Source organism: Rousettus aegyptiacus, unplaced genomic scaffold, assembly GCF_014176215.1.
Source record: "Rousettus aegyptiacus isolate mRouAeg1 unplaced genomic scaffold, mRouAeg1.p scaffold_m13_p_1, whole genome shotgun sequence".
Taxonomy (NCBI): domain Eukaryota; kingdom Metazoa; phylum Chordata; class Mammalia; order Chiroptera; family Pteropodidae; genus Rousettus; species Rousettus aegyptiacus.
In genome coordinates, this window is record NW_023416284.1 from 715736 (window position 1) to 828260 (window position 112525).

Sequence of the window (112525 nt, forward strand, 5' to 3'; positions counted from 1 at the left end):
GGAGGGCGGATGTCACCGTGGAGCCCAGCCATCTGCAGCGCCCTTCTGGAGGCTCTGGACAGGCGTGAGGGAGCCGAGGCGAAGAAGTCCCTGTACTCAGTGGCCAGGGCAGGGTTCTGACCGCAGAGCAAAGCCTGACAGGGCCCCCCTCCCTTTCCACTCCCGTCCCCTCAGTTGAGGGCGGGCAGACCTGCTGGCCGGGCGCATTGCTTCAGAGAGTGTAGTTCGGAAGGACCTGCTCGCGGGCGTCTGTGGCGGTGGAAGGCAAAGGCCGCAGGGACGCTGGACCCCTCGCGCGAGCGCTGCCCGAAGCAGGGCCGCTGGGGGCTGTCAGCTCCAGACAGCCCAGGGCAAACTCAAGGACTCGGGTCTACTTGTCCCTCGGCCCGCAGGCGCCTGGCCCGGCAGCGGGGTGCTGCGTTCCCGCGGGCGGGGCGCCTGGGTCGTCTCCCAGGCGGACGCGCAGACGGACGTTCGTGGCTGCCAAGGGCAGCAGCGGCGGGGTGCGGAGCGCCAGACCCCGACCCCCGAGCGCGCACGCCCCCGGGAGCGGGGCCGGCCGGGCGGGGCGGCGCTCGCGGCGGGGGGCGGGGGGGACGGGGTGGGGGGGAGGCGGCGGGCTGCGCGCGGGGCGGGCGCGGCGGCAGGTGGGGCGGCGGCCGGGCTCCGGGCGGGGCGGCTCCGGGCTCCGCGCTCCTCCGCCCTCGCGCCCGCGCCGCGCGCCCTCCCGCTCCCGCCCGCCTGTGGCGCCGCCGCGGCCGCCGGGGAAGCAACTTCGCGAGCGTCCGCGACCTGCGGGATCTCGGCGCCGCGCCGTCCCGCGCCGAGCGGCCGGAGGCCATGGACGCGCTGGCCTGGCTGCTGCCCCCGCTCCTCCTGCTCTGCGCGCAGCAGCACGGCGGCACCAGGTGAGCGAGCGCCGGGTCCGGCCGGCCGAGGCCCAGCGCGGCTGCGGGGACGGAGCAGCCCCCCGGCTCCCCCAGTGCCCGCGCCCGTCCCGGTCAAGACTCCCCCTCCTCTCGGGACCCTGGCTCCGCCGCCCCGCCGTCCGGGCGCTGTCCGCCGTCCCGGTGCTGAACCGGCGCCGCGGGACGGGGCGAGGGCGTCGGAGCCGCTCCCGACTCTCCCCCGAGCCCCGGCGCGCGGGGCGAGCTCCGGGTCCCCGGCCCCGGCGGGCATCTGGCCGGCGTCTGGCTGGCGGGTCCCTGCCAGGAGCGGGCTGCGCGCGCGGCTGGCGGGAGCTGCGGGCTGGAGGGAGGGAGAGGTCCCAGCCCCGGGGCGGGGGCGGCCCCCTCCCCCCCGCTGCGCGCGCGGGTCTGCGAGGACAGGAAGGCACGTCCTCGCCGCTGTGCGTGCTTGTGAGGAGTGCGGCCGGGATGCGGCGGGTCGCCTTTCGGGGACTGTTGCAAATGGCACCCACTGCGCTCCACAGCGCGCAGGTGGAAGCGCGGCGGGAGCCCCCGCAGCTGGAAAAGGCGAAGGTTTCTCTCTAACTCTGGGGAGGGGCGCGGGTCCTGCCGCCGCCGCAGAGAAGGAAGAGGGTAAGGAGGAAGGCGTCCTGGGCCTGGGGCTCCCTCCCTCTGGCTTCCAGGGACCAGCACCGTCCCAGCTCCCTCGTCTCCTTCTGGGGAGGTGACATGGGGTCCTGGTCACCTGGCGTCCTGAGCACAGAGCCTAGCCACCTTCCATGGGAGCTGTGAGGGGCCTTGTTGACAACTAGCTTGCTACAAGTGTCCGCAGAGATGCCGGGGCAGAAACAGCCCCCAGCCAGTCCTGCCCGGCAGGGCCGGCCCGCGGATGTCCAAGGCTTCAGAGCCCGAGGTGCTGGGGGGGCAGCCACGTTTGGCTGTGGCACGCGGGCAGCTCACACTCGGACGTGGGGGCTGTGGCCCAAGTGTCCTTGTTGGTGGGGTGGGGGCAGGGCCGGGACGCCTGGGCCCACGGCGGGGTGGCCGGGGTGCCCAAGCCCCTGGGCAGTGCTGGTGCGGCCTGTCCTCCAAGGGCTGTGCTCTTTCGTCGAGCCCCACGGGCCTTTCTCCTTCGTCTGTTCCTACTTCGCTGGACTGGGAAGGTCAGAGGCTTGAGATGCGAGCGGAGCCCACGGCCACTTCCACAATCCTGAAATCCAGGCCGCTCAGAGCCCCGCGTCTTAGCCTGGGCTTGACCGCGAAACTCCTGCGGCGGGAAGGCCCGTCCTGCTCCCACGAGGCTCGTTTGTCTTCATTCGGCCCGTCCCGGGGCGTCTTCATTACATCCTAGGGGAAGTGCTCGAGGATCCCCCACGCACGCACACGCGCCACGTCGGGACCCCCGCGCACGCACACGTACACGCACGACGTCGGGACCCCCGCGCACGCACACGTACACGCACGACGTCGGGACCCCCCACACACGCACACGTACACGCACGACGTCGGGACCCCCACGCACGCACACGTACACGCACGACGTCGGGACCCCCACGCACGCACACGTACACGCACGACGTCGGGACCCCCCGCGCACGCACACGTACACGCACGACGTCGGGACCCCCCGCGCACGCACACGTACACGCACGACGTCGGGACCCCCACGCACGCACACGCACGACGTCAGGACCCCACGCATGCACACGCACACGCACCACGTCCCTTTTCTAACACTGAAATGTTCTGAGCTCCGGCCCCTCTGGCGCCGTGTGGTGGGGGCGGGAGGTGCCCGTGCGGACGGGTCGTCAGGCCGCGGCCTGGCCAGAGGAGAGCCTCGGGCTTTGCGGGCCCCCGCGGGTGACCTGCAGACGGCGCGGCGCGGTCCGCTCGGGCCTCCTTCCATCAGCTTGTGTCCCCTCCAGAAACCAGAAGGACTGCACCCCCCTCCCTTCGGCGTGCGGGTCCTCAGCCCGCAGCAGCGTGGACAGTGGGACTAACGGAGGGGCCCGTTCTGTCCCCCGCTGCGCATCGGGAGCCTAGGGGCTCCTGGTGGGAGAAACTGGGAGGGGCGGGAAGGGCTGTCCCGCGCGGTCCTGGGGGGTCCCGTCGAAGCCACGCCTGCCCCGAGTCCGGAGATCCACTCACGCGGTGGGCACCGAGCTCAGCAGCTGCACACTGAGTGGGTGGCCCTCCTCTGCTGCCGGCACCTCCGTCTCCCTGGAGAAGCTGTGCCGGCAGCCACCAAGCGCGTCACGGTCCTCTTTGCCTTGGTAACTGAGGTGCCAGCGCGCTGGTGTGGCTCTGAAAACAGCCATCAGGGCCCGCGGGCGCGTGCGTGCGTTGTGTGTGCGTGTGCGTGTGGCAGCGGGGTCCTTAGAGGGAGGACAACCTGCTGCTGCACCCAGCTACACCCACCTTCCTCCTCTGTCCCCAGAGGCACAGACGAGTGACAGGGGAGGGTGTGCTTCCCAGTGGGGCCGGGAGAGAGAGGGAGGCTGGCACCCAAGTGCGGGACGGAAGCTGCCTGTGATTCTGTGGTGGCTGCTCCACCTTAGGAGTTTGGGTCAGGCGTGTGTCCCCAAAGGAAGCCCAGCCCTCGGCCACCGCTGGGCGCCAGGCTGTTGGATGAGTCAGAAGCTCTCTCCCGAGGTGCTGGCCGGAGTCCCCACATTCTCACCCCATGTGGCGCTCCGGCACTGGGAGCCGGGCCTGGTGACTCTGCCCCTGGTGACTGCCCCTGCACCCAGGCCACGGGGCAGTGCATCGTCCTTGGCGCTCTGGCCCTCAGCGTCTCGGGTGGAAAACGACCGGCCCTGTCCCAGGTGATGGGCGGCGTGGGGGGAGCCTGCTCCTTCTCACTAAGAACGCAACTGGCCTCTTGCCACTTCCTGGCAACCTCAGGGCCAGGGGCTCCTCCAGGTCTTGCCCTTGCGTCCCGCGTGGGCCCGTGACCCAGGTGGAAGGAACGAGCCTGCCTGCGCCAACGCCCCGAGGCCCGGGAAGGACAGTGTCTCCTGACGACCTCGTTCCGGGCTGCCGCTGTCACAGGGTGGCAGCTGGGCCGGTCCAAAAATAAAGCCAATTTTGAATCCCTTTACTTCCGACCTTCAGGGCGACCTCCATTTGCATTTTTAATTGTGCATATTTGGGGCCAAGACTTCACTGAATTCCCTCTTATGCCTCGTTACAAAGTGCCAGCCCTCCCCACCGCGGGCTGGCCATGGCCTGGGAGGACCGAGGTGGTCCTACGGGAGAGATCGGAGGTCTTCAAGTTTTGTTGGCTAAGGAACTCTTGGTCCAAAGTCACCTTCTTCCAAAGACCGTATATGAAACAGATGAGGGCCTGGGCGCCCCGCCCCCAGCTGGTGCTTCCCAAACCCAGGCAGCCCCGGGAGGGGGGGGTGCTTCTGAAGCCCCTGAGAGTACAGTGTGAGGGTCATCGGTCCCGGCCGGGGCACACCTGGAGACTCGGCTGCAAACTCAGCAGCAGGACTCACGCGCTCACACACAGCTACTCTGGCATTTAAGCCAGAAACCCCAGGTCCCTGGTGGCCCCCGGCCTGGGCCAGGCCCCTTGCTCTCTCAGCTGCGTCCACCTCCTGCCCACCCCCTGCACTGCTCAGCAATGCCCCGGCTCCCTCCCTCACCCCACAAGCTGCCATTCTCCCACCCAAACCATGGATTTGAAATGGGGGTCTAATCACAGGGCTCCGGCCCAGGGCCGCCAGTGCACTGTGGACCCTGGGAGAGGCAGTGGGGCGGGGGTGGGGGGTGACTGGCTGGGAGGGGAGGGGGTGGAGGCAGAGGCTCAGAGGGAGCCTTGGCTCGCCCTGGAGGAGCAGGAGTAACGCGGGTGGGAGGGGCAGAGGAGGGGGCGTGGGCCGCAGTGGGCCCACGTGGGGTGCTGGGGAAGGGGCTTAACGTGGAGTCTGAACGCTTGGCCTCTTGGCTCAGCTGTGCTGACGAGCAGGAGCAGGCGCCAGCGACCCGTTGACAAGGACAAGGACGCAGCCCCAGAGGGAGCAGGAGGCCAAGGGGAGCCTAGGGGGTGGCTCCCACCAATGGGAGGAGAGCGGGGTCGGCAGTGCAGTGGGAGCCGCAGCCAGAAGGGGCCGTGTGGCCTCCCTGCAGCCACGGCGCAGCTCACCAAAGGGGGTCTGTGTCCAGATCCTGCCTCAGGCCGGGCTTGGGGCCCGGCGTGACCTGTCAGAGGGGAGGGGTTCAGAGAGCACAAGGCCTTATTCTGACCATCCCTTCCTCTGTCCCCTCCTGGGTTTAGGAGAGCTTCCCCTCCCCCACTGCTGGTGGTAGCAAGGAGGGGGTCGTATTCCTGTGGCTGCCATGACAACTGACCACAAACTGGGGCCTCAAAAGAACAGAAATTTATTCTCTTGCGACTCTGGAGGCTGAAGTCTGAAATTGAGGTGTGGGCAGGTCGCGTCCGCCAAGGCTCTGGGGGTCTACCCCTGCAGCTCCTCGCTGCTGGTGCCCGGAGTCCTGGCTGTGCGGCCGCATCGCTCCAGCCAATGACGGGGCCTCCTCCCCGGGTGTCTGTTATAAGGATCCCAGACACTGGGTCGAGGGCCCGCAGTCCAGCGAGAACTTAACTAGCCACAGCTGCAAAGACTCTACGTCCAAATCAGGCCCCATTCTCAGGTGCTGGGCAGACGTGAATTTTGGGGGACACTGTTTATTCCGGGTCGGGCGAGCAGAAGGAGGGTGGGCAGCTGGAGCTCAGTGCTCTGGCCGGCCCGGCTGTGTGGGCGCGCGGCGCCGGCCGCGTGTGGGACGCCCCCCGTGGCTCTGCCAGGCTGTCAGTGGGATTAGCCTGCAACCAGCAGGCACGGCTCACAGCTTCTCGGCTAGGGCTGAGCCCCAGGAGCACATGGCAGGTTGGGGACCCGTGGGGTGAGGCCTGGGCCTGCTGCCTGGGCAGGCAGAGAGCTGGAGGCTGGCGGCAGCCTCCCGTGGGCTCTCGGCTGGGCCCTGCGTCAGGCTCGGGGCCTCACCTGCCGCCCGCCCCGGCCCTCAGCCTCCTGGTCACACGTCTTCTGCCCCAAGTCGCCTCCTGCAGGACGTTTCCTCCTCAGAGCTGAAAGGGGGCCGTGTGACCTTGTTGGATGGAGTCCCCGAGTCCTCTCTGACGAGGGACCCTACGTGGCGACCAGGGGCCGGCTGCCTTCTGTGGGCCAGCCTGGGGCTCACCAGGCCGGGGACGCCACCTGACCCGGGCCATGCAGGCGGGCAACAGCGGAGCAGAGGCTGCTGGAAGAGACGGGGGGCCCTGGGCCCCAACCTCGTTTCTGGCCCCAGAGGGGCTCTCGCTGTGGATGTCACCTGTCCGCCCTGGCCCAGGTGCCCAGGACAGAGTTCCATCCCCGAGAAGCGACCCAGGCTTCGTCCCGGTTCCCTGCCTGTGACCGGTGGGCCTTTCGTTTCCAGAGCGATGAATGACATTGGGGACTATGTCGGCTCCAACCTGGAGATATCCTGGCTCCCCAACCTCGACGGCCTGATGGAGGGCTACGCCCGGAACTTCCGGCCGGGCATCGGAGGTGAGCGTGGCGGTCGGGGCCCTGGGCCTGGCTGAGGGTGTGAGCCCCAGCTGGGCTGGCTCCCTGAGGCGTGTGGCAGGCCTCGAGCGCTGCCCCCCAGGGACACAGCTAGGAGGCTGGACCCTCTGAGGCCTCACGGCCGACTCGCACCAAGACAGCCCTGCCTGCCGAGCCCTCGGCCGTCCCCCTGCCGTGCCCGGCCGGCCTCAGCCCCACGCCCGCTCCCCGCAGGCCCCCCCGTGAACGTGGCGCTGGCCATCGAGGTGGCCAGCATCGACCACATCTCTGAAGCGAACATGGTAGGTGCCCGCCAGCCTCCGCCGCGCCCCGCGTGTGGCCGGGCACAGCCGGCTGACGCGGCCACCCCCGCCCCCCGCAGGAGTATACCATGACGGTGTTCCTGCACCAGAGCTGGCGCGACAACCGGCTGTCCTACAACCACACCAACGAGACCCTGGGCCTGGACAGCCGCTTCGTGGACAAGCTGTGGCTGCCGGACACCTTCATCGTGAATGCCAAGTCCGCCTGGTTCCACGACGTGACCGTGGAGAACAAGCTCATCCGGCTGCAGCCCGACGGGGTGATCCTGTACAGCATCCGGTGAGCCCCGCCGCGCCGCGCCCCAGATCCCCCCCCCCCCCGCTGCTGGCAGCCGGGGGCTGTTTACACCCCCAAGCAGCGGTCGCCCACCGAGGTTGCCCCCCGGGAGCTGGCTAATGCAGCTGTTTGCCAACACGATGCCTTGATGCCATTTTGGTTTTTAAATTGGGATGAAGTACTTGGGTGGGAGATCACCTAGGAAGACCGGGTGCGAGAGGCATAAAAAAATAAATTGGGGTGAAATTCACATAGCATAAAATCAACCATTTAAAGGTGAACGAGTCAAGGGCATTCAGCATGGTCACAGTGCTGCATAAACATCACCTCTAGTTCCGCAACATTTTGTCCCCCCGAAAGGAGACCCCGCACCCACTTAGTAGTGAGTCTTCCCCGCCCCTCCCCACCGCTGAAACCCCAGTCGGCTTTCCGTCCGGATGCGCCCAATCCCCGCCCCCGCGTAGAGGAGTGGCGCGCGGTGGCCCTCCGTGCCGCGTCCTCTCCCGGAGCTCGATGTCTCCGAGGCTCCGCCAGCGGTTATTGAATTTCATTGCTGAGGAACGCTCCACGCACGGGTCCGGCACGCTGTCCGTGTCCGCCTGTCCGTGGCGGACACCGTTCCCACCTTCCGGCACGTGTATGTTGTGTTGCTCTGAACACGTGGGTTCGTGTGTTTGTACACGTGCTTCCTGATGCGTGCCTTTTAAAAATGGAAATAACCTTTTGAAAATCAGGGGGATCACCCGGGAATCTAAATTCTCCTAGAGAATCAGAACCCTTGGCACCCACCCCCCGCCCCGGCCTTCTCCCACGGGGCAGGGTCGGCGGGGCCCCCTGCGGTGCTCAGGCTAGACCCGCCTTCTCGCCCCTGCTGGCTCCACAGTCCGGCATTTTGAAGGAGGGAGAAAGTGAGTGAAAGCCGGCCCGCGATGCCTGAGGGGGAGCAGCATTCCTGCGCTATCTGTAACGTGACCAGTTTTTAGTTTCCACCCGGAAGCCGGCACCTGCCATCAGAGCGAGGCGGCAGGCGTGGTGGCCCCCTGGACGGGTGCAGGGGCGTGGCCGCCTGTCGGGTCCGGGCACGGCCTCACCCCTGGGGACCTCACCGGCTTGTTGTCTGGACAGCATCACCTCCACGGTGGCCTGCGACATGGACCTGGCCAAGTACCCCATGGACGAGCAGGAGTGCATGCTGCACTTGGAGAGCTGTGAGTGCCGCACAGGCCGCGCCAGCCTCCCCTGGGGCTCCGGTACGGGAGGGCAGGGGCTCGGGCCGTCAGGGCCCTGTGCAGCTGGCCTGGCTCAGGGCATCCACGGAGCGAGGGGCCGGGCAGGAGGAGAAGGGGCCGGAAGGCCTGAGCAGCCTGGCCTGCATCCCATGGGCCAGTGCCCTGCCTACCTGGGCCTTGGAGCCCAGACAACACATTTATCTGCCTCGTGGGGCCGGGGCGGCAGCCCCCTGGGTCACCTGGCCATGGCGGCCTGCAGGCTCGCCAGCTCTTCTGGCCCCGTCCGCCCGGCCGAGGTGCCAGGCGTGGCTCCTGGTGCCACTATGGCTTCAGCCCCCGCACGGGCAGGGCGTCCCCGCCGGGCTGCTGGGGGCGGAGGCCGGGGGGCTGTGCTGCCCAGTGGGCTCTCCCGCAGACGGCTACTCGTCCGAGGACATCGTCTACTACTGGTCTGAGAACCAGGAGCACATCCACGGGCTGGACAAGCTGCAGCTGGCGCAGTTCACCATCACTAGCTACCGCTTCACCACGGAGCTGATGAACTTCAAATCGGGTAACGTGGCCTCATCGGCCTCTCCCCGCAAGCCCGGCTCCTGGCCTTCCCGTGCTCCCCGCCGGGCCGCAAGCCTCCTCCGAGGGCCCCCGAGGGTGCCGCTGGGAACCCCTGGTGGGCGCAGGCTGCGTCCCGCTGAGGACGAGCCGCAGTGGGGACGTGGGTCGTGTTCTCTGTCTCGGTCCGTGGTCCTTGTTGCTTCCTGGGGGCCAGCGGCACTCCGGGGGTGGGGGTGAGGAGTGCGGGGTACTCCCTGAGCTGCGGGGCTGCTCGTGGAGGTTGGCGAGCCCAGCCCAGCAAGGCCGTTCCTTGAACTTAGCTGTGCTCGGGGGAGGGTCAGGAACGAGGCTGCGCTGGGGGTAGAGCTGAGGCCGGGGAGGAGGCGGGAAGAGGCGGCCGACCCGCGGCTGGGGGGCCTGTCCACACCAGGCGGCCATGCTGGAGCCTCTCGCCTCCTCCTCGTGGGTGGCCCTGCGGCAGGACCAGCTAGTCCTGTCAGGCCCCAGAGGTGGGGGCACCCCGACCCATCAGGCTGTGGTGGTGGGGGGGGGGGAAGGCGGGGGTCTTGGGTCTTCCTTCCTCCGGAGGCTCGTGGTGGCCCCGGGGCGCGGACGGTGCCGGGCGCTGACGGGCGGCCCCCTGCAGCCGGCCAGTTCCCCCGGCTCAGCCTGCACTTCCACCTCCGGAGGAACCGGGGCGTCTACATCATCCAGTCCTACATGCCGTCCATCCTGCTGGTCGCCATGTCCTGGGTCTCCTTCTGGATCAGCCAGGCGGCGGTGCCCGCCAGGGTGTCTCTAGGTATGGGCCTGGCCTCTCCTCCGAGGGAGCGGGTGGACGGGCAGGAGCCCGGGAGCCGGACGCCACCCCGTGAGCCCGGAGCCCCGGCTCAGGGCCGTGAGAGGGCACCACCGCTCCCACCAGGCATTACCACGGTGCTGACCATGACCACGCTGATGGTGAGCGCTCGCTCCTCCCTCCCGCGGGCCTCGGCCATCAAAGCGCTGGACGTGTACTTCTGGATCTGCTACGTGTTCGTGTTCGCTGCGCTGGTGGAGTACGCCTTCGCCCACTTCAACGCCGACTACCGGAGGAAGCAAAAGGCCAAGGTCAAGGTCCCGGAGCAGAGGGCAGAGGTGAGGCGGGGTCAGGTTCTCAGCTCAGGGCCGGTGATGGCCCCCTGGACACACGCACGCACGCACACATGCACACGCCTGCTGCACATGCACAGGTACGCACACATGCACATACATACCTGGCACTCACACATGCAGGCACGCATGCACGCACACACACATGCACACGCCTGCTGCACATGCACAGGCACGCACACATGCAGGCACGCACGCACGCACATTCTCAAACGTGTGCACGCATTCACACACCTGACACCTATACACGCACATGCACGCACGCACACACGCACACATTCTCACACACGTGCACACATCCACACACCTGACACCTATACACGCACATGCACGCACGCACACTCGCACACATTCTCACACACGCGCACACATGCTCACACGTGTGCACACATTCACATACCTGACACCTATACACGCACAGGCATGCATGCACACACGCACATACATTCTCACACATGCACACACTCGCACATGCACACACATTCTCACACATGCACACACTTACATGCACTCACACATGCACACACTCACACACGCACACACATTCTCACACATGCACACACATTCTCACACATGCACACACTCGCACATGCACACACATTTCTCACACATGCACACACTCGCACATGCACACACATTCTCACACATGCACACTCACACACGCACTCACACATGCACACACTCGCACACACACACATTCTCACACATGCACACACACGCACCCACATTCGCACACATGCACACACTTGCACACACACATTCTCACACATGCACACGCTCGCACACGCACACACATTCTCACACATGTCTCACACATGCACACACTCGCACACACACATTCTCACACATGCACACACTCGCACACACACACGTTCTCACACATGCACGCACGCACACACGCACACACATTCTCACACACACGCCTGGCACGGGAGGGGAGGCGCCCACTTTTTCCTGGGCCCGCCCTGGGAAGCCCTGCCGACTGCTCTGGGGTGTCCCCTGCGGCCCCCGCGCTCCGGGCCGCTGCGGGTCCCTGCGGCACTGGCGGGGGGCAGCCCTGCGGGCCAGCGTGGTGGCCGCTCAGCCCCGCCCCCCCGCAGATGGACGTGAAGGACGCCATCGTGCTGCTCTCGCTGTCGGCCGCCGGCGTCTCCCGGGAGCTGGCTGCGTCCCGCCGGCCGTGCCGCGTGCCCGGCCACCTCGTGGGCTCCTGCAGGTCGGTGGAGGTGGAGGCCGGGGAGACGCAGGAGCAGGGGGCGGCCCGCGCGGGAGGCGGGGGCGGCCTCCGCGCGCTCTTCAAGCCCATCGCCGCGGACACCGTCGACGTGTACGCCCGCGCCCTGTTCCCCGCGGCCTTCGCGGCCGTCAACGTCATCTACTGGGCAGCCTACGCCATGTGAGGCCAGACCCGCCTGCTCCCTGCCCCCCCGGCGCAAGGCCCTGCGGCATCTGCCTGTGTCACGGTGGTGAACGCGAGGAAAGCCTCGGCCCCCCCAAGCCCCCGCTGTCCCCGCCCTCCCCGAAGCCGCCTGGGCGTCCCACGCTCTCCCTGCAGACCCGACCTGACCCCGAGGCCGGGCCAGGCTGGTGCAGGGCCCTTTGGGGACTAGGCCTTTGACTCAGAAAGTGACCCTGGCGTCAAGACTCTGGTCTGTGGGTTTGGACCTGGGAGCCGGAGGAGCCGGGTGTGGACGCTGGGCTAGGCCCTGGTGCGATGGGGGGGGGGGGTGGTCATGGCATTTCATTCCAGCATGTAATAAAGCCAGAACTTTGGTGGGGTGACATTCTCTGTCACGGCGTGGGGACTGAGGCCTCCTCTCCCAGTGCCTAGAGAGCTCAGGACGGAGGGACTCGGGGGCTGCGTCCCAGAGGCTGAGCCGTGTGGCCACATCGGGAGCGTCAGTGGTGCGGGCGGGGGTCGGGGGCCCTGAGGAGTCTCAGCCCCTCCTTGGTCTCCTGGTCCCATGGCCCAGGTGCCACTGCGGTGCCTTCTCAGATGCGGCGATGGAGGACAGAGGCCAGCGAGTCCCCGCAAACCAGGCCCAGCCCCTGCCCACCTCTGCCGCCACCTCGGACGGATGGGGTGGTGACAAGGCCATGGCTCGGTGACTGGAGGTCTGACCAGCAGCTCTTAATGAGCGTCCGACTTTCCCAGGGCGTGCGGGGGGCTGCCGGCCGCTGCTGGCCGCGGGGTCGGGGGCCGGCTCCAGTGGGCAAGGTCGGCCCGCTGCAGCGTGCTGCTGTGGTCAGGGTGGCAGCCAGGCCACGGCCCCGCTGGCCCCACGGTACCCTTCCTGGGGTCCCTGCCCCAAGCCACCTCAAGGGGAGCATGATAGTGACTTGCTGTGGATCGACAAAGGGGTCTGGCTAGGCCGTCTGCCTTTGGCTGGCACAACCTGCCCGGGTCCCCAGTGTCCGCAGGCCGTGAGGGCCTGATCCTGGAGGACGTTCACTCACCGGCCAGGCTCAACTGGCAGTCACCACTGAGGTCCAGGTGCTTCACAAAGGACAGGGCCGTCCGAGGGCAGAGGAGGGCATTGGCTTCCTGCCCACACCACGGCCGGCTCACCACCTCTAGCTCCAGCCCCGCGTCCGGCTCAAAGGCCCCTGTCTGCTAAGGACCCCTCCTCATACCCTGCCGCCCCTGTGGGCCCCTGTTCTGAGGAACAAAGTCAGGGTCAGGCCGGGGGGTGGGGCAGGCCAGGGAGCAGGGCCCCGAGGCGCCTGTGTGACAAGGGTGGGGAGCACCAGAGCTGGGACCGAGTCGGTGGTGGGGTTCCAGGTCACCTCCAGGCCACACCCAGCCACCCGTGTGGGGACAGGGGCCCCCTCTACCCCCCCACCTCGGCAGTTTCCTTTCTTCATGACCTGACCATGGCAGGGTCACCATGCACGCCCCCCCCGCCTGGAAGCTGAAGGGTCATGGGGTCAGGAGGGGGGTCGCCCAAGCCCCAGAGGGCGCACCGAAGCCCCCAGCCGGGTCCAAGACTGCCTGCACCACTGCTCGCCAGGGGGCACTTAGGGTCCTGCCCAAGGCCCGGCCTCTGGGGGACATGAAGCTGGATTCAGAGTTCACGGAGCTGCGGGGTTCCCTGAGTGCGGAGGTCAGCGGGGCCCCCCCGGGCTCTGCCGCCGGGCCCCGCCCCCCGGCACCCGCCTCCCGCCTGCCCTCGGCTCTGGGCCGCCCTCTTCCTGCCGCCGTGCCCACGAGGAGCTATTTAAAGCGGCTTCGCGCTGCCTCAGGCGCCCACGCGGCGCGGCCCACCCGGGCAGGAGCCTTCGCCTGGTTCTGCCACCGGCAATCAGTCCCTGCAGCCGGCAGGCTGCTATTTCTGCCACGTGTTTACGGGGCAGGAAGAAGGGACGGGAAGAACTGCTGCTTTTAAACACACGATTCTATTCCGGTGGCGATGACTCGAGCAGCCTGAGCCCGGCCGATCAGCATTCGCAGCTGAGAGGGGCCGGCCTGCCAGGGGAAGTCAGCATTTCCTGCCACCGGGCACCTGGGCCGGCGAGGGGCGGGGTGGCGCCTCGTCCCAGCAGGAGGGGCTTCGGGGACTGGCGCTTCCTCGCCTGTCCTCGCCAGCCAGCGGGGGGCTGCTGTGCGTGTGGCCAGCGTGGACACTCGCTGCTTCCCGGGGAGCTGGGGCGGCTTGCTCCCCGCCCCCCCCCGCCGGGGGACCAGAGCCGGGGGGGGGGGCGCCCCGGCTTCTCTCACCTGCATGCAGGCAGGTCGCAGACGGCACGCGCCCACACCCGGGGGCACTGGGCGGGCCCCCTCAAAAGCAGCGCTTGCGACAAGGACACGGATGCGGGGAGTCGGGGAGGGGGATCGGTGTCCTGGGGCGGCCGAAACAAAGCACCTCAGACTGGGGGATTGGAACAACAGAAACGTGTTCTGGCCCAGCTCTGCGGGCTGGCGGTCCGAGGTGCGGGTGTGGGCCGGCGTTGGCTGGACGGGGAGCCCGCCCCAGGCCCCTCCCAGCTCCCGGTGCTGCTGGGCCTCCCGCAGACACATCCGCCCGTCGCCGCGTCCCCGGTCACGTGGCCTTGTCCTCTGTGTGTCCTGTTCTCATCAAGGCACCTGTCGTGGGCAGGGCCCTAGTCCAGTGGGACTTCGTCTTAACTAATCATATCAGCAGAGATTGTATTTCCAAATCAGGTCCATTCTGGGGTCCTGGTGGACATGAACTTCGGAGGATACTGTTTGACCCAGTCCAGGGGCGATGCCCCAGAAGCAGGGGCACAGGCGGGGGGAGAGTGGAGGATGGGGGGAAAGCTGATGAGGTGTTTTGTTGGCCTGGGGGACCCAGGTCCCAACCCCACTGGGGACCCCCGCAGCGCATGTGGGATGCACCCCTGAATTGTCCCTTTGAAGGACGAGGAGCCGGGCATTTATCACTAGCTCCCCGCCCCTGGGCTGCCTGCCCGCTGGCTGAGCAGGCTTCCCCATGGCGCCACGCAGAGCGCGGGCGGCGGGCGCCACGCAGAGCGCAGGGGCGGGGGGGGGGGGGGGGGGCGCGGCTGCCACACATGGCGGGCGCCGCACACGGCAGGCGGAGCTCAGACACCAGAAGAGCAGCAGCTGGGAGTCCCCGCACGGTGCTCGCGTCTGCTTAGGACACCTGGTTCCCCGAGCTGCCGACTGTCACGGCAGCCGCAAGAGCTCTTCCCGGGCACCCGGGCATCCGCTGCGGGTCCTCGGAGGTGCCGTGTCTGTCAGGGCTGCAGGAAACCCTCCCCGCCCCCGCCCCCGCAGTTGTGAGGATTAAACGAGGTCCACCCTGGAAGCAGTTTGTCGGCTCCCTGGGAAGGGTTGTTGGGGGTCATCAGGTGCCAAGTGCGGCCTCTGGCTGTGGCTGGCTGTCCCTTGGGCGTGGTAGCCTGGGCTCTGCCCACAGGAGGCTCCTGACCCTGGGTGACGATGTCCCAGGGTATCTTAGCCACGCTGGACACAGCTGGGCTGTGAGGCCTTGGGCTGTGAGCCGCCCTCTGGGCAGGGCCTTGCTGGTCCATCTGCTGGTTTTCGGGGCTCCTGGGCAGGGGTCTCGTCTCCTCCCGTCCTGGCAGAGCCACTTCTGCTCGAGCGAGTGAAAGCCTGCATGTGTGCCTGTATGTGCCCGTGCGTGTGCGCACATGTGCGTGTCTGTGTGCATACGTGCGCGTGTGCACGCACATGCATGTTTGTGCGCAGGCGTGCCTGCGTGAGCGCAGCGTTCTATCGCAAACGCCTCACGGAGCCTGCAGCCCGCCACGGTTGCCTCCCACCTTCGTCCCTGCCAGAGGCGGACCGCGGGGTGCCCGTGCCTCGGGGTGCACTGACGCGGGCCTCTGCCTGAGACTCGGTGGGTGGCTGTGTGGGAAGTGACACAGAAGGCTGCCCGGCACCGCAGCGTCCAGCCCTTTCCACATGCGAGGTCAGCGCCGTCCCAGCGCTCTGGCCCCGCCCACCCTCCACATGCGAGGTCAGCGTCCTCCCAGCGCTCTGGCCCCGCCCACCTCCTCTTCCTTCTCGGGCTCCTGACACAGCAACCGCGCCCTTCCTTCCCGCCCTGCCTCACCGGACACAGCCTCTCCCGGCACGTCCCCCACGGGGGACACTCGCAGGCACACGAACACGTGCACACGGAAACCCCCACACGCAAACATGCATGTGAACCCACAGATATGCACACACCAACACGCACACACACAGAAACCCGGACAGATACAAACGCACGCGCACACTCACATGCACACATGCACACTCACAGATGCACACATGCATACACAGAAATGCAGATACACACGCACATGCACAGAAACCCACAGACACACAGATACACACATGCACAGACACACATGCATGCAAATCCACAGATATGCACACTTAACCACATGTGCACACACAGAAACACAGGCAGGCACATGCGCACACACAGAGAAACCCAGATAGATAAAAACATGCCTGTACACCCACAGATACACACGTGTGCACACACAGAAACCCACAGATACAGAGATACACACATGCACACACACACACACACGTGCACGAGCACACACTGTATCCACTGGGGGCCATTCAGGTATAGGGCGACGATGCTGTGAACTGACTACAGGTGGGCAGGAGGTGTGAGTGGGCCAGGTGAGGAAGGCACCCATGGTGGGTAATCAGGGCTACACCTCCCCGCCGAGGCTGGACCTCAGCCTGCGCTGCGAACTCGAGGTTGGGCAGAGCCCCGGATGTCCTCAGCCAGCGTCCTCAGCGGCGCCCCCAGCTGCCCAAGCATCCCAGGCACCAGCAAGCGGCGCTCCTTCCTCCTGCCGCGTCCCTCCTGCGCCCTCTACTGGGGCCGCACAGCACTGCACCCCCGGGAAAAAGATGCTCGAGCCACCGGCGGCCGGTGGGCGGGGCGCAGGGATGCCGCGGGCACGCTGGGGGCACCCGCCAGCCGGCCCCGCCACCTCGACTGATCCGGCCCTAATGCCAGTGCGCCGGCCCTCGCCGAGCAGGGACTGCGCCTGGAATCAACAGGGGGTTTGGAGCTGAGAGGCAATCGTTGGTAACTGGCATATGGACGCACAGACACACAGAGACACGCACACGCAGACACATGCACACGGACACATGAACACACACACACACAGGCACGTGCACACGGACACAGACGTGTGCAGACACGTATGCACAGACACGTACGCAGACAGGCGCATGCACACGGACATATGGACACAGCACACAGACACACATGAAAAGACAGCGATATGCACGCGCCCACGCGCACACGGACACGCGGCCACGAGCACACGGACACACAGACACGAGCACACGGCCACGCGGCCACGCGCACACGGACACATAGACACACGCACATGGTCACGCGGCCACGAGCACACGGACACGCGGACACACGCACACGGACACGCGGCCACGAGTGCACGGACACACAGCCATGAGCACACGGCCACGCGGACACACGCACATGGACACACAGACACGCGCACATGGTCACACGGCCATGAGCACACGGACACACAGACACGAGCACACGGCCACGCGGCCACGCGCACATGGACACACAGACACGCGCACATGGTCACACGGCCACGAGCACACGGACACACAGACACGAGCACACGGCCACGCGGCCACGCGCACATGGACACACAGACACGCGCACATGGTCACACGGCCACGAGCACACGGACACACAGACACGAGCACACGGCCACGCGGCCACGCGCACACGGACACACAGACACGCGCACATGGTCACGCGGCCACGAGCGCACGGACACGCAGCCATGAGCACACGGCCACGCGGCCACGCAGCCACGCGCGCACGGACACGTCCCCAAGCCCTGAAGCCCGCAGACGCAGGTGCCAGCTGCTGTCCCCAGACAGAGGCTTGCTCAGCGGGGTGGAGCCACCTCTTCTGAGTTTCCAGGGCCATGTCCCTGGCCCCCTCACCCTCTTTAACGTGGCCTGCGCAGTCCCCTGGTCTGCGGCAGCACCTCTGTCCACACCTCCAGACCACGCGGCCCCCTGGGGCCATGGGCCTCCGGCGCGCGCCAGCTCCCCACCGCCCTGCTGCCCTGCACACACCCACGGAGCCTACGGCCAGCCTCTCCGGGACCTTCTCAGACCCTGCTCTCACCAGCAGAGCTGCCACGTCTCTGAGACCCAGCGACAGTGGCCTGTCCCCCCACCAGTGTGCAGGGTCCGCGAGGGAGCAGCCGCACCTGGCCCACTCACCACTGCCTCCTGGCACAACGCGGGGCGCCCAGTGGGACCTCGGTCGAAATCGCCGCATGAACAAGTGAGTGAGTGAAGTAAACACCACTTTGGACCAGTGTCTCAAAATCCCACGACCTGTGAAAAACAAGGAGACCCCTGTGTCCCTCCCTCCCACAGCTGCGTGGCCTGCGTGCCTGTCAGTGGTGTGCAGCCGTCCAGGGCCCTCCCCGGGACCTGCTGGTCTCCGCCACGCTGCGGGGTCAGTCTCACACTTGCTGGATGACCAGTGACCGCCTGGGCTCCACAAGGTGTTGGCTCACACGGTCACCTCTTTCTGGGCACGAATTCAGTCTGTGAGCTTTGACGAGGACAGTGTCATCTGGGTGGGGTCCTGGGGAAGGACCACACAGCAAGGGACAGTGACCCCACAGGAGCCTTGGCTTCTGTCGAATGAGTCTCACTGAACACAGCCCGCCCTGGCTTCCAGCCTCCACCTCATGAATCTCAAAGTCATTTGTAAGTATCACCAGAAAGAACATTTATCAAAGAAAATCGGAGGGTGGCCAGGTCCCCCCGGGGGAGAAACTTTGCCTGAAGGCCCAGCTGCCCCACTCTGCCCTCTGCTGGCCCCGGGCACCGCCCGCCCGTCCAGCCCCACACCTGGCGGAAGCACGACCAGGTGGCAGCCCTGCACTCCGCCCTCTGGTCCAGGTGACAGGAGAAACGGGAAGGCTGTAGGTTCCACAGATTGCACAGGTGTGTCCACCTGCCTGGCTGCGCTTGGGGAGAGGCGGGGCGTCAGGTCGGAGGGTTTCTCCTCCGCCTACACCCTGTGTTGTTGACGCTTTACAATAAGCCCTCATCACTTTCACAGCGCCTTAGAAAACCCACAACGCGAGTGTGTTTTTCACTGGGAGACGGGAGGTGTTGGTGACCATGGACTTCTGTGAGGTCTGAGGTCATCAGGACACACAGAAACCGCCAGAGGTGGGGGGCCGCCCTCGGCTGCCAGGGCCCTCCTGGCTCCACCCAGCCTGCAGGCCTGGGTCCAGAGGTCACTCCCCAGCTCCTCCCATCACACCTGCATGCAGCACCCGCAGGAGGGGAGAGGCGGGATTCCTAACAGCCTGCAGTCCTGGGAGGGCCGGTCCTGGGGGGGGGGGGTGGCTAGCACTTCCGAGGGGTCGTCACCCGCTCATTCGTTCATGCATTCATTCATTCATTCGTTCGTTCGTTCCACTGTGTGCCAGATGCCCAGATGTGTAGGGACATGGTAGCGACCCAGGCTGACTGGGTCCCAACCCTCATCACGTCCAGAGGGGTAAGTCATCCACAGATTTGGGAACAAACACCCTGCCTGGTCACCGGGGTGCAGAGCAGGCAGTGGACATTGGCCGGACACACCTGTCTGTCTCTCAGGACCTCACCCTCTATCCTCGAGACCCTAACACGGGTGGCTCAGCACTGGTGGCCTGCGAAACCCCTGCCCCCCCGGGGCTGGTCTGGGGGCCCGGGTGGTGGCGCTTTGTTTTGCAGAGCTCATTGGCGGGGAGACTGCAAAGCCCAGGCCCCCGGGGCTGTGGGCACTTTTCCCGGGTACTGCAGGTGACCCAGGTGCCTTCACTCAGGCCTGGGCTGGATGTGGTCCCAGACCCAGGGGTGGAACCTCCCCCAGGACCCTCTCCCTCACCCCAACCCCACAGAGGGCAGAGCTCCCCACCGAGCCGGGCCGCTGCAGCCCTCTTGCCAACTCCCCTCGCCAGGGCTGGCAGCTGCAGTGACCCAGGTACCAGCCTCCAGGAGGAGGTGCCCCTGCAGCAGCCGAGGTGAGGCCAGCGCCCAGGGGACACTGGACACCTGTGGCTTCGACCTCTGCAAGGGCTTCCCCGGAAAGAAAGGGCTCAGGCTGGGCGTGGGCTGTTGTGTCCAGCAGGGTCTTGGCTGGGGCATGTCGAGAAAGGGTGTCCAGTGGAACGGCCACCCGCCAGCCGGTCCCGCCTGTAGCGGGCATGGAGGATTGCATGTCTCCCCTGTCCCGCCAGGCTGCGAGGCAGGAAATCCGAACGCCAGCCGGAGCTGCGGGACGTCAGAGGGCCGCCCCTCCAGCCTGTGCTCACTGAGGTGCGTCCATCAGAACGTGCCCAAGGCTGTGGGGACGAGGCCGGGCTGGCTGAGGGGCCCGCTGGGGGCCTGGCATGCGCCAGAGGGGGGACCGCGCCCCACGCACGCATCGCCTGGTTGCTGCGCATGCGCGCGCGGCAGATCCCGGCTCTCCCCGCCTCCCCGTGAGCCCCGTGCCACGCCCCTGCACGGCCAACCTCGCACCTGGTTCCCCTCACGCCCAGTGGGGATGGCGGAGTCACCCGGGGGAAGGGGAAATGGGGGGGCGGGCAAGCGGATTAACGCAGGTGTCAGGGATGCTTGGTAAAGACTCAAAGGAAGTGTGAGTCTGGGCAAAGCTGCTCCTGGGAGCGGGAACAGCACGTGCAAAGGCCCTGAGGCGAGAGGCGGCCAGGTGGCCCGAGCGCGGTGGGCCAGGGTGCAGATGGTGGGAGACGAGGGGAGAGAGAAATGGAGTCCCAAACTCTGGAGGGCCGGGGTCTTTTCCTGAGAACCGTGGGAATCGTTGGGGGTTCTGAACACTAGACAGACAGACACAGACTGACTCACGTTTTAAGGCAGTCAGGGGCTGCCCCAAACCCCAGTGCAGAGGGTGGGCCCCGGCCAGGCGCTGACCCTGGAGGTAGCCAAAGGAGCCGAGGGCGGGGCGGAGGGGATTTGCAGGGAGGGGAGTGGGGCGCAGGGGGAGGGGAAAGGCAGCGCCCAGGCTTTAGAGTTGAGCACCCGGGGAAGGGCAGTTTGCAAGGAGCCGAGCTGTGTGTGGTGGGGAGCAGGGTTCAGGGGCAGCCTGAGCCTGGGATGCCATTTGGAGCCAGAGTCTGAGGCTTGGCATTCAGCGACTGTGAGACCAGGAGGAAGCCACACAGCGGTGGAGGAGGGCTGGGAAACCCCGCTGTGACCCAGTTTCTGGGGGGACCCAGTCTGAGGGTTGACGCAGGCGTCTCGGTGGGGGAGGGGCTCAGAGAAAGTGGCAGCAGAGATAAGGCGAGGATAAGGGCCGAGGACAGCTCCTCTCAGGAATTCTGCAGTAAACAGGAGCCTCTAGAGACAGGCAGGGGGTGGGGGTGAGGGGCGCAGAGGGTGTTTTTTTAAGGAGAGTTCACAGCGCCTTGTGTGGGTGAGAGGTGGGCTGTTGACAGGTCTCTCCGTGGCCACCTCTGGAAGCACAGGGGTTCCGTGACCGCTCGGCTCCCCAGTCCCTCCAGTGCCGGGCACCAAGGAGGCGCCCGGAAGCATCCGTGGAATGAAAGGGGGAGCGAATGGAAAGTCCTTGAGGTTGTCCAGGTGAGGAGTGTCCAGGTGAGGAGTGGTGAAGGCTTAGCAGGGAGTGGACTTTGGGGTCAGAGGCTGCCAGCCAGGTGGGGTGGGGGAGGGAGGCCGCAGGGGAGTGGCCAAGAGGAGGACAGGCCTGGCAGAGGTGGCAGGGATGAGGGGGCTGTAGACCGTGAATCTGGGGTGCCCGCTTGGTGCCCAGGTGAGATCCTGCTAACAGCAGGTGTGGGTCCCCAAGGATGCACCCAGTGAGGAAACCGAGTCCTGCATTTAAGGGGAGGGGGCAGGGGCTGGGGTGTGTGGACAGTGTCCTGGTCAAATGCCAAGGTCACTGTGGATTCAGAAGTGAAAGTCACGGGCATCCTGGGCAGCTGGGCCTCCCGGACCCAGGAGCAGAGGGGACCGGGTGCAGACAGGCCTTCCCTGCAGCAGGATCTGGAGGCGAGGGCAGCTGGGGCCCGGACGACCAGCGGCGCCTGCACCCTCTCCGCCCTGACCTGGCCGGGGTCTCCAGATCTGGAAACGGGCCCGACGCGGGTCAGCGGTCGGAGAGCCGCTCGGGGCCCGGGGACGGAGCTGCTGACCGCACTCGCCCTGCCCGGAGGCGGGGCTCCCTCCGGCCACCCGCCACCCACATCGCCAGTGCCGCCTCCCCGCTGTGCCCCACACCAGCGCCCGTCTCCAAGTCCCCCGGGTCTTGTTAGTAAGGACGGCTGGAGTTTTGACTCGGAGAATCTGGGCCCGAGAGCTGGCATTTCCAAGTTTCCCGGGACACTGTAGCCTCAGCTAGGAGCGGCGGGCGCGGGAGCCCAGGGCGCGAAGGGGCCCCGCGCGAGGAGGGTGCTCCCCGAGTGCCCGCCGCCCGCACCGCCGGAGGTTGCCAGGCAGAGCCGGGCCACGCGCGCGCCCATTGGCCGCAGGTGGGCCGCGCCCCGCCCGACAGGTAGCGTCCCCGCGCCGCGCCATTGGGCTGCGGCCGCGATGTCCCCCGGGGATTGGCCCAGGTGGCGGCCCCGCCTCGCCCTTATTGGCCGCAGGTGCCACCGCCCCCGCCCCGGGCCCGCCCGCGCCGCCGATTGGCCGCCGGGCGCGTCGCCATGTCGGCCCCCCCCGCGGGGCCTGACGCCGGACTCCGCGCGCGCCCCCGCCGGCCGCGCCCCCTCCCGCCCCGCGCGCCGCCCAAGTCCCGCGGAGTTGGCCGGACCGGCGCCTCCCGGACCCCGCGCGGCGCGCTCTCTTCCGCGTTCCGCCGTCGGCCCCACCTGGCGCCCGGCCGCTGGGGGCCCCGCGCCAGGACCCGCGCGCCCGGGGCGCGGCGCTGACGGCGGCCGGCGGAGCGCGCCATGCCCAGCAGGACGGGCCCCAAGATGGACGGGAGCGGCGGCCGCGTCCGCCTGAAGGCGCACTACCGCGGGTGAGCGCCGGCCGCCGGCCGTCGGGGGCCGCGTCGCCGCTGCGGCGGGCGGCGGGGGGCGAGCGCAGCGCGGCGCCTCGGGGCCCGGGGCCGCCCGCGAGGTCCCGACGCGCCAGCGCGGGGACCGGATTGCGCGCGCCACGGCCCTGGGCACAGCGTCGACGTTTCCCCCCTGGAAAGTCGGCAGGGACACTGAGGCCACTGACCTGTGAGGGCCGAAGTTTGTGTCAAGTCGTGAAAACTGCCGGCTAACTTCTGGAACTCAGCCTGCCCGGCCAGAGGTCTCGGTTGGGGGAGAGCCTGTGACCCGGGCGGAGGCTGGCGGGGTCGCCCGCGCGCCCGCAGCGGCCCGGCCCGGCGCGGCTCCGTTGGCCCGGGCCTTTCGGGCACCGGTCAGCCCCGCGTCCGCGCACGGCGCCGGGACTCGGCGCACCGCGTGTGGAATGGGGCGAGCGGGCGCCGCAGAGGACTCAGTGGCCCCGGGCGCTGGACTCTCGGTCGCGGGGCCGCCGCGGCGGGGACCGAGGGCGCGGCGCCCCGACGCGGAGACCCCGCCGCCGCCCCTTGCGCGGTGTAGACGGCGCTCTGGGAAGAACTCGGCACCCTGGCCGCTTCTCCCTCCCAGGTGTCCCGACGCGGGACCTGGCTGCCAGGGGGTTCGCCCTGCCAGGCGGGCTGGGGGGCTCGGTCGTCTCCGCTGCGGGACGCTGCTGCGCGCGTCTTCGGGCCTGGGCAGCGGCGGGGGCGCCTGACCTCCTGAGCATTTCTTGTTGGGGTCTCTGCTCAGGCCTCGGCTGCCCCCCCTGCCGTTTTCAGCCCGGTGTGGTGGGAGGCGGGGGGTGCTGGGGCTGGCGGCAGAGCCAGAGGGAAGAAGTACTTTTGGGGACGCCCTGGCCAGCCTACCTGAAGAGGCTGAGAGTCCTGTGTCCTGGCCCGCAGGGGGGGCCGGGCTGCGGCTATGAAAGCTGGTGGGGTGTCAGCTGGGCCCCGCTCCCCAGCTCCTGGAGGCCTGGGCGGCGTGCGGAGGGCGCACCGCGGGGCCACTGCGGAGCCTCGGAATCGAGCGACCAGGGGCTGTGTGGACGCGAGAGGTGCTCCCGGATGAGAGGCTGTCCTCACGCAGAGCGCAGGGGTGGCCGGCGGGGGTGGCCGGGGGCAGCCCCTCCAGCCTTCCCGCAGGACCTGCAGGCACTGAGCTGGGGCGGGGGGACGTGCTGCGGACCCCTGGGAGTTCCGGGCAAGCCGCCCCGCCCGCCCGCCCGCCCTGCCCCCTCCCCTGGCTTCGGCCCCTGGAGAGCGGTTTGGTTACCGGGAGTAAAGTGACCCGTTGGGGCTGGTTCCCGGGCAGAGGAGGCCACACCCGGCTCTTTCCTCTCCCTCCCACTGCGACCTCTGCTCCTTCCTCCCCTCCGCGCCATCCCCCTCCCCCGCCCCTCTCTTCCCGTCTCCCTCCCGCACCCCTTTTCTCCTGGGCCGCTCTCACACTTCCTCCCCAAGCTGGGCCCCCCACTCCCGCTCCTGCACCTGCGGGGCAGGGCCGTCTGCTGCCTGAGTTGGGAGACCGGCAATGTCACTGGTCCCAGAAAGTGCCCACCGAGGTCAGTGCTGCGACACGGACCCCGAGGTCCGGGAGAAATCGTGTCTCTGGACGAGGCACCTAGTGCCACAGGATGGGGGTTGTTTTGGGGTTGCAGGTCCGGGGCAAAGGTCAGACACATCAAAGATGCTGTTCATAAACAGTGTGGAGTCTTCAGCTGCCCCACTGGTGGGGGCTCCTCCTGGTCACCCTTGCCCATTCCCGGAGGCTCCCACGACTTGAGATCAGGGTCTCCGGCCCCCCCATTGGGCCTTCGAAGGACGTGTGGTCACAGGAGTCTGCGTGGCATCTGGTAGCACCCGCGTTTTCCAGGGTCTTTCCGGGGGGTTGCGGGTGATGCCAGGGGTTCGGAGACCTTGCTCTGCCAGGCTGAGTCTCTGACACCTGCTTTTCTGAGATCCTAGAGGTGGCTGCCGGTTGCACCCCGCTCCGGCGCGGGCCCGTGTCCCATTGTCCAGGACCGGCTGTGCTCACGGCCTGGCCCGGCCTGTGGCCTGGGAGCCCCGGAAGTCCAGAGGGGGCGGCCGTGCCCTCGGGCTGTGGGCGCCCACTCCTGGCCACCCGGCCCAGGGCCCTGGCTTGAGTTGGGGCTGGGCTGAGGTCACAGGGTGGTGGTGGGGGGGGCGGGAGGGGCGGCCTCCGCTGTGCTGGCTGCCAGTCCTGCCTCGAGCCCTCGGTGTCCAGCCTGGCGTCTGGGGCTTCCCAGGTGTCGGGGCTCCGGGGTTTCACAGGAGCCACTCGCTTGGCCTCCAGGTCAAGGCACTGGGGGTGGGGGGCCTTGGGGCAGGGAGAGGTCAAAGGTAAAAGGGTGGCTGACACTAACCCCCCAGGATTCCCAGCGGCGAGAGGGCTGGTGGCTGCTGGATCAGGTGACGGGTGTGTGGGGCAGTGTGGGTGACCCCAGGGTGATGGGGTGGGAGCTTTGTCTCTGGAGCCCCCTGTGGCCCCTCTGTGCCTCAGTTTCCCTAGCTTAGACGGGCTGGGCTAGTGCTGGTCCGGTGTAGGGGTGCTGGGGGTGGTGCTGGGGGTCTTTGAGCAGACTGCGGCCAGTTCCAGTGGGACGCAGCGGGTGTTGGTGGCCGTCTCCCCACAGCGAGGGTGACTATGGGCTGCCGTGCCGGGCCCAGGTGGCGCGCGGCAGCTGGGCCCGAGATCCTGGTGGCGCTGGGTGTGTTGTCCGGTGGACAGGACGGGGATTCGGGGACAGGGGGCTGGCAGGAGCAGACCCCCAGGCTCCCGGCGTGCTGGGCGAGGTGTGCTTCCCGCTCTGTTAAGTAAGGGCGAAGGCGCGTCCGACCCGGGCCCCTCCGTCCCTCTAGGGGCTATCGCCCCAGCCATGAAGGGCCAGCCCTCAGAAGGTGACCGGAATCCCAGAGCCGTCTCCTGCCCTCCAGCCTCACCACCTCGTTTCTGTGACTTCTTCCCCCTCCCCAAAAAACGTGCCTGGAGTTACGTGACAGCCACAGCCGAACCGACCCTCCAGAGTTTAACATGGCAGCCGTGGCTCTTTACGTGGCTGCGTCCTGCCCCCCCCCCACCCGGCGTGCCCTCCCCTGGAAGGTCCCAGTCCTTGGATGTGGCTGTGACGTGCCCTGCACCTTCACCCTCCCCGGCCGTGTCCGAGCTTGGGGGAAGGCGTAATGCATTCCGTGGCTCGGCCACCCCACCCTAGGCGCCCGATGACCGTTTGGGCAGACCTGGGCCCTGGGGCCCGAGCAGGCGCTCTCCCACACCCCCTGTTCGTTGTGCCCGTGAGCCTCCCCCAGGAGCACCCGCGAGCCAGGACAGGTGCCCCCTCTGCACACGGGTGTGCGCGGTGGCCACTTAGCGAGACTGGTCGGTGGTTCTTTGGGCGAAATTCTGTTTCATTTATTTAATCAATAACCTGGTTGGTGGATCGTCCGTGCATCGCCGGCTCCCTGTGCTCCCTGGTGACGGCCCCTGCCCTCTCTTCCAGGGACATGCTGATCACCAGCGTGGACGCGGCCAGCACCTTCGAGGAGCTCTGCGAGGAAGTCAGGGACATGTGCAGCCTCCGCCAGGGGCAGCCGCTCACCCTCAAGTGGGTGGACAGTGAAGGTAGCCCTCAGTCCCCTGCCGTCCGCGGGGCCACGCAGTCCCTGTCAGGCGCCGAGTCCTCTGTGCCAGACGGTGGCGCAGCCCCTTCCCTGGGGAGATGTCAGGCCACGGGATTAAGTGCGTTAGCAGCCCCTTCCCCGAGGCGCAGGGAGCTCACACCAGCAGGTGGAAACTGGGTCGGGGGCGGAGCAGGCTCGATGCCCCCTGGAGGAGGACAGCCACCAGGTGGCTCTGGGCCGTGGCCACCCTTACCCTCCCTACCCCACCTCCCCTCTCACATCCCGGCTTTTCCAGTGAGAGATGTGTAAGGATGAGCTCCCCTTCCCCCTTCTTCCCTCTGCCCCCCCACTTGCTCCCTCCCTCCCCTCCCCTTCTCTCTCCCTGCTCCCCCCTCTCCCCCTCTCCCCCTTCCTCTCCCCCCTTGTTTTTTCCCTCCCTTCCACTCCCTTCCTCTCCCTCCTCCTCCTCCCTCTCCCCCCTCCCTCTCTCCCCCTCTCTCCCTCCCTTTCCCTCTCTCCTCCTCCCCCCTCCCGTCCTCCCCTCCCCATAGGCATAGCTCAGGGGTTAGGAGACAGTCCAGGAGGGACCCCTCCTCCAGGATGACCGACTGGATGACTGGCCTGCCGCTGTCTGCAGAGGACCCAGGAGAGCCCCTTCCTCTGGGAGGGCCGGGAGGGGCCCTGTCCAGTGCATCTCTGTGTTCCCACCTTTCCCTTTGGGCTGGGGCTGACCCGGGAAGAAGGTTCTGGATGTGGCCCCTCCCTGGCCAGGGGGGTGAGCACAGCTCTCTCTGCCTGTTCGTAGCCCTCTTCTCTGCTGGGGACTCACTGTCCCTCTGCGGGTGGGTAGGCTCTGAGGAAGGCCCTGGGCTGGGGGACTGTGGGGACCGGCTGGTCCAGCCGGCTGCTCTGGGACCTCCCATCTGCTCTGGGGGACTTTGCCCTCCCCAGGTCTGGTCTGATGCTCGGAGCGTGTGTCAGGCCTGTGGTGGGCTCAGCACTGTGTCTCGCCCGCCTAGGCGACCCCTGCACCGTGTCCTCGCAGATGGAGCTGGAGGAGGCCTTCCGCCTGTGCAGCCAGCACAGGGACGTCGGGCTCACCGTTCACGGTCAGTGGCCCCGGAGGGGTGGGGCGCGGCAGCGTGAGCCCCGCGGCCACCCCCCCCCCCCGTCCAGGCCGCCCCCCACCCCCGTCCCGGCCAACCCCCGTCCCGGCCGGCCCCTGTCCCGGCCGCCCCCCGTCCCAGCCGGTCCCCCCATCCCAGCCGCCCCCCAATCCCAGCCGTCCCCCGTCCCGGCCGCCCCCAATCCCAGCACCTGGCCAGACCTCCCGGGCTGGCTGCCCCGTGGAGGGTCACAGTGTGAGATCTTAGGGACCAGAGAAGCTGAGGGGTTGGCGTGTAACGCTATTTGGGTTTCCCTTGTCCTTACATTTTTTTTTTTTAACCCAAATAGAAACCGCTCTCACCGTAGGGGCCGTGAGAGGTCTTCTCCCTGGACGCGGGGCCTGGGTTCTGGTCGTCAGTCCTGGGGCCAGCGGCATCCGTGCCTCAGCTTTGCTGGAGCTCAGAGGCTCCGGGCACAGGGCCGGTGTGGGCAGAGCAGGGGACCAGGGGAGCAGGGACCCGGCCACCGCATGCCCGGGGTGGAGCAGACGCTGCCTGTGGCTGACCCACCTCACGGCTGTCCTCAGCCCTGTGGGCTCAGAGCTGGGCTATAAATGCAAATATCATAGTCATTTATTCATAACCTTTAAATTGGGGGTTTTCAGACTGTGCTCCCCAGGTGTCCGTGGGGCGGGGAGAGCGTGGCCACCCCGGCGGCCCCGTCTGGTGCAGCCTGCGCTGCGGGCGTGGGCCCCCCCCGCCCCCCCCCCTGAACCTGGCCCCGCCCACCGTTTTCTGCCAGATCGTCCTTTTCTCCGCTGCCCAGCCCAGCTGACCGATAGATCGTTGGTCAAAATCCCGGATTTTTGTCGCTCTGCGTGTGAATGTGCTGTGTTTGTGTCTGGGGTGGTGAGCGCATCCACGGTGCCTCGTAACACTGACCGCTCGGGCGCCTTACAAATTCCATCTCCAGGCTAAGAAGTAATTGGTTCTAGCTTAGCTTTGATACTTTACAAGCGTCCGTTTCCGTAATTTCCCGCGGAAGCCCCGGGTGTGCTTGAGAGCGTTTCGCTGTGAGCCCCGTCCTGAGCGGGGAGAAGCCAGGCCCACGTCCCTTCAGAGGCCAACGCAGCAGGCGGGCGCTCTGCCGGCCCCCCCCCGCCCCCGCCCCCTGCGCCCCAGTCGCTGGCTCCGCTCCGGAGTCCTGCCGAGGCCCCTTGGTCCCATGGGTGTGTCTTGCTGAGCGCCTCCCAGCAGCAGGTCCTGGGCACGTGGCTCTGTGCACAGGACGCCGGCCGCCCATCAGCAGGCTTCGAGCTCGGGACAGGTGGCTGGGCGCTGACATTCGTCTTTTCTCTCCGCAGTTTTCCCGAGCAGCCCCGAGCAGCCCGGCATGCCCTGCCCAGGAGAGGACAGTGAGTACCGCCCTTTCCCGTGGCCTGTCGCTCGCCCAGGGCACGTCCCGTCTCCCCCGAAGGGGCTGTTGGGTGAGCGGTGGCCGTGACCGCCTGTGGGGTTCCCACTGGCTGGTCCCCTGCCTCTTCCTGCCCTGACACACGACGCTGCCGTGGGGGAGGCGACCAGCTTGGGCGCATGGTGGCGGACCTAGGACACACCCGGGTCTTTCCCAGGAAGGCAGGCCCCGGCCATGACGGTGGTCACTGGCTCCCTGTGTCCGCCCCGGCTCACGGCCACCCCAGGCCAGTCCGCGCCGGCCCCGCAGCTGAGGCGGGAACTGGGCTGGGAGCGGACTCGGGCGCAGGTGGGGCTGTGTCTGCGTCGCCGTCAGCCCCAGGGAAGGCGCCGATGGGGGTCGCGTGCGTGAGCCTGGGGTCTGCGGGCGAAGTCGGTGGGAGGCGGACGTGGGAGCCCGTGGCACGGAGGAGGCTGGCGGAGCCGCGGGCGAGAGCCGCCGGCGATCGGGGCCCGGCCCTGGGGCGGGCCGTGGGGCTGCAGACAACCCGGGCGGCGGGGGCCAGCAGCGGCGGGGCCGGCGTCTGACGAGGCCTGAGCGGCCCTGGTGTGGCTGCGGCAGGTGCCGGACACGAGGGCAGTTCGGGGAGCAGGGGGGTGAGGAGGCGCGGGGTGCGTTCCTGCTCCACGCAGTCCTGCTGTGCATTGTGCTGGCCGGGCAGGGGGACGGCGGGAATCCCGCACGGCCTTGCAGGGGGCAGGTGACGGGGAGACACGCAGCGTCAGGGTGAGGGGTGCAGCCTGAGGCCTGCAGGCCGGGGGCAGCACAGACGGTCCCCCCCGGCCCAGGCGCAGCAGGTAACTTCTGTGACGTGGAGGTTTTCCGTGCGTGGGGCCTGGGGGCTGCACGGATGGGGTCGAGGCTGGAGGTTTGTGCGGCGTGTGATGCGGTGGGCGCCCAGACTCAGGGTGGGGTGGGCCAGTGGCCCCATGATGCAGAAGCCCGCCTGCAGGAGCCCAGGTGTCAGGGGGAGCCTGTCCCTGGGGCTTCAGACAGGTGGCTGGCACAGAGGCTCAGGGTCCTCCTCCCCCACCTGCCCCTGCCGGAGTCCCTCCCTCGGGGGTGCCCGTGTCCCTGGGAAAGGGGCATGCACCCCTTACACAGAGCCCTCATACGCAGCAAACCGTGCCCCTCCGGCCTCCACCCCCTGCCCTGCCCCCGGCCTCCCTCCCGGCCTCCACCCCCTGCCCTGCCCCCCGCCTCCCTCCCGGCCTCCACCCCCTGCCCTGCCCCCCGCCTCCCTCCCGGCCTTCCTCCCCAGCCTCCCTCCCCAGCCTCCCTCCCCGCCCTGTGTCTGCCTCGCCTGCTTTGGGCATTTCACGCCAATGCAGTCACATGGTACGTGGTCTTTTGTAACTGGCTTGTCACTCAGCGTGATGTTTTCGAAGTTCATCCATGTTGTATGTAGCGTGTTACTACCTTCTTCCTCCCCCCCCCCATTTTTAAGCTGGGGACACACAGCACGAACCTCCCACGCTGGCCGCCGGGAGGGGCGTGGTTCGCGGGCGTTGAGCACACGCTCAGTGCGCTGCGGCCGTCACCACCGCCGCCTCCAGGACGGTCCGTCTTCCCTGGCTGCCGCGGTCCCCGTGATGCGCCCCCCACGTGCGCACACACACGCGCCCCGTCTCCGTGGCTCCGACCCCTCCCGAGGCCTCCCGCGAGTGGAGCCTCGCGGTATTTGTCCTTCCGCACCCTTTGCTCAGCGTGTTGTCCTTGAGGCCCACCCACGTGGCGTCACGTGACAGCCGTTCCTTCCCTTTTGAGGCTGAGTCACACCCCGCCGAGGGGGGCCACGCTGGCCGCCGTGAGCGGCGTGGCCGTGGGCCCGGGTGTGTGGACCCCTCTTCGAGAGGCTGCTCTCCGTGCCTTTGCGTGTGCCCCCGAGGTGCGTCGCTGGGCCCCCCGCGGCCCCCCAGGCTGTGTCCACAGCAGCCGCACATCACGGCCCCCCAGTGGCACACGGGGTTCCAGGGTCTCCCCGTCTTCGTCACACCCGCCCTTCTCCGTTCTTTTTGCCGTCACCCTGGGGGCTGCGAGGTGGTGTCTCCTTGTGGTTTTGATCCTGACTCTCAGTTAGGGCCCCGAGGCGGGCTGAGTTAATTTTCGTACGCGGCGTGAGGCGAGGGTCCGGCTCCTTTTACTCGGCGTCTGTGGACGCCCAGTTTTCCCAGGCCCGTTAGTTCCGACCGTCTTCGCCGCCCTGTCGAGCATCGTCTGACGCGGACGTGCGAGGCTGTGTCTGGCTTCGGGCAGGGCCGTCGTGTTGATCGCTGTCGCTGTGTAGCGGCTTTACTTGTTTTTTATTTATTCATTTTTTTAGACGCCTGCAGCACCCGGTCGTCCCAGGCGGTCTCCCATCCGAGTACTAACCAGGCCCGACCCTGCTTAGCTTCCGAGATCAGACGAGGTCGGGCACGTCCGGGTGGCGAGGCCATCAAAGGTGTAGGGGGTTTAAATCAGGAAGCCCGAGCCCTCCGGCTTTGTTCTTTTTTAAGGTTGTTCTGGCCGTTCGGGGTCCCTTGAGATTCCACGTGAATTTCAGGAACGGTTTTGTTATTTCTGCAGAAAACGTTGCTGAGATTTTGGTGGCAACTGCGTCGAATCTGTTGCCGCCGTGGGCGGGATCAACGGTCTCATCCAGAGATGGGCTGTGTTCCCTCGTTTACGCCTTCCTTTCTCTCGTCGGTATCTCGTAATCTTCAGCGTTAGCTTTCTCCTTAAGCATTTTATTCCCTTCGATGCCGTTGTAAATGGAGCTGTTTTGTTTATTTCCTTTTTGGGTTGTGGATAGAAACACAACTTCTTGCGCGTGTTGACTTCGAATCGTGCTATTTTGCTGACCTGATTTATTAGTCCTAGCAACTTTTTCTGTGGAACGATTAGATTTTTCCGTATCCCCTGTGAACAGAGATAATTTTTCTCTTCCTTTCCAGCCTGGATCCCTTTTCTTTCTTTCTCTCGCCTGGTCACTCTGGCTCTTAGACGTCCCGGCGTGGCGCTGGCCGGAGGTGGCGAGGCGGGCGCGCGGCCTGCAGCCCGCGGCCCCCGACGTGTTGGCCGCGGGTGCCCCACACGGGGCTCCCGCTGCGTCGTGGTGCTTTCCCTCCGCGGTTTCGCAGGAAGGACTCAGGGTCTCGCCCCGTGCCAGGCTCAGACCTGCTGACGCCCTCAGAATTTCCTGAGTGGCGGGAGTGTCTTTTGTCATCCTTCAGGCATCCCTTTTGAGCACACTTGAGTTTTTTCCCCACTTAGGGTGGGGCCCCTGGACAGCCTGGGGCGGGGGCGGTCACCCCACAGACCTAGCGATTAAGGGGTTTGAACTTCCAGTCCCCATGCCCCCCATCTTCGGGGAGGGGAGAGGGGCTGGAGGGTGAATCAGTCTGCAGTGGCCAACGAGTTAATCGGCCGTGCATGTTGGCCTCCTAGAACGAGTTAGGTAGAGTTCCCCCCTCTTCAGTCTTTGGAAAAGTTGGAGAAGGATTTGGCGCAAGTTCTTAACCGTTTGGTCGCATTCGCCAGTGAAGCCGTCGGGTCCCGGGCTGTTCATCGGAAGGTTTTGGTGGCCGATTCATCTCCTCACCGGTTACAGGTCTGCTTAGGCTTTCTCTTTCACTGTGGTTAAGTCCTGTAGGTTTTGCGTTTCTGGGGCTTTGTCCGTTGCGTCTGGGTGACCCAGCTGGTCGGCATGTGTTGATAGTACTCTCAAAATCCACCTTACTTCTGTAGGGCCTGCAGGAACTTCCCCGCCGCCGGTTCTGGTTTCACGGACGCGGGCGGGTCCCGCTCCGCCCTTGGTCGCCCGGCCGGCGGCGTGTGGGTCCCGCCGGCCCCCCCCCGCCCCCCCGCCCCCCCCCCCGCCGGCCCCCCTGCCGCGTCCCTGCCCCGCCGTCCGCGCCTGCGGCCTGAGCCCCGCGCCGGCCTCCGCTCTAGTCCTCTTCCCGCCCCGGCCCTCCGGCTGTGGCGCGGGCGGCTGACCTGAGAGCGTCCGCGTGTCCTGGGTCGCGTTCGCAGCCGCGACCCCCGCCCCCCGCCCCCCGCCCCGCGGGGTTCGGCCCGTGGCGTGTTCCCCTTCCTCCGGTGAGCTCTTCGGTGACGCGCCGGTCGCTTGGAGCGCGTCGGTTTCCACGGATTTGTGCCTTTTCCGGTTTTCCTTCCGTCGCTGATTCCGGCTGCTTCCCGCCACGCCTGTGCGACAGCCTCTTCTCCAGTCTGCGGAGACCCCGCTCCAGGCCCCCCCGGCGGCGTCGCCCTAAGACGGGCCGGTGCCCCCGGCAGAGCGCGCTCGCTGCGGTGGGGGAGCCACTGTGGGGTGTCGTTGGGGGTGACACTGGGGGGTGCCTCTGGGGGGGCGTCACTGTGGGGGTGTCTCTGGGAGTGCCACTGTGGGGTGTCGCTGGGGGGTGTCACTGTGGGGTGCCACTGTGGGGTGTCGCTGGGGGGTGTCACTGTGGGGTGCCCCTGGGGGATACCACTGTGGGGTGTCTCAGGGGGTGCCGCTGTGGGGTGCCACTGGGGGGTGTCGCTGGGGGGTGTCACTGGGGGGTGCCCCTGGGGGGTGCCGCGGCCCACGTGTCAGGCTTCGCCGGGTCCCCGTCATGTGTGTCCTGTTTCTCCACTGATCTCCCATCTGGCTGGTGCTTCGCTCCTTTCGTGAGCGAGCGACGGTCGGCCGTGAGGATGCTCCCCAGCCCGCGTCAGTGCTGGCGAGCCAGTGGTCACTCTGTGTAGGAGCCTGGTCTCTGTCCCCGGGGCCCCCTGAGGCTCCCCACTCGATGCGCCTGATTCTGGTCCCGTGCACGTGGACCTGCTGGGTGCGGGCGGCAGAGGTGGCTGTGCCGCAGGGTTCAGCGGGAGGGTCGGTCCCACCCCGTGGAGGCCCGTCCCAGGGCTGGGGGGGTGGGGTGAGCAGGTGGCGTGGTAAAGAATCCCAGCTCCGGGTGGCTCAGTGGGACCCCCGGGCGGTGAGTCCCTGGGGTCCTGGGTGGCTTATCAAAGCAGAGGAACGACGTGGCAGGGCCCGTCTGGGCGCTCACCTGGTGAGCAGGGTGGGTGGGCGGAGAGCAGGTGGCAGCATGGAGGCTCTGTGACCCCCGCCAGCCTCACGGCCCCGGGGGGCGCCGTCCCGCATTCCTCCTCTGCACCCATGTGTGGGGGGGCCCTCGCTCCCATGCTGGGACTGGGGTACAGCTCCCCGGCCCTCGCATTCCCCTGTGACTGGGCCTGTGTGAGCATTGACATGCAGAGGGCCCAGTAAGGCCAGTGCACTGCCAGCTGGGTGGTCAGGTGGGAGGCAGCATGCGCAGGTGTGCTCGGCCTGCAGGTGTGCTCAGGCCGCAGGTGTGCTCAGGGCCTCCGCAGCGTCCTTGGGTGTGACGGAGCAAGCTGGGGCCAGGGCGGGGCCCGGGGGCAGCCGACGGGGCAGCCGGGGCCAGGGAGCACCTCTGGGCACAGGCGGCCGGGTCGCCGCAGGTCCTCGGTGGTCCCCGGTGTTTACAGGTGCGTTTGTTGTTTCATGTCGTTGAACATCCAGTTCCGTTCAGCTTTGTCTCGAATCGTTTACCAACATACTGGAAAGGCCAGTTTTCTGCCTAAAACGGGCTTCTGAGAAAGTCAGCAGTCTGCAGGTCAGCCCGGGCCGTCTGGCCTCCTGCCACGTGCCGTGGACGGGTCAGGGGTCACGCGGACATGGCGCCGGGCTCGCTAATGCGTGTGTCCTGGGGAGGCCTGGCGCGGAGCTGGGGCCCAGGTGTTGTACGATCCTCCCGTCTTCGGGGTCGGCGAGCGTGTCTGCAGAGGTCCACATGGGGAACGTGGGGCTCGGAGGGGCACGTGGTCCCCTGCGGCGGGGAGCAGGACGTCCGGGGTCGAGCGTGGCTGTGCCACAGTCGGCGTCATCCACCGACAGCGCAAGTTGCATTTCACGTCATTCTCCGGTGTCTTGAAACATCGCTATTTTGATTTTATTCAGACGATCAAAACGACGCTACAGTCGCCTGCTGCACCCACGGGAGGCGGGAGGTTTGAGCCGGGGCCTCTCAGGTCCCAGCCACGGGCGCCGTGTGCACCGAGGCCGGGGCGGGGACGCGGCGTTTCCTGTCACTTCCTGTGCCCCCAGCGTGACCAAGGTGAGGGAGGCCCCCCGCCCTGCACAGCACAGCGGGGTGTGAGATCCTGTGTCGGGTCAGCGGGGGGCCTCTCTCACCTTGGGTGGGCAAGCCCAGCCGGTCGCCCCAGGTTCTGCCCCTCCCAGTGGCCCCCCGGTCCCCAGAGCAGCACAGCTTCAGAATGCCGCCGGACCCAGGGTTTGGCGAGCTGGTGCCTGGGCCCACGGCTTCTGCCCACACCGCCCCCCCAATCTCCCCTCTGCTCCCCGGCCACGGCCCCGGCCATGGCACCTGCCCCGGACCCTCGAGCACTTGCACTGGGACTAATTCTTGGCCTCCGTGGATGCAGGTTGGTTACCTGCACTTCGATGGCCGCTGGGTTGCTGTGCCCTGGCCAGCGGTTCTGATCCGGCGGCCCAGGGCCAGCTGGGCTGTCTCTGCGGACGCCGTCTGAGGGGCTCTGAGGCCGGGCCGCCTCCCTGGCCGCTGCCCGCGGCCCGGACGCTGCCCGGACGCTCGCGGACGCTCGGCGCGCAGATGCTTGGTTTCTTGTGACGTCAGCTCCTTCACATCCAGGCCGTGTTTTAGCTGGTGCCTCAGCTGCCGGCTCCAGCTTCCCAGGGGAGCCGGTACCACCCGGCCTGGAGACATGAGGAGGCAGGGATGTGAGAGGCGGGGGACAGGCCGGCCAGCCTGCCTGTAAATACCCGTTCCTGCTCCTGCCGGGGCCACCACCTGCATCGGTCAGGGGGGCAGGGCAGCGGGGCGCACAGGCGGAGGGAGAGAAGATGTCTCCTTTCACGCCCACCGCTCCCGGAGCATAAAGAACCCCGAGCCGGGGAGCAGGAGGGGAAGCGGTGAGTGCTGAGCTTCTCCGTTCTCTGCGCCGCGGGGGGCCGTGTGCATGCAGGGGGCTGCTGTGGGCCCCGGCCCCCCGCCGCACGGCTGTCTGGGGGGGCACAGACGGTGCCACTGCCGGCCAGGGGTGCGGCCGCAGCGGCTCTGGGTGCGGGGGAGGGGGCCCTTGTTTCTGAGGTGATGGATTTTAGGGGAATAAGCAGCCGGGCTGCAGCCGGGGGCCCGAGCCCAGGCCTGTCAGCGGCTGCTGGGCTGCTGGGCTCGGGGACGTGAGCGCATCTTCCGCGGAGCCCGGCGGGGGCCCCGGCCGGTGCGGCCGAGCTGGCGGCCGGCGGGGGCGTGTGGGCGGCTGGCCCGGCGCCCTGCGCTGCTGTGCGGGGAGGCTCAGCGGCCGCAGCCCGGAGCCAGGGGCCGGGGCGAGGCCGGCGGCGGCGGCACCTGCGCCCGGGGCTGAGCGCGGCTCCTGTTCCTGCTGCCTCTGCGGGTCCTGGCTCCGGTTTGCACTGACGGCAGCGTCGTGGCACGGCCGGTGTTGACGTGTGCTCATCGGCGGGTCCTCGGCGCTGGCGATGAGCTGAGCCAGGCCGCGTCTCGGCTCTGAGATGGTCGGAGGTAGACGCGGCGTCTCCGGCGGGGTGCGGGGCGGGGTGCGGGGCGTGGGGCGCGGGGCGTGGGGGCTTTTCTGACATCCATTTTGCGAGATGTTTTTGTGAAAGACAAATGACAGCAGGCGACCCCCCACTTCCCCCCCCCCCGTAGGCGGGTGGGGGCCGGCGGCCTGGCGGTTGGGGGTGGTGGGCCCCCCTACTGTGCAGGTGCCGGCATGGGGGAGCACGGCGCACCCCTCGCCCAGCAGACGGGGTGGGCCTGCAGCCAGCTCAGTGCAGGGGCAGCCCTGTGGCGGGGACCCTCGGCTTGTGAGGCGTGGGCTGTTGGGGTACAGGAGGGGCGGCAGGCGGGCGTGGGCTCACGTGCGTGCGTGCTCGTGGGCAGAGATGAGCTGTGTCATGGTGTCCCTGGGGCGACGGGGCATCTGGGCCTTTTCCTGCTCAGTGATCACGCACTGCCTTGCCGGCTCACGCAGACCCCCCTCAGACACGCTGCTGGAGGACCCACAGTGTGGCCAGGGGGGCCAAAGCATGGCCAGGGGACAGAGAGCGCGGCCGGGGGGACCTGGAGTGTGGCCGGGGGGGACACAGCGTGGCCGGGGGGACCCGGAGCATGGCCAGGGGACACTGTGCGGCTGGGGGAGGACACAGCACAGCCGGGGGGGACACAGCGCGGCCGGGGGGACCTGGAGTGTGGCCGGGGGGGACACAGCGTGGCCGGGGGGGACACAGCGTGGCTGGGGGTACCCAGAGCATGGCCAGGGGTGCACAGTGCACCCAGGGGGACCCAGAGCACGGCCGGGAGGGACACAGCACGGCCGGGGGGGACACAGCGCGGCCGGGGGGACACAGCGCGGCCGGGGGGACACAGCGCGGCTGGGGGGGACACAGCGCGGCCGGGGGAGACACAGCGCGGCCGGGGGGGACACAGCGCGGCCGGGGGGACCTGGAGCGTGGCCGGGGGCACACAGCGCGGCCGGGGGGGACACAGCGCGGCCGGGGGGGACACAGCGCGGCCGGGGGGACCCGGAGCACGGCCGGGGGGGACACAGCGTGGCCGGGGGCACACAGCGTGGCCGGGGGCACACAGCGCGGCCGGGGGGGACACAGCGCGGCCGGGGGGGACACAGCACGGCCAGGGGGACCCGGAGCGTGGCCGGCGGCTGCCGGGGCTGTGTCCTCCAGCCCCAGCTCGGGTCCTGCAGAGCCACGAGCAGGGAGCGTTGGTGCGGTGGCCCTGCCCGAGACAGCGGCACAGCAGCCCCGTCCTGTGCTCACGCGGCCGGGTCTCGTCCGTACTTGTGTCCTGGTCAAATGTGCGTGGACGCACTGTCGGCCACCGTCACAGAGTCCGAGCCGTTGGTGGCCGCGTGGCCAGTCACGTGTGCCGTGGGCTCAGCCCCAAGCTGGGGCTAAACCCCCCCAGACCTCGCCTTGGGCCACTGGGCCACCGCCGTGTGTCGCAGGCCACCTACTCAACGATCGGTCACAGGGGGCAGCCGGGACAATTGGGCACGCGGCAGGTGCCCCGCTCGGCCCTCCTTGGCCCCCTCTCCTCGGTGTGACCCTTGTGGGGCCCACATCCGGGTTGGCTGTGGCCTGGGGGAGGGTGCCCGTTTCCTGTACCCCCACCCTCGACTTGGTGGTGGTGGGGCTGTGTCCTGCCTGCTGGGCACCCCTGTCACCCATAGAAAGCGCAGCCCTCGGAGGCTCAGGTGGGCAGGTCCTGAGGTCAGGCCCTGAACCCTGCGAAGGACACACAGACGCAGGCTGCAGAGGTCTCTGGGGGGCCTTGGAGCTGGGCGCGCTGTGCTGTGTGCTGTTCTGGGGGTCGGGGCGCCCCTCAACTGCTGCTCTCCGGACCGGGGCCACCGGGGCCCCACAGGGGCAGGAAGCCCTCTAGGTTAGACGTCCAGCGTCTCCGCCCAAAGAAGCCCCCTTCCTGTGCCCCCTCCTGGAAGGCCCACAGGGACAGTGGGCGGGCCACAGCCCCGGTTACACGCGCCCTTCGGGCCTGCAGGACGCGGCTCCTAGGGCCTCGCCCCCGGGGTGCGTGGGCGCCTCGGCCCCCAGCCCCAGGCCTAGCACCCAGCGGCGGGTCATGTCGTTCGCGGGTCCGTTCATGGTCCGTTGGCCTTCGCGCCGGTGGGCGGCGCCGAGACAGCGCCCTCGGCACTGCGCGTCGGAACCGCGTCCGAACCGGGCCGGCAGCGGTCAGGCCGGCCCGGCGCGGGCCGGGCGGCACCACGGGGCCATCGTGTGTTTGGACCGGGCCATCTGTGTTCAGGGTTCTGCGTACGTGGGGTCGGCGAGTGCCTCGTTAGTGACCGGCTCCCCCCTTCCGCGTCTCCGGAGCCTCCGGCTGGTCCAGCCCCGTCGCAGGCGCCCCCCAGGCCACCGAGCCGGACCTGGGACCCAGCGGGTCTGCCGTTCGGTTCCGGGGCTGGGGGCAGTGGCGGGGTAAGAACCGCACCTCGGCGACAGCGTCCGTTCTCGGGGGCGCGTCCGGCCTCGCTCTGGCCGTCTGCAGGGCGGACGCGCCGCCCCCGCGCCGCCCGGGGGCGGGGGTAGAAGGGGGAGGGGGCTCCCAGCCCCGGCGCCGGCCGTCCTCGTCGGACTGGGCGGTCTGCACGTGTCTGGTCTTTGAACCGGTTGCAGTTTTAACGTCCCCTTCGTGGGAGGTGTAGGCAGAGCCCCCTCCGCAGGCGCGGAGCCGCCCGGTGGCGCGTGCGCGGGGGGCGGCCCCCCACGGCCTGCGCTCACTCCCCTGGGAAGCGGGGTGCCCACGGCGCCAGGGCGTCCCCCCGGGAACTGCCGCCACTGCCCAGCTCGCGCGTGTCAAGTTCACGTGGCGTAGTCGATTTTGAGTTTCGTATGTTTCAGTTTCGAGGCGTCGACTCGCCCCGAGAACGGGCGTCCCCGCCCCTCCCCCACCCCTGTCTCAGCACGCCCCTGCCGTTTATTTCCAGGTTTCTGAAAAACACATTTCTGCTGCCATTTCCAGGGCTTTCTGTTGGGGGTGCTACTCGTTCCGCTCCGTCTCTGGACCGTGTCAGCCGGGACCCCCTTCCCCCGTGCCCCTAGCGGGGTTAGGTCGCTGCGCACTGGGTAATCATCGAGCGCCTGCGTAATGGCTGGCATTAATATTCATGAGCTTCTAGCCACAGTGTTTTAAACCCTGCGAACCTAGTTTTTCTTGGAGATAATACTTGTCTTGATTTTCGTTGAGTTTCCCGAAGCGCTGTCTCAGATTTGCCCCTGCTCTTTCCAGCGGGCGCAGCCCCCTCTGCAGGCGGCCCCTCCCCACGGTGCCGTCTGCCCCCGCCCCCCCACAGGGCGTCCTGGGACCTCCTTGCTCTCACCCTGGGGTCCCTGCGACCTCTACCTGGATCTTCTGTCTCCAGCTCTGCCGCCCCCCCCCCCTTCTGGGTTTAATCTCTGGTTAAGATGGAGGGTCCGCAGTCCCCAGGTGGCCTGTTAGGAACTGGGCCACACAGCAGGAGGTGAGTGGCGGGTGAGCGAAGCTTCATCTGCATCTGCAGCCGCTCCCCAGCGCCAGCATCACGGCCTCGGCCCCACCTCAGATCTTCAGGTGTTAGACTCTCACAGGATCCCCGGCCCCCGATGCCACAAAGGTTGGGGCCCGCTGGGTTAAGACGTCCACCAGGATGTGCTGAGAAAGGGGCTGGGAGGGAAATTTTCCGAGACCTCGTTTGAAGGCGCCGTTTCGCGGGGGCTGGAAGCTTGAGTCAGAAATCATCTTCCCTGAGCCTCGGGTCTGAGAAGCCAGAAGGGTCTGGCTCTGCATCTTTTTCCGACCTTCCGCCCTCAGCGTTCCGAGTCCCGTGATGTGCCGCACGCGGTGCGAGGGCCTTTTCGTCCCTCGTGCCGGGCACTCCAGTACAGAAACTCGGGCCGTCCGCGCGGGGACCGTGTCGGCCGGTTCTTTCTTTGATGCTTGTCCCCCTGGAACCCTTTCTTCTAGACCTGTCGATGATCACTCGTCGGGACCCCTGATGGCGCCCTAATTTTTTTTTCCGCTTTCCGTTTATGTTCGTTTTATTTTCTAGGAGGTATCTTCCATATTTTTTTGTCCAAACCACCTCTCCAGTTTGCTGTCTCATCTGCATTTTTGAATGTTTAAGGTTCTTTCTGTGCCCCGAAGCTTCCCTCTTAAAACCGCGTCTTGCTCCTGCTCCTTTGAGGTCAGGCGTGGCGGGGGACCCCTGACGACGTGTAGCGGCGTGGGTCCTCGCGGGGTCCGTGCGTGAACGCCCCTCACCCGCGCGGCACGGGTGTGTCGGAGCCGGGCCTCGCCCCGCGGGCAGGCCCGCCCAGGTCCGTGCCCTCTGCCGCAGGGTCGGCGCCGTGGTCTTGGTCACTCGCACGCTGGGGCTTGCACCCTCGTGAGTGGAGTGCCGTCATGGGCTCCCGCCGCCGTGAGGACCGTGAACGAAGCGCGAGCACCTGCCCTCGTGACGCCAGCGCTCGGGGTCCTGCGGACGCGGGAGACGTGGGTGCGCGACGCGGTCGCCCGGGGGTGTCCTTGTTCCCCCTGGTCCTCAGGCCGTCGTTTCCACCGAGGCTCCTCCCAGCGGCTGGTTTTGGCCTCGGAGCCTTTCCTCACCCAGTGACCCTTGGTCGTCTGTCCACACTGACGTGCGGGCACCGGGAAGCTGGCGGACCCCCGAGGTGGCCAGTGCGGGTGCGTGGGGGGGCCTTGCGCTGCCCTCATTCTGCCGGCTGCCTAGGTGAGGGCAGGGTCACCTCAGGAGTGAAGCCTGTGCCGTGGGCACAGCCGGAGCCTCCAGCTCGCGGGCCCGCAGGGCCCAGCCCTGCTCAGTTCCCTGGGGACCAGCTTCCGACGTGGCACTGCCCCTCCCGTCCTCTGTTACCATGGGTTATCCAGTGTTTTCCTCCTCTGCCTGGGGTCTTGGAGGAGCGTAGGTGACAGGTGTGTCCCTGCACCAGCCAGGCTGCGTTAGTGTCAGGGGCCAGGCCCCCTCGGCCCCCGCCGGAACCCAGGCCCCCTCGGCCCCCGCCTGGACCCGGGCCCCCTCAGCCCCTGCCATTGGCGCCCCCCAGGACATGCCGAGGTGGCAGAGGCAGGCTTGAGCGGGAGGGCAGTGCGGTCCCCTCGGCCCGCCTCGGACGACAGGCCGTCTCCTCCGTGAGCGTCTTCGAGGTTCTGTCGGCAGTGATGTTAAAATCGGCCGGTCCCGGCCGTCACGGCTCCAGGTGAATTCCCAGATTGGTCACGACGGGGTCGCACCAGGAAGGTGTCTGAGCGGCTGTGCAGGACAGATGCCCAGGACACCAGGCGGGGCCCTGCCCGGGTCCGCAGCCTGGACCTCGCCCTGGCCTCCGTCTGCCCCGCTCCGGTGCTGTCTGGACAGAGGGACCCCAGCAGTGCGTCATGGGGTGCAGTCACGTGCGGGGGCTGCCCGGGTGGCCGTCGGAGTGGACGGGCCTCTCCAGCTGCCCTCCAGGGTCACGCAGCGGGGGGTCCGTCTGGTAGGAGCTCCTTGGCCTCAGCCAGGAAGGACAGTGAGTTTGAGTGGGACTGTCACTCGCCACCCCAGTGGCGGGTTCTGTGACGTGAGCAGTGTGTGCTGGACGTGCCCAACAGCTGGCTCTCTGGGCAAAGCCGAAGGAAAGCGTGGGGTGACGGCTCCCGCCTGGGCTGCTTGCCACAGCCAGCATGTCACCGAGGTGGCGTTGGGAAGAGATGCCCGGCTGGCTGGAGAGCGGGCCCCCACCCCACCAGCCGTCCCTGCGGCCCGGGGACGGTTCCGCTGTCGCAGACGGGGGCAGCGTGGGTGCCGAGTTCTGCGGTCCACCGCCACCGGCCAGACGGGCTCCGGCCACCCCCTTCCGAGTGGCGCCTATGACGTTCGACACAAGGCACCTGGGCCGACGACGAGCAGCTTCGGGGTCGTGGGCGAAGGGGCAGCGTCCACGCCTGCTTCTTCCGAGCCTTTCCCCTCATCCGTCCCCCTCCCTCTCCTGGCTTCGCGGTGGGCCTGGGGGTGACGTAGCATGTCAGGCCGTCGCTCTGCAGGCCGGTGCTAAACGCCTTCCCCCGGGTGGGCCGTCCACATTCCACTCACCCAAACGTGCCGTGTCCCGGACCAGACCCTGCCGGGTCCCCCTGGAGTGCAGGGGTGTGGGGAGCAGGCGCCGGTCCAAGGGAGGTGGCCGCAGGGTGCCGACGGGGCCGCTCGACGCCCTTCTGGGAGACCTTCGTCCTCCCCGTTCTGAGCTCCCAGCCGCCCAGCCCGCTGGTGGCCCGTGCGGTGGCAGCCGTCCGAGGACCCCCTTCCCCGAGCTCGCGGCAGTTCCCGAGGACCTCACAGAGCCCTTCGACACGGGGCCTCCTCTACCGGTGTTTCCCGTTTGAATTTTAAAATGAGACACGTTTGTTCATTCATTCACTTAAATTCATTCATTCATTCATTCAAACCCAGTACGAGTTAACATAAATAACACCTTCGTCATGAAAACTGTTCTCTAAACAAAAAGCAGTTGAGCGAGCGGGTGGCAGCCCTGCGAAGCCCACCGACACCTGGCTGGGGGCTGTGCCCACTCACCGCCGGTGGCAGCGGCGTCCGGGGTCAGCACGCAAGGACAGCCCAGTGCGGGGGACGGCGGGGGACAGCGGGGACAGTCCAGTGCGGGGGACGGCGGGGGACAGTGGGGGACAGCCCAGTGCGGGGGGACAGCAGGGGGACAGCGGGGGGACAGCGGGGGACAGCGGGGGGACAGCGGGGGACAGCGGGGGGACAGCGGGGGGACAGCGGGGGACCCCGGGGCATCCCCGCAGCCTTCCCAGCGACCGCGGACTTTCTCCCGCCATGTTTCCTGAGACCCACGAGCGCCGTGCGCTGCAGGTTGGCGGCGGTGGAGCCGTCTCGGCCTCCTCCTGCCTCGGGGCATCAGGCAGCTTGGTCACGCGTCGGGCACGCTTCCGTGACGTCACACGCATCGGACACGCGGGTCCCCCACCTGTAAGCGGGGCGAGGATGGCGGACGCTGTCTCGTTGCTGCGGGCGTGGTTTGCGCGCGTGGCCCCCCTGCGGGGGTCTCGGGGACCCTCGGGGTCTCGAGCTCGCTTGGCTTAGCCGGGCTCCTCCACCCCGTTCTCGGGCAGAAGACACAGCCCACGGCTGGGCCGTCCTTGCGTTGGGGGCCCACCTGCCTGAGGCTCTGTCCTCGGTCGCCCTGTCCTGCTCTCTGAGCTGGGGACGTGGGTGGGGACAGGTGGCGTGCTGAGCACATGCTGAGTCCTCCGCTCGACGCCACCCAGAGCTGGGCCTGCTGGTCACACGCCATCCCTCGGTGGACGTCGATGGGGGGCGGGCTGCGGAGGCGGGACAGGCTCACAGGGGGCTGTTTGCGCCCCGGAGTGACGGCCGCGCATCCGCGGCCGGCCGTGTCCCCACCCGCCTGGGGGTCCCACGTGAGGGGAGGCGGCCGCCCTCGCGGGGTTCTGGGCGTGCGGCGCGGCAGGGGCGTGCAGCCGGAGGGCGGAGCAGCCTCCCGGGAGTGGAGCTGGCGTCCCTGTGGCAGCCTGCAGGGCGGTGTCCGGACCGCGCCGCGGGTCTGCCGAGTGGCCTCAAACTCTGCTGCGCTGCGCGGCGGCGTCTCCTCACAGCACACCGTGCACGTGGCATTTCCAGTGCGTTCTCAGAGCCCGGGCTCCGAGCGGGTGGCCTTCTTGGGTCCTGCGTGTGGTCCCCTCGCCAGCCAGCGACAGGGCCAGAACCCCACCCCGCACCCCGGTGCCTGCGACGCCCCCCCTCGCCAAACCCGGCTCTTGCTTGTTGTGGTCTCGACACGCTTTGTGGTGGAAGGTGCTGGAAGCCGGTGCCAGGCAGTCTCCGGCCGTGGAGCCGGGGCCGGGTCGATGGCGGCCGTGGCCCCGTGCCCCCTCGCCAGCAGCTCCCGCGCTCACGGGGTCTGTCACAGGGCTGAGGTGGCAGCTGTCTGTTCCCGTGGTTACCAGCGTGAGCGCGCGCGCAGTCAGGAAGGGCCTCGTGTTCCTTTTTTAGGCGTGAACGTACGTGTATATTTAGAATGAGAACACAAATCAAAACAAAGGATTCAATTTAAATGCCACCAGCCTCACAAAGTCCGGGAAAGTGCCGAGAAGGACGCTCACCGTTGGGTGTCTGCTCGGCGTGACCCCGTACCCCGCCCCCCGTGTTTCGTGGCTGCAAACACCTCGCCCTCTCAGGTGACAACCTTGCGATGCTTTCTGTAGAGAAACCGCAGAGATAGTCACCTCGGTCTTCCCTGTAACGCTGTTGTCAGAATCTTACTTTTTGGCCATTTCAAGATTTTTTTGTGCAAAGAGTCACCTTATCCATCACTCGAGATGACAGTCACGCACTCACCACGCTTGTCGTCATGACAATCACGCACTCACCACGCTTGTCGTCAAGGCCTCGCCACAGGTGCACGTGACTCGTGTGCCGTCTTCATTCACGGTCCGGGCTCCTTGGAGGTGAGCGCGGCGCGTGACTCAGTCCCGCCGTTTCCGTGGGAACGTGTGAACACCCCTCACGCGGGAGCCCCACCGCCCGCGGTCCTGCCGAAGATGCGCGCCCACGAGCGCGGCGGTTCTTCCACAGTCTGAGACACGCAGCTCCGTGTCGTGAGCCATAATTTTTATCCGGAACGGTCGCTTCTGCTGCGCAGCCAGGCACTGGCTCGTTGGTACCTGCTTGTCCTGCGAAGCAGCTCGTAGCTGCCCAGTAAGACGCCCGCGTCCACCGCGTGCCTGAAACACCTTCTTCTGTTAATTGTGGTTAAAAAAAGTAACATAAAATGTACTATCTTAACCTTTCTTTGTGATTCTTTTTATTGAGATTTTTTTAGAGCGGTTTTAGGTTCACAGTCAAATCGAGGGGAGGGCACAGTGATTCCCACGGGCCACCTGCCCACACACGCCCAGCCTCCCCACAGCCCGTGTCCCGCAGAGGGAGCGCGTGTTACGGCGACGACCCTGCGTGGACGCCCCGACGTCACCCAGCACCCACCCCCACGTTAGGGTTCTCTGCGGCAGGGGGTGGGGGGCACCCGCTGTGGGCTCCGACGGCTCTGTCAGGGCACGGTCCACCCTGACGGCGTCGCGGGGCGCCTCCACGCCCGTCGCCCCCGCCCCACACCCTCGCTCCCTGCCACCACCACCCCCCGCCCCGCCCTCCCCCTTCTCGCCCCCCCGCCCCGCCCTCGCCCCTCGCCCCCCGCAGCCCCCTGTCTCTCCACTGTCCCCACGGATTTGCCTTTCCCAGGAGGTCGCACGGTCGGAGTCACAGGACGTGCACATAAGTTTTCTCCAGGTCGTTTCCATCCTGGTAGCTCGTTTCTCTTTATCACTGAACAGCGTCCCGCTGTCTGGATGGACTGGAGTTTATGCGCCCATCACCCCCCTGGAGGGCGTCCTGGTGGCCTCTTAGTTTGGGCAAACACGGGCAGAGCTGCCACGGATGTCCCCGTGCAGGTTTCCGTGTGACCCGCGTTCTCGGCTCCTCTGGGCGAGTGTGGAGCGCCGTGCCGGCCAGGCCGCGTGTGCGGGGTGTGCGGGGTGTGCGGGGTGTGCGGCCGCAGGACCGCGTCGCCTCCGGGCTGTGCGCGTGCGGCGGGTGAGTGTGCAGCCCGAGCGTTAGGCCGCCCGCACCGTCGCCCTGCGCCCGGGGCCCGGGCCCCTCCGCGTCAGCTGCTGACCGTGGATGAGTGTCACGAGACGCAGGGCGTGAGCGGCAGTGCCGGGCATCGGGGTGACGGCGCCCGCGTGCACAGTGCGGGCCGGCTCGCGGTCGGTGTCCCGAGGTGCCCTGTGGCTCCTGCGGCTCGGGCACCACCAGCGAGGAGCCTGTGCTCCGGGGGCTCCGCCGACGCCCTTCGTGCAGGATCGTTCGGGTCCTGCCCCGCCGTCGGAAGGTCGCGGCGCGGTGTCCCCAGGGGACCCCAGCGAGCCGTCCAAGCTGCGCGTGTTACGTCTTCAGAAAGGTTTACGGTGGAAGGAACAAGCGAACAGCACAGAGGTCGTTTTTTTTCTGAAACCAGCGTTTTGGAGGGCGGGGGGGACGCTGCCTTCTGTCTTCTGTCCGTGAGAGGAGAGGCCTTGGGGGGCTGCTAAGGAGGAGCGTCCGGCTCGGACACGGGGCAGGGAGCCCCGGCCGCCCGGCTCGGAGGTTGGGCCGGTGCGGGGCAGCAGGGGTGTGTCCGCGCGGGGCAGGCGCGTGGTGACTGGCACACGGTGGCTGCGGGACACAGGGCCTGAAGGCGCCCTTTGTTCTGCCGAGCTCGGCCCGGTTCTGAATGGCGGCTTTCTCTGCCCTGCGTGGGGGCCGGGGGTGCTCGGCTCTCGATGCGCCCCCTCTTCACGTTCTGCCTCTACCGCGTCCCTTGCCTGTGGCTCAGGAAGGCCCTTTGGCAGCTTCCTCGTCCACCGGGCCCCGGCTCCGCCTCCCTCACCCGAGGACCCCACCGTGCAGGGGCCTGTGAGCAGGGGTCCCTCGTGGCCCGACCCCCAGTGGCCCCCCCCAGTCAGGCCAGTCTGCCTGCTCCCCCCTTGGTGTCCCCTCCTTGCCCCTCCCCCGTCCCATCCCCCAGTCCTCCCCTCGAGTCTGCTCAGAGGCCACTGGCCCTCCGTGGAGGCTCACACCCCCCCTCAGCACCCAGGCTTGTGCCCCCCACCCCGTGGCCTCTGTGAGGGTGGGGTCCCTCTGCTTCGATCTTGGGTGTGTCCTCCTGGGCATTTGCTGGACTTCCTTCAGTGAACATGACCCTCCGTGACAAAGGACAGACCACCCCCCCTCACACCAGGGTGCCCCATGAGGCCCCAGCGCCCAGGGCTGGTCAGCGATGGGCTGCAGCACTGCCCGCTACCCGGGCAGAATGTCACCGCTGCTATCTGGGTCAGCCGGGCCGAGTCACGTGGCTGCAGCCGCCCAGGGGCCTCGCACTGCAGCGTCTTTGCTCGCGTGGGGGGTGGGGGTGGGGGCCGCAGGTGGCAGAACCGGGCGGGGGGCAGGACCCAGTGTGGGGGGCAGGACCGGGCGTGGGGGCCAGGACTGGGCATGGGGGGCAGGACCTGGTGTGGGGGGCAGGACCAGGCATGGGAGGGCAGGACCGGGGAGGGCAGGACCGGGCAGGGGGGCAGGACCGGGCGTGGGGGCCAGGACTGGGCATGGGGGGCAGGACCGGGCATGGGAGGGCAGGACCGGGGTGGGCAGGACCGGGCAGGGGGGCAGGACCGGGCGTGACGCCCAAGCCGGAAGGAACAGACGCCCCACTGTGCGTCGATGCGGCGCTTCTGGCTGTGGACACAGTGCGTGCGACTCTGGGAAATGGGAAACGCACCGCGGAGCGCAGGGTTTCGGCGGCCCTCGTGCTGCTCCCTGGGGGTGAGCCGCCGAGGACGCGCCCTGGGCGTCCGCGCCGTGGGGGTCAAGGCCTGTGGATGAGCCCTGCTCGGTTAAAGTCCCTCCTGCGGCCAGTTATACTTCAGGGTTCCAGCAACACGCTTTCGCCACTTAAAAGTGTGACATGGTGACCCCTGTCTTGGTGGGAGTGTGGCACTTGCCTGCTGGGGTGCAGGGTACCACACAAACCCCCAAACCCTTCTCAACTTAGGATGACAGGAGCGGCATGTGGCCAGGCGAGGGTTTGGTCCGAGAGCCGTGTGTCGGGCCCACCCCATCACCCCGAGGACACAGCGGGCCATGGCATCCTCGCCGGGAGCCCCGTGTCCTGTCCCCCCACAGGTGTGTCGCCCCCAGACCCAGACGGCCTGGGCGCTTCAGCGGAGGAGTCTGAGACGGGCCCCCCAGGGACAGGGCCCCCACGTCCCACGTTCCAGCATCCCGCCTGTGTGGCTGGCGTTTTTGGTTTTGCTTGTAACATTTAGCTAATTTGTTTCCAGACCTTTTAGCATACACACGCTTTAAGCACGTTGATGTAACTGTCTACATGACTCGCAGAATCTTGTTTTTCTCGACGTAGTGATCTGAGCACGTCGTTGAACGCACGTTGTAAACACCAGCTTTTTAAAAACTGCTAAATAAACCATCATGTGGACTTACCGTCAGAGAACCATGGCCCATGAACGAAATCTACTTTATTTTAACCTGAAATTTACCGTGTAAATTCACCCCCCCCCCCGTTCTGCTCCCGTCTCTGTGCGCGGGGCTCCTCGCACTCCTCCCGAGTGGACTCACACGGCGTTCGTCCCTCTGGGACTGGCTTATGTCACTCAGCGTTTGTCCCCAAGGTCCATCCATGCTGCAGGCGTCCGGTCTCCTCTCTGTTTAAGGCTGGATCGCATTCCACTGCGTGGAGGGACCCCATTCTGCGTATCGTTCCTGTGCCGAGCCAGGGGTCCCCGATGCTGGGGCGTGGACCGGATCCGGGCCGCACAGCAGGTGAGCAGCGCCACCTGTGTCTGCGGCCGCCCCCAGCGCCGGCGTCACCGCCTCGGCTCCGCCTGGGGCAGCAGGCCTCAGATGCTCACAGGAGCACCAAGCCCCGGTGCCGCAGACATTGGGGGCCGCTGGCTGCGGGGCGTTCGGGACGTTCGGCGGTTGTGGGTGACGCTGCTGGGAGCGTGGTCGCAGACCCCCGTGGTGGCCTCTGCTCACGGCTCTCCGGGGCGGGCCCTGAGCGGGGCTGGCGCGTGCTCTTCCCACCCACGGGCCTTCGAGGGGCCGCCGGGCCCTTTCCGCCGCGTCCGCGCCGTTTTTCCCTCCCGCCGGCGGCGGCTGAGGACCCCGTGGCCCGTTCCCGCCGGCCGTCCCGGGGGCGTGGACTGCGAGCCCCCGGGGCCCCGGCTGTGACTCTCCGGCGAGCAGTGACTCTGAGCGAGGCGTCCTGCACGCCGGCCGTGTGGCGTCTTCTCGGGGCGGGGAGGGGGGGTGGCCCGCGACGCCCTCGGCCCTTCGTCAGTCACGTCGGCTGCTGGTTTTGAGCACAGGCCGCACGCCACGCGGGTCAGTCTTGGTGGCTGTTGGAGCTGCCGCCGGCCATGGGGAGGAAGCAGAGGGTCCAGGCGCGTGAACCCAGGTCCCGCGTGGCAGCGCGACTATGTGTACACGGAGCGGGGACGACTGTGCCCATCTCACTTTATTTTTTCCAAATCTATAATCGGACTTTTTTATAATACGAAATTCACTGAGAAGGGAAGAGACTTGCGTGGAGTGGGCACTCAGGAGGCGCTTGGTGCTGGCGAGGACGCCCCCGTCCCCGCCGCCCGCGGTGGCCGCCGTGCAGGCAGCTGGCCGGAGCGGGCCGACAGTTGTCTTGTCCCCCGGGCACCTGTCCCGTGGATCTGGCCGGTAGCAGCCGCCCGGAGACATCTTGCTCGTCTGCGTCTGGTCCTCACCCTTCCTGGAGCAGCCACTGGGCGGTCAGGTGAAGGCCGTGGGCGGGCGGCAGCCGCCTTCGCGTCCGAGCCTCTGGTCCTGAAGGGGCCGTGGGGTCGGGTGCGCCTGAGGCTTGCGATCGACCCAGGAGCGAGGTGCATCAGTGCAGGACACCGGGCGCCGTGTCCTCTGAGGGCCCTGGGCATGAGGAGGGTGCTGGGGGGGCGCCCCGGGGCGCCCGGTCCCGGGGCTGCCTCGCTGTTCCGTGCCCGCACAGCTGCCCCGGCGCGGAGGGCGCGCTCCAGGTCGCGGTGGCGTGGACACCTGCGGGCTGTGCGGCTCGCACTGGGGATGCACGGAGCTGAGTCGGGGCGCGGGGGGACGCGGCACCCTGCTTCCGTGTCTGTCTGAGTTCGGGGCCCCACCCCCCGGACGGCCCTCCCAGCTCGTCGTGTGCCCCCCATGCTGTACGTTGTCCCCCGTGTGGGCTGGCCACGCGGCAGGCCCATCGCCGCTGCGGCTCAGTCGTGGGGTGCCATGCTTCCTGCACCTCCGTCGTGGCCTCCTTCCCATCTCCCAGCTCGGCCTTGACCCCCTGTTTCTTAGAGCTCAGTTCTGATCTCTTCCTTTCCCCTGCTCACGGAGGCGCTGCCCTCGGTCCCCTGCCCCCCCTTAGTGTGGCCCCCCTCTCCTGCCGCGCAGCGTCGTGACACCCGTCGCCAGCCTGGCCTGCAGCACCCTCGTGCTGTTCCGTGGTCCCGGCTTTGGGCTCCTGGGTCTGTCGGCCACCAAGGGGTCCTGGCCACATTCCCCCTAGACCCTGGGTTGCTTGAGCCCGGGCACACCATCTCTGGGGTGCGCCTCTGCCCCCCGTGTTCTCGCTGCACACAGCACGTGACATCCTCGGGTCGAGAGCACGTCACCACTTTCCTGGTCCTTTGCGGTTTCTGGGACGGCCCGGCTCCGCGTCCCGGAGCTCTCGGGCCCAGGCCATCCGTTTCGTCCCTCCTGTGAGGGGCACCCACTCTCCTGGCCGGAGCCCAGCGCCGTCGTGAGCACACGGGGGCGGCCGCCCTCCCTTGGTCTGGGATGCAGGCGGTGCCCGGTGCCTGAGTGTTGGGTGCCCGCTGCAGGTCTGGGGGAGAAAGGCCACTCAGGAAGCACAGGGGGTGACCATTCTCGACAGACGGGGACGAGAAGGATGTGACTGGCCTCCCGGGCTCCCATGCCCTCCATCAGTGTCCGAGGTGGCCTGGCCCCACCCCGAGGGTGACTCTCCTCCCGCCCCTCCCCCCAGCACCCACGGAGTGACAGTCCCAGCCAGCTTTGTTACCGCCGGCCACGGCCGGGCGCTCTCACCTGCCGTCCGTGTGGGGCCCGGGGCTGCTGGGGCTGGGGGCTCCCGCAGGGGCCAGGCCAGGGCCCACCCTCCCAGGGAGGCAGGCGGGGGTCACCTGGACAGAGGACGCTGGCCAGCCCTGGGTCCAGCTCCCTGGTGGGCCCGGTGCCATGGTGACGGGGCTGCCGCGTTCCTTCCTCCTGCGCCAGGTGGCTCGTCCCTCGGTCTGGGCAGACAGTGTCCGGGGCCCAGGGACTCACGCCAGCTCCAAGGCCGTCGAGTGTCCGCAGCGGCCGCGGGGCTCCGGCCTGACCGCCAGGCGGCTCGGAGCACGGGTTCTGGGCGGTGACGGAGCCTCGCCTCCCGCTCTGTGGCCCTGGCGATCGCCCTCTGGGCCCAGGTTTCCGGGCGGCCGACGTGGATGGACAGGAAGGATGCGGTCACGAGCGGACGCGCAGCGGCGTGGGGACGCGCCGGGCACCCGCCGGTCTTCAGCACGCGGTCGGGGCAGCGAGAGCCCCGGAGGCTTCCGTGCTGCCGCCGTCACTGTGACCGCGGGAGCAGCCGTGGGCCCGGGCGCCAGTGGGGAGGTGGAGGACGAGCAGCAGGAAATGTCTGCGTGGGGGCCCGTGTCCCACGTGGGGGGCCGGGCTCGCTCGCTGGGCTCCAGCTTCTCTCTGACAGAGGCCCGGGCGGGCACTGCGGGAGGGGTCCGCTCGACCTCGGTCTCCGCAAAGCCTCCGCCAGAGCGTCCCCGGCCCCCGAGTCGCTGCGGGGCGCTGTGGGGGGGCCTGGGCCAGCTGGTCAGCGGGCAGCGGGCAGCGCGGGGCCAGCGCGGGAGCCGCTCCCGGCATGTGCTCTGCGTCCTGCGGCGTTTGGGGAGAGCCGTCGAAAGGCGGAGCGGGTCACGCCACGCACGCCTGCTTGTGCGAGTCGTCACGAAGGTCCGTTCCAACGGCGCCTGTCGCCGGGCAGGTCCTTTGTCACGCAGGCTCTGCCCCCCTCGGGGACAGCAGGCTGCCCTTCCGCCCGCTCCCTGCTCTGACGCCCCCGCCTCCTCCCGGGTCCTGTGACTGTGTGGAAGGGGACGTGGTGCCCTGGCCGGCCTGGGCCCCTGGCCCTGGGCGGCCTGACGTGCACCCCGCACCCCACCCGGGGGGAGGTTGCCAGGTGGACGCGGGAGTGGCAGGGCCATCACAGGCTGCCCCACCTCGTCCCCAGGAGCTGGGGGCCTTGGGGAAAGTCTGTGCCCCACGGGCCCGGTGACTGCCTGCGCGTGACCCCGTGTGCCGGGCATGTGGCCGCCCTGAAGGGCCAGTCTTACATTCCGCGGTGACGGCGGTGCTCTGGGCTGACGGGGGGTGCAGGGGCTGTGGCAGGTTCCTGCTCTCTGCCCCCGGTGACAGGACGGAGAGGCCAGAAGCCAGGCCTGGCCTCTCGGGTCGCTCAGCTGCCTTGGGGACCGGAGGCCCGGTGAACAGCTTCCCGCTGGGATGTGGCCCTGTGACATGTGGGCCTCCAGGCTGTTTCTCCAAACTTGGGGCATGCTTCTAGGAGAACAGGCACCTGGAGGTGGGCACTCCCCACCCCACCCCGAGATGGGAGCAGCCCCCGGAGCCCCACCGCGCTCATGGGGAGCTGGACACCGAGAGGGGCTGTGGAGCCATGCCGCCTGCAGGCAGGTCTGAGGGGACCGGACTGTGGCCGAGGGGGCCCAATTCCCCCAGCCTCTGGCCGACCCCCACTCCTGCCCTGAGGCCTCCGGCCAGTTTGCCGCTGAAGCAGGTTTTCAGCTCTGAAACATCCAGGTCAAACCCACACAACCGGTGCTGAAACCGCAGATGTCCCCGGCCCCCCGGTGGCACAGACCACAGATGTCCCCGGCCTTCAGGAGGGCCCCCCGCCGGCACTGCTCACGGATGGGCTGGAAACAAGGCCTGAGCTGCTCCAAACCTCGTGGCAAACCCCGTGTCTGTCGTGACCCGGGGTTTGCCAAGAAGTTCTGGTAGAGGAGACCACGCTGGAGCCACAGCTCTGTGTGATGCTCCCTCCCCCTCCCCCCCACTGAGTGGCCAGGATAGGGATTCAGGCAGTCGGTGTAAAGTCATAGGCTAACGGAGGGGCTGTTAATTCACCGTCTGACGGCATTCCGGAAAGTTCTCCTTCGTAGGGCCCTGTCATTCAGTCCTTAGTTCATTCATTTGTTCGTACGGTGGCCCCTGGGTGCCAGGGCCGGGTGGGTGCTGGGTGGGCCGTGACCTGCAGGGCACACCCCTGCCGTGTCCGTGGCCACGCAGGCAGGCACGACCGGACGGGTGACGGAAGCTCCGAGTCATGACTAAGGCAGGTGGCCGTCACAGTGGAGCCAGGACAGAAACACCGTCGGGGCAGGCGGGGCTGGGCCCCTGGTCCCAGGAGGGCCGGGGGTGATGGCCGTGAGGACGTGGTGCCTGGCCAGGGAAGGGGGTGGGCCGGGGGTTATTCAGGTGCGAGGGCCCGGCCCGTGCAAAGGCCCAGGCCGTGGGGACAGCGGCCGTTAGGGGAACGGGGAGGCCTCCCCGGGGACCGAACAGCCTTGAGAGGCGAGGGCGGGGGCCGGGTGGGCACTGCGCGTGCGTCCCCGTCCCTCGGCAGTTGTGTGCCCTGCGAGCCTTTGGGGAATCACGCATCGGGGCTGCAACCCGGCCGCGACCCGCTTCCCGCCCTGAATGAGTCGAGCTCAGCGGTTTCCGGGGAAGGACAAAGTCTTGCAGCGCGTTTTCAAAGTAGCGAGTGTGGGCGAAGGGTGCCTCGTCGTGGGAAAAGACCAGCCTCACGATCCTTCCGCGGTGGCCGTGAGCTGCGCCCACTGGGTGTGACCCGGGAAGGCTGCTTTGAAGCAGCTCATTAAAGCCAAGAGTTGTTCCTTGTCTCCTCCAGGACCCCAGGGTGTCCCCAGCGCAGTAATTACAGACCCGCACACCCTGCCCAGAGGCGGACGAGGCTGCGTCCTCGCCCACGCCGGCCCTTCGCTCCCAGCCTGCGCCCCGCTGCCTTCTGCCTGATTCGGTTTTATTTTGCAGTGGTAGAGGTGGTTTTGTTAAAATCATTCCAGAATCTGCCACGTGGCAAAACATGCAGGTCGGGGGGACCATCTGTAGAAGCCAGGGGTCCCAGAGAGGCAGCACCTTCCGTGCAGGCCTGTCCCCCTTTGTCACCCTGCTCACCCGACAGTCACCGGCTGCAGTCTGCAACCTCCCCTCTGTCCCTGTGTCCAGATCTAAATGCTGCGTCCTGTTCTCTGTGAGAACGACCTTATCCCGATGCTGGCTCCCTGGCGTCAGCTCCGTGGCCGAGGATGTGGGTGACAGGTTGCCGCGGGCAGCTTGTAAGACAGGCTCCCTCTGGGAGCGGTAGGCAGAGGGAGCCAGACCATCACTCGGGGGCGTGGCGCGGACGTTCTGTGGACAGGCCTTTCCCCCGCTCAGGAGCCCAGAGGCCACTTGGGGTGAAGACTGGGGCCTCCTGGGGGGTGGGGGAGGCATGCCAGGCTCTGCCCCCATGGACCGCTGACCGGTGGGATTGTCCAGGTGTCCAGGGCCTGCTCCACGTGACCTCCTCTTGCTTTCAGGAGGTGTGAGACACCGTCCCCACGTGTACCTTTTTTCCTGTGCCCGACTTCCTAAAACGAGTGGGACAACGAGGATGTGGTCACTTTGTCTTATAAAAGGACATTAAAATGGAGCCTCTTTATAGCGCAACCTGGGGGCCCCAGGCCTCCTTGCCCCCTCCTAGGCCGGCACCCTGTTTCCAACCCCGGGGTCCCCCCCACGCTGCCTAAACCCCTGAATCTGAATTCAGTGGTGACATTGAGGCACTTTTCCCCAGTAAATTCCTAAAACCTTTTGAAAGGCTTAATTTCAAAGAGAAACAGGCCCGTTTTTGAATCTCAAATATGACTTAAGAAATAAAAAAAAAAACCACCGGCCAAGCTCCCTGACTAGGGGGAGGCTGGGCGGCGTTGTCCCCCACCCCCCTCCTCCCGGCGGGGCCCTGGGCTCCCCGCGCTCGTGCCGACGCCCTCTGACTGCCCCTGGACCTCGTGAAACCGCAGAAGGCTCGGGTGCAACTTACTCTCCTTTTAGCTTGTTCATTCGTTCACTTGTTCATTCATTCACTCCTTCTAGCTCAGCTGCCGAGACTCTGAGCCAGGCAGCCCCAGCCGGGCTCAGCCTGTGCCAGGCACTCGGCGTCAGCCCCGGGGCGGTCGGCTGCAGTTCCCCGTGCAGCAGCCCCTTCCGCGTCACACGAGGCAGCGGGAGGCTGCGAGCAGGCGGGCGTGAGCCCCCTCCCCTGCTCGGTGCTGCCCGCTCGCCAGAGGAGGTCACGACACCCGCCTCGCTCGCACCCCCCTTGCCACGGTTTGACCAGCCTGCAAGACGGAGGTTTCAACGCTGCCAGGAGGCGAGAACCGAAGATTCTATGTATCCTGGTCTGGAGCAGGATCTGACACACAGCAGATACGTGGATACAGAGTGGGGACTCGTGGCAGATACAAAACAGATACAGAGTAGATTTAAAGGAGACACAGGGACATACAGCAGACGGTAACAGACGTGTAACAGGTGCATAGTAGGTCCGTAATGGGATCGACAGGCTGACGGCTCACGAACGCCCCGGGGACCACGCCGCTCTCCGGGGTTCTTTTCACGAGGGAGGACTGTGGACGGGCTTTGGAAAAGTGCCCGACTTCCTTTCCCACTGCTCCCCTCCTTTTTACCGGACACAGAGCCTCTTCTCCTGTCCCGTGGGTGAAGGGGCATCGCCCATGCTGGGCGACAGGCCCGAGCGCGTCCTGGCCATGCCCGGCTGGGCCCATCCCCGACCTCCGACCCAGGATTCTTTTTTTAATTTATGAATTTTTCCTCAGGGTCTGGTGTGGGTCTTTCAAGGCCCGTTATGTTTTTTGTTATTTTTTATTTGTTTGAGAGCAGCCACAGGGTCCTAGAGACTTCATTATTTTTTTTCTGTATTTCATCTTCATCGGTAAGAGGCCACCCTCCCTGCCTCACTAAAGCACCCAGAGGTGGACGTGCGCAGCCCAGAGTGGGGACCAGCAGCCTTCGAGCGGGCATTGGCATCGCAGGCCAGCAGGCAACCAGGGATGGGGAGACTTCGGGGCTCGCATGGGCCTCCAGAGGGGGCTGGGGTGTGCGGTGGGCGGGGAGCCCGTGGGCTCCCCTGACAGCCAGAGTGCCCGGGCAGCCCAGGAGCGCAGTCGGTGCAGTCGTCAGCTGCTGTGGTGTGGGCGTGGGTCTTGTCATAGGAGTATCCAAGCAAAATGGGTTTGGGTGGGTCATCGGTGGCTGGGAGCTGCTGGGGGCGATGACCAGGCGGCGTCCAGGTCATTTATTAGCCGTGGATGAGAGTCCTTCCTCCAGGGTGGACAGGGCCGCCCGTGGGATGGGGACGAGTCCTGAGGGCAGCCCAGCGTAACAGCGGGAGGGGGTCATGTCCATGTGGGTCATGCCGTGTGGGGGCACCGCTGTGTTCCTCCTGGACTCGGTTGCATGTGGCTGATCCCTGAGGCCGGAGGGCCGTGGGCTCCCCCACCCCGTAGGCCCCGAAGGCAGAGCCTCCTCCTCCCGGAGGTCACCCTTCGCCCTGCCCTCCGCCCCTTAACTCACCATTCGCCCCTCAACGCTTGGGACATCAGCGCCCTGGGCAGACCCTCCGAGCCCCTGATGGGGCTGGGGGTTCCATACCCTTTCCCCAAACCCTGCGGTGTGAGTCTCAGCCTCGGGGTTTACAAACGTTTGGCAGGTGCGCGCGTCCGGCCTCCTGTCCCACCATCTGTCCATCTGGAGTTCCCAAATTGCCACCCATGTGGAAAGGGCTGGCGCGGGGGGTGGGGGCGGGCAGGACGGGTTCCTTCCAGAGCAGCTGGCCCCCCACCACCACCCCGGCTCCCGCCGGTTCCAGGACGCGCCTCTGGCTTCCCGGTGCTGCTGAAGCCGGGGTGCGTCCTGCAGGAAACTGGGGTGCATCCTGCAGGAAACCGGGGTGCGTCCTACAGATCTGTGCATCCCAGTTTCGCTGGCGACATCGTCTTTTTCAGTGGCGCATGGAACACGGGCGGTCCCGACGGTCGGCCTCGTGGGTGCAATGCAGAACGGGAAGCCAGGCAGGCCTTGGGCAGAGGGAGGGCCGCGGTGTGGACACGGAGGTGGCCGTGACCCCGTCCTTGCAGCAGGGGTGAGTCCGAGGGCAGCGGGTCTGCGGCATGGCCCAGGAAGACGGTGCAGGCATCGGCGTGGACAGGGAGAAGGGACGCAGCACCCGAGTCGGGTGCTACCCCCGCCCCTTTGTGGGCTGGCACGCCGGAACGTTCCGCTCTCTCTGTAGCAGGGGGGTTCTGATTGTCGCCAGCCCCGCGCTCCGTGACAACCCCCTCCGCTCGTCACGTGTTGCCTTTTGCTCGTGTTTCGTTGGGTGGTTTTGTAACTACGTTTGCGACAGAGACTGGCCTGTGACGTTCAACGTCGGGATTTCACACGGAGGTGTGCTGGCCGTGTAAGACCGATTCAGCTTTTTTCAACTCCCAGGAAGTTTTTACACAAGGTTCCTATGGTTTCTAACTTATTTACGTGGAAGAATTTACCAGTAAAGGCCTGCGAGCCTGCAGTTTTCTTCGGGGGAATGTTTTAGATTATAGGCTTAATTTTCAAAGAGAGGGCAACTCTTCAGATGTCGTATTTCTTCTTTTGTCGCCCTTGGTACGCTGCATTTTTGAGGGTTTCTTTGAGGTCCGAAGGGCATTTACTCTCGCTTGGAGTATCCGTAGCGCCGTAAGTGCGAAGCCACCTCCGGGGGTTTGTCTTTCTCCTTTCGACTTCGCCCCTTTCTGCCCACGTGTTCTGTGCTGTGCGAGGCGCGAGTCCGGCCCGTTTTGCCTTCCTCTCGGACGGACGCTTCTGTCGTCCAGAAACGTCGCTCTCGGCGGTGAAGACGGTCACCGCGTGGACGTCGCCTCGGTCCGGCGTCGGCGTCGCCAGCCCGAGCGCGCTGGGTTTCCCGTCTCGCTGCCGGCGTGGCTCCAGCTCGCGCCGGGAACGGCCGCTCTGCGCCTGCGCGGAAGCGGGTCGGCGTCGGGCCCGCCCGCGACCTCTCGCCGCAGCCTCGCGCGCATGCGCCGCGGCTCAGGCCTGTGCGCGCGCCGCCGCCCCTCCCCCTCCCCGTCGCTTTGTCACTCTGGCGGGCGCTGCTCTGAAGGACGCTCGGGTCGTGCAGGTCCGGCTGCCCGCGAAAGGCAGGACGCGTTCCCGGAACGTGCCGTGCGTGACCCCGCGAGGCAACGGGTGAGGCGAGACCCCGACGCGGCCTCGGTTCCGCGGCTCGGCGTCCGCGCCGCGGCGACGTGTGTCGATCGCCGCGGTGCCGCGTTTTGAGCGCATCGGTCCACGCGGCCCCGTCCGCTCGCACTTCCTCCTCCCAGGTGGCTGAGCCCCGGCGACTTTCCTGCTGCCGGAAACGCGCCCCTCGGGGCCGCCGTGGGCGCCAGCGCGCCGGCCGCTGACTGCCTTCGGCCTCTGTGGACGGCCCTTCCCTGCCGTTTCCCACGGGCGTGACGTCCCGGGGTGGGGGGGGGACGACCTTGTCCGTCGTCCTCGGGCTTCGTGTTCCCGTTGGAAGGTGCTGCGAGCCTGGTGCCCGCTCCCCTGGAGGTCACGCTGCTTTCCTCCCCCGCCGACCGCCTGGCGGGAGCGGGGACTGGGCCGCCTCCCGGCCCTCGGCCCGGAGCCTGGGGCACCGCGTCTGCCGTCCCTTTGGCAAAGCGCCCTGGAGTGTCTTTTCGCCCACGGCCCGGCCCGCCGCCCCCTCCCCGGCCTCATCACAGACCCCCGGCCTCCCCCGCCACGTGCTTCCCCCGCGGTCCGGCGCTCCCCCCCCCCCCCACGCTCGCGTGGCCGCACCTGCTCTTAAATCCGCCTCCCGCGCCGCCTCCCGCGCCACCGCACTGGTCACCAGGGCTGCTAAAACCCTAGGAGTTCTAGAATTTGCTTCTTTTTTTGTAGATTTCAGTTCACTGGTGAAATCCTCTTTCTTCTCTCTCTGAGTGTGTTCAGATGTGCAATCACCTGAGAGTCCCCCTCTGTTGACCACTGAGTCACGTGTGTCTGTTTCTCGGCCTGCCTGATTTTTGATTGACTGTCAGACCCTATGTTTGACTTACCAGACACTGCGACCGACTCTGGCAGCTAAGTTCCCATGAGCACCGCTTTCTGCCCAGCGCGGGGCGCCACGCTGGGTGGACCCCACCCAGCAGGACGGGCGCCCCTCCCAGCCGCACAGCCTGCCCCAGGGGATGGAGGCCGCGCGTCGCCCCCTGTCCCGCGGCCCCTCAGGGGCCAATGTGGTGGGTGCGGCTGCGGTGGCAGGCAGCCGGCCCCGAGTGACGTCCCCACAGAGCGTGTCCGGCCGGCCCACCCCGGCTCGCTCGTCTTTCCTTGGCCACCCTCAACGCGTGGACAGTGCCCTGGGCCGGGGTGCCCACCCCGTCGGCAGCGACGGGGCCTCGTGCCCCATCTGTCTTCCCCAGGAGGGGGGGACCCCGCGTGCAGCCCCAGGGGCCGTTTCTGTCGCGCGGCAGCCCTGGGCCAGTGGCAGCGCCGCGTCACCCTCCCCCAGCTTCCTCAGACCCAGACGAGGGCGGACGCCCGGCCGTGCCAGCGTGGGGCCGCGCCGCCCGGGCCTGAGGGGACGGGCGTGTCGGGGTGCCCTGGTCCCCTCGCCTCCCAGCGAGGAGGCACCAGGTGAGCCCCGCACCGGAGGCGTTGCAGCCTGGCCCACAGTGCTGTGGCCAGCCCACGAGGCCACCCCCCCACAGACACTGGGGCGCCGAGCCACGTCCCACTGCCCCGTCCACGAGCACCTGACTGTTTCCTGCACTCAGCAATTTAAACGTTCATGGTGTCTGTCGTTGTCTGTCCGTCGGTGTCCGCCGTGTCCCGAGCGCCTGCCCTGGGCACTGACAGGGACCCCCGGAGCAGCGAGTGGGGCCGCGCAGGAGGCGGCAGCTCTGCGATGAGGGGGGCAGTGGGGAAGCTGGGGGGGGGGGCACCTCGCGCGCGGCGCAGCTTCCCGCCCGTCTCACAGGCTGCCCCTGGTACCGCACCTCGCAAAGCCAGCGCGTTTGAAGTGACATCTTGGCCTGGGATAGATCAGTGCTGAGCCGTGGGAGTTTGGAGTGTAGACTGGTGACAGAGAGTCCCCAGCTCCGGAGGTCGGCACCTCGGGCTGGTGGCCGCCCCCAGGGCCACGACAGGGCGGCCCGCCCCAGCCGCCCCTTCTCGCCCTCGCGGCCTGGCCGAGGTGTCCAGCCGTCCTGCCTGGTCCCTGGAGCAGCACCCATGTAGCCAGCGTCACCCAGCAGAGCAGGAGAAGAGAAGGGCTTTCGTCCCAGTGGCTCCCGCAGGGAGCGAGCGCCAGGCCCCCCAGGACCCGGTGACCTGTCCGCGGCCCGTGGAGCAGTGAGCGGTCACCACGAGGTCGTGTCCGAGGGCAGTGTTTGCCCAGCTGCTGTTGTCCCTCAGCCCCCCGGCCAGTGTGGCCACCAGGCTCTGGTACGGCCCTCAGCCAGGCTCATGTCCCACCCAGAATCCCCACCTCCTGTTTCTAGAAGGTCCTGCAGCTGCTTTTATGGGAAATGCCCCGGGAGCCCGGGCACCGTGGGCTCCCGCCCCTGCCCCCACGTCCCTGTGAGCCGTCCCAATGACGGCACGACCAGGCCGCCACAGCCCCGCAGCGAGGCCTCCTTCACTGTCGACATCATGTGTCAAACGTTTGCCCAGAAAGAGCCGGACTTGCACCGCGTTCTCCCCGGGACGGGGCCCTGCCCGCCTGGGGCCCAGAACGCAGTGGCAGCCACTGCCCGGGAGGAAGCCGGCCCCACCAGGGCGCCAGGGCCCCCGCCCAGCCCCACAGCTGTCCCGAGGGCCTGGGCCTGGGCAGGTTGCCAGGGCGGCCCCTCCCCCACGAACAGGGGGCCTGGGCCCTGTCCGACCTGCTCCAGGAAACGGCATGTCCCTGCACGTCCCCAGACCGGGCTGCGGAGTCAGGCAGCCTGTCCCTGGCAGCTCAGTTTTTAAATGCATTTTCTTTGCCTCGTCAAAGCTCTCAAGACACCAGTTGCCATAGAAACAGCTGGTGAAAATCCTGCAGCCGCCCTAATTATAGTTCTAGAGCCTGGGGCCAGGGGGAGGGCCGAGATGGGGTGCCGGGCCCCCGAGTGTGCCCGGGCCCTGGGCTTCTTCACCGTCTGGTGTCACCTCGTGGAGCATTCGGGCGGGTGGGGTGGGGACCCAGTGAGGTGACGGAACGTGTTTGCGGGGCCCGGCGGGCACACCCCTGCCAGCTCTGACCTGTTCCGCCCGGGCCGGACGGGACCCTGTGACCCCGCAGGACGCCATGTGCAGGACGTGGCTGGAGCTGCCCCCGGGCCTTCCCTGTCCACCCCGCTTGTCTTTGTGACCCATTTCCAGGGTGTGTCCGCCACTGAGGTCAGTAGGATGGAGGGTGGATGTGCGGCCGGCCGGGCACGGAGCCGCCCGCCCCTCGGCCGTCACCGCGTTCTCCGGGGCCATTGTCCTTTTCCAGTTGTTACACTGGCTGTTACTTCAGGCCACAAATGGGACTGACTTTCCGAGCAGAAACCCAAATGCTGAAATGTGACTGTTGTTTGCTGACGGCCCAGGTGGCCCTGGCCAGCCCGTAGTCAAGGCAGGCGCTCGGCGATGGGCAGGAGGGGCCGCAGTAGCCCCGGTCCAGTCCCGAGACTCGCCCGGCAAACCGAGAGGGGACACGTTCCACGCAGCACCTGAGCCACGCTCCTCAGAACCGCCACGGTCCCCAAAGCCAGGGACGTCTAAGAAAGTGTCACGGCCCAGAGCAGCCCAAGCTGGCGTGGCCACTAGGCAGGGCGTGTCCTGGATGGCCAGCGGTCAGGAAGAGGATCAAGGGGGAAACTGAGGCCATGGCACAAAGTGTGCAGCTGGGGTGGCAGGGCGTCAGCACCGGTCGTGGGCGGTGGCGGGGGCAGCGGGTCTGTAAGGGGCCCTGGCAGGGAGATGGGGCAGGGCCCAGTGAACTGGGCAGTCGTCCCGTCTCCGCAGGGCACTCGGTCCAGGGCCCCCGGGACGCCTGGCCCCGCGGGCGGTACCCGACCCGGTCGGTTCTGTCCTGAGCCTGCAAGCCTGAGACGAGGGGGAGGTGGCAGGCTGGCCCTGCGGGACAGTGACGGCAGCGCCCGGCGGCGGAGCTGGGACACTCCGCTGTGACGGGCCCCGGGCTCCGGTCCCTGTCCCGGGCGTCCCTTGCTGAGGCCCTCACCACAGGGGCTCGTGCTTCCTGGGACACACGCGGCCGTCACTCGGACACGTCCTCCCTCCGCGTCCCCGTGACTTCGGTGCCCCCCCCCACTCGCTCGGGTCACGCCCTGTGGCCGGAACTTCTGCAGCGTGAGGCGCGACGGCAGAACGGGCTCAGGCGTCTTTTCCTTCCCCGCGATTTCACGCGCGCAAGAGCCCTGCTCCCCGCACACGGCGGCGCCCCTCGGGGAGTGAGAACCTTCTCCTTTCCGCTCACAGGAAGCGCGTGGTGGCATCTCTCTGCCACCTCCGGTCGCTGGCATCACCGCCCCTGCGCCCTGAGCAAGGGCGACGGGGGTGATGCGGCCGCCAGCTCTGGGACACTGTGACTGTCTGACCACTGGGACTTCCAGCCTCTAATAGCAAAATGTAGATAATGGTCTTAGTAAAAATTTTGAATTTTCTTCACCTCAGATTATTAAGATTCTCTACACGTCACTCTAAAATTGGTTGTCATTTTGCTTCTCACGTTTAAGAGCTAAGTTTTAGAGGGGACAGATTTGCTGATGGAGCGAGGCCGGTGTCTGTCAGCTGAGGCCGACGTGACAATACCCCAGACCTGGGGGCGAAGTGACAGACGTTTCCCTCTCAGTCCTGGAGGCTGGAGTTGGGGGTCAAAGTGCCAGCAGGGCGGGGCACTGGGGGCCACTTCTGACTTGCAGGCGGCTGCCATCCACCATGTCCTCTCCGGCCTGCGGCCTCCTCACCCAGTGTCCTCAGCTGGTCCAGAGTGGGTGTGGACCGTCTCTCCTCCTCCTGCCAGGACGCTAGCCCCATCGTGGGGCCCTGTCTCTGGGTACGGCCACACGGGGGCCTGGGCTTCCACTTGGGGCCCGGGGCACTCAGCCCTGACCACAGGGATGCAGGTTTCCTCACCATGGAACCGGCTTCCGGCGGGAGGGGGCGCGGGGCCCCGTCTGACCAGCGCAGCTCCCACTGTGTCCCCCGGTCTGTCTCTGTCCTCCACGCCTCCCCCCTCCTTCTTCAGGGCTGGTCAGGGAGTGTGATTGCCACACGAGGGGACGGTCCGTCCTGTGGACGTTGGCAGGGACGCGATGGGGGCCAGGCTTCCTCCGGATGAAGCCAGAGGGGGCAATGTTGTCTGCGTAGAGGCCCCGGGGTCACCGGGACCCCTGAGAGCCGAGGGGCAGATGGACCGGGGCGTGAGCTCGGCCTCCAGTGGGGCCTCCACCTGCTGGCCACGGGCTCCCCCGCAAGGGCCCCGGACCTCCCGGCTCCACGGTCGGCCCACCGTGCCGGGGAGAGCGTGTGAATGCGCCCTGCACCCCGAAGGTGCTGCTCCCCGCCGGCACGCGCTGGGGACCGAGACCGGCGGCTCCGGCGGGCGCAGTGAGGGGGTTTCCCGCGAAGCCTCTGGAGCTGTGGACCGGCTAAGACGCATTGTCATGGCAACAGCGTTTAGCAGTTCGGATCCAGCAGGAGTGTTCGGTCTGTTCGCTTTCCTCTGCCCTAGGATTCGTTAGGCTGGGGCCCTCGGGGGGCGAGGGGGCTCTCGTGTCCAGGGGCGGGGTGGGACGGTGCTGGCTGGACGGCAGCCACTGCCCCTCGGCGGATGGCGGGCAAGGCCTCAATGTCACATGAGCTCGCGGCCCATCTGAGCCGCATCCCCACGTGGAGCAGGGACCTGGTTTCCGTGCCTGGAGTAGGGGGAGGGGGGAGCACGGGGGCCCCTGTGGGCCCCGCGGCCTGCCCTCAGCGGCCGTCCCCACGGCGACCCCGGCCGCCCATCTTCGTCCTCCCCGCCTAGGCTGTGGCATGAGGGTCAGGTGAGACGAGGTGGAGGGGCCGCTACCGGGAGGCTGTCACCTCTCTCCTGCGCCCTGCGCCCCGGCCGGCCGGGCGGGAGCAGCCTGCCCAAAGGCTCCCGCCCATGGCGCAGGGCCCACACCTCACGCCCTTTTCATGTCTCCCCAGAATCCATCTACCGCCGCGGAGCCAGAAGATGGAGGAAGCTGTATCGCGCCAACGGCCACCTCTTCCAAGCCAAGCGCTTTAACAGGGTAAGCGCCGCGGCCTGGGGTGCAGGCTCGGGCCCGTTGTGTGCCGGGTGCCGAGTGCTGGGTGCTGAGGACTCAGGGCAGTGTGCTGGGTGCTGAGGACTCAGGGCTGTGTGCCGAGTGCTGAGTACTGAGTGCTGGGTGCTGAGGACTTAGTGCTGTGTGCCGAGTGCTGTGGGCCACTTTAACAGTGGACAGAGAGGAGGGAGGCACCTCCTGCCAGGAGCGGGCTGGGCTCTGTTGAGCACACAGCGAGAGTCCGGCACGGATGAGCCTTTGCCCGGCTTCCTGAGCCTGCAAGGTCCCCGTTTGGGTCTCTTCCCGGTGGCTGCGTGACAAACGCAGCCTGGGCCTCGGTCCCCCACCGTCCCAGTTATGTGACCCTTGGTCAGGGCACCGCGGCTCCTCGATGCCCCTGCCTGCGTCCAGGGGTGTGGCAGCTGACACCAGGACACGTCCTGTGCTGCACAGTTTCCTGCTGGCCGGAGGGTCGACCATGAACCCCAGTCTGCCGCCACCCGGCCCCCCACCTGGCCCCCCCACCCGGCCCCACCACCTGGCCTCACCACCCAGCCCCACCACCTGGCCCTACCACCTGGCCCCCCCCCACCCGGCCCCACCACCTGGCCCTACCACCTGGCCCCCCCCACCCGCCCCCACCACCTGGCCCCCCCACCTGGCCCTACCACCTGGCCTCACCACCTGGCCCCACCACCCGGCCCCCCCCCTGGCCCCCCCACCCGGCCTCACCACCTGGCCTCACCACCCGGCCCCACCACCTGGCCCTACCACCTGGCCCCCCCCCCCACCCGGCCCCACCACCTGGCCCCCCCACCTGGCCCTACCACCTGGCCCCCCACCTGGCCCCCCACCTGGCCCCCCCACCTGGCCCCGTCGTGGAGGGCATGTTAGTTCATTTTCCATCATTTCTCTACACAACGCTTTTATACTCTCCAGAAATGACGTGATTCACGTGGCCGTGTGATTGTCCCAGTCACGGGGGAAGAGGCGGTGCCTTGGTAGCGAAGGACCGTTAGTGTCCTGGGGTTGCTGGAACCTAGCTCCACAGACTGGGGGGCTGAAAACACAAATTTGTTCCCTCAGGGTCCAGAGGGCAAAACCCAGGTGGGGGCAGGGCCGCCCGACGCCCCGAGGGCGCGTCCTACCTGCCGCCGTAACTTCTGGCATTGCCGGCGCTCCTGCTCCTTGGCGGCCCCGGCTTGTAGCTGCCCCTGTCCCCCCACACCCCTCCCCATCTCTGTCTGCCCTTAGAGGTCACCGGTCACCAGGTCAGGGCCCACGTGGCCCATTGTGACCTCAGTGTGCCAACTCACTGCACCTACGAAGGCAGTTTCCGCCTAAGGTCACATTCCGAGGTTGTGGGTGGACACGAGTTTGGGAGATGCCTCTGAGCCCAGCACGGCACCCAGCGTGCTCACCTGGCCGGGCCGCGCCCCCCCCCCCACGTCCTCAGAGCTCGTGGTCAGTCTCTCTGTCTGGGCTCGAATGTCCATCTCTCCAGGGTACCGGAGCGGGCTCTGAGCCCTGCCCCCATGCTGGCCTCCAGTGAAATGCATCTCTCACATTACCGCATTACCGGCTGCCTCTCCAGTCCGAGGTGAAGGCCACTTACCCCGCGAGGCAAGCCAGGGCCACAGCACGGAGGGACCTGGCCTTTCCTGCCCTGCCGGTTTTAGGGGAAAAAGTCCTTCCCTGACCCCAGGGTACAGACTCCGCCACGGCCCCTCCCCCCCACCTGCCCCGCCTCAAAATCTCTGGGCAGCGCATTTTCCTCCCTACGGAGAAGCCAGGACTGGGCAGGGACACCCACTGCCGCCCGTCCCCACCCTGGCCGGTTTCCTCAGCTGAGCTCAGTGCGGGCTCCTGACACAGGCGGGGCCTTTCTGTTCTTCTCCTGGAGCAGTTTGAGGCTCTTTCAACAGGAAGTTGATAAAAATTGCGAAGGAGGATTAAAACATGTAAATGAGTTACAGCTCGGGAGAGTCTGGCCGGGAAACGCGGGTGCACGTGGGCACGGGACGTGCCGCGTGGCAGCAGGTGGCTCTGACCTGTGAGCCCCGTGCGGTCGGGGTTCTGCACGTTCCCCGTCACGCACTCGGCAGCCAGGGTCCCCAGCATGCGTTTCGGGGTGTCTAGAACCATGAAGAACCAAGAGCGACCATTTAAAATCTTTAAAAATACTGAAAAAAGTACCAAGGGAACTGTAGACTCCAGCAGCTCAGCAGTGTGCCCGGTCAGAACGCCGGGCAGGGTCCTCCGCACGCTGCCCTCAGCCTGAGCAGCGCCCCCCAGGCGGGACCCAGGGCTGCCGCTCTTGCGCACGGCCGGCGAGAGCTGCGGTCACCCTCACCGTCGTCCTCTGTGGGTCCCCTGGGATGGGCGCACGTGGAGCCTGGGGGGGCAAGGTGACCGGGCCACCCCTCACCCAGCTCCAGGTCACCCTGTGGGCAGATCGGTGGGGGTGCCCGTGTCCCAGGACCGCGCCGGCCCGGCTGACGCTGCGTGTTGCCCGCAGAGGGCATACTGCGGCCAGTGCAGCGAGAGGATATGGGGGCTCGCGCGGCAGGGCTACAGGTGCGTCAACTGCAAGCTGCTGGTCCATAAACGCTGCCACGTCCTCGTCCCGCTGACCTGCAGGAGGCATATGGTGAGTGCGGGGTGGGGGGGCCCTCAAGCCCGTGTCCCCGCCGACCCGTGCCCACAGCGGCTCATGTCCACACTGACCCTGACAGCTCAGTCTCCCGTCTCAGTGGGGTCCCAGTACTGCCCTTGCTCCTGACTGGACGACGGGAGGGGCCGTCGTGAGCTGCAGGCCGTGGCCCAGAGTGGGGCTGGCGGTCTGGGACAGGCCTGGAGCCCCAGCACTTCGGGGGGCTGGTGCTGTCTGTGGCTCAGGGCTGGGCGGGGGTGGGGTGAGCCGTGGCCCGTCCCGCCTGGTTGCGAAGCAGCTCGTGGGAGCTGGGGAGGCAGAGGTGGAGGGCCGGCCGTGTGCTGCGCCCTCGCCACCGGGCTGGGGGCGCTGTGTCGGCCCCTCGGGGCATCGCTGGCGGGCTGCTCGGCACCGGTACCCAGGCCTCCACCCGGGCACTCGCCCAGCCGCTCTCGGCCACGTGCAGCACGGCGGCTCCCCTGGGCCCCGTCGCGGAGCGAGCGGGAAGGACGCCGATGCCACTGCCCAGCGCTGCGTGAGCCTGGGACCTCGGGGTCCCCACACTGGCTGACGGGGGGATTGGCACGTCTCTCTAGGGGTCCCCGTCACTGGCTGCCAAAGGCCGGAAAGGCGCGCAGACCCTCGGGCCCCCGAGGTCCACGCTAGCCTAGGAAAGAGACCAGCCGGGAAGACTGTCCCCGGGGCTGAGGGACGCCCATGCTGGAGCCTGGCCGTCCACAGCGGGGAGCTGCCTCGATTATGACATCAATGCATGGAACCCCACGAGTCGGGGGCTGGGGGTCCGCGCTGGGCAGCCGACGGGCTCAGATGTGGTGTGGGGCAGGGGCGGGGGATGTTACCAAGCATGATGTGAAAACAGCCAGTTTATAAAGTACCCGCCGGAAAGGCCACGGCCGGCGGTGCTGAGGGGCCGCCTTCGCCTGCGGCGTCACAGGTCACTTCCCGCGAGAGCGCGACAGCTGTGTTTGCGTGATGTGTATCATGATACGTGTTACGCTGTGTCGCGATGGGCGGTTGAAAGAGCCCGCGGTGTCTCGGAAGCTACATCGTGACATGTGCGCAGGCCCGTCGTGACACCCCGTCTCCCGGCAGGATTCTGTCATGCCTTCCCAAGAACCTGCAGTGGACGACAAGGACGACGACGTGGACCTTCCTTCCGAGGAGACCGGTGGAAGTAGGACTGCGCCCCCACCCCGGAACGCCTGCCCCCCCCCCCGACCACGAGCCCTCTCTGGGCCCCGCCTGCCATCCAAAGGCCTTGTCAGCGAGCATGGCCGCCTCGCGGCGAGGCCGGGGCCACGCTCTCCAGGCCCCTCCGCCCCGGGCAGGGCTGGGTGGGGCGGGTGGCCTTCCCGGGGCCCAGTCTCCGTGCGTTGCTGTCCCGGGTGTCCGGGGTGGGGTCTTCCCTCCGCACCGGCTCTGGGAGTAGCACGCAGGGTCGAGGCCACGTGCCGGCCCCTCCCACAGACCAGCTGTGCACAGGGCATGCTGGTGCGTTGTCCCTGAAGTTTTGTGGGATTTTTTTTTTTTTTTTTTTTTGGTGGGTAGCGACTTTTTTAATGCTAAGAAGCATTTGGAGAGAGATTTTGATACCAGATTTGATGCGGGCCCAGCTCTAAGCCTCCAAAGTCTGGACTATTACAAGGGTGTGTGACAGTCTTAACCCTCACTTGATGAATGCGAGTCCCTTTCCTGGGGACCCTTGAAGGGCAAGACGCGGCCACCGCACATAAAGCACTTAGCTCTGCACGCAGAGAAGACTCGTAGCAAACAGTGGCCTACCCGTACACGGACCTGTCCACACCCCCCCCACCATCACCCACCCACCCGCCTCCCCACCTCCCCGTCACCCACCCACCCACCCGCCTCCCCACCCACCCATCACCTACCCATGCACCAGTCACCCCCCTACCCACTTCCCCATCACTCACCCACCCACCTACCCACCCACCACCCACCCATTACCCACCCACCCACACATCCACCTACCCACCCACCCATCACTCACCCACCCACTCACCTACCCCCACCCATCACCCACCTACCCACCCCCTATCACCCACCCACCCACACACGTGCTCTAAGAATAAAAACTAGAAAACCAGACACCAAGATCCTATGTGACTAATTCCCTCTGGGTGAGTCACTGGGGAGACTTGTCACGAATGTGGGTCCGTGGGCCCTGCTCCCGGGTGCTCGGAGTCCGCAGATCCGGGCGGGGCCCAGGAGGCTGCATTTTCCTGAGACTCCGGTTGGTCGGAGCGGCCGCCCCATGCGTTGCCCTGGGCGCCGCGGGCAGTGAGGGCTGGGTGGCCCCACGTCTCGGGCCGCGTCCCTGGCGACACACCCGTAACGTCCTCTTCTCTCTCTCGCTAGTCACTTACATTTCTTCCACCCGGAAGCGTGACAGCCTCAAAGATGACTCCGAGGTGAGTGCGCAGAGCGCTCGTGCGAACCCGCAGCGCGCGTTTCAGAAGTTCGCGAGCTCCTTCCGGGGCCACGTGGGGCGCGAGCCAGGCGTCTTCAGGGTTGTCGCTTGGAAATGGGGCGCGGTGGGTGCTCGTCTCGTGCACGCTGACGTGCGTGGGGGCGGGGGTCCCCCCGGGGGTCCCCTGGGCCAGGGGCATCTCCGAACGGCGGGTCACGTCGGTGAACGTGGCAAACGTGAGCCGCTGCCGGACCTCAGGGTGGGGGCGCGTGCGCGCCGGGCGAGCCACGCGAGACGCGGGACTTGGAGGGGGCGCTCGCCGGGGCCGCGCGAGCCCGGGCCAGGAGACCCCTCGACCCGCGGTTCTCTCTGTCGAGCTTGGATGATGGCCACCCCTTCCCATGAGGCCGGACACTGAGCACCGTGCCCGGCACGCTGGAAGCTTCCACAGCACCAATGCTGGCCTGGCGGCCTCCACGTCAGGACAGGGTGGCTCCGGCCATCACAGCTGCCAGGCGCACGCGTGACCTCCACGCGGGGAACCCTGTGCTCAGGCGCTCTGCCGCCTTGAGAAAGGCGGGAGGCTGGCCGCTGGGGCGGGCTCGCTGGCCTCGTGCCGTCCCCTGGGTGCCCTTGCGAGGGGGGCACTGTCTGTGGGCCCAGGGTCAGAGGGAGATGGACGGATGCTCGCCTCGTCCCCTGGAGGTCTGGCCCCCTCGCTCCCCACGTTCGGGTTCGTAGGTTTCCGTCCCTGGTCGCCCGCGGCGGGATCAGCGCCTCGTGAAGCAGCGCGCACCAGCACCCACAGGCGCTCCTCGCGCGGGGCGCAGGCCGCGGCCCTCGGGCCTTGGGGACGGGCTGTGCGGTGTGATCCGTTGGGAGCTGTGAGGAGGGGATGGGGCCCAGGGCCTGACTCGAGGCTGCTGCTGTCACCGCTGGGTCTTGCTTGGGGCGCACCCTGTCCGAGTCCCCGGAGGCTGCCGTCCCTGAGGCTCTGCAGGGTCCGGGTCCTGGCACAGCGCAGTCTCCCCACTCTCTGCCCCGGAGGCAGAGCGGGTCCAGGGCTGGTGTTCGAGCTGTAGTTCTTGTCCAATTATTGGTTTTGTCAAATTGTTTCTCGCACCACCGAGCAATTCTCCAGTCCCCAGTGGGTACTGACTGTGTGTCCTACACTTAAACCCGGTCCCCACAGTCTGCCGGAGACGGCACCAGACCCCACAGTCTCAGGGCCCTGCGCCCCAGCCTGGCTTGTCATCACAAGTTCAGGTTGTTGCCTGCGGTTCTGACCGATCTGGTATAAATCGGTGGTTCCCACGACCTCCTAGAGCCGGTCAGAGAACTCAGAGGAACACATCACTCAGTGGCCCACCAGTTTATTGTAGAAGGACATAACCAGGGACAGCCCGGTGGGGGAGAGGGCCACCGGGCTGCCGTGCCTGCTGACCCTGCACCTCCACCTGGCGGTCACCCCCCGAGGATGTCGGCCCGTCCTGGCTTTCTGTGGCTCCGTGACAGGCAGGATCGGTTCAGTCATTGGCCTCAGTCCCCAGCCCTTATCGCTTCCCAGGAGGTGAGGGTGGGACTGAAAGTTCCAACCCTCGGATCACATGGTCGGTTTCCCTGGCAACCAGCCCCCTTCCTCCTTGATTTAGGGGCTTTCTGAAAGTCAGCTCATTAGCATAACAAAGACGCCTCCTGGCATTTAGGGATGCCTGGAGTTTTGGGGGCCATGTTCCAGCACCTGGAGGAAGCCCAAACACTTAGTTTTTGTTACAAATCAGTGTCACCGTGTGGCCCTTCTGGCCAGGCAACCCCAGCCACCCTGTCCTGCTGTCCGCAGCTTCAGCCCAGAGGTTCGGTTTGGCCTCTGCAGTCAGACTGTGTTCCGGAAGGAAACTGGCCACCGGGCCCATCCCCAAACCTCAGGGGACAGTGCCCCTGGCACCTCCGCCTGCCGCTTCCCCAATGTAACTGGCAAAAGTCACCCTTTGGACTTCTAGACTTTCTGCCCGGCGACTGTGTCTGGAATGAGTGGGGGGCAGTTGGTCAGCCCCTTTGTCCCCTGCACGTGGCCTTGCCAGAGATAACTCTCGAGGGGCAGCCGCCATCGGTGATCGAATCTCCTCTTTGGTCGTGTGTCCCCGGCAGCGCTGGCTGGGGGCCTGGGCAGGCCTTTGCAGACGGGAGCTGGTTATGGCCCGGGAGGGGCCAGGCAGGTCCCCCGTCCCAGCCCTGATGGCCCTGGGGCGCGCGAGCCTGTGGGCACCTCACGCGTCCTGTGAGGCTGGCCCTGAGAGTCCTGCGTCAGTTTGAGGGCCGCCTGTGCGGCCTCTCCAGCCCCTCCCGTCAGCTGCGCGGTGGGGGCGGGGGTCCCGGCTGGGGGGCAGAGTCGGGGCGCTGAGGCCTGGGGCTCTCTGATGTCGCCCCGTTCCCTCTGTGTCGCGCCCACCCCGCCCCCGCAGGCCCTCAAACCGGTTATCGACGGGATGGACGGGATCAAAATCTCTCAGGGGCTGGGGCTGCAGGACTTCGACCTGATCCGGGTCATCGGGCGCGGGAGCTACGCCAAGGTGCTCCTGGTGCGGCTCAAGAAGAGCGACCAGGTGTACGCCATGAAGGTGGTGAAGAAGGAGCTGGTGCACGACGACGAGGTGAGCCCCGCCGCGCCGGCCCCCCGGGCCCTCCCTCGCCCCGGCGAACCGCACGGAGCCTGAAGTGTGCACGTCGCTGGCGTCCGGCACGCTTGTGGTGGTGCGTTGCCGTCCCCCCTGTCCGGGGCCAGGCGTTCGCAGCGCCCCAGCAGGGGACCCCGCAGCCCCGGCCGCCGCTCAGCGCCCGTCCCCGGGTTTGCCCGTCCTGGCTGCTCCACACCCGTGGACTCGCACGCCGTGTGGCCGCCTGTGTCCGGCGTCCGGCGCTGGCGTCACGTGTGCGAGGCGCGTGCACTTGGAGCGAGCCTCGCTGCCTCCCTCCCCCTCACGGCCGCGTCGCGTTCGGCCGCGTCCGGTCCACCCAGCCGCCCGTCGACAGACGCTGCGGTGATCAGTGTCGCTGCGAGCGTGTGTGTTTGGGGTCAGTCTGAGGCCCTGTTCGCAGGCCTTTGGGGTCTGGGACGGCTGGGGCACAGGGCGGCTGCATTTATCAGCCGCGTGAGGACCCGCCAGGCTCCCCCGCGGCGGCGGCTCCTTCCTGTCCTGGGTCCCAGCGTCCTCCCCGCGACCCGCGGTCTCCTGCATCAGCGCCGTGCCGGTGCGTGTGCGGGGGCGCCGGACGGGGTCGGGCCTGCGTTCCCGTGACGCCTGACGGTGGGGGCCTCTCTCCCGGGGCCTCCTGGCTTCCTGCGCTTTTGATCTTTTCCTTTCACACCTGAACGCAGGTTACGTCTCTCAGGAGCAGAGAGGAGACCGACGTGCAGCTGCGGTGACACTGGTGTGGCCCGGCTGCGGGCGGCACATCGGGGGCTGGGTGCGCAGGGAGCGGCCGACCTCGGGGCTCTGGGGGGCGGGGCTCCGGGGGGTGGCGCGCAGCCGCTGAGCGTGCGCTCGCGTGTGTGTGTCTGCGAGACACTGGTGTCCCATGGCCATGAGGCTGTAAGGCCACCACAGCATGGGGCCGGATGGTGGCCCCAAAAAGGCATGTCCACGTCCTAACCCCCGGCCCTGTACCTGTGGGCCTATTTGGAACTGGGGTCTTTGCGGATGTAATTACGTTGAGGATCTTGGGGAGTTCATCCTGGGTGGGCCCTAGATCCAACGGCAAGTGTCTGTTTAGAGAAAGATGTGAGACAGAGGTGGTGACCCGCAGGCAGAGGGGGACGGACAGGCCCAGGGACTCCGGCAGGCACAGGAGCTGGAAGGGGGGCTGGGCTCCACTGGCCCCTGCCGCACCCGGCGTCAGGCGTCTGGCCTCAGACTGAGAGAGGCTCAGCGTGTGGAGCTGCAAGCCCCCCGGCCCCCTGTGTGTGGCGCCGTGACAGGCTGGCCTCAGGAGTCCGGCAGGCAGTGAGGAGCCAGGCAAGTGGGAGACCCTGGTGGCTTTGCCTCTGCTTGCGAGAGGGGTGACCCTCGGCGACCCCCCAGGGCTCTCTGCCTGAGCAGCTGGGCAGCTGGCGCTCTGGAGAACAGCCGACGGGCTGGTTGGGAGCCCTGCCGAAGGCCGGCTCTGCGGGTGAGGTGCTACGTGGGCTTGGCCCGGCCACTGTGCGAGCAGGCCAGAGACAGGCCTGCGGGGCTTCTGCTGGGCAGGCGCAGTGAGGCCTTCTGCCTGGGGGGCTCCTGGCAGACAGCAAGGAGCAGACGGGGCGCAGGGCCACGCCCGCGGAGGACGGGGCCCGTGGTCTCGGGCCCAGCAAAGGGACGCTCCCCAGGCTTTGCCGATCTGCTTCCCGACCTTCTGGGAAGGCAGCATGACGTTGGACGGGTCCCTTTCCCATTGGTTTCCAGAGCCGGGGGTGAGAGGTGTAGCTGACCCAGGAAGTTTTCGGTGCTTCATCCAGCTCCACCTCCTGGAGCCGGAATGGAACCAGCACTGTGCGGTCTTCGTGACTCGAGTGGACCTGACTTTGCAGCCTTTCCCCACGTTGCAGCGTGGGTGGGCCGGGATTCAGCCCCGTGGGAGGAGCGGGGCCGAGAGGTGGGTGGGGGGCGCTGCGGAGCGTGTCTGCTCTGCCACCTCTGCTTCCTCGTGTCTCAGGTGGGGGTGATCACACCCACCGCCCAAGGCTGCCGTGGGGAGCACGTGAGGCCGTGTGCAGTGGGCCGGTGGCCCAGAGGCCAGCACTCGGCTGGTGACGGTGGTGGTGATGATGGTGAGGATGGTGGAGATGCTGAGGATGATAATGGTGATGGTGGCGATGGTGGTAGCGTGATTTCCGATGCCGATGCCGATGCGCTTCCAAGTGGGCATTCTCGTTTCCTCCCTGTGTGGTCTCCCCACAAGCAAAGGTCAGAGACGCTCTCTCCCCAGGACGCCTGGGCACAGTGTTCCGGAGCCTCGTTAACGCTCTCTGGTTTCTGCTTCAGGACATCGACTGGGTGCAGACGGAGAAGCACGTGTTCGAGCAGGCGTCCAGCAACCCGTTCCTGGTCGGCTTGCACTCCTGCTTCCAGACGACGAGCCGGTAAGCGCGAGCCGCAGTCGGCAGGAGCCGCGGGGTCCTCCCCGTCGCCAGTACGGTTTTCCGTTCATCTGACTAGCTTCGTCGTTCTCATTGGCAGGTGTCAAGTAAATTTCACACATCTGAACGTAAATTACTTAATTCCGTTTACTAGTATTTATCGACAGCATGCCACTGAGTCCAGGCTGCCCGATAGGAGGGGGGGGTTCTGTGCTGCTGCGTCTTATTGGCTAGTGGGGTCGATTAATAAATATCAGCAGCTTGACCCGTAAGCCGTTCACATGTTGGAATTCTGCTTTTAAAAGGTTTGAAGAGTCCTGGTCTAGGATATTTGATTCACACTCTGTTTAGAATTCACTGTGCCAGTCGACTTGAACTCACCTACTTTGTTCATTTGAAAAATTACTAACTGTGGTCCGTGGGGGTCCTCGAGAGCACCCCCGTTTCGATGATTCACTAGGACTCTCAGGACCCAGCTGAGTCATGCTCAAGGCCAACGTTCTTTGCTGTGGAAACAAAGTCGGCAAAGGGGACAGGCGCGGTCCCTGGGGCGCGGGGGGGGGATCGGCCACGCGCCGAGCAGCCTCCCCCGGAGTCACACAGGACACGCGTCAAGCCTCCTGACGGTTTCTCCTGGGGGTCGGTCACCTGGGCACCTTCCACCTGATGGGGAGCGAAATCCCAGACTCCAGACAAAGCAGGTGTCCGGCGTCAACCAGTGCGTGTGCACAGACGCACGAGCGCAGCGAGCCTCGCGTGCCCTGGGGAGTCGCACCTCAGTGTGGGGACCGGTTCCCCGCAGGGCCCCGGGCCCCGGTAGGGACCAGCCCTGCGCCAGGCCTTTCTTGGCGCTGCCATGTCGTCTTTTCTGCTCAGTCATGCATCGGACCAGCGGCTCCCACACTTCTCCATCCACCCTCAGCTCTACCACGACCTTCAGTCCCCTGCTCCCACCGGGACTGGCCGGCCACCTCTGTGTCCAAAGCATCTGGAATTGACCAGGCTTTTCCCCAAATCCGCTGTCATCCCCTCCCTGGACCTCACTGATTCTGCCTCTTAAACGTGTCTCAGACGCCCGCCCCGCTCCCCCGCCCCCCCCCCCCCCCCCCCGCTGCCCGAACCCCAGCCACAGCCGCCTCTGGGCCCCCGGGCTGTCGGCCCTACGTCGGAACGAAGGCACGTTTTGAGAGCACAGATCCAGAGCGCCTCTCTCCTGCTTCCGAGCTCCTCTGACCGCTTTCCCAGTCGCTTCTGTAACACGGTCCAGGCGCGTGGTGAGGTCGCTGTGGCCGGGCTCCACCGGTCCCGCTGCCTTCGGGGCGGGTCCCGTCCTGTGTGCCTCATCCCGTCCCGCCCAGGAGCTGCTGGAGAGGTGGTGGCCGGGGCCCCCTGTCGCGCTGCAGCCGCACAGTCTCCACACCCGTGCGTGGCGCTGGCCGCCATCTGCTGGATGTCGGACACGCCCAAGGGAGCGGCCTGCCCGCCTCCCGCTTCATCAAGGGTCCAGGGTCTTGTGTTCTGGCGAATCTAGCCATGACCTGGGAGGGACGTGGGTGTAAACCGTCAGGCATTGCAGCCTGAGGCACAGGCCCGGGACCTCCGAGTCGCGCGTTCCCAGGTGTGTTTGGTTAGAACTTTAAAAAATCTCATCCGCGGGGCATTTGTGCATGATCCCTGAGACGGCCGCTTCCTGTGCCACCTTGTCGAGCCGGTGTCGACTTGTTTACGCAGCGCTGGCCGTGCATGCGGGGAGGCCACCTCCCGGGGGTGGCTGCCTGCCCGGCAAACTTCCCCGCCTCTTACTGGGACCACCCCTGCACCCCACACTTGGTGAGTCCGGCTGTGGCGGAGACGTGAGCGTCGGCCACTCACGCCCGAGCCCCGGAGGTAGCGGCGGTGGCAACCTACGAGTTATTGAAGGTCTGACAGTCTAGTTCTTGGTACAAACATAAAGTGAACACATGTTGGATTTTAGTGACTTACGAGTTAACGAGGGACTCGTAGACGTTACAGCCGACTCAGAGGGGAGCCCAGGTCCCCCAGGCGCTGGGCTGCGACAGACGCAGATGCATGTTGCCTGGCTGGGAGGCTGGAGCAGGGAGCGCTGTCCCCACAGCGGGCTCCTCGGCGGGTGCGTGCCCGTGGCTGACGCGCCGAGCGGGAAGGGCGCTCCGGGCAGACGCGCGTGGACAGCCCGAAGGCCGCGTGCCAGGCAGCCCCGGCGACACCAGTGCTCGCTCGGGCCCCAGAGCCGCTCACAGCTCCTCCTGAGGGCCGTGCACACAGGGCCTCTGCAGCCGGAGCTGGGCACGGAGGTGCAGCCCCCCGTCTTCCCACCTGTGTGACCTCGTCTCCGCCCTGTGCCCAGTGTCCTGTCCGAGAACGGGGGGCAGGAATGGCTGCCCCTCAGGCTGCTGCGGCCTAAGTGAAGACATGAATGTCGGCAGTGAGGTGCAGCGAGGTGCAGCTCGGGGTGCACTGATCGCGAACACGGGCCACCGGGGGCTTCCTGTTTGGCGCTGCACCTTTGAGCAACACACCGCGAGCGTGTCTGAGCCGAAGGCATGAGAGGAGCAGCTCCCTCGGTCAGACGCCGGCGGCTGTGAGCTCCGGGCACAGCCCCCAGGACGCCACACGGACCCATGTCATGAAGTGCCAGGAGGCGCTGGCAATTCCTGGCGGGGACAGGCGGCAGCTATGGGGGACCGGGGCTTTCTCCTCACGGTGCGTTGCCGGGGCTGTTGCCGGGGGTCAGAGGGCCGTCACCGGGTTCTGAGCCATCAAACACCAACTGGAAACCACGTAAACCTGGAGCTGGGCCGCGTGCCCACGGGCGGCCTGCAGCAGCAGTGGGGGCCCCGCGCCGGCGGAATGTGAGCTCGGTTCTGGGGGTCACTGAATGGGGAGCAAATCAGGACTGCCTTACTTTCTCCCCAGATCCAGTGGTGCCCATTCTGGCCGTGATCACAGGGTGACGTGGGAGCCCCGAGCGTTAGGTCGCCACAGGTGCACCGGCCGCACGAAACCAGCGCAGCTGCTTCTAACAGCCGCCTCTGCGCGTGGGAGAGCCACACCTCGTCCCCATGTGACAGCCACTCTCCCGACAACGCCCCGTTAACGGGAACCAGAAAGCCGGCGGGGGGGGGGCTGCTTCGGTTTTTTCCCTGCAGGGAAAACAGGCGACGCAGGGACGGCAGCGGAGGCGGCTGGGCTTTGCGCCCGCGCGGGCGCCGTTCACGTGCGAGCAGCATCTCGGGTCACAGGCGGCAGCCGCCGGTGGAGCGTGTACCGCGGCCTCGCGCCCAGGCCCTCGCTGTTCAGCCCCGTTCACTGTTGCACACTCGCCCCGTCGCACGCTCGCTGCACACCTGGGAGGTGCTCCTACTCCTTAAAAGCTGCGCCCGTCGCCCCCCTGCCCGCCTGAGCGAGCTCCGTGTGCTGTGCCCGCTCGGGCGCTTACGTAAATCCTCTGGGTTCGGAGTGGCTTCCAGCCCAGCCCTGTTCCCTGTGCGCCCCTCGTTCTCACTGTACCTCGAGATGCGCCTGCCGCTCTGGACTCAGTCACGGGGCCCCAGGCGCGAGGAGGGACAGACCGCAGATGCACGTGAGCCGGCCTGGTGGCACTGTGACAGTGCCGGAGAGAAGTCGGCAAGGCTGGGGAGACGCGGCCACGTGCGGGCGGGTCTGGTTGACGAGGGGGCGTGCAGGCAGCATGCGGCCGAGGCACCTCTGTGACAGGCGCAGGGACGGGGCGGACAGGCCGTGCACGCAGCAGGACTCGCCGTGACCTTGAGAGGGCAGACGCCGCCCTCGCTGGGCCTGCCGCTCGCTGCACTTTCCCAGCGCGGTAGTTCGTCAGTCAGTTTAAACCCGAAGTAGAGCAGACGTGCGCGACACACGGCGGGGGGGTGGGGGGGGCAGGGAGAGTCACTTCAGCCTTTGTTCTGTCGATGGTGCCGGCTCAGCTTACTCGCTCTTCATCTGGGTCACCTGAAAGGGGCAAAACGCGACCACAGCCCCTGGGGTTCGGAGCAGGACCCCCCGGCCAGCGGGCTGCCGGCAGCGAGGGCGTCACGGGAGGCAGTTCTCCCATCGGGCATTTGGGAGGTGTCGGGGTTTGTGTTGTTCCCCGTCACGGGTAGTAGGCTGACAGCCTTTATGTAGCCGAGTTGTCCCAAAGCCTGGACAGCAAGGGACCTGGGATGTGGCAGCCTTCGTCCGCAGACGTGGTACACGTCCTGCCGTCGCAGACCACACAGCAGAAGTGGCCGTGGTCAGTGTTTCTTCCTAAGCTGGAAGTGACTGGACGCTTCAGGACCAGGGGACAAGTCAGGCGAGGCGGGCGGCTACTGGGGACGGAAGTGCCTGAGTGCGGGCCGTGTCCCTGCCCAGGACAGCCTCGCTCCAGGTGGGCATGGGGGCCCAGATGAAGCCGGGGGTCCTTGTGTCAAGGTCACTGTCAGACCAGACCTGAGATCGCGCTGTTGCCAGCGGTTAAATGATAGCGCCAACCATGTGGAATAACAGCTTTTTTTATATTCAAACTTCACACAATTTTAAAACGCAGGAAAGAGCAACGCAGGAGCTCGCCGCGGAGCACAGCCCCGATGCCCGGGAGGAACCAGCCGTGCTGGCGTCTCGTGGGCGCTTCTGGGTTGCTGGTTTTTGTTTGTTTTGGGGTTTTTTTGCTGTTTATTTTCCCATATGGACGTTAGAATCCGTCTGTCTCACTCCGGAGAGAGAAAGAAACCGGCCTCTCCGTGGGGCTGCGTTAAGGATCGCCCGCGGGAACACACCGCCTCGGTGATGTCGCAGCCGCCCGCCCGGGCTCGCGGCCACCTTCCCGCTTGCTCACGTCCTCTTTGGGGAGACCGAGTCGTTCCCTCCGTGCGGTATTCCCACCTCCGCTTAGTTCTCGTCCTGAGTCTTCATCTTTCTGTCATTCACGAGGTTTCGCACCACGATAACATCCGGCGACGGGCGGCGAGCTGTCCGCACGTCAACTCGCGCCCACCGCCTCCCGCATTCTCTTTCCACAGTGATTTTCGGGCGGTTTTCTTGGGTTTGGGGGTCCACACTGATAACACCTGTAAATAGGAGCGCTGTTACCCCTTCCGTCCCAGTGGACGCCTCTGTCCATTTCTGCCTCTGGGTAACGACATTGGCCAGTGCCTGCCTCAGTTGGGGTGACGTGATGGGGGGCAAGCCTGTTCCCTGGGGGGGGGGGGGTCTCCTGCTGTTTGCACAGCACACGCAGCCCGGCTGCCGTGTGCCGGGACGGCGGGACCACGCCACTGCACCTGCCTCGGACAGAGGGTGCCGGCCTCTGCTGCTGCAGGGCCGGGGGCGTTGGGGGAGCGGGGAGCAGCGGAGACCAGGGCCTCCACCTGAGGTCACCGCACAGGGTCCGCCAGGGCTGGAGGCCAAGGAGGCGCTGCCTCTGCCCGAGCCGTCGAACACGGGGACCGCCCCCCGATTCCCGGACCCCCGGCAGGTCGCTGCAGAGCCGTCCCCTGGCCAGGGAGCCGGGGAAGTGCAGCTGGGAGGAGGCTGTGGATGAGTGGGCGAGGGCGGGCAGGAGCTGACCCGGGGCGTTGACGTTTGTCTTAAAGAAGTTCACGTCCGTTCCCGCGTCACCGTCCAGGGAGAACACTTGCGCTTTCTCGAAGGTGGAGGTGGTTGTCACGAGTTTCACTTGTGAGTGATGAATTACATCGTCATCGTACGATGAGTGATGATGGACTTATTCTCACAGCCTGCTTCCTGGTGCCGAGCTGCCCTTGAACCCCCCCGGGGAGACGGTGCCCGGGCCGAGGGTCGTTCTGTCAGTGTGCTCTTGAATTCAAGTTGCCGATGTTTTATTTAGGATTTTTTCACCGATACTGACGTTTGATTGACCTGTCCTTTCCCATCCCAGTTCAGTCTTTATTGGGTTTTTAATTTTTCCTATTTCTTTATTCTCTGGAACCTTCTAAGCTGTAGCAGAAGGATCTCTTGGCCGAGTGCGCAGGGCCTGGGGCGTCTCAGGTGTCCACCCCTGCCCTGCCCCCCAGCTCTGGTCAGCGTCACCCCGTTTACGTCCTCCGCGTGAGCACATGCTCGCCCTCGTCCTTCTGCGGCTGCTCTGTGGTCCTGGGCTCCCCTCGTTTGCTCGGTGTCACCATCCGGCTCGGGAGGGCGTGGGGCCTGCCCCCCGTCCCGTGCTCCCCTCCGTAACGCTCAAGCCCCAGCTTAGCAGAGCCCCGCCGCACTCACTCGGGTGTCTCGTGGGACATGTCCTGGTGTCTGCGCCCCGTGGGGGATCCAAGGCCGGCCTGGCCCCGTGCGTGTCCCGGGCAGCGCGCACCCCTGCGGTGGCCTGGCTCTGAAGCCCGTCCTCCCGGGCACCTCTGCAGGGCTCCGATCTTCGTGAGTCCAGCATCGCGAGTCAGTCTGGGTCGTGACCCGTGAGCCCGCGGCGTGTTCGCTTGGGAACAAGGAGCCCCTGTCCTCCGATTGTGCCCTTCGGGCACCAGCCCCCTCCCCACCATCCCTCAGGCGTCTGGACACTCATCCTGTCCCCAGGCATCTCTCCTGGGACGGCTCCTTGTTTCCAGCCCGCCGCCCCCCCGCCTCGGGCAGCCGTGTTGGGGGGGGCTGCCTCAGACGTGGGGACCTGACTGGGAATGGGGCTGCCCAGCGTGGGTTCGGGGTTCACCAGCTCATCCAATGTCAGTAGACAGTAACTGTGACCCTGGGAAAGTTATCCAACCTTCTGGTGCCTCAGTTTCTCCATCCGTAGAATATAGAAAAGGCTATTTTGCCGGTTTTTACTGTTTTGGGCCCATTAAGTACTGAGGAAACGTCGTCTGCTGTCCCGACCCCAGGGACTGCTGCTGCTCCCTCCTGGCGGGGCGTACGCACAGACCGGGGGAGCCAGTCCCAGGCCTCCGCCGGGCCGTGGTGAAGGGGCGTGCCAGGCAGTGAGTGCCACAGCGAGCCTTGGTGCGGGCCTTTGCCAGCCGCCACCAGAGGCCGCCAAGGCCCGAGACGGAAGAGCCAGGTGTGGAGTCGCGTGTGGGGGACAGCACGAGCAGCGGGAGCGGACGTTAGGAAGCTTAGTGGCAGCAGCTCGTCTGTCACCCGGGGCGTCACCGTCAGAGTGACTCAGCTCCTGACAGCGGTGGAGTTTCGCTCGGGGCAGGCGTCAGAAGCAGCACTGAGGGTCACCTGCGAACCGCGCCCTGTGCTGCAGGCTAAATTCATTCCTCATCAGCAAGTGACCTGGGACCTAGGACCGCAGGCGACAGCCAGTCCAGCTGGCCTGTGTGCACGTCCACCCGTAAAGAAGCGGCCCTCTGCGAACTGCCCAGGACGGACTTGGGTCCTGCTTTTTCCGGTTTTTAAGTGTCTCCTCAGATTCGTCAGCCCCTGAGGCACCGCAGCAGTGGGGGTTTTATTTTTATTTTTTCCAGAATCCGTGCATTTCTTTTCTTTCTTTTCTCCGGACGTGGCATTGCTCGTGTCCCCGTTGTGAAAGCCTCTGTCATCACGAATGCCAACATGTGTGGCCAGGGCCCTGAGGTGTTTTTCCTGGGGGGCGCCCTGTTGGGGTGACACCTCTTCCTGCCAGCCCTGCCCTCGACAGGGTATTTCTAGAAAGTTGAGTGGAATTCAGTTTTGAAAATGGAATCTTATTAGATGCGAGAGACACCCACCCAGAAAGCACCCTCGGGTGGCTGTTTGGAGGCTGCAGCGCCCTGTGCGCATTTGACCACGCTGTCGGCTCTCAGGTCTTTATATCCGGGGTCATGGCAGTGCCCGCCTGGCCTCAGTGCTCACGGTGGACCCACCCTGGCCTGCTGCTCCGAGTCATCCCTGCGCTGGCGACAGCCTGGGCCCAGTGACCACTCTCCGTCTGGAGTCCCGCCACGTCCCTCGTCCCTGCGTCCCGCCCGCTGGCAGCCTTCCCGGGCGCTGCCTCCGTCCCCCTCTCCACCCTACCCCAGGCCCAAGCCATCTGCATCTCACCTGGTGACAGGGCACCCCCGTCACTCCCCACCCGCCCACTGTCCCCTCCCTGGGGTAAATCTCCACTCCGCAGCCAGAGGGGTCATTCACTGGACTTCATTGTCCCCATCACGGCCCATGCTGTCACCTGGCCACCTGCTCTCCTGGCGTTTCCTCCAACACCCGAGCCGGTCCTCCACCCAGCCTCCAGGGTGCCCCTGCAGCTCTGCACCCGCCCTGCCTCCCACACGCCTTCCAGGCCTCTGCTCCCTGGAGGGGCCGCCCCCCCCAGGGGGCCTTTTGCCCTGAGGCGGGCATGGCGCCCCTGGGAGACCGGATAGCTGGAGGGAGCCAGTGAGTGGACGAAAGCTGCGGAGTCCTACTAGGTCGGGGTCAGGACCGGGCCGACGGCGGGGTCTCGGGCGTCGCCAGGGCGACTCCTCGATGGCGTGCACAGAGCTCCACCTCGGCCATGGCCTCCCGTTCAGTGTGGGCCGCTTTCTCAGCCGACCTCGGGGCGACCCAGGTCGCCTCTTTCTTTGGCCACTCAGGAGAGGTGACGTGGCAGCCACTGGCCAGAGCAACTCCTGGGAAGGTTCTGGGTCACGGCTTCTTTGTGCCGAGCATGTCTCACGTGAGACTGGCCGCCTGTGATCTCAGCCTCTGTCGCCCTCTCTCCTGCCCAGGCTGTTCCTGGTCATAGAGTACGTCAACGGCGGGGACCTCATGTTCCACATGCAGAGACAGAGGAAGCTTCCGGAGGAGCATGCCAGGTGGGTGCCGGCCAGGCGGGCAGGGGACCGTCCTCAGGGGGCCGGCAGCCAAGTGTGGGGGGAACGCGTACCCCGCTCAGGAGGCACTTAGGAGGGTCCTCCGAGCCCTAGAGCCCGGCACTCCTTCTCAGGTGGCAGAGGGGTGCTCAGCTCTTCCTTCCCCTCGGCCATCGGCCTGGCTGCCCCGTCCCGCCCGGGCCTGCGCGGCCAGGGGGCGTTTCTCTCCACTCCCCCGCCCTTTCCTGTTTTCCGCAGTTTTCCCTTTTCCTCATTTCCTCACTTGGAAAAAATTCCATGCAGCTTCATGAGTCGCCCGAGATGCTTTTGGGGAGAAGGCAGGTAATAAATCAAGAGGCGCGCACCCCGCGCTCGCAGTCCCGGGCTCTGCTTCTGGCTGTGATGAAGTCAACAACACGAGCCCGCCGTGTTGGCCGCCGTGACTCGGCGGCACTGAGCACACTCGCGGGGTCCTGCAGCCGTCGCCACCCCGTCTGCAGGACGTTCCATCTTCCCTGACACTCGCTCCCCTCCCCCAGCGCGGCGCCCCCTCCCCCCCGCCTCTGTCACTGTGGCCCCGACTCCTGCCAGGGCCTCCCGTGCGTGGAGTCGCGCGGTACCTGTCCTTCTGTGACCGGCTTGCTTTACTCAGCACACTGCCCTCCAGGCCCGTCCACGCTCTGCCGGGCGTCAGGACGCCCTTCCTTTGGGGGGCTGAGTGACATTCCGCCGCGGGGATGGAGCTGCTGTGCTCGGCGCTCTGCGCTTAGATGCACCCCGGGGCTTGCGCCTCGTGGCCGCTGTGGCTGCTGGGCCCACGGGCTCCAGTGTCTCTTGGAAACGGTGCGTTCGGTTTTTTCGAGGACATCCCAGAGCGGGCTTGCTGGACCCCGCGGTTATCCTGTTTCATTTTCGGAGGACCCTCCAGGCTGCGTCCACAGAGGCCGCATCATTTTACACGCCCGCCAGCGGCGCACAGGGCTCCAGGGTCTCCATGTCCTCAGCACTGCGTCTCCTCTGTGCGATGGTGGCCCCTGAGCTGTGAGGCGGCGCCCCCTGAGCTGTGAGGTGGCGCCCCCTGTGCTGTGAGGTGGCCCCTGTGCTGTGAGGCAGCGCCCCCTGAGCTGTGAGGCAGCACCCCCTGTGCTGTGAGGCGGCCCCTGTGCTGTGAGGTGGCCCCTGAGCTGTGAGGCGGCGCCCCCTGAGCTGTGAGGCGGCCCCTGTGCTGTGAGGTGGCCCCTGAGCTGTGAGGTGGCGCCCCCTGTGCTGTGAGGTGGTGCCCCCTGTGCTGTCAGGTGGTCCCTGAGCTGTGAGGCACCCCCTGTGCTATGAGGTGGTCTCTGTGCTGTGAGGTGGCCCCTGAGCTGTGAGGCAGCGCCCCCTGAGCTGTGAGGCGCCCCCTGTGCTGTGAGGTGGCCCCTGTGCTGTGAGGTGGCCCCTGAGCTGTGAGGCAGCGCCCGCTGTGCTGTGAGGCGCCCCCTGTGCTGTGAGGTGGCCCCTGTGCTGTGAGGTGGCCCCTGAGCTGTGAGGTGGCCCCTGTGCTGTGAGGTGGCCCCTGTGCTGTGAGGTGGCCCCTGTGCTGTGAGGCAGCGCCCCCTGAGCTGTGAGGCAGCGCCCCCTGTGCTGTGAGGCGGCCCCTGTGCTGTGAGGTGGCCCCTGAGCTGTGAGGCGGCGCCCCCTGAGCTGTGAGGCGGCCCCTGTGCTGTGAGGTGGCCCCTGAGCTGTGAGGTGGCGCCCCCTGTGCTGTGAGGTGGTGCCCCCTGTGCTGTCAGGTGGTCCCTGAGCTGTGAGGCACCCCCTGTGCTGTGAGGTGGTCTCTGTGCTGTGAGGTGGCCCCTGAGCTGTGAGGCAGCGCCCCCTGAGCTGTGAGGCAGCGCCCCCTGAGCTGTGAGGCACCCCCTGTGCTGTGAGGTGGCCCCTGAGCTGTGAGGCAGCGCCCGCTGTGCTGTGAGGTGGCCCCTGTGCTGTGAGGTGCCGGCCCCTGTGCTGTGAGGTGGCTCCTGAGCTGTGAGGTGGCCCCTGTGTTGTGAGGTGGCGCCCCCTGGGGCTTTGCTTGGCGTCCCCTAACGACTGGGATGCTGAGCATCTTTCGTGGCCTTGCCGCTCCACGCGCTCATCCGAGAGGACACGGAGACGTCTGATGCGAGAGCGGGGGTCGGTGGCAGTCCCCTCCACCTCTGTGGCATGTGCGCAGGCCTCTCGGCCAGGCTCGTGCGGGGCTCTCTGCTGACCGCGGGATGTCCCCTCCCTCCCCCAGATTCTACGCCGCCGAGATCTGCGTCGCCCTCAACTTCCTGCACGAGAGAGGGATCATCTACCGGGACCTGAAGCTGGACAACGTGCTGCTGGACGCCGACGGCCACATCAAGTTGACAGACTACGGCATGTGCAAGGCGAGCGGCCCCCCAGCTGTGGTCCCCACGGCACCTCGACCGGCTTGTCCCACTGGGTCTCCCAGATGCTGACCCCTCGGCCGCCCTGGCTCCGGGGTGACCAGGCCCTGGCACCTCCTGCCTCAGCTGTCCTAAGTGGACTTCTCTGAGGCACAGCTGCCCCTGGCATCTTCACATCTGGAGGTCGTCCTCCCTCCTGGTAACTGACTTTGTCCCCACAGGAAGGCCTGGGCCCCGGTGACACGACGAGCACTTTCTGCGGAACCCCAAACTACATCGCCCCGGAAATCCTGCGGGGGGAGGAGTACGGTGAGTGGGCGGCCGGGTGTGGTGAGGTTGACCCCGACCCGGAAGTGTTCTCACAGCAGGCGGGGGTGGGGGGGAGGGTGCTGGCCCAGCGGCCAGGGAGAGGGGCCTAATTGACCAAATGACACCCGAAATGCTCACCCCTTACTTTGTTCCCAGCCCCATGTCACCGTCTGGCCTCCAGCTGTGTTTGAGCCCGTGCGGCCCCTTCTGTCACTCCACGTGTCCACACGAGTGTCGCCGGTGGAGGACACCGGGCAGGGTTCCTCTTAGCAAAGGGCTTGGGAAGGAGCGAAGGCAAACCAGGCCAGGGTGTCCCGAGTCAGTGGCTGCCGCCTGGCGGCCATCCCCTGCCATGCGGTCTGTCCCTCTTGCCCTGAGCGTGAACAGGAATGAGATCGTACGGGGTGTGTGTGGCACACCCCACCACTTGTGTCCTGACGCTGGCAGTGAAGCGCGTCACAAATGTGCCATCAGATGCTTCTAAGCATTATCCTTGCCGTTAAAATGGGCCGCAGGGCGGCCCGTTCCTCAGATACCTGGGGCCCAGGGAGGCCACACGACTGACGTCACTTAGCAGCCAGAGCAGGACAGACAGCAGATCGCTGGACCCGAGAGGCTGGACAGGCCTGGCACGGCGATCCCGTGTGCTGGAGGTGACAGTCCCTGAGCCCAGCCGTGTTCCCGACAGGTCAGCTGTGTTGGAGCCTCAAACCACAACAACAGATGTAGAAAAAAGTGTAGGAGCGTGTCCTTGCCACTGTAGAGAGCTTTTTCAAGCTTAGGTAGATAAAAGACGAAAAATGACAGTTGTCTGGCAGATTAACTCAGTTTTCTGTGTCTATGGTCGAAAGTGCCACATGCAGGATTTAAAGGCCAGGTGACAGGCTGAGAAACTGGCTCAGTGCCCAGTGCCAGGTGGTGGGTTCACGGCTTTGATGTGAAACAGCTTTGCAACTGCTTAAGAAAAAGACCAGCGCCCCCAGACCACCAGGCGGGGTTGGGGACACCCAGCCTCAGTGCAGGTCAAAGAAACGCAAACCGTCACCTACCGTTCTACTGCCCCGTGACTGGACACGCCCTAACAACCTGTCTCCATCCAGGGTTCAGCGTGGACTGGTGGGCGCTGGGCGTCCTGATGTTCGAGATGATGGCCGGGCGCTCCCCCTTCGACATCATCACCGACAACCCCGACATGAACACCGAGGACTACCTGTTCCAAGGTGCCGGTGTGGCTGGGCGGGGGGCGGGGATGCGTGGCCTCCTTCCAGCCTCCTTAGAGCTCCAGCTGCAAGCAGGGAAGGCCGCCCCTGGGCTGTCCCCGTGACGCCCTCTGGTGGCCATGTGCAGAGGCGCCGTGTACATGGGGCTGCCGGAGGGGTCCAGACCCCCAGAGCTCTCCCCGGACTGGGCTCCTGCTCACACCCGCTGCCCAGGGCCCTGCCCCGGGTGTGGCGCCCTCGCTGCCGGGCAGAGCAGGCACAGGGAGCTCCACGGGGGACGCGGCTTCTCACCAGGACCTCGATCTCTGCAGTTATCCTGGAGAAGCCCATCCGGATCCCGAGGTTCCTGTCGGTCAAAGCCTCCCACGTCTTGAAAGGATTTTTAAACAAGGTACGCCCGCAGCCGCCGCGGCGGCCTGGCCCAGTCAGTCATTTTCAGGGTCACTCTGGGACACCCCAAGCAGGAGGCTGGTGTCTTCACAAAGATGGGGGTTTTTATTCACATTAACAAAGGGAAGGACCAGAACATGCCCAAGGGTCGTGGAATGAGGAAGCTCGCTGGGGGAGGGTGTCGGCAAGGGAAGGTCTGAGCCTCGCCTCAAGGCCCTTCAAATCTGGGGAGGCAGGCGCGCTCCCTGCTGACTTGTCCTCGTTGAACACTGATCCCTAGGACCCCAAAGAGAGGCTCGGCTGCCGGCCGCAGACCGGATTCTCCGACATCAAGTCCCACGCATTCTTCCGCAGCATAGACTGGGACCTGGTAACACAGCCTGCCCCTCCCCCACGGCCGCCAGAGGGGTGACGGGGGTGGCGGGCGCTGCCCTCCCTGGGGAAGGTCACGCGTGAGGGGGAGAGCGGGCAGGGATGAGCCCTCGAGCGTGGCGCTTGGTGCTGGGGATCTCGCCCGGGTCCCTCGCGGAGGTCCTGCTCTGTGGCCAGCCCCGTTGGTTCTGGGTGGACTCGCAGGTGGGCCACCCGGGGCGGGGCATGGGTCTCCTCTTGAGGTGGCGAGAGCCCATGTTTGAGCCCCTGCGACTCCAGCGCTGCAGGTCCTGGTGTTAAAGGACAGCGTTTGCAGACTTGCTGACTTACAACCTCGAAAATATGCTTTTATTGAGAAAAAAGACCATAACTAACTAAGTGAATGTTGAACTCGATGGGAAGAAAGGCCCGCTTGGGGCAGACCAAGGTCCCCCTCCAGCTCACGTCAGGGTCTCTGCTCCCTCTGGTCAGCGTCGCTTTCCATGCACAGGACTTCGGCTTGTGTGGCATTTGTGGGGCTCTGGGGAAGGGGCAGCCAAGCCCCCCAGGACCCTGGCCAGGGTGAGGGTAGTGTCAGGACATGCCATCCTGGCCGCACGCGGTGTCCAGGCCCGCAGGGCGATTTCAAGGCAGGAGGAGACATTCTTCCCGCTGCAGCTTTTAGGGGCAGAGACGGGGAACCCCACGCAGCGCACTGGCGCCTCTCAGGGGAGGACTTTGACCCTCGCTGTCCCGCTGGCGCAGGGCAGAGCAAGCCAGGACCCTGGCTGTTTGTAACCCTGGTCCACACAGCTCTGCACACACGCCCCGAGGGAGGTGCCACGCCAGGCTGTGCTAGTGACGTGTCTGTCCACCTTCAGGCTCGTCCCCTGCCTGGCACCCACGAACCCCTCAGGGCCCACACTGGTCCGACCCTTGACCCTTGGCGCTGCAGCTTTAGGGTTCCAGGAAGTGTAGCTTGGGCACTGCCGGAGGCTCCGGCCAGCGCATTGGCCTTGGCGAGAGCCCTTGTGCCCTTAACGTCATGTCCCCTGAAGGTGGCACCTACTCAGTGCATCTCTGCTGAAAAGCCTGTTCTTGGGTGCGGCCTGGGTGCCAGTCGTGCCCCCGGTCCCGTGTCTAACCCGCAAGGGGGCGAGGCGTGGCAGCGTGGGTGTGGACGGTGGGCTCGCTCCTTTGTGGACAGCGTCTGAGCCACGTGCGGGCCCTGACGGGCCATGGAGATGGTGGAAACTTTCGAAATAGCCTAAGGGGCATGCGGCAGCCCTTGGCCTCCAAGAGCGTGACAGCCCAGTGGCGGCCGTGCTGGTCACAGGTGTGCAGACCTGCCCGGCGGCCTGGAGCTGCGCGTTGAGAGGGACGCAGGGCCCGGAGCGCAGCGCCTGGGGGGATCTGCGGGGCCTTCTCTTCTGTGAGGGGACGTGGGGGGGGGTGTTTTGACAGAGTGAGGGCTGGGGTCCCCATGGTGCAGTCCCCCCGGCCTCGCCCCGTGCCCCCCTTCTCCATGTCGTCCGAGGGCCCCTCGCTCATGGGTGCCGGCAGCACGGCCCGCCCGGCGCAGCCCCACACGGTGGCGGTGTCCTGGTGTTCGGACGTCCGAGATCCGGGCCACCTCAGGATGCACGTGGCCGCGTGGGCCGGCTGGCCTCGTGAGCATTTGCAGTGAGCTGTCAGCAGTTTGGGTCTGGTGACTACGGTTCTGTTTTAGGGTTTCTAGGAGGTTACTGTCACCTGCAGTGGCGTTCTGTATGGCGCCTGGCTCTTTGCTAGAATGTTCTGTGTCCTCTGGGTGAGCACAGAGTGCAAGGCTGACTTGACAGGCAGGCCCGGCGGACCCCATCTGTGGGACCCGTGTCCACATCTGGTCTACGTGGGTCCGTTGTCGGGGTGTCCAGCTGCTCCCCGCCTGGCGTCTGTCCATCGGCCGCTGGGGTAGCAGCTGGAAACAGCGTATAAATCGTTGGAGGCCCCTGGTCTCCACAAGGCAGGGTCCTGGGTCCAGTCAGGGTCAGGGGTAGCCCCGTCCCCGGCAGGTCTAGGGTCTGACGTTTGTCCCCAGCCTGCCTACGACACCGAGCAGGGCTCACTGCCCGCTGCCTGCCCCTCCCAGTGCCCGCCCGTCGGCCCTGGGCGGATTTGAGGAAGAAGGTGTGTATGCCATCCAGGTTTCTTCAGTCCTGTGCAGGACGCTGGCTCGGGTTACCGCTGCCCCCTTGTCCAGTCAGACACAGGTGTGCTGTGTCACACCTTGACTCCGTGTCCCTCCCACCCCAGCACATGGCACCGGCCTCCCCGACTGAGTCCTCCCTGAGCCCGCCAGTGTCCCCAGCTCGCTCTGCATAGGGCCCCTGCCGATACCGCGTGTGCTGCACCCCCTCACCTCCTTCAGGCCACACCTCAGAACGGGAGCCCCCCAGCTACCACACAGACTCCCCTTGTCCCTTTCCGGCATCCCCCTTCTGGTGACACCCAGCTTGGCTGAGCTCCAAGGTGGCACTGTTCCTGTCCACGGCTTTGAGGGAAGGGTGACGTGGTGTGTGACGGTGGTGGGTGGCAGGACGGGTGGCGTGCTCTCTGAGAGAGGCCAGTGCAGCTGGGGCCCAGAGCAGAGGGGGCGGGGCGGGGCGGGCTTGGAGGCCCCCGGCGAGCCCCCAGCCCGCTGCCGTGGTTGCGGTCGGTCCTGGCTTCTGACCTTGCATCCCCTAGAAGCTGGCCAAGACCCGAGGCAGGGAAAATGGGTGAGAAGCGCCCCGTATTCCACTGCCCGCCAGGAAGCGTTTCACACGCGTCTGGGCAACTGCGTGTGAAAAGTGAAGAGTGAACGAAGGCAACGCCTCCTGCCCCGCAGCCGGGCAGCCGCGCGGTCACTCGCAGGCTTCCACACGCACGCACACGCGTGTGCACGAGCTCCGGCGTGACCTCGCCCTGCCCGCAGGGAGCCCGTCTGCTCTGCGCTCCCCTTTCCAACACCCCCTTGGTGACAGAAGACGGACGTGTCTCCGCCTGTGGCCTGGCGGTTGTGCCGGCCACGTCCCTGACACACGGTGGGCGTGATGTGGGAAGGACCCGGGTGTTTCTGCGACGGCCTCGTTCCCTTCACCAGCGTCACGGGCAGAGCCTGCGTCCGTTCTTCACGAGTCCCCAGTGTCCCAGGCGTTCTCAGGGTCACTCTGAACTGGCATCCCCGACGGCTCTGGGCCCCAAAGTGCAGATGCGGGTGTGAGCTGGGCTGGGCCGTCCTTGCCGTGTGGGGCCCCAGAGGGGACACGAGGCCCCACGTGGGCAGGCGGGTGTGGCCCGGCCCGACCTCAGGCGTCTCCAGGAGGCACGTGTAGCCATGTGCACTGACACGGACGACGCTGACGGGCCTTCCCGCCGTCCCCCAGCTGGAGAAGAAGCAGGCGCTGCCGCCGTTCCAGCCGCAGATCACCGACGACTACGGGCTGGACAACTTCGACACGCAGTTCACCAGCGAGCCGGTGCAGCTGACCCCCGACGACGAGTAAGTGGTGGGCGGGGCGGCGCGGGGTCTGCGGGGGGGCGTGGCATGGGGGTCTGCGGGGTGCGGGGCGCGGTATGGGGCGTATGGGGCACAGTAGTGAGCCCTCGCCCGTGCCCACAGGGATGTCATAAAGCGGATCGACCAGTCGGAGTTCGAGGGGTTCGAGTACATCAACCCGCTGCTGCTCCCCACCGAGGAGTCCGTGTGAGGCGCCCCGCGGACACGTCTGCGGACGACCCCCAACTGTCCTTACCCACAGCGCATGCATGCCAGGCCGGCGCCCCCGGGCACGCCGGGGAGGGACGCTGCCGCTGGGACCGCGGCCGGGGCGGGCCGCGCCCAGGAGCAGAACAGCCGCGCGCCCGGCCCGCGGGCGGCTCCGCGCCCAGGAGTTTGCGGCTCGCGCCTGCGTCGCGGAGGGGCCGCGGGGACCGCGGCCGAGGGAGAAGCCGTCCCACGATTTCGAAGGTGCACACTTCCCAGAGACAGGACTGCCTGCCCCGGCAGGGGTCACCTGTAACGCCCCGAGGAATAAACGTGCGATGGTGTACAGGCTCCCGGGGCTGCTTCTTTCCGCGCGGCCGCCGTCCCGCCTCGCGGGGCGCAGGCGCGGCGGGCGGGGCCGGGGGCTGTGCCTGCCGCGCGCACTGCGCCCCGTTTTAACAAAAAAGCCCCTGTCGTTCCCGGGCATGTAAGTGGCCCGCGAGGTCTGACGCTGAAGGCGCCCCCGAAGCAGAGGGCGCTGCCGTGCCCGCCCGCACGCTGGACCCGCATGAGCAGAATCGGAGGACAGAGACGGAAAACGTTGCTGCCAAAGCACCCGTCGGCCAAATAAAAACGGTGCAAACTAAACCTGCTCGAAACGCGTTTCTGAGACACCGCGCAGTGCCTACTCCATGTCTTGTTACGTAGTAGATTTTTGGAAAATATTTTTGTCAGTAATACTGACGCTCAGAAAATTAAAAAGATTTTCTAGAGAGAGGTAAATCATGGCTTTTTCGGTCCCTAACACATTCGGTGTGGTGCGAGCCTGGGCCGAGTGCAGGAGAGGCCACCTTAGACACCGAGTCCCCAAATGTCCTTGGCACTACCACAGCCTGTGGCACCACATCTCCAGCCTCGGTGATGGGCGGGGCTCCCTTCCCCCGCGCGGCTGGTGACTTCCAGGCAGGAGTGAGAAGAGTGAACATGCCTGCTGCGGGTGGAGGTGCCTGCTTTGCTGACTCCGCAGAAAAGCAGTGTCCCCGGGCCCCAGGTGTCACCAGCAAGATGTGTCCCCAAAGACCAAGATCAAGGACTGCAGGGCAGCATGCAAGAGCCGACTCTGGGCCTCACATGAGTGTCACAGCCAGTGGGGATGTCCAGCAGCAGAGTCCGATCCAAGGACCGTGTGGTCACTTGCTGAGCAGAGCGTTGGGAATGCTGGCGTCACCTGGGGAAGGAGGGTGCCCTTCCTCCTGCCGTGTCAAGTGCAGTGACAGCGTCTTTCCTCAGCAGTGCTGGGCCCCGAAGTGCCCACACTTAGGGGACGTACTCCAGCGGGGGCGTCGCCAGACAGCTTCCCGGCCACCAGTTGGGTGCACATGGCGCTGGGCCACAGTGAGGCAGGGACTTCCGTCGGCTTCTGTTTTATACATTAAAGGTGGAGGGCGTCCTGAGGCGATGCCCGGAACCAGGAATCCCGGCACTTGTGACCAGCTCGTCACAGTCTGTGTCCTGAAACGGCTGGTGGACACTGGCGACGTCATGACTGTAACGCGGTCAACCTGGGTGCGTGGTTTTGCGCAATTAGTGGAGCCCGACGCCGGCCAGTCCTCCTCCCGTGGCTGCCCTCATCCTCCACGGCCAAGGTCGTCCGCACCCTTGTACACCTATTAAAGACCTTAACGGCAACGCTTACTGTTGTTGTTTTCATTAAAAGCAGGTGTTTCTGAGAAGCAGAGATTTTTGAAGCTATTTTTTAAAAGTACATTTTATTCTTAGGGAAGTTTTAGGGTCAAAGCAGAACTGAGGGGCAGGCACAGGTTTTCCGCGTGCCCGCGCCCCATGCACGGCCTCCCCACAGTCAGCGCCCACGGGCGCACGAGTTACAGAGGACAGCTCATCACCCGGGGTCCCCGTCACACCTTGGTGCTGTATGTCCCCTGCATTGGGACAAAATATTTGATGACAGTTGCCTCCGTGCTCCCCGTCCTCCTCCCCGCCCCCTCCATCACACGCGGGTCTTTTTACTGTCTCCTTCGTCGCACCTTTTCCAGGATCTCGTGTCCCTGGAATCACACGAGCCGTGGCCTTTTCGGCCTGGCGTCTTTCACTCAGTAGCTTGTACTTAGCTTCCCTCCACATGCTTTCCGGGCTGGGGGAGGCCATTTGTCAAAGGAAAATATTGGACTTCTGCAAGTTCATCTCAGGGGTTCACATTGGGCCCCCTGCGGCCGCTGTGCCCATGGCAGAGACCAGGGCGTCAAGCCTGAATTGACACCGAAGCTGGGGTCTCCTGGACGCTGGCCGACCAGCACTGTGGGGACAGCGGCTGGCAGGTGCTCTCGTCCCATTGTCCCCGCCCTGAGAGCCGAGCGAGGCTGAGCCCAGGTTGTGGCGCCTCCGCCGATGCCCTCCGCCTTACCTTCTGTTCCATGAGGACAAGCACGTGTGGGGAATGGATGCGGCGGGGAACGGCGGGCTTAGGGGAACGTGCTGCCCCAGCCTGTCACCGGGGCACAGACGAGCCGGCTCGCTGCCGCGCCTGGGTCCAAGTGGTGGTCAGTCTCTGCTGCGCGTGACCAAGGCAGAAAGGACGGTCCACGTCTTGGTCTCAACAAACACGACACAAGCAGTGACACATTTTAATACACAGCTTTTTCCCGTGTCGAGCAGAGGGGAGCGAGGCCGGGCGCTCACCACACCATGTCTTCTGTGCTGTCCGCCAAGCACTGGGCGAGGTGGCTGTCGATGTCCAGCTGGGCCAGCCTGTGAGGAAGAGAAACAGTCACTCACGGTGCGGGGACTGTGGCTGGAGCCTCCGCGGCACGTCCACGCCCGTCCTGGGCAGACGACTGCCCCGCCAGCCAGGGAGGTCTCCGTGGCTGGTCGAAACAGGTAGGGCCGCACCCACCAGGAAAGGCCTTTCCAGAACCTGTTCCTGGGTCAAGACCTCGCGCGTGCCTGGACAAACGCGCCCTCAGGCTCCCGCTCAGGCTGGCGCCCAGTGGGTTCAGGCCTGTGCCCCTCCGCATCACCTGGCCTGGGGGAGCCCCCCTTCCCACCCACCCATGGACTCGCGGGCAGAAACCTGTAATGGAGTTTTGCAGCAGGACCCCACCGCGCTGGCCCCTGCTTTGAAGCAAGCACTCCGCCAAGCCTTGATTTAGCTGCTTCAGAAGCTCAAAACTGAGCCTTTTTTTCTAACGTCACCATTTTCAGGACCCTTTTCTTAGACTGTGTAGAAATGCAAGCAACCCAAGGACAAAGATGCCTCCCCAGAACTGGACAAGGCACTGGGGCGCCCATGCCGGGAACCTGGGGGCTTCCCCGGCGCCTGGGTCCTCCCTCCGGCCATGAGTCACGAGGCTTCACTCCGCGTTCGCAGCCTCGTCGGGGCTGCCAAGCAGTCGCCACCGCTCACGGCCGTCCCGAAACGCCGGATCAGGGCACGCTTGGCCAGTTCTCCAGCGGGCACCACCGGGGCATCTCCTGTGGGCCACTTTACCCAGCAACGGGTCCCACCGGGGGACAGCGACCACCTCGCCCACACCTCCACTCTCGTCTCCCCCAACCCCAAGCTGTTTGGGCTCTGCCTGGAGCTGGGCAGGAAGTGCTGAATGGGTGCCGTCTAGGCTCAGCCCAGACACGGGCCCCATGACACGGCACCCACTGGCGGGGCCTCGTGTCTGACCTCAGACGGCCGCTCACCTCTGCCTGAGAAGTCCCGGCTGAGAGCCCTCTGTGAGGGCCCACCTGGCTGGGAAGGTAGGGGGCCTCCCACAGGCCAGGTGACTGGCTCGAGGGGCTTTTAGTCATACAGTAATTCTGGAATCTTTTCCCTTCACCCTCCGGGGCCATTTCTGCTTCTGGAAGACCAGGGACACCGCACGGAACTTACACATGGTCTCCCGGCCACACGGTATCCGCAGCAGTTCCCAAAACTTGCTGTGCATTCATCGCACCCGACAGACGTCCTCCCTGGCAAACAAACCCCCACGCTCCCCACAGCTGCGTCCGCAGCTGTGCCCCACCCAGCCCAAAAGCTGGGCGGTTTGGGTTTCACTTATTAGGAAAATTGGAGTCCATCCCCCTACTGAAAGTGAGGCATAAAGATATGTATTGGATTTTTTCAAATAGGAAAACACCTGTAGGCACAAATCAAAGTCTTTATTTTTAAAACCTCTAACCCAGCCCTGGGAAGGTTCTTGGGGTGCTAAGCAGGAATTCACATAGGGACCCACAGCCTGGCCAGGCCCTGGAGGCAGTCTCAAGCCCATCTGGTTCCCTCATGTTGGCGTGGGCTGGGCCAGAGGGAAGAAGAGGCTCCGGCCTTCCCCGTTGTACTCTGCAGGTTGTCCCCTCCCCAGAGAGAACGCCCCTGTGGGCAGGCCACCCCACCGTGGCCAGACCAGCAGGTAGGCCCCCAAGCTCACTGGCTGATCCTTAGTCACTGGCTTTGCCAACTTTCTGTGCAAGAAATCGTACTTTAAAAGGCCAAAGCTGAGCTCAGGCACTTCTCAGCCTTCTAACAGCAGCTGGGCTCGCCCCCAGGCAGCAGAGGAGAGAGGAGGCCGGACTGCTGCACTCACCCTGGGGCAAAGTCGGCCTGACACATGGGGCAGCTCCGTAGACTCTGTGTCCCTTCCGCCGGCGGCTGCTCCTGGGTGGAGGGGATCCCGTGGGGATCAGGTGTGGGCGGATGCTCCTGGGTGCAGGGGATCCCGTGGGAATCCGGCGCGCAGGCTCCCTGCAGAGAACGGGCACGGGACCCTGGGTGCTCACCAGACCCGTAGTGCACCTGATATGAGCGGCTTGGGTCCCAGCCTCCCCTCGGGGCCGGCGGGAAAGGTGTCCAGTAGAAGGTCTCCGGTCCCACGGTGAAGACCTCGGGGGACGCGGCGCGCTGGGGGCTGTTCCTGGGCTCCTGCAAAACAGAGTCGTCAGATGGCCACAAAATGGAGCGGCACTTGGCCCAGAAATTCCCCAGGCCACCCTGTCGGTCCCGGCGCACGCACCTGGCCCGGGAAAGCGGGCAGCGGCGGCAGCTCGCCGTCCAGGTTCCCGTCCGCGCTCACTACGCGCTGCAGCTCGGCCCACAGCTGCGCACTTTCGCCGTCGCCGGCCTGGAGGGACCCAGGGCGAGAGCTCGGGGGCCTGGGGCGGCACAGGGGGAAGGTGCGCACTCAGTGGGGCTGGGGGGAACCCACTGGGGAGTGAATGAGAAATGATCTGGGGAGACCCAGCGGGCAGGGTGAGAACTCGGCGGGGCGGGATAAGCGGGGAGACGGGGACGACCGGGGTGGGGGAGTAAGAACTAAGTAGGCGGGGAACCAGCGTGGAGAGCAGTCTGCTCGGGCGTGACGGGGCGTGAGAACTTGGCCGGAGAGCCAGCCCGCGAGGCGGGACGGACGGCGTCGGAGCGGGGCGTGGACACAACTAGGCGGGAAGGGGCCCCAGCGGGTCTGGTCCAGGAGGGGCGGGTCCGAGGCGCGCTCCGGGACGCACGTGGGGCTATGACGCCGGCCACTGCCCAGCCTGGGACACTGGGCCTCCCACCCCGGCTTCGCCCCGCTCCTCATCCGCGTTAAGCCCCAGCCCCCGGCCTCACCCGCCCCGCGAGGGCGGCCTCCGGCGGCTCAGCCTCAGCCGCGACCTCTGAGCCGCCTCCATCCGTCCCCAGCGCGCGCGTCAGGCGAAAGCGAGGGCCCGCCCGCTAGGACCCCGCCTCGGGCCACGCCCAGACCACGCCCCAGCACAGGCCCCGCCCCCGGTCCGCCCGGACGCAGACCCCCACGCCCCGCCCCCAGCAAGGCCCCGCCCCCGGTCCGCCCGGACGCAGACCCCCCCCCACGCCCCGCCCCCAGCAAGGCCCCGCCCCCGGTCCGCCCGGACACAGACCCCCCCACGCCCCGCCCCCAGCAAGGCCCCGCCCCCAGTCCGCCCGGACGCAGACCAGACCCCCCCTTCGTCCCTGGGTTCCGGTTCGCGTCTGGACCAGACCCTGGCGGTGGGTCCCCGCCCGGACCCCCGACGGACGTGCGCTGTGGACCCGGGCCCCCGCCCCAGCCTGAGCTGACCCCCGAGGGACCCCACGGCCTGCTTCTGAGGCCGTGGGGTAGCCTGCCCCCTGTGGCGCTATCAGAGCGGAAGGTGCCCTCACCCCAGCCTCTGGAGACTGAGGCCGGGCTTCCTTCCGCCACCACAGCGGCGGGGCTCAGGGGGAGGCGGACTCGCTCCGAAGGAGCCATTTTCCCGCTGAGGAAGGGTGGCGGCCGGGTCTCTCCCACCGCCGTCACCCTCCGGGCCTGGGATCCCCGGAGGCCGGGAGAAGGAGGAGCGCGGCGGGAGGTCACCTTAGGGGCTCCCCCCCACCCCGCCCCCCGCCGCATCCACCTCCAGTTAGAGCCCGCCCACGGCTGCCGGGCCTGCGCAGCTGCCCGCCCCCTGCTGCGGGGCGCTCTGAGCCTCAGCGTCAGCTCTGTGGCCCCCGCTGCTCTCCCCAGGACGACCACCGCGTCCTTACAAAAGGGAGGAACTTGGTGTCCTTCGTTAAGCAAAAGAAGTGAGCTGGCAGTCCCGGCGGCTTCGCTGAAACCCTGGGCCTCGGGCTCCTCACCAGCCGCAACGCCGGCCGCCACTTGGTGGCAGCAGATGCCCAGGCACCCTTGGCTGTTCCTGCCCTTGCAGAACTCCTGCCCTATGGGCCCCCAGAGGTGGGCCCTGGGATGACCCCAACCTTGCCAGGCCTGATGGTGGGCAGCCCCTGTCTGTGGGCTACAGGCAGGTGTCTCTGGGGTGCTGGGACTCGGCCTTTCTCAGCAGCTTTGGGGCTCCACTTTGGTCTCCCTCCACAGGGGTCACCTCAGCCCCTCTCTGCTGCAGCTCCAGCTACTCCCAGCCCCGAATCCTGGTACCTTCCTGTAGCACAGCCTCCCATCCCTGAGTGGAGGCCACACACACCCCTCCCCGCCACCCCCGGGCAAGCAGTTGTCCTGTGGCACGGAGGTCGCCTGTCCAGCTGCCAGTGCGGACCTCCATAGCAGGGGCAGGAGGTTCACCAAACATTCCCTGAGCACCTGCCTGTGCCAAGGACTTGTCTAGACGCTGGAGACCCCCTGGGGACGAGACAGGGTCCTACCCCCAGAGCCTCCCAACTGCTGGAAAGCAGACCTCACGCGTGTGAAGCTACGGAGCTGGGGTGGTAGCTGCTCCCGGGGGCCGCGGAGGAAGGCGCCCTGCCGCTGCGCTCGCTCCCAGGGATGGGGGCTCCGGGTCGGGCCCATCGTGGGTGTCGGCTGACCAAGGACTCCCAAGCAGCTGTGTCTGTGGCTCCCCGACACAGTCCCGGCTGGCCCGGGCTTTGGAGCCTTTCCTGAAAGTGTCACTGCACTCTGCAAGCCAACCTTTGGGACTTCCAGGAGGAATGGCTCCAGGCCTCCCCGAGGCAGAGGAAGGCCCCGCCAGGCAGAGGGCTGGTGCGTGCCCAGATCCAGGGCCATGCGGGAAAGCTGTGGGACATCCGTGTGAGCAGCTGGTGCTCCTGAGTGGGGCCAGGGCCCAGCACCAGGGTCTTCGCAGTCGAGGCCACGCTGGCCCTTTCAGCCCCTTCTGCAGACCTCACATGGCTCACTCCCTGAGCAAGGCAGGAGCAGGGAGGGGTCTCGGATGGACCCAGGGCGCTGGCCTGGCCAGGGGGGCGGGAAAGGGTAAAGTCCTGGCCGAATCTGGCTCTGGCCTTCGGCTCAGGAGGGGGCACCCATTCTTTCTTTGGCCTTAGCCACCCCAGTGGGCCTCACTCGCCTTGGCTGCCGGGGAAGGGGACCCAGACCCCGGGCCAGGCCTGAGCAGACTGGCAGAGCAGAGGCCCGTGGGGCCGGCACTCTGCGGAGGGCAGAGCCGGGGCAACGTGCAGCAGCTTCCCGGGGAGCTCCTCCTCTCTGGTTTCCTCCAGTTACCGGGGATTAACCCCCATCACCACTGGGACCTACGGCCTGGGACACTTCCTCAGGGAACAGAGCCGAGGCCACCCTGCGCCTGGCACACAGCGGGTGCCAGTCAGGAAGCCCCCCACCCCGGCCCTGCTTTCCGACAGCCGCCGCCCGCCCCCGCCCCGCCTGCACAGGACCTCCTGGAGGTGGAGCGCGAGTCTGGCGCCCCCAGGCCACCCGCCTCACCCCGCTGTCCGGCGTCATCAGCGAGACCGGCCGCGGGGGGACGGAGGGAGGTCACAGGCTGGTGCTGGTGGAGAGGCTCCAGGCACTGGAGCTTTACTGGGAAATTTCTCAGTGGGACCGACACGGATGCCGCAGAAAAACGCTTTTAAGGAGCCAAAATTCGCATTGACAGACTATTTCAGAGTTTTGGAGGAGCCCCCACCGCAGCGCCCCCAGGCAGAAAGTTCTCGAGTAGGTGGGGGTGTCGGGCCCCACCCTGTGGGCACTCTGGCCAAGTTCCTCGCTGGGGCCCTGCACCACTCGGAAGCAGGCGTCGCGCTGGGCGGCCCAGCCCCGCCTGGCTTCCCTACAGCCTCCCTTGGCTTCTTGGGGTTGGTCCTGCCATCAGGCCACCCTGCAGAGGGGGCCAGGACAGGGCGCGCGGGCAGAGCGGGGCCTGAGGCTGGCAGGCAGCACCGGTCCCTTCAGGTTTCCGAGTGAAAGGGGCAGCGGGCCCCACGCTCACAGTGCAGGGCTGCCACCCCCTTGCCAGGTGGCGGGAACAGCGCGGCACCCACACAGGGCGCCCCACCCAGGCCGGCCTGCCGAGCGAGGACGGCCTCGAGGGCTGGGCACCTCCCCCTGGGGTCTGGCCCCCTGACGCAGCCGGCGGCGGGCTGTGCTCGGCCACACCTGCCGGCCCATGGGTGCCAACGGGCGAGCCCGCCCGGAGCCAGGCAGCGGCACTGGGGGCTGCGCACGCCAGGCAGATGGGCTGGCGTGCGTCAGTTGCCCAGGAAACATCACAGGCCGGAGGACAGCAGAGTGGGTGTGCGGGGCTCCCCGTGCGCCACCTTACGCTGGAGAGGGCCAGGCGTCAGGCTGGGACGCGCCAGAGGTCAGCAGGCTAAGGCCGAGCGATGCCCCTGCCTCCAGCCCCCGACCCAGGAGCCCGAACGTCAAAGGCAGCTGGGGGTGCTGGCGAGAGACGGGGGCTCCAGTTCCAAGTCCCCAACCCGGCCACCTCTCTTGGACAGCCAGCCACCTTTCCAAGCCCTCAGAGTGAACACCGTCACTCCCGTGAGGTCCCGCCCTCTCCTCTGCTGCTGCCCTCGGTCGGCTACGCAGGTCCTTCCTCTGTCCCCATGTGTCCAGCTCAGGCTTCTTCCTTCGAGGCCATCCAACGGCAGCCTCTGATGACCAGCAGGTGCCCTCTGGCCCAGGTGAAGAGCCCTCCCCAGCCCCTCCCTCCACCCCACCGCCCTCCTGGGTTTTCCCACCCACGGCGAGAATTGTCGGGCTGGAGTGCTGTCTGACTTCCCAGAGGACAAGCCAACAGTGCCCCCAGAGCTTCTGGGGGTGCCCAACCCAGAGGGACCAGACAACCAGTCCTGAGGGGAGGCGACCACCTCGGCATTCCTCTTGGGGGGTCCTAAGTCAAGCAGAGACCGTGTTTGGGGGTATTAGGGAGTCAAACAATGTCCCCACAAAATTAGTGTCCACTGAGGACCTGTGAAAGTGGCCTTATTTGGAAACGGGGTCTTTGCAGATGGGATCAGGTGACCACGAGGCCATGCTGGATGAGGCGGGCCACTCCCGCCTCGCTGCGTCCCGATGATAAGGGAGAAGCGTGGGCGCAGAGGCCGACATTGGGTGCTGTGGCCACAGGCCAGGGGACTCCTGAGGCCACCGGAAGCGGCGAGAGGCAGGAAGGAGCCTCCCCGAGACCTTCTCGAGGGAGCATGGCCCTGCAGCACCCCGAGTCTGGACTTCCGGTCTCCAGACCAGGGAGGGGGCAGTCCTGTCTTCAGCCACAGTCTGGGTCACTGGCTCTAAGGTAGGCCGCCGAGTGCAGCTTGGAATCCCGCACCGTTGGGTTCGGGGCGGCGGGGCACCCTGAGCCCACCTCTCCTGCCCCTGAGTCCTACCAACCGGCCCCCGTGAGGTGAGAGCCCAGAGGTGACCGTGGTGGGCAGGGGCCACCGGCCCTCTCAGGGAAGGGCCCGCACCTCAGCTGGGAGGCCAGAGCACAGCCCGGTCCATCCGCCAGTTTCCGGGGCAGGGCTGCCGGCTGGGGCCGCCATCCCCCGCCTGGAGCACCAGCTGTGCCACCCCGCGTCTGGGTAGGGGAGGTCTGGTGTGGTGACTCTGGTCTCCTCCGCTGCTTCTCTGGGGTCTCCGCAGGCAGGGTCTGTCCCGGGCTGGCCGGTGGGTGGCTGGCAAGGCCCACAGAGCCGGTCTCCCTTAGAGGGGCCCTGGGCCTCAGCTGTGGCCTCCGCTCCTGTCCCCTCCCCCCTCCGCCTGCTCCCTTTCCCTCCCTCCTGCTCCTCTCTTCACAAGGGCACAAAGGCCTCAGCCCCGCCCAGCGCCCAGCGTGGACACAGAGGCGGGGTCAGGGGTCAGCAGACGCTGTATGACCTCCTTGGCAAAGTCGGAGCAGGGGAGCCGGGCGCAGCGGGAGAGCGCCGGCCCCCACGGCCCGCACCCCGGGGCCACCTCCTGGGGCTCCTCTACCTGCCTCTGAGCCTTCTTCCCGGTTCTACCCAGAAAAGGCGGGCATCCGTCACCGCAGACGTTTAAGGCACACAGCGGGACGGTTCGGTTCTCACGCGCGGCGAAGCGAGCGGCCCGGCCACCACCTGTCTCCGCACAGAGAAAGGAGAGAGGAAAGGCTTTTCTCCCTGTGGCGAGAGCCTCCTGCCTCTGCCTCTGAGCCTGCCTGCGCCCCCGGCTTTTGCTGACCAGAGGGCCGAGCAGCAACCAGGGGCCACAGAGTCATCAGCCCGTGACACAGAGAGGGACACCAGCCCGCGGCAGGGAGTCTGTGTCTCCTCTCTCCACTCGCCAGGTGGGGGGCAGGCAGCTGGTCAGGGCGTAACTTCTGCTGCCTGGCGCAGGGACAGGAGGGCCGGGCGACCCCTGGGCCTCACCTCCCGGCAGGTGGGAGGCAGGGCTGGGGGGCCCTGCCCACCCCCACTCTCCCGGGGCTCCGGCCTTGGAGACGGGCCCTGAGCTGCTCCCGCCTCCACAGCCTCCTCGGCTGGCCACCCTGCCTGGCCAGAGGGCAGCCCGGGGTCCCGCGTGTCCCCTTTGAAGCCTGCAGAGGACTGTCTGGCCAGCGGGAGCAGCAGCCTGCTGCGCTGCAGTCACCCGAGGTGGGGCCAAGACGCGGCTCGCTGGGCAGCTGCCCCAAGCCCCTTGGCCACTGAGAGGCCTGCCCTCCCCTCCTGCTGCTCAGCCGCCCCTCCTCCCTGGCCTGCAGCCCCTCGGCCACTCCGCAGGCCTTGCCGGGATGCTGGCGGGAGGGGCAGGGGCCTGGCCGGGGCAGTGGCCCAGGGACTGAGCTGGCCTCTCCTCTCGCAGCTCCCGAGGCACCTTCGGGCCATCTGGCCCTTCAGAAGAAGGGTTGGGGAAGAGAAGCAGCCGGAACTTAGCAAAAAAAACCAACAAACCCCAAGGCGAGGGAGGCGAGGGCGAGCTGGGGAGCGGGCAGCGGATGGAGACCGGACTGGACAGCAGGGACCCGTGACTTGCCGTGGGCTCGTCCTCCAGAGTGCGGCCACCAACGGCAGTGGGCACCTCTCGGCGCCCCCACGGGGGCTCGCGGCCCCTGCTGCCCCACCACCTCCTGCCTCTCCGCGGGGAAGACCCGGGCTTCTCCGTGGCCAGCTCTGGTCAGGTCCCACTGTCACCACCCCACCCGGCTGGACGCAGCTGAGCCAGGGGTCCTGGCAGCTGCCGTGCGCGTGGGCCACCCCTGCCGAGTCGCCCTCTCTCAGGTCAGCCTGGGGCTGGCCGTGCACCCCTTCAGGGAGACGAGGGCAGGCGGATGCGGCCTGAGCAGCGCCTTAAACTCCCAGCCCTGGCGCTGGCTGCTGCCCCCAGGCCCTGCCCGGGCGGAGGTGAGGGCAGGCCCCCCTCATTTCTCAGAACCGAACCAGGGTGCAGACCGTGAGGCAGCGTCAGGGGCTGAGCGGGTGGCAGCCACTGGGCCTGTCCTCTGAGCTGCTTCCCCACACCCGCCTGTGGATGGCGCTGGTGCCGGGCCAGGGGCTGCGAGCCACGTGCCCGCCTCCAGGGCACCGGCCCGTCCACCTGCACAGGCCCCGCAGCCGAGCCGTGTCCTTCTGCCCCTTTTACAGAGGGGCCTGCTGAGGCCTGGACCCTCTGTCGCCTTGTAGGCCATGAGACAGTGAGCGCCGACCTGGAACTTGAATCCCGGTCTCCTGGGCTGCTGCCTGGGCTGCTGGCCTTGCCCACAGTGGCATCGAGTGGCCTTGGGCAAGGGGGTCAAGGTCAGGGAATGAGGGAAGTGCTGGGCGCTCGGCACCGGGAGCAGCTTCTCTGGCCCAAGAGATGCTGCCCAAGGCTGGGCGGGGTGCCCGGGTGTCCCCACGGGCTGCTCCTGAGACTCTTAGGGACAGGACTGTCCCACCCTAACCACCCCCATGCCCAGCTGCCCTTTCTGCGTCTATGTGGTCAGCTTCCCCAGGCCCGCCCTGGGGTCTGCTGACTCGCAGTGGGCAGGTCTGGCTGGTGTCCCTCCATGTCCCCAGGCCTAGTTACCCATCCTGCCAGCGTCACGAAGCCGTGCCCGGCTCCTGCTGCATTTTTGGCCACGGAAGACCCTGAAAACAGTCCACTGGTACGGCTGCCCCGAATTCCCCCAGACCACCCCTCCTTGGGGGGCCCTGTCCTCTGCTGGGATGAGCCATGGGGTGGTCAGTCCTCCCACACAGCAGCTTGTCCTCCGCACGCGATGGGAGCAGCTGGCCGGGCGTCTGGGGGGCACAACGAAGAAGTCGCCGGCCGAGTGCGCAGGGTGCCGCCGAGGTCCGGATCTGCCCACGGCGCCGGGTCGGGCGCCACAGCCACGGGGCGGGGCACAGGTGGGCCCCACACGCCTGTCACTGTCCCAGGAGCCTTCTCTGCGTGTCACTGCTCGGGGCCCGCCGACCGACCAGCGTGCCTGGGAGCTGGCGGCCGCAGGCGGGGCGACAGCCGGGGTGGCTTCCAGCTGCCCTCACCCCCACCGCCCAGTGCTTTTGGAAATCGTGGGGGATGGACCAGTGCCAGGCAGGCTGGTGACACTGCAGCCGTCCTCGAGGGCAATGACGCAGACCCCCCGTGCCGCCCGGAGCGGACGAGGGCGCACGGGCCGGGGTCCTGTGGGGCGCGGGTGGTCAGCCCTGCCGGCGCAGACCCCCGTTCGGGGACAGCCCTGTCCCGGCCGCAGTCCCGCCCCCCGGCCCCGGAACTTGGGCCTCATTTCCTCTCCTGCCTCCTGGGTTTTCCGATCTTCGTGTCGACGCCGGCGCTGCTCACAACTCCGTGCTCTGGGTATGCGTTCGCGTGTGGGCGTGTATATGTGTGTGTGTGCACGCGCATTCATGTAGCGCGTGTGTCCAGGTGCTGTGTGTGTATGTGCATGTCCACGTGATGTATGTGTCCGGGCGTGTCTCTGTATGTGTGTACATTCGTGTGACATGTGTTCACATGGTGTGGCTGGCACACATGTGTGCTCATGTGACATGTGTGTGTGCACATGTCCAATGTTCCCTGACCCAGAGCCGGAGCCCAAGGCTCCCCCTGACTAGGGTGGTTCCACGGGGGAAACTGAGGCTGGAGGAGCGTAGGCGCATGGCCTGCGTGGGTCGGCCGCCGCTGGGCTGCAGGACTCCCGCGGGGCGGGCAGCGCTGCAGCTCCTGGGGGGTTGGGGCTGGGCGCAGGGGTCCCGGCCCCAGCGGCGCTCGGAGCCCTGCCTCCCGGAGCGCTGGTCCCTCAGACCCGCCTCCCGCCCGCCCGTCTTCCTCTCGACTTTGCCCTCCCTCCCTCCGTCCCCCATTCCTGGCGAGCAGCTTGCAATCCAAACCTGTCGTTAACTTCTCCCCTGCAGTCGTCCGTCAGCCTTCCAAGTTAAATATTACTCACGGGGAAGAGCGCCCGCTGGGCAGCGCTGGGCCTGGAGGCGGGCCGGCCCGTGGAAGGGCTGGGGGGGCGGCCAATGCCAGGCCGCGGCTGTGGAGCCCTGCCTGGGGCATCTGTGGGGCCGCCGGGTGCGGGGCCGGGCGGCGGGGTGGGCAGCCTGCCCCAGTGCCCGGGACCCGCCAGCCTCTGGCCCCGCCCTTCGAGGTCGCCTGTTTACTTAACCCCCATGCTGTGGCTGGAGTGGGCAGGACCATGGGCAGCGGGTCCCTGGGCAGTGCAGGGAGGGGCGCCCAGGGGCCAAAGAGGGGCTTGGGCTAGGCCGTGTGCGGGCCCTCCCCTCGGCTGGTCACTCCAGCTGAGTGCCAGGCTGGAGGCAGGACTGGGAACAAAATGTTCAGAAAAATAGCCTCATCTGTTTCGAATCGATCCCTCTGGTTGGCCCTCAGTTCTCCCAGCCTGGAAGGGAAGGCATGGGGTGCGTGTGCTGGGGCTCCCCTCCCCCTCTGAGAGGCCCTCACTGCCCGCCAGCCATGGTCTGGGGCATCAGGGGCCTTCTGGGCTCAGAGCAGAGTCCCCTGAACCCCCAGCCCCCAGAGGGAGCAAAGCTAGGGCAGAACAGAGGCTCCGAGGCTCCGCCCCCCGGCCCTCCGCCCCTCTGCGTGGACCCCGCGGGACCCGGGAGGCTCCTGCCCTGGGCCTTCGCGTCCGCCGCTCCACGCCTGGGTGCTGTCCTCTGCCCCGCTGACGGAGCGCCTCGACGTGGCCCCCTGCGGGGCCATGGCCTGCCCCTTCTGCGGGCACATCGCCCACCTACCCTGGGCTCAGCGAAAGGCCTGTCATGTGTCCCCAAAGCTGCGGAGGACAGGGGTGCCTTCCGCTCCCTCTGCTGGTAGCAGACAGGCCCGGAGCAACCAGGCGGAGGAAGCCGATCCTGTCCACACCTGGCGTGGGGTCCTGCCCAGGGCCGACACTGTGGCCCCTCGCCCGCGGCCTGGCTCCCGCCCGGATCCCCACCTGGGCGAGACGCGTCCGACTGACCAGAGCTCAGACCAGAGGCCTCCAGTGGGGGCCCAAGGGTCCGGAGGAAGGGCCAGCGGCCTCCCACGGACACCCCAAGGAAGCAGGGCAGCGAACAGGTGCCCGCGAAGGCCAGGCAGGTGGCAGTGACGTGCCCGCCCTGGACCCTGCGTCTGCCCTCCTGGCTTCGTCCAGGCGGACCTTGTCGCAGTAGGTGCTTAACTGAGCAAGCCAGGTCCACCTCCCTGCTAGAGCCACCTCCGCTCAGGGAGCAGGGCCTCCTCCGCCCACCCTGACCCAGGGACCCGGCCCCGGGATGGGGAGGCTCCTGGGGGCGGGCGGGGGAGAGGCCCCTGCGCCCGCCGCCGCACTCTCTGCTCACCGTACAGGAACGTGTCTGTGTGGGGTTCTGGGGATGGGGCCGCCCACCTGCCCGCCTCGTGCCCAGACCTGCGAGTGTGCCCGCCCCTGTCAGAGGCGGCGAGCTGGGACGTCGTTCCTGACACCCAGCAGCCAGGCAGGAATGTGCGCCTCCGCGCCGCCGCGCGGGAGGGGCCTCAGCGACAAGACGTCTGCCGGGTGTCCTCCTTGCCTTTCGGGATGCTGGCAAGACAGAGTGTGGCCCTGACCCTCGGCCTGGCCGGCACCAGGGCCTCCAGCCCTCCCAGCGCCCCCCGGCCCTGCCTGCTCCCCTCCCCTTCGACCCCGGACCCAGTGTCTGCTTTCCCGCCAAGGCAGTGGGGGTGGGGCTGGAGTTTATTCAGTCACGTGGGTGATGGGGAGGAGCAGGCCCTGCTTAGGGAAGGGACCCCAGCATCCCACAGCACGGTGGCAGGCCTCCACAAGCCCAGGGGCCCTCGGCCACACGGGAAAGCTCCTCGGGACGGGGGGAGGGGGGCTCTCCAACAGCACACACCCACCCCACAAGCCACTGCCAAGACTTCTCAGCCATTCTGGCAAATGTCTGCGTCCGCAGCAGAGCAGGCGCCCTGGGGTGGGGTGCTTCTCCGGGAGCGGGGACCCAGGGTGCAGCTAGCGCACCGTCCCGCCCCGCCCCGCTCAGAGGTGGCCCCCCAGCCCTGAGCGTCTCCGTCTCTGGCTCGGGCTGAGGACAGGGCTCAGGCTGGACACCCCAGGGACTGCTGAGTGAAGTGTGGCCTGGCCGGAGACGCAGCCTGGTGACCCCGTGCGGGACGCTTGGGCCCAGGAGGCGGGCACGGGCCCTCGTCCAGCCACCTGATCGGGACGGAGGTGTGGAGGGCGCAGCCTACGGCAGGCCCGGACGTGGCCGCCACCGAGCAGGAGGGCGGCAGCCTGGCACGGGCGTTCGACCCGAGGGGCCTCCCCCGAGGGGCCGGGCGCCACGGGCACCGCGGCAGGCGCTTAGCGACCAGGCCACAGGCCCTCCCGGTGCTCCCGCCGCCTGTTCAAACCCCTGCCACAGTCACCATTTCTGACGCGAGGGCACGAGGGCTTCCTAGGCCAGACAGGCCGCTGCCCCAACAGCCGGCCCGGTGCCCGCCTGCCCTGCCTCCCCCACCAGGCAGCCAGCAAGGCTGGGAACCTGAGCAGGCGGGCGGGAGGGCAGGTGGCTCCCGGGCCCTGTGCTCTGCTCGGGGCCCTATCACAGCCGCTCCAGGGGCCGGGAGGAGCTCGCGGCCGAGGAAGGCCCCAGTGCCCGCCAGCTGTGGCCCAGGGGCCTTGGGTCTGGCTGGAGGCGCTGGGAGGCCCGAGCCCAGCCCAGGGCTGCAGTGCCTCCAGGCCTGGGCGGCAGGAAAGGGAAAGGTGACGTCATTGCTGCCTGGAATCTGCTGTTTGGAGGCGTCGCCATGGAGACCGGAAGGCTCAGGGTGGGTAAAAATAGCAAACCCAAGAGGGTGTAAGTTCCAAGAAGCCGTCTCTGAAAGGAAGGGGAGCAGGGCTCGTTTCTGGCGGGGACGGAGGCCCGGCTGGGAGTCCGGCGGGAGGGGCCGCGGGGTTTCCGGCTCTGCCACGATCGCCGCCTGTCCCTGCCACCCGGGAGCTTTGTCCCCGGGCAGGGTGTGGCGATTGTGACAGGCTCCCCGCAGGAGACGTCTGGAGCAAGGGCTTCCTCCAGGCCGGCCGCAGAGGTCAGCGAGGGGGGTGCTCGGTGACCTCCGTCCGGAGCAGGAGGAAGGCCGCCTCCAGGCCCCCACTGGCCTCTGCCTGGCTGGCAGGGGCCTGGGGACTCCACCCCCACCCCCTAGCATGGAGCTGAGCCCCGCCGCCTGGGCCCGCCCTGGGCTGGTCTCCTGAGAACAGCTTGAAGCCATCACCCTCAGCTCCTCAGGCCCCTGGCCGCCCCCAGGAACCCTCCTTCCAAGCCAGGAGGCGACCATCCTGCTCCTCTCCGGGCCCCCCGCAAAGCCAGCACACGCTGTCTGCACGGCCCTTCAGCCGTGTGCTATTGGGGTCCACTGTGTTCTCACCAGTCGCCCTCAGCCTCAGGGGCCGAGTCTTGGGGGGACATCCTGCAGCTGCAGGGAGGGTGCCTGGCTCCAGAAATGGTGCTAATCTCTTCCCGGGAGGCATCTCACTGGGGGCCTCTGACCAAAGTGAGTCTGGTGGCCGCCCCTCTCAGGAGCGCAAATTTTGGCCGAAATGTGGCCAGCCTAGGGGGCCTGGGGGCGCCAAGAGCACTGGGCGGGGGCTGCCAACTGGGGAGACCCCCATCCTGCACAGTGACTGTCAGCAACAGCCACCAGTGTGGGCCTGGGGATCCCTGCCTTTCTTCCTTCATGCCCGAGGCCGGGGTGGGGCCGGGTCTGTGCCTGCTGCCCACAGGGTACATCTCCCCGCCCCCCAACCCCTGCCTCCAGGGTCCCCCAACTCCCGGGGTCACTGCACGGTGCTGAGGCCTCTTCTCTTCCTCAGACACCCTTCTCGGGGTGGGGGGCCTGGGACTTGGGCGGGGTGGCCTCTCCCCCTCCAGAGTTGGGGGATGAGTGGGGGGCCCTGGGAGCACAGCCCAGACCCCTTGGGCTCGAGGTGGTTGGTGGATGGAGAGGCAGAGGGGGAAATGGAGCCCCGCGTGGGGGGAACAGCTCACATGCCTTATGTAACGAGTGAGCTCACCGCAGCGCCTGCCAGACGTGACGGCAGGGGGGTGGGAGGGGGCCCGCCCGAAGGAGGGGGGGCCCAGGGCCGACAGTCGAGGGGGCTGCAGCCAGCCCGGGGGCGCAGGGCAGGTGGGCATCGGCCCAGGGCCTCCTGTGGCTGGAGGGGGCTGGGAGGGGTGGGGAGGGAGCAAGCCCTGGGCACTGTGGCCCAGCCTGGGGTGCAGGGCGTGGCCAGATCTGCCTGCTCCCCCACGAGCCCGATGTGAGCAGGGTCCTGACGTCAGAGCAAGGGCTCTTCTAAGTCACGCAAGACCCCCTGGGGAGCAGCTCGGGGAGCCCTGGAGGGGTGGGCACTGGCGACCTCTGCCCTCCGGCGACCCCCCCCCCCCCGTCCCCTCGGCCAGGGGGCTGCTGTCCTGGGGAAGGCCGCGCTTGTCTCCCTGCCTGCCAGAGCCCCCCACAGCGCCTGCAAACTTCCTCCCCTCTGGAGTGGGGTATCCCCCCACCTGCTCTGTGACAGGCCCAAACCCCAGAGCCAGCCCAGTCACCCTTTGTGTCCTGGAGGAGTGACCTCCGGCCAGAGGGGGAGGGGCTTCAGGGTGGCTCTGGCTGCTGCTAGCAGCTCTTGGAGCCTGGGGTCATTAGGGCAGTGCCCCTGGGCCACATGGGAGCCAGCTCCCCAAGCATCGGCCTGGGGACATCCGTGTTCTGCCCATGGACAGGCCTGGGGCCGCGGCCCCCGCCCATCAGAGCACTGTCAGTCTGTCCACTCACCACTCACTCGAGGGCCAGGAAAGTCCTAGTCCTCGGGCCCCTGACAGGGAAGAGGGACAGCAGCACGAGGCGGGAAGGGGCCGAGCCCGGCCTGGGCGGGGGCCTCGGAGGGGCCGGGTCTTGTACTGGGAGTGCAGTGGGGGGCGGCCCCTGCTCCCGGGATGGGCGGACAGAGGAGGGGGTGGCTGGAGGGGCCGGGAGATGGGCCCTGTCCCAGAGCTGCGGAGAGGCAGGGCTGAGGGTCCGACGGGCGGGACCCCCCGCACCTCGCCGCTGTGTCTGGAGGGCAGGACCTGCACGGAGGGCTCCCCAGGGTCACAGGAGTCTCCCCGAGCCCTGTCTTCCCACAGACCCCGCCTAGCCACACCCTGCCACAGGCATTGGGCCTCGCCTGGGCTCCTGTCCCCTGGCCACGTGGCGTCCTGGGCCCCTCTGAGCCTCGGTGTGCCCTGCCGTGGAGCAGGACGGTGCCACCGCTGGTCAGCGGCTCAACGGAGAAATACGTGTGCACACGGCCCTGGCGCAGAGCCAGCTGTCCTTCCGACCACGGGCCCTGCAGCTGTCACTGGCACCGTGGCCACGGCCGCTCCGGCTCCCGGGGGGCCGTCTTTGGAAGGTGCAGGTAGAGAACTTCACGCGGGCAAGGGCCTACAGCTCGGCCCCCACCCTGGCCCCATGGCCCACCCGGGGGCACTCGGCAGTGCCAGCTGGGCAGAGGGACGGCGGGGGGCTCTCGAAGGACCCCGGCCCTGTGTGGTTCCCCCTCGGTCCCCGCACTGCTGCCTCTGTCCTTTACCCGCAGGACCCGGCTCTGGCCTTGGGGCCCGGCCCGCCAGGGCTCTAGGGCAGGAGACGGTCCCATTTGATCGCTGAGGTGTGGCCGGAGCCCCGGGCAGGCCACGGCCAGCAAGGCTTGCATTCCAGAGCAGCACAGGACGCTTCAGGGGACAGGGTCCTGCGGGTGGGGGCAGGGCCCCAGGACAGTGCGCCCATGCAGGCTCCGTCTGTGCTCCTCCAGGCTGGGCCCTCCCTGGAGCGCCCCGCCAGCTGAGGACTTGTCCCCAGAGCCAGGCCAGCCAGCCCCTGGGCTGGGGGCCCCGGGCGGGCCGAGGCCCGCGTGTCCCCGCCGCTCGCTCCGTCTCCATGCTGCTCCTGCTGGCCATTCAGGCGCTGGGCCGGGGTTCCCGGGGGAGGGGTCCCCAGGGCAGGGGGTCCCACAGCCTTGCATCGCACCCTGGCCATGGGCTCAGAGGTGGGGCCAAGCAGCCACCGGCTCCCGGGACTGCCTGACGCCCTGCCAGGGCACTGGCAGCCTGGATGGGCCTGACCCGACCCCGTCTGCGACGTGGCAGCCAAGGCCAGGCTTGTCCTGGTGGGGGCCGCCAGGCCGGCAGGGCCGGGAGCCCTGGGGTGGGCGTCTGGGCGGCTCTACATGGCCACTCCAGGAAGACAAGGACAGCTCCAGGCGGGGGGCGAGGCCTGGAGACGCCCCCAGCAGGACGCGGGCAGGACCTGGGGGCACGGGGGCGGCGGTCTTCCCGTCGTCTGCCTGGCGCCTGCGGCAGCGTGCCAGGCTCATCCTCCGTGCCCATGGCCCGGGGCTCTGCTCAGCTTCCCAGGCGCCACCTCTGTGGACCGCAGGAGGCAGGTCTCGTCCTTCTGCTGGGTGCTGGGACCTGTGTGTGACCCCACACAGGTCCCGGCCCT

At 67.0% G+C, this 112525-nt stretch overlaps 3 protein-coding genes across 7 annotated transcripts; 2 read left to right on the plus strand and 1 right to left on the minus strand.

Annotated features, from left to right (window-relative positions):
• The first annotated feature begins 780 nt into the window (after positions 1–780).
• GABRD (gamma-aminobutyric acid type A receptor subunit delta) lies at positions 781–11778 on the plus strand. 2 transcript variants are annotated; one of them, XM_016144428.2, is made up of 9 exons: positions 781–908; positions 6354–6466; positions 6698–6765; positions 6846–7066; positions 8189–8271; positions 8708–8845; positions 9491–9646; positions 9770–9981; positions 11097–11778. In XM_016144428.2, the coding sequence occupies exons 1-9, from the start codon at positions 841–843 to the stop codon at positions 11394–11396; spliced, it is 1359 nt and encodes a 452-aa protein (XP_015999914.2). In that variant the 5' UTR covers positions 781–840; the 3' UTR covers positions 11397–11778. The 2 variants fall into 2 exon arrangements, with proteins under 2 accessions (XP_015999914.2, XP_036083619.1); XM_036227726.1 differs by lacking the exon at positions 781–908 and adding an exon at positions 1357–1541.
• A 9287-nt stretch (positions 11779–21065) lies between these two features.
• PRKCZ (protein kinase C zeta) lies at positions 21066–92216 on the plus strand. 4 transcript variants are annotated; one of them, XM_036227710.1, is made up of 18 exons: positions 21066–21121; positions 26078–26199; positions 27218–27307; positions 28669–28719; positions 64398–64483; positions 67017–67148; positions 68265–68346; positions 69549–69601; positions 72063–72251; positions 74622–74719; positions 83392–83478; positions 85733–85868; positions 86090–86177; positions 87278–87397; positions 87709–87788; positions 88068–88157; positions 91546–91661; positions 91782–92216. In XM_036227710.1, the coding sequence occupies exons 1-18, from the start codon at positions 21081–21083 to the stop codon at positions 91867–91869; spliced, it is 1749 nt and encodes a 582-aa protein (XP_036083603.1). In that variant the 5' UTR covers positions 21066–21080; the 3' UTR covers positions 91870–92216. The 4 variants fall into 4 exon arrangements, with proteins under 4 accessions (XP_036083603.1, XP_036083596.1, XP_036083608.1 ...); XM_036227703.1 differs by lacking the exon at positions 21066–21121 and adding an exon at positions 22242–22523; XM_036227715.1 differs by lacking the exons at positions 21066–21121; positions 26078–26199; positions 27218–27307; positions 28669–28719 and adding an exon at positions 35472–35742.
• Positions 92217–93624: 1408 nt separating this feature from the next.
• FAAP20 (FA core complex associated protein 20) lies at positions 93625–97595 on the minus strand. The gene is made up of 4 exons (XM_036227729.1): positions 97474–97595; positions 96881–97019; positions 96455–96789; positions 93625–94631 (listed from the first exon to the last, which is right to left on the minus strand). Exons 1-4 carry the CDS (start codon positions 97533–97535, stop codon positions 94559–94561), a joined length of 609 nt encoding a protein of 202 aa, XP_036083622.1. The 5' UTR covers positions 97536–97595; the 3' UTR covers positions 93625–94558.
• Positions 97596–112525: the final 14930 nt, after the last annotated feature.

Excerpts from the sequence above, each read along its gene's own strand:
- FAAP20 (XM_036227729.1), bottom strand. The coding sequence starts at position 97,535 with ATGGAGGCGGCTCAGAGGTCGCGGCTGAGGCTGAGCCGCCGGAGGCCG. Across the intron at positions 97,020-97,473 it reads AGGCCGCCCTCGCGGGGCGG|GCCCCCGAGCTCTCGCCCTG; the intron begins GTGAGGCCGGGG and ends GTGCCGCCCCAG. Across the intron at positions 94,632-96,454 it reads CAGGCCGACTTTGCCCCAGG|GCTGGCCCAGCTGGACATCG; the intron begins GTGAGTGCAGCA and ends TCTTCCTCACAG.
- GABRD (XM_016144428.2), top strand. The coding sequence starts at position 841 with ATGGACGCGCTGGCCTGGCTGCTGCCCCCGCTCCTCCTGCTCTGCGCG. Across the intron at positions 909-6,353 it reads CAGCAGCACGGCGGCACCAG|AGCGATGAATGACATTGGGG; the intron begins GTGAGCGAGCGC and ends TTTCGTTTCCAG. Across the intron at positions 7,067-8,188 it reads GTGATCCTGTACAGCATCCG|CATCACCTCCACGGTGGCCT; the intron begins GTGAGCCCCGCC and ends TTGTCTGGACAG.
- PRKCZ (XM_036227703.1), top strand. The coding sequence starts at position 22,453 with ATGCCCAGCAGGACGGGCCCCAAGATGGACGGGAGCGGCGGCCGCGTC. Across the intron at positions 22,524-26,077 it reads CTGAAGGCGCACTACCGCGG|GGACATGCTGATCACCAGCG; the intron begins GTGAGCGCCGGC and ends CCTCTCTTCCAG. Across the intron at positions 68,347-69,548 it reads TTCCGAGGAGACCGGTGGAA|TCACTTACATTTCTTCCACC; the intron begins GTAGGACTGCGC and ends CTCTCTCGCTAG.